The sequence below is a fragment of the Macaca nemestrina genome, chromosome 4 (assembly GCF_043159975.1).
Source record: "Macaca nemestrina isolate mMacNem1 chromosome 4, mMacNem.hap1, whole genome shotgun sequence".
Lineage (NCBI taxonomy): Eukaryota > Metazoa > Chordata > Mammalia > Primates > Cercopithecidae > Macaca > Macaca nemestrina.
Window position 1 is genome coordinate 120,835,120 of NC_092128.1, and position 121,896 is coordinate 120,957,015.

At 43.6% G+C, this 121,896-nt stretch overlaps 2 protein-coding genes across 14 annotated transcripts; both read right to left on the reverse strand.

Moving 5' to 3' along the window:
* Window positions 1-309: 309 nt before the first annotated feature.
* LOC105492375 (fidgetin like 1) lies at window positions 310-7,259 on the reverse strand. 10 transcript variants are annotated; one of them, XM_011759429.3, is made up of 4 exons: window positions 7,159-7,259; window positions 4,421-4,529; window positions 4,208-4,295; window positions 310-3,510 (listed from the first exon to the last, which is right to left on the reverse strand). In XM_011759429.3, exon 4 carries the CDS (start codon window positions 3,498-3,500, stop codon window positions 1,476-1,478), a length of 2,025 nt encoding a protein of 674 aa, XP_011757731.2. In that variant the 5' UTR covers window positions 3,501-3,510; window positions 4,208-4,295; window positions 4,421-4,529; window positions 7,159-7,259; the 3' UTR covers window positions 310-1,475. The 10 variants fall into 10 exon arrangements, with proteins under 10 accessions (XP_011757731.2, XP_011757732.2, XP_070951290.1 ...); XM_011759430.3 differs by lacking the exon at window positions 4,208-4,295 and having other exon boundaries at window positions 310-3,229; window positions 3,345-3,510; window positions 7,159-7,258; XM_071095189.1 differs by lacking the exon at window positions 7,159-7,259 and adding an exon at window positions 6,100-6,448.
* Window positions 7,260-15,116: 7,857 nt separating this feature from the next.
* LOC105492377 (dopa decarboxylase) lies at window positions 15,117-121,407 on the reverse strand. 4 transcript variants are annotated; one of them, XM_011759432.2, is made up of 15 exons: window positions 121,270-121,407; window positions 99,129-99,357; window positions 95,148-95,261; window positions 93,060-93,179; window positions 84,363-84,497; window positions 83,288-83,431; window positions 57,787-57,853; window positions 52,910-53,004; window positions 48,835-48,902; window positions 33,815-33,891; window positions 30,707-30,726; window positions 24,148-24,246; window positions 21,655-21,756; window positions 17,665-17,883; window positions 15,117-15,519 (listed from the first exon to the last, which is right to left on the reverse strand). In XM_011759432.2, exons 2-14 carry the CDS (start codon window positions 99,327-99,329, stop codon window positions 17,683-17,685), a joined length of 1,443 nt encoding a protein of 480 aa, XP_011757734.1. In that variant the 5' UTR covers window positions 99,330-99,357; window positions 121,270-121,407; the 3' UTR covers window positions 15,117-15,519; window positions 17,665-17,682. The 4 variants fall into 4 exon arrangements, with proteins under 4 accessions (XP_011757734.1, XP_070951291.1, XP_011757735.1 ...); XM_071095190.1 differs by having other exon boundaries at window positions 121,294-121,397; XM_011759433.2 differs by lacking the exon at window positions 121,270-121,407 and adding an exon at window positions 116,329-116,427.
* Between the last annotated feature and the right edge of the window lie 489 nt (window positions 121,408-121,896).

Genomic DNA, 121,896 nt, shown 5'->3' on the forward strand with positions numbered 1-121,896 from the left:
TTTAAACTATACATATACAAACTGTCGAAATTCAACAACTAAGTGTTTCAATTTGTCATTTCAAATTGCACTGTTCACAAGAGAAAACATTAGAACTTAAATGTAACCTCCATGAGACCAAGGATATTTGTATTGTTCATTGCTCTACCTTTAGTACCTTCAGTTTTTTTGAATAAATGCAAAAAGAATGCCAACAAATACCAAAACTGCATCCTCCCCAATGCTGCCACAGCTCTGACTCAGTGCAGATGGAGTTGTACACAGGAACTACTTTTTCAAGAGGACAATTTAGAATGCAAGCCAAAAGCATTAAAAAGTGCATATTCTTTAATCCAAGAATTACTCAAGAAATTTATACATTTCTTTAAAAAGGATCACCAAATGCATCCCACATAGTTCCTTTACAATAAACAAAAGATAAACAACCTAGTGTCCTGTCCTATATGCACTCTACCAGATGACTCAATTATAGTCCATCCATCCATGGAATCCTAGACAATCATAAAAGGACATTTATGTCAACATGGAAAGTAAAGATATGCTTTAAAGAGCAGGCTACAAGAGAGAATACATTATACAATCCTACTGCTATATAAAACAAAACATCTGGAAAAAATCTATGCTTAAATATTAATAGTGTGTCCTGCAAAGTGGTAGGATAACAGTGATTTTTATTTTTTATTTATCTCTATTTTCTCATATTTCTGTAATGAACATGCTTCACTGTAATGAACATGTTTCATAAAACAAAATGGGTCTGTTATAAAAATCTGAAAACACTTATTTTTGAAAGACAGTAGTATTACAGGCTGTAGTGTCAAATAAAATATTAATGTTAAATATCACACGCCTCCCTGAAAGTAACCAACATTCTTAACTAAGCTTTCAGTTCTGTGAACATATCTAATACTAGATCACACCATACTATTTCTGAAAATGTTAGTCCCAATAAAAATTAACAACCATAAAAGAGGTAACAAATTGGCTGAAGAAAGTAAAAATTGGCACTTTAGCTTTTAGTGAGATCTTAAATCTACTCAAATAACACTAAGCAATACTTTGTCCAAATGTAAACCATTATACTAGCCGACATTAAGAATTATGTGGCCATCAGAAGGCACTTTCTTCAATAAAAGATGGATATTAATCAGATACAACTTTATATGTAATCTTCAACTAAAAAAAATTTGAGCTCACTTTTCATGTTATATAGCTTCAAGAGAAAGACTTCCTAGAAACAAAAGTTCATTCTCACTTTGTTCAGATAGGCTTACACATCAGGTAATCACTGGAAAGCAAAACTTACATTAACCATACACTATGTCAATCAGTTGTAAAATCTGAGCTATTATTATTTGAAGTACAGAATTCAGAATATATTCTAAAAAACACAATTAACACATCCCCAACTTTCTATGCTAAAAAATAAAAGACTGTACTACAGAGATGCCTTCTTTTGATTCCAAGAATCCCATTTACTTTCCACAACCAAAAGTTTTGTTCCAGTTTTCATAAAGCTCCAAATCTTTTGGAGAAACACTAGGTCGCACAGTCCTAAAAGCATTTTCAAAATCAATATAAGCTATTGGTCGAACTTGATCCGGTGTTATGGTAGCAATGTCAGCAGTTTGTAAACTGCGAATAGGACCAAGAGAAGCCTCTCTGCAAAGCTGTGTCATGTCTGCTCCTGAGAACCCATCAGACTGCTGTACAACCTGTTCGATTTCTTCTTCACTGAGGCAACACTGCTCTTTGGACATTAGATTAATTACTATTTGTTTCCTGGCTGAAGCTTCTGGGAGAGGAATATAAAGCCTTTTCACCAATCTTCTCCGGGCAGCCTCATCAATTTCTTGTGGCCGATTTGTTGCTCCCACCACTAGGATACGATCTTCAGAAGTTGTCGTTGCTCCATCTAACTGAACTAAAAATTCTGTTTTTATCCTTCTAGAAGATTCATGCTCACCATCTCCCCTTTGAGATAACAAGGAATCAATTTCATCAATAAATATCACAGCTGGTTGCTGACACCTTGCAACAGCAAACAATGCACGGACCATTTTCTCCCCCTCACCTACCCATTTAGAAGTTAAGGATGAAGCAGAGATGCTAAAGAATGTTGCCCCAGACTGACTAGCAATGCACTTGCCAATTAGAGTTTTACCAGTCCCAGGAGGACCAAAGAGCAAAATTCCTTTAGGGGGACCCCTTAAACCAGTAAAGATGTCTGGCCTCAACATGGGCCACACAACTATTTCCTTTATGGTGGCTTTAGCAAATTCTACTCCTGCAATATCTTCCCAATTTACTGGAGGTCCATGATCCATAATCTCATTCATAATAAGTTCAATCATCTTTGGCTCCAAGTTCTTCAGACGCTCATCGACTGGATGTGCTGGTTCTGTAGGCCCTGCCCCATAAGGCTTATACTGCGTTCCTCCATTCTGCTCTCCCCCATCTTGCTTGGGTATAGGAGGAACAAACTTTCCAAGTATTCCTCGGGATCTACTAGCTCCTAGAGACTTTTTTACACCACCATATGAAGACCCTGATGCACGCTGAGGTTGGTGGTATTTTTTTTGCTGATCTACCCATAATTGTTCTTTTGCCGTTTTAAATGTAGGCAGGCTGCTATCCTCCTTTGGGCCATTATCTTCTGTTTTACTACAAGCCTTATTTAGTATTGGGTTGGAAAGTGCATCAATGGTGCCAGAATCATAAAAAGACTTCCTTTGTGGATTCTCACAGGCAGCAGGAAAACAAGACTGATTAGATAAGAACATATTTAGTCCTATGTTTTCTTTTGGAGAGCTGTGATTTTCCTTTTTGACATTTCCAAACAACGGTGTGACATGGAATTTTGCAGTGGCTGAGTCACCTACAGGTGCTGAAAATGTAGGACAAGTCTTAGCAGTGTTAGTCACCATAGGTGGCTGGGCACTCTGAAGGAGTTTCAAAGGATTGCTCTCTGGGAAGTCCTGGGTCCTATCTTGATCATGAGCTGAGTTAGGTAATGGGTCACTCTCTTGAGAACTACCACAAACACTAAATTTAGGAAGATCAAAGACAGTGGCCTCCTTATGGATTACCACTGATGCATGAGCAGGTTCCAACAGAGAGTCTTTGAATTTTTTGCCAGCTTGCATCATCTTCTGTACACTACTCATTTTGAAAACATTATTTATTGACAATCCAGACTGCCACTTGTCACTATCTGTTTGTTGAGATCCTGCCAAAGTTAAAATGTTTTCTGCATAATTATTCAAGCCAGATTCAACATTGTCAGAATCAATAATTGCAGAATATTTCTCTGCATATTTTTTGAACAGTTTGGTAGCACAGACCTGGGAAATCTCAGAGTTTGCCCATGCATACTGAATGCGTAGTATCTGTGCACGGTATGCGTCTGCCTTCCGTCCTGTACATATGCCAGATGTAATTGCGAAGTAATTCTTCTGCCATTCACTCAGATGCACAGATCTAGAGCTGGAGGTCTGCATTTTAGAGGTCCTATAACAAACAATAAAAATGAAAATCAGTATGAAGAAAACAAAGACATAATACTTTAAATATAGTTTTTAAATATCTGCTAATCTGAAGGAAGGGACACTGGACTTTGTATTTATAATATAGATTTATAAGGACAGGTTATAAGAGAAATATCTAGTTAACTATAGATTGTAAGTATTCAAGACATATCAATACGAAGTCTTCAATATTAAAGACTTGATTAAATAATAATTTATGAGTTTTACATAATTTTTTTATGTAAATTGTTTTACATAATTTTATCTGTAGGGAAAGCATTCATAAGGTTTAAATGAAAAGGATTTAAAATTAATCAGAAAAAGAAATATAGATACATAAAGCAAAACAAAATGAACAAGAGGTTTAAGTCTGAGCTGTAAAAGAAACTAGGTGAATGAGCTTAAGCGAACTTTTTACTATCACTGACGGTTCTTTAGTTTTCTTTTTTTTTTTTTTTTTTTTTGAGACAGAGTCTCACTCTGTCACCCAGGCTGCTGGAGGGCAGTGGCGTTATCTCAGCTCACTGCAACCTCCACTTCCCAGGTTCAAGTGATTCTCCTGCCCCAGCTTCCCGAGTAGCTGGGATTACAGACATCTGCCACCATGCCTGGCTAATTTTTATATTTTTAGTAGAGATGGGGTTTTGTCATATTAGTTAGGCTGGTCTCGAACTCCTGACCTCAGGTAATCCACCCGCCTTGGCCTCCCAAAGTGCTGGGATTACAGGCGTGAGCCACCGTGCCCAGCTGGTTCTTCAGTTTTCTTATCTGCAAAGTGAGAGGAACCATTGGGACAATCAAATAAAATAATGAATATGAAAATAATCTGAAAACTATCATTATCCTTATCACACAAACGTAGAAACTGAGGCTGAGAGAGTTAAAGAACTTACTTGAGATCACACAGTCAGTTATGAATGGTACCAGAAATGGAACACGAGCAGTTTCAATCCAGGTACTGTGCACTTCTCCATGTACACAATGCTCCTTGATGCTGCTATCCTAGGTCACAGATTGAACAGCATGGATCACAAATTTAAACTATGGCATATTTAAATGGCTTTAATAACTTATTCATGAATAAGTTCATCACCCTAAACAGAATGCCCTAGAATATCTCTATTACAATAAATGAAATAAGAGAACAAGCTAGCCTACTAGTAAAATGCTTTTACTTTAGATTTCTTCTGTCAAGTTATTCGCATAAGCTTCTTCACATTAAGTTACATTTAAACAGAACTGTGGATGTATCACATTGCTAGATATATAGAATTTACTTACATATCCACAAGAAAAATTTATGGAATTTTTTTTTGTTTCCTAACAGTATTTCAATTAAATGAAAACCAAGAAACCCTACTTAAGGCTCAAGTATTTGAAATTTTGCCTTTCAAGTTATTAAGCTGTAAGTACAGCTTAATAAACAACAGGTTCTTTTAGTGCAACAGCCATGTTTAATACAGTTTTTTATCTCCCATAATGCCTTACAAAGAATTTGTCATATTGTAAGTAGGTGTTCATAAATTTTTGTTTTTAAAAAAAAGAAAACTTAAGATCCAGAGCTTTAAAGACACTGTAACTTATTTAAAACTGTAAAGCTAAATAAGCTAGAGTCAAAACTAGATCTGACCTCTCCTGCCAAGCAGTTCATCCTTTTTTTCACTATACCATTTTGATTTTAAACTCATTTATACAATACTGGAAATGAGAAACTGAAAGAAAGGTGACTGCGAAAACACTTGACACGAACTTTTTTTTTTTTCTTTTTTGAGAAAGAGTCTCGCTCTGTCTCCCAGGCTGGAGTGCAGTGGCTCGATCTCGGCTCACTGCAAGCTCCGCCTTCCAGGTTCACGCCATTCTCCTGCCTCAGCCTTCCGACTACAGGCGCCTGCCACCACCACGCCCGGCTAATTTTTTTGTATTTTTAGTACAGACGGGGTTTCACCATGTTAGCCAGGATGGTCTCGATCTCCTGACCTCGTGATCCGCCCGCCTCGCCTCCCAAAGTGCTGGGATTACAGGTGTGAGCCACCGCGCCCGGCCGACACAAACTTTTACAATTAGTGTTATCATTCTCTTCCTCTCCATGGCTTCATTCCACTTTATCATCTGTTATCCTGAAATTTCTACCATACCTCAGAGTTCTAGTCACTGTTCTCAGAATAAACCCCTTCTCCTTTCCATCTTCACCTTTCCTTCAATATTCATCTTCCAAGTCTTACTTCTTCCTTTCAATTCAATCATTTAAATGACAAATACGGATAACGAAAAAGTGGCCATCACTGATCAGTGACACAACCATTGTCTTGTTTACCATTTCCAAGACAATTTAACCTTTATGGCCTTTCCCAGATCTAAAAAGTATGATTAATTAGCACTGTCATATGAACTGCATTTCAATCTTCTTTATTTTGCCAATGTTCTGATTTTAATAACGTGATTAACTGTCTTCCTAATTAGATAGTTGGCTTCTGCAGGGAGGAATTGTTTTCCATTCCATTCACATTGTCTTAGTACCTAGAATACAGTGTCCTTTGGAATAACAGCTATAAAATACTGACGGAGTGCCTACTCAGTACGAAGCACTGTACAGGCCTTTCATAGGACTCTATTCTTGATGCAAAACAGAAGTTAAGCGCACAAGGTCTGGAGCCAGGCTGCCTGCGTTCAGATCCTGGCTCTATCAGCAGTGACTGCAGGAAAACCTCTTAATGTCTTTCTGTTACCTATAAAAGAAGCGCAGCAACATCACTGAGCTGACAAGACATTTTACTTCTGCAAAGCACTAGACAGAAGACTCAGCAGTTAGAAAATACTCTATAAAATACTGCTTCTTCCGATTCCTCACAATGACCCTTGAAAGGTATGAGCCCTTCTTTCTCATCACAGAGATTAAGAGCTTGCCTGGGTCACAGGGGAGCTAACAAGATATTTTACTTCTGCAAAGCACTCGACAGAAGACTCAACAGTTAGAAAATACTCTATAAAATACTGCTTCTTCCGATTCCTCACAATGACCCTTGAAAGGTATGAGCCCTTCTTTCTCATCACAGAGATTAAGAGCTTGCCTGGGTCACAGGGGAGCTAACAAGATATTTTACTTCTGCAAAGCACTCGACAGAAGACTCAACAGTTAGAAAATACTCTATAAAATACTGCTTCTTCCGATTCCTCACAATGACCCTTGAAAGGTATGAGCCCTTCTTTCTCATCACAGAGATTAAGAGCTTGCCTGGGTCACAGGGGAGCTGACTGACCCCCGTTGTGGGCGCCCAGAGCCCCGCTGGGCCGGGTAAATGCCTGCGGTAAGCGGCCCCGCCCCCGAACAGGCTCTGCCAAAGAAAGCCATCCGCAGACCTGGCCCCGAAACTGCTGTCCACGCTGGGCCCCAGCTTCCTAATCCTAGATGAGTCTGGTTCTGGGCTAGCGGGTCAGCCACCCTCCCCTAAGACAGAAGCAAAAGGGCACAGCCACTGCCTGGCTCCCGCCTCCCAGGGCTTCCCGCAAAGCCCCCGCCCTGAGACCCCTCAGCATTCCAGAGGTACACGCCCGCCTCTCCCCTACGCCCCAACCCTGATGCTCCACAGGAGTCAGCAGCGCCCCTGCCCCGCCTCCCGTCACCTTTTCCTACCTGCGGCGGGTCTGGGACGCCGGCGGCCTCCGAAAAGCGCGGGGACCTACGTGCGCCTGCGCGCTGCTGTCGCCCTCGGGCTCGCGTCGTACGTACGTGCGTGCGTGCGTGCGTGAGTGCGTGCGTGCGTGCGTGAGTGCGTGCGTGCGGTCGTGCGGTCGGCGCGAGGGGCGTGGGCGTGGCACCTGGGCCAGGTCACCACCTCCAGGGCCCCAGCACCGACCAGTGGTGTTCGATAAACGCTTATTACATCATTGTGCATAGGCTTCATTTTTAAAAGTCCTGCCACATAAATACAAGGAGGCGATGGAAATTGAATGAAGATTCGAAGGATTCCCATAGAGCGTGGCTCACCTGCCCTCACCCGGAGAGCCAGCCGCGGCTCAACGAGGAGAGCAAAGCGTGGCTTTCCTGCGCCCACCCGGGAGAACAAACAATGGCTCAGCTGCGCCCACCCGGGAGAGCAAAGCGTGGCTCACCTGCGCCCACCCGGGAGAGCGAAGCGTGGCTCACCTGCGCCCACCCGAGAGGGCAAAGCGTGACTCACCTGCGCCCACCGGGGAGAGCCAGCCACCCTCCTTCTGTACTGCAGGCAGGGAGAGGGCGGCGGGAGAGGAGCGGATCCACTTAGGTCAGCGATTAAGACGTCGTTACAACAGGCCACCCCGGCCTTGCGGGGCCTGTGGCTGTTCCCCCTCTTGAATTCAGACCTAGTACGTCTCACCTTCGCCCCTCGCACCCTGCAGTCTGCGCTCCATACAGCATTTGAGCGGGTGCTCAGCAATGTTCCCTGGCTGAAAGAACAGCATAGAGTAGCATGAAAAAATGACAAGCATGTTTAAGATAAAATAAGGGAGAGGACTGAATCCGGCAGCTCAGATCTCCCCGCAGCCAACATCTACATTCCTTTGGACAGCTCTCTGCTGTGTAGGGACACCTCCCTGGAACTTTGAAAAGCACTCCATCATTACCTTCCACTTTGTTCTGGAGCAAGGTTTCAAAAGAAGAGTGCTGTATTTTGATTAATTTAGTGAACTGAATTTTCAGACACAAGTAACAGAGCAGCCACTCAGTGGCCTCTGCAGTAAATAATAATGTCAGATCACATAACAAGAAGACTGGAAGTTGGCAGGAAATCTGGGCCTGATGACTCAAAGAAGTCGTGAAGGACCATCTCTTCATTCTGCCACCTTCTCACCTGTGGATTTTCTTCCCTAGGCTTGTCACCTCATTGTCGAGAGATGCCCTCACAATCCAAGCCAGGCAGCCTCACACGACCAGATCTAAAACACAAAGAGGGAGCCAAACTGAGAAAGGACCTTTTCCCTCTGAACACTTCTCTCTTGGAAAAAGAAAATGTTTCCCAGAAAGCCTCCTAGCCTTCCTCTTACATCTCCTTGACTAACTGGGACCCGGTCCTCTGGATATCCTTTCCTGAGAAAGAGAGGGTCTGGTGCAGGGGATAGAGAAAATGACTAGCAACTAGCAGCAAATGATATTTAAACACAAGATTTAAAGAAATGCAAGGCACAAACAATTTGAAGATTTTTTTTTAAGTTTTTAAAATCTTGACAAAATAAAAAGGAATTGGACAATGCACTTTAAAAACTAGAAGAGGTTTCACTGAAAACAACAACTCCTAATTCATTTCATGGCTTAGATAGTAATAGAAAATTAGTTTATTCTAATTCCATACTTTATCAACTAATTTTAATTATTTTATAATTACCCAAAGTATGTCATGTAGAATGAAAATAAAAGAAAATGAAAACAGTTATATCAAGGCCAAGTCAGTTGTATGTTTACTGGCTATTTAGAAATTTCTAAATACGTGTATATTTAGAAATGACAATATAGATACTATTTGAGTAATGTTAGGGATGGAAAGTTATGTCTTCCCCAAAGTTTGTATGTTGAAATCCTAAGCCCAATGTGATGGTTTTAAGGGGTGGGGCCTTTGTGAGGTGATTAGGTCATGAGAGTGAAGCCCTTCATAGATGCGATTAGTAAGTATCCTTATAAAAGAGACTCCAGAGGCTGGGTGCAGTGTCTCATGCCTGTAATCCCAGCACTTTGGGAGACCGAGGCAGGTGGATCGCCTGGGGCCAGGAGTTCGAGACCAGCCTGGCCAACATGGCAAAACCCTGTCTCTACTAAAAATACAAATATTAGCCAGGTGTGGTGGTGGGCACCTGTAATCCCAGCTACTTAGGAGGCTGAGGCCTGAGAATTGCTTGAACCCAAGAGGTGGAGGTTGCAGTGAACTGAGGTCGTGCCACTGCACTCCAGCCTGGGGGATAGAGTGAGACTCTGTCTCCAAAAAATAAAATACAATAAAAGAGACTCCAAAGAACTTTCTAGGCCTCTTGCCACCACCTAAGGATGCAAAGAGTTGACAGCAACCTGGAAGAGCCCTCAACAGAACTCGACCATTCTGGGACTGTGACTTCCAGCCTCCACTGTGAGAAATAAATTTCTGTTGTTTATGAGCCACTCAGCATATGGTACTTTGTAGAATGGGCAGGCTAAGACAGGTATTTAGCAATTTTGGGTGATTTTCATCATCAAAATTTTCATGATGGCATTTTGGAGAATTCACATAAACCACTCTCTTACCCTCCTAAAAGTATTGCTCAAATACTGAATTACATTTGTGCTTGCCAGAGTTAACTTTTTTCCAACAAGTAACACTAGCCACTTCATTTTGTGCTTTTGATACAAAAGCATTTCCCAATCAAGCGGCTTTCATCTTCTGGCCTGGTTGGCAAAAGTGTAACTCACTTCTGCACCCTCTCTGAACCCTAGTCTCCTCATCAAATGTAAAACAGGAATAAACCTTTTTACCCTGGAAGCCATTATAAGGATTATTATCAACATAAGATATAATTCTTAAATTATCAAAGCAGTTGCTGGCATGTGGCAGGCACTCAACAGAAACCATGTTGCTGTGTTATTTTTATTGTTACTATTAATACTCCTATTGGGATTGAAACCCTTGTGCCATATCAAGACTTTTCCATCTTTGACGAATGAGACATATTAGGATAGTATATTAATGATATGGAAGAGTTTAGTGCTTGAGCTATTCAATTATTAAACTTTGCTTCCAAGACCACAGACTGGTGGTATATACTGTGTGTGTGTGCGTGCATGCGTGTGTGTGTGTGTATGAGAAAATATGCTCTTCTTTCTTCTGGGTAGAAGTTGTTGAGACTTCAAGGGAAGAGGTTTTCACCTACAGCAGACAGTGCCAGTTTTCTTGGTGTGAGGGATTCTGGGAGATGGCTGCCCATTTCCATATTCATGAATTTTAAAAACATTGTCTCAGATAAATGCCAGTGTACACTTCAGTGAGCTCATTTGTTTTTGAGCAGAGGGGATAACACAGCCCTAAACAATGTGCCTCCCTGTCAGCCAGGAAAGTTACATTCTGGAGATGTGTGTGTCGGTGGGTGTGGGAGGCAGGTGGTGTTGAGGAGATAGGGAAGCCGACAGGACAAAGCTCAGAGGGAAAACAGCCCATCTAAATCCAGTTCTTTCTCTGGGGGATTCCCTGTATGTGGATTTGCACTGACTTCCAAACCTCTCAGCTCCCTGACTCACTGGTAAGAAAGAAAAAAGAACCAGAATTGAGGGGATGGTGTTCCAGCCCTCCAGCAGAGAAGTAAGATGTGTGGGCCCAGGGTGAACCAAGTGCACAATTTTAGTAAAAGATCTGTATTGGCCACACTGAATGAATCATAAAGGGATGTGAAGAGGCAACCTCTGGCATCATTGTCATAAACAGAGCTGGTGACGGGGGAGGTGGTGTCTTCCTTGTGTCAAAAGACAAAATTATTTACAGATCACATTGGCTTTTATTCATGATTCATAAATCCAGTAGCCTCCATTCTATAAAATAGAATTAGAGTTCCCACTGGGCAATGGCAGAACAGTGGTTTTGTAAGGTTGGAACAAGGAAACAGTATTTTTGTAAAGGTTGATTGGTTAGCATCAGCTTACTTCAGACCACTTTTCTTGTCATGGTTAAAGCAAGTGGGACTTCCTTATTACTCTGACTCAGGTGGACTGAGCTCTTTCTGATGGGTTGCTGTGAATCTCTTGTTTTCAAGAGAAACTGGTCTATTTGGGAACCACCAGCTTTCTTAAAGTTTCAGCTTGATTAAATGGCCCTTAGCATGAGTGATGCCACTTTAGTTTGGTCTGTTGGGACCTAGTGCAGGAGCTCACTCCAAAACAATGCCCTCCCATAATTTTTCTTTAACACCTGAAATGGGGCAGAGCAGGGACGGAAGGAAACATTTGCTTGGGTCATCATTTTCCTCAAGGACTGAGCTACCAATTGGGGTCAACACTTCTAGGTGCCTCCAGTTTGGTACAGTATGTTAGGGGTTGAATTGCATCCCCCAAACAGATTTGTTGAAGTCCTAACCCCTGGCACCTGTGAATGTGGCCTTATTTGGAGAGAGGGTTGTTACAGATGTAATCCAGTTAAGATGAGGTCCTACTGGATTAGGGTGGGCCCTTATCCAATTGATTGGTGTCCTTATAAAGAAGAGGAAAAGAGTCCCAGAAGGAAGAAGGCCATGTGAAGATGGGGGCAGAGATTGGAGTGATACTGTCACAAGCCTAGGAATATCTGGGTTACCAACAACTTGACTTTGTAGACAGCATGGCCCTGCCAACACCTTGATTTCAGTTTCTGCCTCCAGAACTGTGAGAGAACTTGTTTATGTTGTTTGAAGACACCGAGACTGCTGTCCATTGTTCCACAGGAAACGAATGCCCTGCATTCTTACAGCACTGCAGCAGGATGGTGGAGTGATTAAGAGCAGGGGCTGTGGAGTCAGCTTTCCAGGTTCAAGTCCCAGCTCTACTGCTCACGAGCCACTACTGAGAATTGTTCAGAATCAACCCAGCTGAGGTCTGAAGATCATTTAGACCGGAGCCTGGCCCACGGTAAGCACTGCCCAGGTGCCAGGTGTTATTATGGCCGGGCTGGCCAGTTCTTCCTCTTAGGTTGCCTTGCTTAGAGTTTGGGAAGGAAAAAATAATCCACCTTGTTGTTGTTTTTTTTCTACCATTTTAGTCTGCTTAACCTTACTGTTTCATATATTAGCCAAATTGTCTTATTTTACAGGACAATGGAATCTCAGATATACAAGGAAACTGAAGAATTTTCTAATTTTCAGTCCAATCTCATGGACTGAAAAGTCAGTCTCATAGAATAATGACTCCGATTTCCCAACCCTTGGTTTTTTCCTATCTCCATTTGAGCACCCACCATGGAGGAGAATTCACTGCCCTGTAAGAAAACATTTTCCACTTGCTGATAGACTGACTTCTAAGTTTTTCTTCGTATTGAAAATCTGTCTCTCTATCTGTCACTTTCTCTTTGGAGCTAGAGAGGAGACTCTTCAAATTAAAGGGAGTGTAAAATGTGAAGACAGCTGCTGAGTCCTCTTTGAGTCTCTCCTGCGAGACAGTCTTCCATTGAGAACTCTCCTGGTGTGACTTGGCTCGTTTCTCACAACGCCTGGGGACACATCCATCTCATAAATGCTGGGGTCCAGATCTCACTTTGACTTTGGAGCACTTTGGGATTCATGAGGTCTGCTGTAATACAGACTGCTCTGTTATCTTCTTCTTCTTTCCTCTACTATCCGTTGTACGTCTCTGCTCTGGGGAACCATTCACAAGTTTCTCTAAATTGGTAGCTCCAGATGTATCTAGTTTATGCAAGCAACTTATGCTCACAGTGCTTTCTTATTAATGCTTTTTCTACTACTTGGATTTCTGAATTAAGGGGTGCAGGTGTGGAGTCAGTGGATATTAGAACTGCCCTCCCTTGGGGTCTTCTCCCCTCTAGTTTCTCTTTGAACTGTGGTACACCCTCATGATGATCAAGGGGCCACCCGGTGACACCTGCTCCCCTCTTTGTCTTGGACTTTCCTGCAGGCTCCTTGGTGATGGGCATGTGGTCAGCCACAATGAGATTCTCCAGGTTTACGGAGTATTGCTGTTTGCTGGATTTTAGAGAGGAGACATGTGATTCCAGGACAGATCTTTCATAACAGCTGTTAGTTGTGTCTAGATCAATCTGGGACTTTCCCAACACTAAGCAGGAGGGGCCTGTTATCCGGAGATACCAGAGGTCAGTAAGGAAACATCTAACTCCAGTGCCAGCAGCAGTTTGTGCACTCTTTTCGACACTAACTTGAATATGTATTTAAATAAAGATGCTCTGTATTGACCACAGATTAGTCTGAATAATCCAAAACTTTAAAAACTTCCCCACATTGGACTATTCAGCGATGGTCTAGGGGCCAAGACTTTACCTTGGTAGGCAAAGATGGGGCTTCACCCAGAAGAGAATAAATGTCTTCACTGCCAGTTGCCTTCAGAAATGGTTAATCCTGGGGAGCAGACAGCATCTTTTGCAGCACAGTTTACTGGGCAAGAGCGTGGACTCCCATCCCAGTTTGGCCACCGACTATATGACCTTGGGATAAGTCACTAAACCTCGCAATGCCTCAGTTTTCTCACTTGTAAAATGGGCATAATAATTGGCCTGCATCATAGAATTTTAAAATAAGTGTTAAATTAATACTTTAAAACACATATAACAGTGCCTGGCATACAGCAAGTGCTATGGGTGTGTTCTTGTTAAATAAACTGGGAGGAAGTTCTTCTTCCTGTTTCTAGGGCTGGGGAATTCAGATCTGAGAACCACTTTATGGAGGAATCTGGAGAAGTCAGGAGGTGGGGTGAACTGCCATAAGTTACCTAGAAATGAGCAAGAAATCAGACAAGCTTTTCTCTCTGTTGGGTCTGTGTCTAAGGTGATGTCTTAGACTCTCCATCAAAAGGATCCAGCCAGTTCGGAGGGAGGAAATCTTCAGTCACTTGCTGGCCTCCTGCCCTGCTTCTATACAGCATCCCCATTGGCCCCTGACACCCAGTCTCCTCCCTCCCATCAGGTCTCAGCGATCTTTCTGAAGTATGTTTGTGGATAAGGCTGGATGAGCCCACTAAAGCAGAAAGCTGGTATCAATGATGTTGGTGGCTCACACTGGAGCCCTTGCAGCAATCTTAACTCAAGGGTTGAAAAATAATCTTGTAAAATTTAGACATCCCAGCCTCAACTCAAGCAGAGTGCTCCACACTCCACTGGTCCTAACAAGGGTGGCCCCTGGTGGGCCCCAAAAACAGCCTCTGTCCCCACATCATGGTGGAGGTCAGGTCTTAATTTGCTGTTGGGTAGAGAACAAATGACCTGAATAAATTAAATGGGGAACTACTTGGCATCTGACATATTTCCAGATTTTTGAGTAATAGATCATATCATTCACTTAGTTCACATAGATATCGGAGGTCTTTGAAATTCAAATATACTTACTAATAACCCAAGGACCCTTTCTGAGAGTGCCTTGATAGTTCTATAGTCTTCAAAGGACAAGAACTCATCTTTGGATTAAAACACATGTTTCTAAAAGCAAAATGGTTCCCAATACAGATAGTAAACTTAAAGTGAGATTGAGTAAATACCACATCCTTGTCGGAATTTATGTTTACAGAAGCACTCTTCAGTTGCTTATCAATCATGATACTATAGGACAGATAGACTTGTCAGACCAGAAAATCAAGACCCAGAAAGCCAGAGAATCCTTCCCATCACAGCAGAGACTTCAATCTCATTGCTCCAGGTTGTTTCTTGATTCTAACTTTATTTCCACAGAAGTTGAAGTCATCTCCAAGTAAAACTTCTGTATTGTTAATGTATCCAGAACAGTGCCTGACATACACTAGGCACTCAATGAACATTTGCTGAATAAATTAATGCCGTTTAAAAACATCCCAAGGATGCTGTATCTTTTTCTACTTTGGAGGGAATGTCTGTATCACAAGAATAAATTTGATACAACATAGAACAAGATGATCATCTGACACAATTACTATTTCACTTGAATTGTTTATTAGGCATTTAGCCACATGACAAAGGACAATTTAAAGACCACAGATATAATTTCAAGTTGCATGAACATAGACTGCCCTGGAAAATATGTCAGTGAGGCTTTCCTGCCACTTCTGATGGCTGCAAGAACATGAAAATCTATGATGTTTTAATCAACAAAAATCACAGCTGATGAATAAAAGCTATGGCCACGAAGATTAACTTTTTATATAGCAAATAATATTTCTTTGTTGATGAGACACTAAGCAGACAAAATCACAGCCCTCTGGATAACTTTGGAGAAAGACATGGGAAGCCACAGACAGACTCGGTTCCACGAAGCCAGGATGATATTTATTTGCTTCTTATTCCAGTTTTCAGGTATATCTCGCTTCAACTTTTGATTCCTACAGGGAAAAAAATAGCATGAGCATATGGCTCCATTAAAAAAATAAAGAAGAATTGCATGTGCTTCTTATTCGAATATAAAGAATGAATATATAATTTCCCCAAAAAACAGAGACAATTGTGCAATGTCAAAGAGTTTAAACTTAATAAAGGAATTTTTATTGCCAATCTGGCTTCTCTGATGAAAATTGTATTAGTGTCAACTAGAATCTCTGCCTAATTTTCTACCTCTGTAAAATATGATTAGTTCCTACTTTCTCTCAGAACTATAACCACATTAATATGATGTAATAAACTCAAATAAGTACAAGTAAAATCAAAGTATTAAGATTTTTATTGTTCTAATCTGTCCAAAACAACAAACATGCATTAGGACTTACTATTGTATCACATATCTTTTTAAAAATTGAATTTCATTTTTACCTTTTGAATATACAGCAAATATAATGACCCCAGAGAAACTGAGACTCTGATGAGAAATACACCTTTGTTTCTGATAAATTTTCAGAGCTACGCTCTCCACATATGTTCTTCTAGGCATGTGTCAACAAGATGCTGATATGATACAGGCTTATGAGATAGATGCAAACATGGGGTTGCAGAAATGCTAGTCGGGAGCTCTTGCCTGATAGGGATTTGTTTCGTATGGAGCTTACGGTGGTACTTCCCTCCCCTCACGCAGTCTTATGCTGAGAGCAATGGAATAACTTCAACATATAAGCCTGTCCCCACTACCTGCCAGAGATGCTTGAGATACCACTTTGGAGTTGCTCTGGGTCAGGAGGTCTTCCTCAGACCCCAGGTCTTTCTCAGTTTATGAGTGGGGAAAGGCCCTGGTTGCACCAGGGAAAGGACCTGGTTCTCAGGGTACATTTTGACTGAGAAGGTAGTTCTTTGGCCTCAACTTTCAGGAGCCATGGACAGGTCTATCACATATATGAAATATGATTTTCAACTTCTGACTTGTTGAGCACTATACTTTTTCAGATACTCACAATTAAAATCAATAGCAAAGAAGATAAAGTTGTAGGCAATCAGGAAATGCATTACATGACTTATAGATTCTAAATCCCCCACAGGTTGTAATGAACGAGCCATTGCGAAAGGAAGAGGGAGAGAGAAAGAGAAGCAGATCCTAAGGAGGGATCACAGATGTCTTCCACCAAATGGGACAAAAAAACAAACCAAAAAAAAGACAGAAACAGAGAAAGGTAGACATATCCCAACAGGATGACATTCTTAAGATAACCTAATGAAGAGACTTTCTAAGGTTGTCTGGGTTCCCAACAACATAATTTTAATTACCCTTCATATTGCCAACACTGCATTTATTTAAAATGTGTGCTTTGTTTTTACAAATTAACTGCATGCTGTCTACAGGGTTTAGCTGTGAGGGGTTTACCCCTCACAACTGCAAGAAGTCTGGTAATTGAAACACATCCTTTCTTTAAACCATCAAGAATTTGGACGGCAAGTCGTGAGTCACAATAAATTCCCTTTTTATTGTTTTCATTAGTTCTCTAAAGGTCACCAGTTTCTTATATGAGCTTGTTATGATAGTAAGTTATCTCAACAAATGCTGTTTGAAGAAACCTAAAGTATTATAGAGATGGATGTAAGAGAATAAATAGTAAAAATCTAAATTTTAAAAGAATTATTAAAATGTATGATTCCTTCTACTTCTCCAGAATTAACATGATTTTCTCTTCCTTTTTTTTTTTTTTTTTTTGAGACAGAGTCTCGCACTGTGGCCAGGCGGGAGTGCAGTGGCACGATCTCAGCTCACTGTAACCTCCGCCTCCCAGGTTCATGCGATTCTCCTGCCTCAGCCTCTGGAATAGCTGGATTACAGATGCGCGCCGCCACGCCCAGCTAATTTTTAGTAGAGATGGGGTTTCACCATGTTGGCCAGGATGGTCTCGATCCCTTGACCTTGTAATCTGCCTGCCCTGGCCTCCCAAAGTGCTGCGATGACAGGCATGAGCCAATGCACCCGGCCTTCTCTTCCTTATTTTCAGGTAAGACAAATGCACCCTGGCAGCATTGAGTGGCCAGGTTGGGCCTGTAGCTGGGTCTGGACTCCAGGAGGACACTCTTGCTGCGGGACAAGGAGACAGGCAGAAAATGAGCCCAGGGCAGCCTACCTGCAGCTGGCTTCACTCCTACTCCCTCTCTGCTTGCAGCACGTCGGCCGCCAGCTCTTTGATGTGCTCCCAGGCCCGCTGCACATGGGCAGATTCCACAGTGCGAGAGCAGATGGCAAAACGCAGGACAAACTTGTCCCTGAGGTGACATGGAACCAAGTGGATTTTTTTGGCACTGTTTATTCTTTGCAGAAGAGCTTCATTCACTTTGTTGGAACCCTGGAGGGATTGAAAGAGAGGAACTGTGCTCAGGTCTCTGAGGACTCAAACATCAACTGGTCATGTAGGAAGGCCAGTGCTTGGCAACCTTGCCATACATCAGGAAGAAGCCAACTAAACATCCCCCTTGCATTTACGATGTTACAAAATTCAACAAAATAATAGTAACGCACCCTAAAAGACTGCATGCATCTTCTCCCCACAGATAATTTCTCCATATTCTAATGTGCCATCAAAAGATGACCCTTCCATGGTGTAAGTTTTTTTAAGGAAAATAAAGATCCCTAGATATGTCATCTACAAATGTATGAGCTTAAACAGCAGAAGTGGGGTTTCTGATGGCACCAGGGGAGGAGTCTCTAAATTCCCACGGAAACATAGAAGAGTCTCAGCAACCTAGAAAATGAAGCATAATGGTCAAGCTAGTGCTAGAATCTGGGAAGAATGTCCATGAACCACAGGACCGAGCAACCATTGGTGCCTCTCCAGACGAGCACAGCCTACCAGCCTGGGGTAGGGGCAGAGGCCCCACCCCTCCCACTATACTAGAGATGGAAGCCTGGTATCAATCAGCCAATGGGAAGCCCTTGCTGTCCCACCTGGGCCCTGCTTCCACAGCAGCCAGTCTCCTGACACTTCACCTCCACCTCCCTTTGCTCCTCTGTCCTTCTTCTGATTGCAGGCAGTGACTCCGTGTCTTCTAAGCCATGGAGTCTTAAATAGAACTGAATGTGGGACACTGCATCCTAGTCACCGGAACCTCGCAGGACTGCAGTTCATGGCCCTGTCTTCAGAGTGGAGAAGCAGGCAGGACAAGTAGGAAGGGGAGAGTTCTATCTACCACATGGAACCACCTCAGATGAGCACGTGCTGGATGCTGGCACCTGGCACAGAGCTGCGCAAATCCCTTGGCCTCTAGCTATGGGCCTGAGCACCCTGCTCCTGTTGTGCCCAGGTAGACAGTGATGGGTCAGAGGAAATTTGGAAACCGTGGGTGAACACCATGTCTGCGTGAATCTGGATGAGGATTCAAGGATGAAGATAGAGAAAACAAGAAATGATGGTTCCAAGGGAATGGAATGTTACCAAAAAGACTCAGCGTGAGAGCAAACATCTGCAAAGTATAGAGCACAGAAAATAGGAAACAAATTATTTAGGAAAAATGTGCTTGCCATTTTCAAACAGACTAGATAGGGCAGTACTTCCATGAAGTAGAGGCAAGAAGCCTAGCAGAGGTGGGACAATGACAATGAACAAAGTAGGCTGAGCGCACACAGATGAAGACCAAGCAAGTACTAGCCGTGATGAGGATGGAGGGAGAGGGACCATGATGCCATAGCAACATCACATCTGCTTTAGTAAAGAGCCACATGACGCACTGAAGCATTCAGCATGAGGGGCCTGAAATTCAGATTGAAGAGGATTAGACCAGGAGAGAGTGAGGCCAAAATGGCAGACGTGGAGGCAGAAAAGTGAGCCACAGTGTTTGACTCATGTGCTTCCTCCAGAAACTGGATTTGCAGACTGGAGGCACAAGCAAAGGTTTACAAAAGGAAACATTTGTCAGCTGAAAAATGCCCTGGGCTTCCTGCACGAGAGGCCTCACTATATGGCATGAGAGAAAAATGGACAGAAACCAGCACATAGATGGGTTTGGTGGCCTCTATAAATTATGCAAATAAAATAAAAGCCACAACCTTGACAACATTATGCTAAGTGAAAGAAGACAGTCATAAAAGGCAATATGTTGTATGATTTCATTTATACAAATGTCCAGAATAGACAAACCTACAGAAACAGAAAACAGATTAGTAGTCCTAAGGACGGGGAATATGGCATGACTGGGTGTGGGGTTTCTTTTCAGAGGATGAAAATGTTCTAGAATTAGATTGTGGTGATGGCTGCACAATTCTGTAGATACACTAAAAATATTCAAATGTAGCCTTTTTTTTTTTTTTTTTTTTTTTTTTTTTGAGATGGAGTCTTGCTCTGTTGCCTGGGCTGGAGGACAGTAGCACAATCTCGGCTCACTGTAACCTCTGCCTCCCAGGTTCAAGTGATTCTCCTGCCTCAGCCTCCCAAGTAGCTGGGATTACAGGTGTGTGCCACCACTCCTGACTAATTTTCATATTTGTGGTAGAGACGAGGTTTCACCATGTTGGTCAGGCTGTTCTCGAACTCCTGACCTCAAGTGATCTGGCCTCCTTGGTCTCCCAAAGTGCTGGGATTACAGACGTGAGCCACCACGCCCGGCCCAAATGTAAACTTTAAATGAACAAAGTGAATTATATCTCAATAGAACTGTTAAAAAAAATAGAATATAAAAGTCCTAGAAGAAAACTGTCAGCAAAAATAAGAATGAAAACAACTGCTTGACAGCAGATGAGTCTAATAAGTATGATGCCAACACCAAGGTTGGTTGACTGGACACATCCTGGACATGGATGGACTGAGGCTTCTCCCACAAACACCCAGAGCGTGTCTTGCCCTCTTGGTCCTCTGTGCACCTCCCAGGTCTCATCACTTGCGCTCTTCCAAGAGCTCAAGTCTCCTCTCCTGCTCTGCTATCTGCAGGCTTTCCCAAGGCTACAGCTCCTCCTTGCCTCAGAGCTCCAAGTCAGGTGAGGCAAAAGGACATGGTAGGTGGAGTGACAGTGCCACACTCTGATTGGCAGCCCCATGACAATGACACTACCCCAGACTGCTCCTTCTCCTGAGTGTCTTTAATTTGAAAAAAGAAGCCTCCTGGAAAGGCTTTAAATGATTGTGAATTTAAAGCCACCTCGGTCGGGCACAGTGGCTCACGCCTGTAATCCCAGCACTTTGAGAGGCCGAGATGGGCGGATCACGAGGTCAGAGTTTGAGACCAGCCTGACCAACATGGTGAAACCCCATCTCTACCAAAAATACAAAACTTAGCTGGGTGTGGTGGTGCACACTTGTAATCCCAGCTACTCAAGAGGCTGAGGCAGGAGAATCACTTGAACCTGGGAGACGGAGGTTGCAGTGAGCCAAGATTGTGCCACTGCACTCCAGCCTGGGCAACAGAGTATGAGACTCTGACTCAAAAAAAAAAAAAAAACTCATAAAACAGACAGAGCATTAGGTCTCACCTGGCTCTGTGCACACAAGGGAGATTACCAAGGGGCATGTGTGCAGTGCATCTTAGAGCCTTTTTGAGAACTGTATCATGATTCTCAGCAGAGATGGCTTATGCCCTAACCTGTGTGGGCCAGCCTGCCCTCACCTGGTGAACATCGGGTGAGCAAAATAACAGCACACCACAGCACAGTGTCAAACAGACTCCTGTGTGGGCATCTTGTAAAGGTACGCAGCCAGCAGCTCTGGGATGGGGCCCAAGACTGACTTTTCTAAGGAGTTCCCAGGCAATGCTGATGATGCTGATGCTGTTGATCCACAGAAGATGCTTAGATTAGTGAAGCTATGGACAGGCCACTGTCCTCCAGGGAGGGCCAGTGGCAGGGGTGTGGGATGGAGCCTTGGGGATGGAAAAATGGTAAGGATTCTGGGACCAATAAGCTGTGTAAGTGAGAAGTCTCAGGGCAGGCTTGAGGAAGCGGGAACAGCCCCAGTGCATGGAAGCAAGGCTGTGCAGCGTCGGGCAGGGCAGGTTGGTGGACTGAAGAACGCAGGTTTTGCTCTCCCATCTCTGGAGAGCCAGGGCCAGTTTTTGAGCATGGAGGTAATGGACGACACTTTCCCCTCTGTCACATTCACAGAAAATGAAGAATGGAATAGATGTAGACAAACCTTCAGCCGAAAGCAGACAAGCCCCAGAGTGACTTCCGCACAGATTTCAAAGCGGGGATCCTGGAGCACCAGTGACTCAAACTCATGGGACAGCTGGACGTGCTTGAAAGAGGAAAGGGAAAATCTGTTTCTCTCATGGCCACTTAATTCAGGACTTAACTACCTAGAAAACCTTATTAGACTGCACATGTATAATTCATTTAGTTGCTCTTGGCAATTTTCCTCAAGTGCTTGTACCATTCACTGACCAGCTGTTCCCAGGCAGGCTAAGAAACTCATTGCCTGCATTAGCAAAGGTCTAGTGTCTTCAGAACACCAACTGTCATTTTCTTCTGTTCATGGGACTATTTTTATCCCACCCAAACTGTCTTTTATAATGTTAGAATAAACACCGTGAGGAGGTATTTGAGCATTCTGGAAGAGACAATGGCTAACGCCCATCGAGTTGCTCCTCTGTGCTTCCGGTGCCAGCGCTCACCACTGCGGCATCTTCAGGACAACCCACAACACAGAGGATATCGTGATTATCCCCATTGGGGAGGACCTACGGAAACGCCACGCCATTGCGGGCAGTGGGTGGCTGGGACCAAAACACCTGTCATACGAGCGGTTCCTCGTCAAGCCACCAGAGGGCGCCAAAGACCTCGGCCTCATGGGCGATCCCGAAACCCGGTTCCCGCCCAGGGAGACAGGCTTTGAGCATCGCTGGACTCTGCTCCTAAGGCAGGCTTGGGTCCCCTTTCAGAAAGAAGTGGGGTGTGTTTTAAACAGGAGCCAGCATGATCATAACTAGTTGTCCTTGAGCTTAAACATGTCATCATTGTGGAGAGATAAATCCCTGATTTTTTGGCTTTCTGTCCCCCCAAAAACTGAATTCGTCTCAAATGGGGAGAGGGGCATTTCCTACCCGTGAATTCATATACATACTCCTTTCCCAGTTTTCGCCCCCAAACGGGTCCTCATAGTGCTCGGCAGCTCCTGGAACTGTCCTCAGGGAAGCTTTGGGAGTAGACAGTTCATGGCACATCCTAGGTGTTCTACAAAGCTTGCAAATGGATGTGTTTTTATACGCTGTGCCACAGAGAATGCGGCTGGGGACACCTGCCCCTGCACTGCTGGTTGTAAAGTGGCAACAGGACTTAAAATGGAGGATTGTCACCATCACTAAGGCTGAATATCACAGGTGTGCTTGTTCTCATGAAGCCTGGGAACCTCTGTCCATCAAGATGAGGCCACAGCTTAGGAAGGACACCGGGATCAGAGGGAGCCAGCAGAATAGCAGCAGGCCTTCTGCAGCTGGCTAAATGGGTGGCTCTAGGCAGGTCCGGGCTCATATTCAAGACTCAGTTTCCTCATTTTTTTTTTTTTTTTGAGACAGAGTCTTGCTCTGTTGTCCAGGCTCTAGTGCAGTGGCACGATCTCTGCTCACTGCAACCTCTGCCTCCCGGGTTCAAGCGATTCTCCTGCTTCAGCCTCCCAAATAGCTGAGATTACATGCCTGCCACCATGCCCAGCTAATTTTTTTTTTTTTTTTTTTTTTTTTTAGTAGAGACAGGGTTTCACTATGTTGACCAGGCTGGTCTTGAACTCTTGACTTCATGATCCCCCCGCCTTAGCTCCCAAAGTGCTGAGATTACACGCGTGAGCCACCACACCCAGCCAATTGTTTTTTGGGTTTTGTTTGTTTGTTTTGTTTTGTTTTTTTAAAGCAGGGGAGTGGGGCTTGTAGCTGATGAGTGGTTCTCAAATTTTAGTGCATAGAGAAGGTGTCTGGTTTGCTTGTTAAAACAGAGGTTGCTGGGCCCCACCACAGGCCGGCACTGCTGGTCTGGAAGCATGTCTGAGAACCACTGGTCTCGGGAATATCTATCTTATTCTGGCAATCTAGGGGAGAAAAACACATTCATTATGTTGTCATGATTGCCATTGCTCAATGAACTTCATTCTTGGCTAGATGTGGCTAAAGCACAACCTATGTGGTGTTTCTACTGTGACCATCTTCCTGGACCTGATAACCAGCAATCTGTATGAAAGTGACTTAACAGATCTTATAAATACCCTCATCTCAACAACCCAAACTACAGTCTGATTCTTTTGCCGTGTATTTGCTTATTATGACATTTGAAGGCCGGGTGCAGTGGCTCACATCTGTCAATCCCAGCACTTTGAGAGGCCGAGGCGGGTGGATCACCAGAAGTCAGGAGTTTAAGATCAGCCTGACCAACATGGTAAAACTCAATCTCTACTTAAAATACAAAAATTAGCTGGACATGATGGCGCATGCCTATAATCCTAGCTACTCAGGAGGCTGAGGCAGGAGATTCGCTTGAACCCAGGAGGCAGAGGTTGCAGTGAGCTGAGATCTCACCATTGCACTCCAGCTTGGGGAACAAGAGTGAAACTCTGTCTCAAAAAAAAAAAAAAAGAATTTATTTCTAAAGTCCCGAAAGACCTCTGCAATTTTACCCAGATAAATAATAAAAACAAGGTCACCTTGCGGATATAAGCCTGCAGTCCTTTGACTCCATACATCCTAAATACAAACCACATTTTCAAAGAGCGAAATCTTCGGCCCAGTGGTATCTGCCAGTGCTGAAATGAAACATGAAACGGACCATCAGTGAGGAAGATATTAAAAGCAGGCTTCCTTTTCGGCTCACTGGCTCACCTGTTTCTCTTGGAGGCAGCCGATTCCCAGGCGGCCACCCTGCTCCCACTGCCATGGCCTGTCTTGGATAACAGGGCCCTCAGTCATGTGGGCAGAGGCTTTCTTTGGAGATCTCCAAGAGAGAGGAACACAGACAGGGACCGTTGACCTGGGAGCCAGCAATGGTCATTGTTTTCATTCAACAGATCTTTGGGGTGTGCACAGTAGGGCCAGACCCTGGGCTGGGCCCTGGGGTTCTGTGGTGAGCAAACAGGGAAGACATGGCCCTGCCCCCAGTGAGCTCACCATCCAGTGGGGATAAGGGGGTAATTTTCATTGATGTCCTTGCTTAGGAAGGAGGGAGCCAGAACCCGCTCTTGTCTGCCACTTCTGCCCTGGATGTTCTGGCACTGTTTTCTAGAGCAACAGTGGTTCCCTTTTGGTCCCACTGATCACCATGGAGTGACCCCAAGTTCCCTCACCAGAAGACACAATGTGTGTCTCCATGCTGGGCTCCAGAAGCTTTCCCTGTCCTTCCTCTGGTTTTCCCAGACCCAGTCAGCTGACTGACCCCCACACTCTCTGAGGGATGGAGATGTGGTGAAGTGAGCAGGGAAGGACTGGGATGAGGAGGCTGTTGGGAAGTGACCATAGCAGCCCTGCATGGTCATCTTAACAGTCACATTCTATTTCAGCTATAAAGGAGATGCTGAGGAGAGCTGAGCCAGCTCCCTGCTGGGCCTGGGTGACACAGTGCAGCCAGGTGCAACACTCGAGCTCAGCTGGACCACCTGCCGGGTGGAACTGCTTAGCCGGAGTCCTGAGTCCCACACTGCTCCCCGGAAGGAGGGCTCACAGGTGGTTCTTAAAGTGTGGGTGAAGGCCGGATGCGGTGGCTCATACCTGTAACCCCAGCACTTTGGGAGGCCGAGGTGGGTGGATCACCTGAGGTCAGGAGATTGAGACCAGCCTGACCAACATGGTGAAACCCCCTCTCTGCTGAAAATACAAAAATTAGCCTGGTGTGGTGGCACATGACTGTAATCCCATCTACTTGGGAAGCTGAGGCAGAACCCGGGAGGCAGAGGTTGCAGTGAGCCAAGATGGCGCCATTGCACACCAGCCTGGGCAATAGAGTGAGACTCCATCTCAAAATAAATAAATAAATAAAATAAAGTGTGGGTGGAATGAATGAATGGCAGCTGCTTCTGAACACAAGAGAAGCAGCTCAAGGGCCCAGAGCCAGAGTTCTGCAGGAGCTTCTCAGGTCAAAAGGGAAACAGAGACCCAACCTCTGACTCAGGCATTCAGCATGGTTCCCCCCAGTTGTATGCCAAGCCCTGCCCGGTGTGTTGGCACATTATCTCCTTTGAGCTTCCTAGCAGCACTGTAAATGAGGGTTCGGATCCCTACTTTCTTGGAGCGAAAGCAGGTGTGGACAGTGACTTGTTCAATGTCACCAAGCCAGCATGCGGCAGAGCTTGAGCTGAACCTGCACACACAGTTGTCTGCTAGTAAGCACTGCGTTTGCAAGCTGCTGGGCTGCTCAAGAACTAAGCTAACTTGTCTTTTGGGAAATCTAAAAGAATAATCCCTTATCCCACCACTAGCTGACTGTCTGTCTAACTAACAGTCAGTAAAACAACGCTTCCCTGCCACGGTTCAGCACGGGCGCTGCATTCCAAAATCATTCCTGGACCGGTCATCCTCCTACAAATTAGAATGCGATTTCAGTCTAACATTTGGAAGAATACCAAGGTAAACTTAATTTCTGTGGTCCCGGAGTGAAAATGCACACCATCTAATTGAATGCTCACTCAAATGTGGCTCCAAATGTTGTCATGTTCTCTCCAGAGACTGAGTTCAATGCACTGGCCCCTCCCCCAATATGCTCTTGGGCGCCTGCAGCAGACGGCTGTGACTCCTGTGTACCCAGCCTCACCTCCTGCCAGACTAAGTTCCCAGAGGAAAGGGACTGTGTCTCATTTGCCATTTTAGTTCCAGCCCCAAGCCCAGCACCCGGCCTGGCTCGGCGCGGCCAGCCCACATTTTGTGGAATATTGTTGACGGACATACTTAAATAAATCAGGAATAAAACCCATTTTTCCCTCATTCACGGGTCATCTGAAAGGATTCTGCATGTAGAAACCAATTCATATTTGATGCTTCCCAAACATTAAATGAGCTATTTCCTGGTACTTTTTCCTCCACAGTTGATCATTTTTAAACCCGTATTTTGTCCCACTTTTGACAAGCCATCAACATCTTCCAGAAGATGCAGTTTCCTCATTCAAACAGCCTGCAGGGCTGCGTGGCTCTGTGGCTTGTGACCTGGGTCCACGGTCCTGTCTTTCAATAGGTTCAGCAAACTTTTTAACTTTTCTGAACCTCTGTCTTCTCCCCTATGAAATAGGCACAATGATGCCCACTTTGCCCAGGACCTCGCAAACTGGAGGCAAATGGTGCTGTCTTACACCTTCAGTGTGCCATTCACCGTCAGAAAGAACACAGAGCTCTCTTGCTACACCTCGCGTCCTGAACAGCCTCCTCCTGGGACTAACACTCCGTCCTCGTGTCCTCATCCACTGACAAGGGGCAGAACTACCAGGGCCTGCTCGTTCTTTTAACCCCACACTTCCTCACTGGCCTGGCAGGCAGCCCACTGTCCAGGGGTCTTCTCCCCAGCCTGATGGCTGTGACAGCCTTAGGTTTGGGTTTCCAGCCTCTTTGAACAAAATGAGAATGTCTACGATATTCCTTCCCATTCCCCGCCGAGCCCAGCAAAGCAAATGCTCTGGGGACATTTGCCTGGAATTCACATTCAAGGTGGGAATCATAGAGGAGCCTGAGAGGTGCATGTGAGCACAGAGAGGGAAAGAGGTCACTGCACTGTAGCTAAAATAGCGGCAAAGAGAAAATGCCAGGAAATATGGCTAGGGACATCCCTGGGTTGTGGCAGACGGAGAGGGTTCAGTGATACTTGTGCCTGCACCCAAGGGATAGAAAGGGCAAAGCTGGGCTGAGAGGTGCCCTGGGGGCTCTGCACACCAGGGGCCCTGAGGTTGCTCCCACACTCACACTCGGCCAACTTGTGTTTTCCCAGTGGCTGCCCGGGGCTGTCCCCACATGGCCACTCCTGCTTCCTGGGGCTGATCTGCTGAGGCCTAACGCCTGTGCTTCGCATTTAGAAGCCCTTCTGCTCCAGAACAGCTTCCACCTTCTGCATTCCATCTTTCATAAGGTTCGTGCATTTGTCCCCTCATCAGCCATGAAATATCGGCTGTGAACACATGATGTGCCATCTCCGGCCCTCTCTAGGGATGCAGCAGCACAGAAGCCAATTACCCCAGAGGGCCTCCCAAGCCTGGTGGATGCCAGTAGGGCTGGGCTGCTGTGGTGCTTCCCACCTGCCTGGGTTCCTTTAGAAGCAACAGGCAGCCAAACAAGAGCCGTCCCCACATGGCTCCTGACTCATGCGCTGCCAGCTATAGTGCCAGGGACCTCAGCATCATTGCCTGCCACAAGCGGCAAGAAGAGAGCTGTCAGGCAGAGGACTAGCTAAGGACTTGGGGCATGTCCTCTTGGGCCACAAATGGGCAGCCTGGAGGATCTCAGGTGTATTTCAGAACATGCATCAGGGCCTGCGTCGTCTGCACCTCTGTCTCCCTCAGTGGCCTGGGAGTCCTGGAGGCGGCTTTGGGCCTCACTCACCTCTGAGTAGCTGCAAGAGCAGCTCATAGCTCCTGGTTGGAAAGGGAGTGCCAGTCAAGGGGCTGCCTTGAGATGGGGTGAAAAGGATCCAGGTTTCATAGCAGGACCAATAGGGTGGGGAGTACAGGGGCTGCCCAAAGGATGCTTTGAAAGTAAGGCTGGAGCACAGCTTGCTGATGCTTGACCTTTCCTTAACTGAGGCCAATGGCTTTCATTAAGCTGGTAGAGAGAATTAGTAGAGATAACTAGTTGAAGTAACAGAAGGACAAACGCTTCCCAAAGAATATATGGCCCATCAAGGCGAGGTGAATGGTGGGCTCAAGTCTTCTGGATTAGCAGTGGGGAAAGGGGCTGTGGCTTGAGGCGCTGAGGAGAGTGAGGCTCAGCACTAAAGACAGAAGGGGACAGAAAGACAGGGATCAGATTCTTTCCTCACCCCATGAGGGTCAGGGACTGGTGGTGGAGGGAATAGGATGAAGAGCCTAGGGTTGGGGAGAAGGAGTGAGCCCTGAGGACCGGAAGGGCCCTGGCTGGAGCAGAAGAACAGGCTGGGGAAGCCTCAGGCAAGCCCTGCCATCTTCGTGGTCCTGCAGGCGGGTGCCAGTACAGATCTGTGATTCTTGGTGAACAGTAGAAACTGTCTGAGGAGATCATGTTCCCTGAGCTGCTAGATGCGGGCACAGCTGGGTGGGTTCTTGTCTTGGGCAACGTAACATAAGCCAGCATTGCTGGGGATGGTGCCCCAGGCCTTTGAAAGACAGTGCCAACTTTATTTAAAAAGACTTTGGTTCCTAGAGGACTTGTTAGTCAATACAGAGTTTTTAGCAAAGCCTGTGTTATTTTATGTGAACCAGAGACGGTGTCGTGCCTTTTTTTTCCTAATGATATCTAAGCTGAGAAGGAGCAACATTAAAAAATAACAAAATAAAAGGCATGAAATATTCGTGCCTGTTACCCCATTTTCAGTCTCATGCTGCAGGAAGCAGCTCATCCTCAGCAGAAAGCTGGATGTGCCAGATGCTCACTGCACAGTCATTTAGGAAAGCAAGGGACTTTCCCAGGGAAGTAGTTAAATAACAGGGAAATAATTATACCACATAACATGGGATTCTGTGTAGACTTTCTGTACTGTGGAAGAGTGGAGAAGGTATTGCGATTTTAGTTTCGGTGACATGAGAACCAGCTGTAGTGTGGTCTGTGCAGCACGTGGCCCTCCCGCCACATGAAGTCTGAGAAAGGCCATGAACCATAGGAGGAGACAGAAACACAGGCCACGGTGATGTGAGGATACAAGGGCAGGGTGAGCAGGTCCTCAAGTTATTTTTAATATTATTGTCATATTTTCCCTTCAATAATAACTTTCTAAAGGATAAGTCTGATTGTTAATGGGGATTTATATGAAAGTTTTAAATGGCATCATCCATGGATCTTCCCACTGTGCCCTTATGTGCACACACCCTGGCCTTTCTCCCTGGGTGTGGAACTGGATGGTCCCAGGCAAACTTTGCCAAAACTGTCCTGGGACCAGCCTTGATGGCTTGGGAAGGTTTACTGCTGCCCCCTCCCTCCTGGCTCACAGCTGTCACAGGAAGAAGGCAAGCTACACATGCCTTTGAGGGGCAGCCCCTGCTGAGTCATTATCACACCGGCTACTGACAACGTTTGCTCCAATAGCACTTAGACACACACCTCTGTTGGGAAATGGCAGCCTCTGCTTTGATGGTGCCCACCACGCCTGACCAGAAAGAAGTAGACATGGGTCATCATCTTTTTTTTTTTTTCGAGACAGAGTTTCACTCTGTCACCCAGGCTGGAGTGCAGAGGCGCGATCTCGGCTCACTGCAACCTCTGCCTCCCAGGTTCCAACAATTCTCCTGCCTCAGCCTCCGGGGTAGCTGGGATTACAGATGCCCGCCACCAGACCAGGCTAATTTTTGTATTTTTAGCACAGATGGGGTTTCACTATGTTGGCCAGGCTGGTCTCGAACTCCTGACCTCAGATGATCCACCCACTTGGGCCTCCCAAAGTGCTGGGATTACAGGCGCGAGCCACCGCACCCAGCCACAGGTCATCTTTTGATAGCAGAAGACAGCCAGCTCATTGGCCACACCTCTGCCTCCCCTGAGTTTCAACCTCCCCCTTGGGTTCCATTCTTTCAATAAGCCTCGCAGCCACTGCCTTTGGTTCCAAATTCCTTTTCAGACTAACACAAGAACAACCTGGCATTTTCAAAGTATGCCTCATTCAACACTTTGGCAAATAAAAATGAGAGAGGACCAATGCATTTGAGACTAGGCTGCTGAGATGACTGGCCCCACCTGGGAGCTTTTTATGTTCCCTGACTCCTCACTCTCCCATTGCCACCACCAGTGCAGCCCCAGGCACACAGCAGCCCAGGGCAGAGGGGCCTTTTCCTTCCAGAGGAATGGGGGGGCAGAGGCTCCTTCCCCCTCCCCGGGAGCAAAGTCCAGGGTCCAAGTTTCCCCCTCTTAACCTGAGACCTCTGACTGGGGGGCTCAGCAGAGCTGCCCGCCGCCTGACAGGACCCCCCTAATGTGTCAGTTAGGACCCCATTGGAAGGTGCCCATCAGTGCGTGCTGGTCATGAGAGTGGGGAGGAGACCCGTGACAGCTCCGGAGGAGCTCCCCTGCACTCCACTGGCTTTTAAGATTACAGTGGAATCTCCCACTTACCCGGTAGTCAGTGATAAGCCCTGGAGAAAAAAGAAAGAAAAAGAAAAAAGAAACCATTAGGCAGGTTTGTTGATCACACGCTAATCCTTTTCATCCTCCAGGTAAATTTCTTGTGTCTTCTAAGTCAGAAATAAAACTACCCAAAGGCTGGGTCTGGGTGTTCTTTGTGGCACTTCCCAGGGTCACATATTCAAGGGGAGTCTCCCGAGAACAGGGTGCCCAAAACACAAATTGGAAATGTTACACTCTCAATAGACCCGCATTAGTTTTGCTTTCTGCAGTTACATAGCATGAACATCTGAGGTTTCATCTAGTTCCCAGTAGAGAGTTAGCGTTCAGATCACGTAAATCATTCATCATTCATTCACTGATGCATGAGAAGGTGAATTTGTTATATACGGAGTGATTAGAATATTTTTAAAAGAAGAGAATGAAACTCTTGGTGGGCTTATTCATCTCTGTATCCACGGATCTTAGCAGATCTTAGTTCAGTATCTGGGACAGAGCAGATACTCAGTGAATATCTGTTGAGTCAGTGTTACTATCCTGGACTCAGTGGCTCCACTGAGTCCACATATGAAAAATGGCTGATTTGCTTTTAAGCCTCCTCTCATGCCTGAAGCAGCAAATCCCAGGAGAAAGAACCCTGGATGCAGGCTCATAGACAGGAGTTTCTATTAATACAAGTGATCCTGCGCAAGGCGTCAGGTGAGGATTATGACAACATGCTGAGGTCCTGCTGCACAGATCGGTGGAGAAGGGAGTCTCGTGCTCTGGGAGTACATCCATGAATGTGGGCTGGACCAGGCACAGCAGTGTCCCCTACTTTCCCAGGCAACAGGGGCTGTGGCAGGACCATATAGCAGTCTACATTTTATTTACAAGAACATCTGAAGTCACCACTTGATGTCATTCCCTGACTGCCACCTGGCTGCCAGGAGAAAATAGTTACATTCTCCATTAGCATAAAAAATGGCAGTGCTGGGAGGAGATGCAGGACCTCCACCCCCTGTTTCATGAGTGACCCTGAGATGGAAGCCCAAAGTCACACAGCCTATCTCAACCCATAACCAGTACTCTCCTTTATGCCACACGGCCTCTCATTAGTAAGGGAGCTTGTTAAACAAACATAACATTAGTAGCAGCATCTGACAATGACTCACAGAGACCACTGCAAATGAAACAAAGCACCCAACAGACTGCATGCAGGAAGCACTCAGGAAGAAATTGTTGAGGCCGGCGCAGTGGCTCACACCTGTAATCCCAGCACTTTGGGAGGCCAAGGCAGGCAAATCACTTGAGCTCAGGTGTTCAAGACTAGCCTTGGCAACATGGTGAAACCCCATCTCTACCAAAAAAAAAAAAAAAACAAAATATTATCTGGGAATTGTGGTGTATGTCTGTGGTCCCAGCTGCTCAGGAGGCTGAGGTGGGAGGGTCACTTGAGCCTGGGAGGTGGAGGCTACAGTGAGCCAAGGTTGCACCACTGCACTCCAGCTTGAGTGACGGAGCCAAACCCTGTCTCAAAAAAAAAAAAAAAAGTCAAAGAACCAGATGATTGTCATGAATGAAAATGAGGGAATGCCCCACCTTTTTAGTTTCTATTACTGCACCATCTGATACGGTAGCTACTAGCCACATGTGGCTGTTGACATTTAAATTTAAGTTAATTAAAACTAAAGGAAATTAAACTTTAGTTCTTCAACAGACGAGTCACATTTCAAGCACTCATTAGCCACATGTGGACTGGTGGCTGCCATATTGGGTGATGCAGAATTATAGAAGATTTCTGTCATTGCAGAAGCTTCTACAGGATGGAAAAACTGGAGGCTTTCAGTAGAAGAATTCAGATACGGTGTCTAATTAGTGCAAGTTCCTATCTGCTTCTCCGTGAATCTGCTTCCTTATGGACGAGTGAAGAACTGGCCCAATTTAGAAGCTTCCTTGCACAATTCTTTATTGTTAACATAAAGAAATGACAAACCTCTTAGCCAGCAATTTCCTCTAACAATGGTTTTACCTGAACTGTGGACTACTTAATAGGTCTTAGGTGCCTCATAAGATGTAAAACTTCATGAGATACGTGTGGGAAGGGCAGCTTGTATATTGGTGATTGGTAAGTGGTGCAGAGTTAAAACAAAGCAAACAATGCATTGAATAAGACTAGTAAGAAATACAGCAATATATTAGCAATGTTTGCATTTGAGTGGTGGGATTACAGGAATTTTCTGGCCCAGCATTGACTCTATTTTCCAAATGTATATCTTTAATAAGGAATATATCTTCAAAGCCTACATGACTGGTGTAACCACTTTACCCCCTCACCAGCATTGTGACAGAATTTTCAGTTATCAAAAAAATTCTACTTATTTTGGTTCTAGTTCAATGCCTACCATTAATCGGCAGATACACTGGCTCAAGTCAAATGAGATGACATAGGTGAAGTGCAAAAGCCAAGAATTGTGCATTCCCTGCTGTGGCCCCAGAGCAGCCTGTGTCCCCTGATGCCACTTGATAACTGCCCGCTCATCCCCTCCCTGCTAGATGTTGCAGGCGAGTGCTGAGCCTCCTTGGCTGTCACCAGCGCCAGGCACAGAGAGCAGGCCTACTGACCAAATGACTTAGGTGCACCTTGGTGTGCTGATCTGAGCCTTGGCTTCATCTTATTTTCTCTTCACTCACCAACCCTACTCAACCTCCTTCGTTTACTTTGCCTCCTCATGGTACTGGTGGAAGGTGATGCAAAGCCTTTTTGTAAAGACATTATGGCCGTCATTATGTTAAAGATGTTTCCTTGTCTGCAGGAGGTATGGATGCCCATATTAAAATCCCATGGCTGTGCCCACCTGCCCCTGCTCCTGCAATGAGCCCAGCAGGTTCTCAGTGCTTCTAGAGCAGGAGCCTCCCCCAGGGAGCCTCCCCAGGTCTCTTAACCCACCCACAGGGAATGGGCTGTGAGGGCAAATCCAGGAATGCACAGCACCCCAGCTCCTCTGTGGGAGCCTCCTTGGATATGGATGGCCTTCCCCTAACTCCCAGGGACCTCCAGGGCAGCTCTGAGGGGAACAAGACTAGAAACAGTCCACAGAAAGCAAGCTCACAGCTTACCTGAATCCTGATGGCTGTGCTTCAGGTAAGTGGGGTCCAGTCTAAAGGCTCCCGTTAAGTCTGATCTCTTTTTCACCCTGGTTTTAGAGAACAAATGATAGGGCTGATAACCAAGCACCCTAGACTGGACCACCTCTCCCCTCTCCCCACCTGCCTCAGCTCAGGCATCTGCTTCCGGCCCTGCCCTAAACACCACTCTGCCTTCATGGTTCTGTCTCTTCTCCGAGTACCTGGGAGTCTTAGAATAAAAAACAAATATTTGGTCTTTGTTGCCGGTTCCTGGCACACAGCTCCTAAAACCCTTGAGATCTCCCAGTGATAAGAGTGTGTTTTGCATGTTAATAAGATAGCTGGGAGCTGGGCTCTCTTCCATGGCTTCCAATCTCCAGGGAGGGTAGGGGTCTGGTGATGAGTTGGCCAGTGATTTAAGCAATCATCCCTACTGAATGAAACTCCATTAAAAACTCCTAAGTGGCAGGGTTGGAGAGCTCTGGGTTGGTAAATGCTTCACAATGCCGGGATGGTGTCATACACAGAGAGGGCACGGAAGCCACGTGACCTACCACCCCACTTGTACTTTGTCTGTGCATTTCTTCGTTTGTACCCTTCATAACCTGTAAACCTAAGTAAAATGCTTTTTTGAATTCTGTGAGTTGTTCTAGTAAGTTACTGAACCTGGGGCAGGGGTTATGGGAACCCGCCTGACTTTGTAGCCATGGTGGACAGAACTATGGGTAACCTGGAGACCCAACACTGTGCCTGGCATCTGAAGTGGGGGCAGGCTGGTGGGACTGAGCTCTTAATCCTGTGGAGTCTGACACTACCTCTAGGTAGTTACAGTCAGAATAGGAGTGAGTTTAGGACACCTAGCTGGTGTCTGCAGAGTTGGAGAATTAGTGTCAAGAGGGAGAACCACAGAGGTTAGCATTTGCTCCTCTCACTTTCCAGGGACAGTACAGTGCCTGGCCCTGCTGGCATCAGTAAGTGTGTGTGGGGTGAAAATCCCGAGGGCTAATGAGCGAGAAGGCCAGCATGCCCTGGGCTACAGACAGGGGTCCTCTTTCACCTGTCTGCACACAGAGCACTCCCACTGGTAGTCATTCTGCAGAACTCAGACCCAAACTCTCACTGGACAGGCCTTTGAAGGGCCTGTGCTTTATGGTAATTGCCATTGCTCTGCTTCATTGGCAGTGTGGTGACACCATCACAAAGCAATTTTGTGGCAAATAAAGTATCCTAAGGGCAAACTAGAGAAGAAATGTTAATCTGACAGTAGCTTGGGCTTGAAAACAAATAAAACGTGAGAGTCTCTGAAAGAGAACCCAGTGAGCATGAAATAGGATGCTGGGATGTGGCTTACCAAGGAAGTGAGAGAGAGGCTGGATTTATCTGTAAAAGATCATTGAGCCTTTTTTTGTTTGTTTTTTTTTTTAAGGTTAAAGACAGACAAAGTCAGTAGGAATAATAAGCTGTCTAATGTATATTCTTTCTTTGACTTGTGGAAGAAAATTGATTGCACCTAATTTTGTGTGTGTATGGGAATTTTCTTGCATCATAGGCATTTTATGGGGAGTCACTGGTTTGGGGAGGGGAGGCCCTTTGGGTCTCTCTGCATTAGAGAAAGCTCTGTGCCTAGCCTTAAATAAAGAGGACCAAGAAGGATGTGAATATCTATGGTTATCAGTAGAACTCTGCCCTTTGTCCACAAAGACCATTCTTCCCCTTCTCATTCTCAGCAGGGACCTTTCCGATGTTTTTTTAATTTAAAAAATGTTGCACTTATTAAAGCCATACAAAAGATGTAAAGAATAAATCACCACCCCTTGCTTATGAAGCAAAACTTAAATGATAAGTGTTAACAAAAGTTAAATATCCCTGTCCCTCACCTGCTTCCTCTCCCTGTCCAACACAAGAGACCTCAAGGCTGAATTTGGGTTCCTACTCTTATGTAGTTCTACAAAATTTTCTCTCCAAATCCCTAAGCAATCTATATTATTTTGCACACTGCCAAACATACTGTAACATAAACTTAAGATGTATTATCATAAATGTTATAATTCCATGTATGTTTCTATAATTTGCTTTCTTACCCAAAAATAGACCTATGAGTTTCACATTCATTCATGCACAGAGCTCTTGCTCACTCATTTGTATGACCTCATGGGATTTTAGTGCAGGCACATATCCCAATCCATTCATTCTATCATTTCCCATTTGTTGATAGACAAACAACACTGCTGTGGACATGGGACCATCCCTGCGCATACTCCTGGAGCCCCTAGTGGCAGCGCCCGTCGGCCATGCATTTGCCAATGGACTAGCACAAGGTGAGCTATGTTAAGGCTGGAAGAAAGCATCTATCTATGGCCCTACTCAATAGCTCCAAATCAGGCTCCACAACAGTTGTGCTGTCTGTGAGCTCCTCTTCCACATCCTGGTCAACGTTTAGTATAAAGAGACTATTGTAAACAACCTATAGTGTTTCACTGGGATTTCAATTTACCTTTCTGATTACTAAGGAAGGTGAGTAACTTCACATTTATTAAACATATCTGTTTCCTCTTTGATAAAGAATTTTTTATTCATTTTTCTGTTAGATTGCTTATTTTGTCATATTGTATTGCAACAATTCTGTAAATATTAGAAGCCCTAATTGGAATACCTGGGATCTGTTTCTGGCTCTCTCTTCTAATCTGCTCTACCCATCTGTGCCCGTGCTGGTGCTACATGAGTTCAGTCATGGTTGCTTTACACACACACATTAATATTTAAGGAGGCAACTTCCTCACTATATTTTTTTTTCACAATTCTCTTGGCCATTCTTGGCCCATATAAATATTATGCCAGGATATTTATTAGAATTGTGCGGAGGTCTAATATCAAGTCTTCCTCTTCATGAACATATCATTCTACTTAGTTGGGACTTCTTTAATGACTTCCAAAAAATTGTAGAATTTTCTCCATATAAATCTGAGCAGGTTTTGATATGTTTGTTCATAGTAAACTTATATCCTTTCTTGCTATTATAAAGAGTATTCCTTTTGTAAAAATTACACATACTGTTTAATGTAGATGTAAAAAAATGCAACCTTAAAAATATTAGTGTGTCTAGACATCTTGCTGGGTTCTTTTATTAATAATACTTTGAGGATTCTCTTTTTATTGAGGTTACATCATCTGACAATGAGAGATTTATGTCTTCCATTCTGGACCTTACATGTTTACTTCTTTATCTTTTTTGTTTTTTGTTTTTTTCACTGTGGAGGTTAGGAAAGTCCAATGTTGGATAGAAGTGGAGATTATGGGAATCTTCATATTTTTCTGATTTTAAAGGGAGTGCTTCTAATATTTCACCGTTAAGTATAGGTTCACTATGTTTTTTGGTAGTTACCTTTTATCAGATTAAGAAAGTTCTCTGCTATTCCAATTTTACTAAGACATTTTGTCCTGAAATGTTATTGACTTTTATCTAATGCTTTTTCTGCATCTAATGTGATAACTTCTTTTCTCCTTCACTGTTAACATGGTGACTGGCACTTTAAAAATCTTCTACTATTAAACCATCCTGGCATATCCAGATTACACACAGTTTGGTCACGGTATACTATATTTTAAAAAATCTCATTAGATTTTTTTATTTGCTAATGTTAACTTAGAATTTTTACATTTAAGTTTGTGAGATTGTTTTATAGTTTTTCTGTCTCAGCTTCTCATCTGGTTTTAGAATCAAATTTAGACTGGCTTCATGATATAAGAGGCAGTGTGGCCTCTTTGCTGTTCTCTGTGAATTATACGTATGATTGGACTGTAAGTTCCCTGCAGTTTAGGATACTCACTGTTTAAGAATTTGAGTATTTCTGTTGTAAGAAAATTTATTGATATGTTGTATTAGCAATAAGATTTTTCAGGTTTTCTATTTACTCTTGAGTCAGTTTTGGTATCATGTTTTGTTGCAGTTATTGTATATAAGTGTTTATGGGCGATTCTTGGCTTGATGTTACTCATAATGCTCCCTTACTATTTTTGGAAATCTCTGAAGTATCTGTAATTGTGCCATTGTATTTGCTACTACAGGTTATCTGTGTCTTCTCTTTATCTTTGACCTATCTTTCCAGAGATTGTTTATGTAATTAGGCAGGCCAACTACCAACATCTGGCTTTGTCCATCCTTTCTGCTGGGTCTTTTTTGTGTATTTTGTTACATTTCTTAATTCTTATTGTTTTCTTCCTTTTACTTTTTGGAGGTTTATTTTGTTGCTGCTTTCTAGCTTAATTTTGATACTTAGCTTACGATTTTCTGGCTTTCCTCTTTTCAATTGACGTCTGTTTTGTAGGTGCTGCTTTAGCTGTGTGTGGCAAGTTTTGTTGCATCTTTCTTTTCATTCAGTTCTCAGTATTTGCAGTTTCCCATTATACTTTATTCATTGGCCCATGTTTCTAATGGGCCTGTGGTAGTCGCCTCTTCCACATTTAGGTACTAAATTTGCATTTATTGGTAAGAGTTAATGGATATTATAAAGAGAAAGAATTTTATGGAAACATGTGTATGTGTACTTGAGGACATACATGGGCGTGTGCACACACACACACAGAGAAACATGCTTTTGTGGCACCAAAGTCACCTCACATGGTGACCTCACTTGCATGAGCCTCTTGGTGAGGAAAGTCTCTCTCTCAAACCAGACACAGTCCTAGGAGATCAGGAAAAGGACCCCTGTGTTGGGTTGAAAGCCTGGCTTCTTAAATTTTCTTTTAAAAAAAATCTACAACACTACATAGTGCTCACTGAATGAGCATTGATGTGACCTCCTGGTCCCAATAACATCTATAAAAAATTCAAGATACTAAAGGGTTCCCAGACCTAAGTGCAAAGAATCCAAACAGATAATTAGAAAACTATCCACTAAGCCTTTTAAAACAAGTTCTAGAATCAAGTCTTAACAATTACTAGAATGATTAAAATTGTTTCAAAGAAATAGAATTTTTAAAAATCTCCCAATGTAACAGAAGTATACAAACACTATAAAATAATTTACAGCAAAATTTAACATTTTGGAAAAAAAACAGGCCATCTTTCAAATGTGGATAATATATGCCTTTTGCGTGTATGGAATTTGAGTCTTTCTTTGGAGATCTGACATTAAACAGGCAATAAGCTCTGGACAGAATGGCTCACACTTACAGATAAAAGATTCAAAATACCAAATGGAGAATAAAAAGCTTATGAATAGTATAATGAATTCATTATAAAACATATTTACTATGCTTATAATGATTGTCAGTTTCAGAAACTTCAATTATTTTGTCTATTTCAGTATTTAAAGAGTACAACCAAAGTGTTTATGTTAAATTATGGACTAACCTTCGGTACAATTTAATTAAACAAAAGAGAAACACTTCTAATTTTAAATACAAAGAAACTAGTGAAAGCAATAAAAAAAATCCATTTATGTGTTGTTTACTGAATTAGTGAAATTTTAAAAGACACTTTAAAAATTCACCAGTTAGGATGTTTTTGCTTAAATTCTTAGGAATCTAAAGGAATATTTATCCTTTTGTGAATTCTGGTTCTTACAAGTGTCCTTATTATCTGTATTCTATTGTGTTAAGGTAGATCACATGACTGTTATCTTCTCCTAGACTGTCAAAATATTTATTTCTATTTCATGATATCTGGACAGTGCAAAAAAGCCTCTGAGTAGAGATTCTCAGCCCTCACTCTCCCCACTCCCCATCTCCACATTACAAGGCACCATTCGCAAACAGGCAGGGGAAGCCAACCTCGACCAAGCATGATCAGTGGATAATAATATTGTCCCCAAAAAAGCTTATGAACAGAATAATGAATTCATTATGAATTGTACTTGCTGTGCTTGCAATGGTTGCCCGTTTAATGTAACGGTGTCTAGAGGAAGGGATGCTGTGGTCCACTTACTTGTCTTTTGCTCTGAGGCTGTATATCCTGGGCTAAAATTCAGGACTACTTCCAGTGTTTACAGTGAAAACCAAGTCAGTGACAGCTTGAACAAAAGTGACCCTGATTTTGGCTCATTTATACCAAAAAACAGCTCTCATTCTCCAGCTTCTACATCCATAAGAAATGATCCCAGTGTGTTTTATGTGCATCCTTTTGCTTGTATGTGTGTTTGTAAAACGTAGGTTGCTTTGCGTTCATGCACTCTTGGTTTGCATACTGTGAGATACAGCACAGGCCGCTGTGTCAGCAAGGCAATGTGAAGACTATCCACTGTGGAATGAAAAAAATAAAATTCTTTGGTGGTAAGAAAAATGAGGAAAAAACGGGGACGTGGGTGTTTGGGTATAGTGAGATCAAATGAAAATATAACTTTCATACGAATCAAATAAACAAATCAGTAATCAGATGATCATTAAGATTGTGGAGTTTAAAATAAGCTGATCTGGTTTAAAACCTTAGATATAAGGCTTATGGCTCTAACTAGTGATTTCTTGTGAGTGCCGTTATGAACCAAATTATGTGCCCCTTCCTCTGCATTCGTATGTTGAAGTTTCAACTCCCAGGACCTCAGAATGTGACTGACTGAAGATAACGCCTTTAAGAGGTGATTTAGTAAAATGAGGTCATCCAGTGTGGGCTTTGAAAGGCAAATAAAAACCTGGGACCCCAATTCACTCTGCCAAAAGGAAAAATTAAGCTCAAAGCTGAGTCATGCAAGGAGTTGCCTTTCCTTTTGTTCCTAAGTAGAGAGCTACAGCTAAAAGGTTAAATGTCTCCACAGGTAACTACTCTAAGTTCATCGTATCTTGTTGTAAAGTGCCATTTTACTGAGTGGGAGATGAATACATAATTGACTATTTCCCTACCTGCTCCTTTTCTCTTGCAACACGTGGATTACCATACCCTCCCTCTTTCCCTCCAGACTACTTTAAGAGTCTAAAGTAGGAAAAAGAACATTTTTGAAAACAGGCAAATGAAAAATTTTAAATATATAAGATCTGCCTCTGTCTGGGTCTATTACGTCTATACATTCGTATGTGTCATGTGGAAATAATATTTCACTACCAATTACATGAAACAGTTCTAATTAATTGGCCTAAAGAAAAGTTAAGTTTCTGTCCGACTAATAGCAACTAGCTCAGAAGCTTTTCAGTTCATATAGTTTTAGTAATCTTTGGTAAGTTTAATTTGGTAAATTTAGTCTCAAAACTCTCTCCAGTAATTTGAAAACTTAAAGTCATATTATATTAAATTAAGTAATCCTTGATTTTTCACTGAGACTGAGAATTAGGGTTAGTAGTATATAGTAAGGTATTTTTGGTAAAGTTTATAAAAAACATGAGGACATGTTTTTTACTTAAGAAAATATATTTCTCTAGTTTAGAGGACCTTCTACTGGCATTGAGATAAAAACCACTGTTTCTATCCAACCGTTTTTTTGTAAACTCATGAGTCTGTATTGATATATCATGGCTAGAGTTCTGAAGTAAAAGCTATAGGATCTTTATATGCATGACTGTGTGCTTAGGTGTGTTTATGTATATATACATGTGTTTTGTTATGTGTTGTGGCCACAAGGTACCAAATTGGCTTAAAAATAAAGGAGAACTCATAAATTTAGTAAATAATCCAAATGCTTTTCAAGTTCACATGACTTGAATTAATTTTTAACAAATAAGCTGGCTTTAAAATTATTGGCAAAATAAAATTAGAAAGCCTTAAGAACTGTCAACACATGTTATTGTTTAGATTTATTGGTCAAGTAGTTTTATATTTATCTTTGCTGAATATTATAAGGCGTCAATATTTGGAATGAGGGTTATAAAGCCATAAATGCAGCCCAAAAGAGAATTATCTTTGTGTAATTTTTGGTAAGTAAGGCATTTAATATTGTTGGTTTAACAGCAAACAGTTAATCCTGAATTATTTGGCAAAAAGAAAAAACAAACACATTTATTTAACCTTAAATATTTTACATTGGTAAACACCTGAAATTCACAGGCTATAAAATTGGTTAGGAGGGAAATAACTTTAAATGATGACCATCAGTTTTTATAAGTAATCTATTAAAAAATGAATTAGATAAATATAATAGAACAAATGCTTGTTAAAAAAAAACTTGACATATAATTTAGAACCTAAAGTTACATTAAACAAAATAATAGATATTGCTTAAATGTCTGGGTCATTTCCAATTTAAAAAAATTATAAGAAAATGTTTTTCTAAAAAACAATGTGTTCTTATTAAAAAGAAATAATTTTTGTCTAATTCAAAGATTATTTAAAAGTCACTCTAAAACAAGGTAAAAGGAACCAGTAAATAAAAGAGATGCAAAAAATGTTATAAATATGTAAGAAAGATTAAAAGGAAAATAATTCCACATGACAAAAATGTTGTATGATAATTTTTTTGTCCTAAAATAAAATCACTGGTTATTTAAAAAAGAGGGTATTTAGGATAAAACAGAAACTCCAAGTATTCAGTAAATGGTTTGTATAAGTCATAATAAGGTTTATAAAAAGAGAATTTATGAAAAAATGTTTGTGATCGAGTTGGCTATAATTAGAAAAAATTATAATAGTCTTTCTAGAAATTGGGTTTTGATACTAAAAATACACTAATAAACTAAAAAATTGGTTAGAACAACTAAATTTTCTTAAGGTACTGATTTATTCTTAATAAAATTATAAGACATTTTAATTTTCATAAACCAAAATTTCAACTTTAATTTCATCTCACTGTTTTCAGCTTTCTCTCCCCTTCAAGAGAGCCTGAGGTAGTAACTCTTTCAACTTTTTATCAGATCCTTTAATTTTTTCCCTTCTGGTTCTGACTGACGTTGTAGGCTGATTTAAAAATATATTTTATCTTAAAGGTCTAAAGTGAATGGTTTTCTATGTTTGTTTGTTTGTTTTTGAGATGGAGTCTTGCTCTGTCACCCAGGCTGGAGTGTAGTGGCACCATCTCAGCTCACTGCAGCCTCTGCTTCCTGGGTTCCAGAGATTCTTGTGCCTCAGCCTCCAGGGTAGCCAGGATTACAGACACACACCACCACGTCTGGCTAATTTTTGTATTTGTACTAGGGATGGGGTTTCACCATGTTGGCCAGGCTGGTCTCAAAGTCCTGATCTCACGCGATCCTCCCACCTTGGCCTCCCAAAATGCTGGGATTACAGGCATGAGCCACCACACCCAGCCTAAAACAAATGCTTTCTTCCTATATTATTCTCTAAATTCTTCTATGAAATAGAAAACTTTCACTTATGACACAGAATGCACTCTTCCTATGTCTAACTAGAGTCCTACGAAAACTGAGATTTAAAAAATTAAGGTTATTACATCCACATAACTTCATGTATTGCTTCTAAAGTCATTGTACTGTTACCGGACTTTGACTCCTGGATCTAAAAAAGACACCAAGTCCAGTTAAATCTTAAACACTGACAACAATTAAAAGCCTCATCTTCAGACTGAGGAGAAAATGACAATCAAAATAAACTGTGTTCATGAGACACAGGGTCAGAAATTAAAACTATTCAACCCTTCTAGGCCCAGGGACTATCACAGAAGAGGTGGACCATAAGATTGAAAGAGCTGATCTTGAGAGAGAAAATTAATTTAGTTTCTCTATAAATTAAACGCTAATATCAAAGGCACATCAATATCAAAGGCACACTAATATCAAAGGCACACTGATGCAAGACCAGCATCTGTGTCCATATGCCAGATTAACAAGGTTTTCTTGGGACATTAACCCATTCTTTAATTAAAAAATTATAAAAGGTTATAAAAAGATTTATGGAAATTATAAATTTTGGTCAAGATGATTAAAATTTAAAAGATTTATTTATAAAATTTGAGAGACAAGTTTAATTAGCCTGATACTGTCTTTATTAGAGTTTATTGTTTAGAAAAGCAAGTCTCTTCTCTCAAAGAATAAAGGTGTTTCCCTTTTTTGTGAAATCTTTGAGTTATCACTTTGGCTAAACGAATGACTTATTTTATAATGACCGGTGTGTGGTCCTGTTCTGTCACTGGTTATTATACCAAGGCTTTGATTGGAATGACATTTTCAGATTGCCTTGAGAAAATAAGGGTGACCTACAAAGCTAATAAAAGCCCCTTAGAAAAACTGGCCCCATACCTTGTCCTTTACAGGGTCCTGACCTGTGGTAAGTAAAAAATGTCACTTTCTAACAGGGCTAGGAACCTTAAGTTTTCCTGGGACCTTGAAAGGAGAAGAATTCAGAATTCAACCAGTTCACACAGGTATCTATAGGCACAGAAAAATCCTTGGCTGGGACTGAGGCTTTTAAAAAAGTCTAAATCAGCTGGGCATGGTGGCTCATGCCTGTAATCTCAGCACTTTGGGAGGCCGAGGTGGGTATATCATGAGGTGGGTGCATCATGAGGTCAGGAGATCGAGACCATTCTGGCTAACATGGTGAAATCCTATCTCTACTAAAAATACAAAAAATTAGCCAGGCATGGTGGTGGGCACCTGTAGTTCCAGCTGCTCGGGAGGCTGAGGCAGGAGAATTGCTTGAACCCAGGAGGTGGAGGTTGCAGTAAGCTGAGATCATGCCACTGAGCCAAGATCATGCCACTGCACTTCAGCCTGGACAACAGAGGGAGATTCTGTCTCAACAACAACAACAACAACAAAAGGTCTAAATCTTAGATTATTTATGAAAAGGTTCCAACAAAACCAATTTAAAAAAACAAACAAACAAAAAGAGCGAGAGAGCAAACCTATATAGCAAATGATTATTCTTGCTTAACTTTATTCAAATAATCAAGCCAATCATAATAGAACTAAAACTTATTTTACAAATAAATTAGCCCTGTTATAATTTTGTATTTAATAAAATTGGGGAACTGGAAAGAGAAAAATTATGTTTCAAAATAAACTATAGTACATCTGTAATTAGATTCTAGCCTTGCCTAATGTTTGTCCATTTTTATTATTTTCTACAATTTGGACTGAATTCTAAAATTGTTCCTGGCTACAATTCTGCAAAATAATGTCGTCAGGTTTTTTTTTTTTCCTTCTTTCTTTGCCTTTTTAATCATGATTTGAAATCACTAAATATTAAGTTATGCTTTTCTTAAAGCCCTGTAAACTGAAGCTAGACAACGTCAACTTTGGAAGAAAATAACAAGAACTTATTTATATACGTAAATCACTTTCATACCTGCCTACTGACATAGGGACTTCAGAGTAACACGGCTTATATCAGTTTTCCAGGACTGTTCTCCCTTTATGTTTGTTTGGTTTTTTTCTCTCTCTCTTCCTCCACCTATTTTATTTCTTCATGGGTCGTGAGACTACAACCAGTGAAAAATGAGCTTTCCTAACAACATGGGACTTATCTCTCTAGAAATAAACTGTCTTAATCACAAGAGGCCAGATAAAACCCAAGGCTAGAGAAGCATTTTCTTCTAAAATGCATTTTCTGCAAGACTTTTTTAAAAAGGGGAGGGGGAGAAATGTGAATGGAAAATAAAAACTCGGTGCCTCAATTTTCTATGCCAAAGGAAAAAAAAAAATAAGCTGGATGCTTTCATGCAAGAAGATACCTTTCCTTTTGTGCCGAAGGAGAAAGCTACAGATAAAAGGTTAAATATCTCTATGGGCAGCTACTCTATGCTCACCTTATCTTATAAAAAGAGCTGATTTACTGAGCGTGAAGACAAATACATCATTGACTATTCCCCTACCTGCTCCTTTCCTCTCACAACACGTGGATTCAGTAATGTGACCTTACCCTCCCTCTTTCCCCTCCAGCCTGCCTTCCCCTTTAAATACTGATGGCCTCAAAATCATATTTGGAGAAAGACACAGACCACACCCTGTTTCTGTGATTTCATGTTTATTCTTCCAGGAATGTCCCTAACCTTAGCAAAATAAATATCCAAATTGATTGAGACCTGTCTCAGATATTTCTTGGTTAACAGGCCCTAATCCAATGTGACTGGTGTCCTTATAAGAAGAGGAAATTCTGACACAGATAAACAGAAGGAAGACCACGTGAGGACAGGGAGAACACAGCCATCTGCAAGCCCAGGAGAGAGGCCTCAGAAGAAACCAGCCTGCTGATGGCTTTATCTGGGACCTCTGGCCTCTGGGACTGAAAGAAATCATCTCTTGTTTAAGCCACTTGTCCGTGGTACTTTGTTAAGCCAGCCCTAGCCAACTAATGCAGGCACAGTGCTCCCAAACAGTAAAGATCAGCAATTTCTGTGTTAAAACACAAATCCTTCAAAAATCAGACTTCATCCATCAACATTCATGCCATTTTTATAGTGTCATGGGACAAAACCTTGGGTTTAGGAGAGATCTGATTTTTCCAGGTACACGACACCTCACCAAATGATTTGACCCCTGTTCTGTCGAGAACGTAGCGGCTCGGGAGAGAAACAGCACAGTCGCTATTGTAATTTAAAAATGTGTTTTGTAGTCTTTCAAGCCCATAGGAAGGGAAGAGGCTCCTCAAGTATTGCAACCACCCCGCCCCACCACTGCCGCCCGCCTCACCACTGCCGCCCACCCCAGGGGATGGGAACTAACTCCATCGCCTTTCTCTCGTGGCACACTTCCAGACACCACAGGCCTCTCTTGTGTCTTAGGGCTTACGTGTAATTCCTTCTCCAGGCTAATCACCCTCTGTCCTCTCTCCCTTTTCCAAATGGCCTGGCCTCATTCCTGTGTGTCCTGTGTCTCCTCCCTACGTCACCTCCACCTTGTCAAATTTCCCCCTTACAGGCTGGTGGCTGAACTGAACCCCGAGTGCCGGGGGAGGAGCTGTCTGGGACAGATGAGCACATAGCCGCCAGCTCACTTGCATCAGCTCTGTAGCGTCTGCGGCAGCCTTGGGGCATCAGCTCTGCCGCAGGCACTCCACATCCCGAAAGGCTCGACTCCTTCTCACCCCCACACTGACGAAGCAGGTTTTCTCTCAGCCTTAATATAGGCACTAGTTGTCTGCACCTGAGGGCAGGATGCTGCATTCATTACACTCCTTCTTATCGTGTGTCAATATTTGCCTCCAAGATTAGGGACCCAAAATATTTCTGGTCCCTGACCGCTTCAGTTTCCTCATCTGTAATGAGAGTGTGGCAATATCTGTGTGCCCCATCGCAGGGCTGTCGTGGGAGTCCAGAGAGCTACAAGAGGTTAGGGACTTAGAAGGGAGCCTGGACTTACCTATCTGCAGTCACTAACAGCCTTGTTGATATTACTGTTTTATCCAGGCATTGGGGACAGCCTCAGGGTGCATGAGAACCTCTCTTCCGGACAGCCCCATCAGCCCTCGCCCTGCTCCAGGGTAGTTCTAGGGCTTCCTTTGTGGAAGGCATCTGAGGACGCCCACCCCTTGCAAAACAAAAGCATCCGAGGAGAGCCACTTGTTCCCGCCAGAGCCTGCAGATGCTCTGCCTGGTCCCTCCCAACTCCAGCTCCCTTAGAGAATTTTCCCCACTGACCAAAAACCTCAGCAGAGCGGATTTACATGTCAATCAAAATTACCCCTCGAATAAAGAGACCTCTGGCACACGGTGCAAACTGTCCTCACTGTGTTCCACCTTGGGTGAAAGAGAAAAACACAACCACAAGAATACAAAAGAATACTCACATTCATAACAACCATGGCTTTCATAAATACTTATTTCAGACAAAATTAAGTCTGAAATGCCCACACACCAACTGGTCTTAAAATTATATAGCAGAAGTTTGGGTGAAAAGACTGACCAAAAAAAATTGATTTGTATACAAGTAAAGGACTAGAAATGTGGTTTGCCTTTAAAAAAAAAAAAAGAAAGAAAGAAAGAAAGAAAGAAAGAAAGAAAGAAAGAAAGAAAGAAAGAAAGAAAGAAAGAAAGAAAGAAAGAAAGAAAAGAGAAAGGGCAAACGGATATTTTGGTGACCTCGAGAGCTGACATTAGTTGTTTTGTATAAAAGCTGCTTTCCTCATGCTTAGGAGGAAAGTGAAAAGTTATTTACTTAATTACATACTGAACAATTTTACAAAGCCTTCTGAAAATTTGGAAAATTTTGCATACTGTACAAAATTCATGCAAATCCTCCTGGCCCTATGATCAATCAATCAACTTCTTACATTAAAAAGTTACAGAAGCCAGTTTCTAGTGTCCCTGTACCACTGCCCATCATCATTATTCTTTAAACATTGTGTAGGTGGTGTAATATCACCCACTTTAATGCTTTAGTTCTTTTTCTTATTCTAAATATCACCAAGGTATTATCATGCTGTTTTTAAGAATTTCCAGGGAAATTCTTAGGAAACATGGTTACTATTATTTTTCCTTCACAAATACTTTTTTTTTTTTTTTTAAGACAGAGTCTTGTTCTGTCGCCAAGGCTGGAGTGCAGTGGCATGATCTCGGCTCACTGCAACCTCTGCCTCCCAGGTTCAAGCGATTCTCCTGCCTCAGCCTCCTGAGGAGCTGGGATTACAGGCGTGCACTACCACGCCCAGCTAATTTTTTGTATTTTTAGTAGACACGGGGGTTTCACCATGTTGGCCCAGCTGGTCTCGAACTCCTGACCTCAGGTGATCCACTTGCCTCGGCCTCCCAAGGTGCTGGGATTACAGGCATGAGCCACCACACCCGGCCTTGGCAAATACTTTTAAGCATTTGAACTCAGATTGCTTGAACTTAGCATTAGGCTAAGACTGGTTACAAATCTAAGAATGAAAACACAGAAGCTACTGAATTAGAAGGGTGTACTTGCATTTGTTTTCTGTTAATGCTGGATAAATCAAATTACAGATTGTCTTTTTTAGGCTTCTCATTTCTTATGCCAGTATGTTGCAATGATATTCCCTAGATAAAAGTTTCCAGCGAGGCTAAGAATTAGCAATCATTCCATCAAGGGTTCAGAAATGGCAGCAAGCAGTGAGCTAAGTGACTATTGCACCCCTTTGGCTCTGGCATCTTCCCTGCCAGCTTCTTTCAAATGCACCATCACCTCGGAAGAGCAGTGGGGACAGGCAACTGACATCTGTGAGCAGGGAAACTTACCACATGGCAGAGCAGTCAAAATTCACCAATAGCCATTTGTGGGGATTAAAGTTGAATGAATCTGCGAACTGCCAAAGAACAAGAATAAGAAAAAGAAAACGATTTCCTTATAAATGTTTAATTATAAAGAAGACCCCATACATGATAATATAAGTTTATGGCACGACTAATCCATAGTGATAGAGGCCAGGTAAGGTTTCCCAGGGGAGTAGTAACTTGCAGTGGGCAGGGGAGTCTTCTGAAGTGCTGGAATTGTCCTACTCGATCTGAGTGGTAAGTACATGGGGGTATATGTATTTAGAGTTGATTTGTATGTTTTGCTATATCTAGACTGTACCCCCATAAAATGGAACAAGAATTTTAAAATTAAAAGTTTATATTTCCAAATGAAAAGCACTTTCAAATTTACATAATCTAATGTGACATAAAATGTATCCATATTATATTTTAAATTACTGGAATATTTGGAAAAATCGGAATTGTCCTTCACAAGTACAATGTACAGGAATTGTCCTGATTTGACCTGTGAAATACTTTATGCTTGATGTTCCTTCCACGTGCTGAGCTAGCAAAGTTCTCAGACTACAAGTGTCATGATAAACAGTGGGAAAGAGGAAATTTTATAACTACTCTACAGTAGGTAGGGATAAACCCAGTTTTCATTTAATTGATGTGTTCTTTTGCCAGCATTGCTGTAACATATCAATAATTCTCCCCATTTACCTAAATGTTTCTCTCTCTCTCTCTCTTTTTTTTTTTTTTTGAGTGACAGGGTCTTACTTTGTTGCCCAGGCTGGAGTCCAGTGGCATGAACATGGCTCACTGCAGCCTCAACCTCCCAAGCCCAAGCGATCCTCCTGCCTTAGCTTCCTAAGTAGCTGGGACTACAGGCATGTGCCACCACACACAGCTAATTTTTAAAATTTTGTTTGTAGAGACAGGGTGTCTCAATATGTTGCCCAGGCTGATCTCAAACTCCTGGGCTTAAGCCATCCTCTTGCCTCAGCCTCCCAAAGTACTGGGATTACAGGTGTGAGCAACTGCACCCGACCAGCTCCTTTATTTTTAAAGACAATACTCAAGTTCATTGTATTCCTAACAGCTACAGACTCCCTGGCTGGAAGATCCTGGGTAACAAATGTGAACAACCGGCTCCGGCTGCGTGCATCAGTGTTAGGGGCTACCCTATTTTCAAGGAGAAAATAAGAGATATCAACCACCAAGAGTGGTAGAGGAGGACACTCTGCGTTTTCACTGAGCTGTCATAAATGGTGCTTTCTTTTTCAAATGCATGTCCTGGTTTTTCAAATGCATGTCCTGGTTTATCATCTGACTGGTGAATAGGAACAGGGTCCACCTTAATGGCCAGGGATTTGGCCGTGGGGCTAGATTCATAATTGATACCGAAATAAAGGTGGCTGCTGCAGTGAGGCCCCAGTCTGGCCGACTCTCCTACTGGGAAACTTTTCAGTCTTCCCAAGGCCCTAGGGCACCTCCTGTCTACTTGGTTCCAGGGATGTGCACCAAGGAAGCAGCAGAGGCTTGAGGGGCCTGGGGGGGGGGGCCGTCCTGGGAGACATTTGATGGGTGGATGACAACCTTCCACATCAACCTGCTCTGGAGACCCAGATTCATTTCCTTCTAGGTTTCAATAAAAGTAATTTTGAGAAAGGGACAGGAAATTACAGCAAGTTTTATTTGTTGATAAAAGGAGACAAAAGGTTAAAGAGGGGCTCTGTTTGCTAGGAGTTTTATGAGTTCCCTCCTATGGGGCTGATCTGTTTAAACTTCTCTCATTACCCAGCAGTGATATTTTCCTTCTGCCGATGGAGAGAAAGGTTCTTATCTCCAAGGGCAGGGCCACAACAGGATATTGCAGCCTCCTTATCTGCCCCACTGAGATGCACAGCCCTCAGCTGGGCACGGAAAGGAGCAATAATGCAGGGAAAATGGTAATGACTCATTGTAGAGCATGAAATCCTGTCTGCTGCTGATAGGGTCTGGCTGGAATGCCCATTGCTGCGGTGCTCTGACAATGAGGCACCCTTCTATGAAAGATGAAACCTCAAGTTGTCAGTTCATGGGGAAGAGAAGAGCAATGGTAGGAAAAGATCATGAGCCCTAAACCCGATACCCAGAGTTAGAAAAGAGCATCGAGCTCAGGCCAGCCTTGGGGAGGGCGCATAAATCCCAGAGGATCGTTTAGCCCTTCCTCCCTTGAAACTGTCCCAGGAAAGATATTTCAAATAATGGAGATTATCTCCCTAATACCATGCATTTATATGATACAGAGATTTATTCTTCACTTCCCAGCACCAAACACCCACCAAACTAGCTACCGGCAATGAACTATATCAGCTGGGTACTGGCATCACATTATAAGAACTTCTCATATACTATACCCTCTCCCCAATACTTACATAGGTCCTTGGAAGCTCCATTTACCCGCAAGGATCCATCATCTAAGTCCTAGGTTGTATTAAGTACTCAACAAGTAATTATTGAATGAATGAGCGAATGAATGTGATGGAGACATAAACCAGAATACTACTTCGTTCATTAGTAGTAAGAGGATTATTCTTTCCAAAGATGGGGCCATTTATATTCTATACCTCTGGTACCCATTTTTCTGGTATTACAGCATTATGAGAATTCAAAGTTGTAATTAGAATATTGATTAGCAAGTCTGACATGCAAGCAGAGGAAGGTGTCAAGGGAAAGCTTTTCTAACATATGGTAGAAAATAACAAAAGCACCTAATGCAAGTTTAGTATTTACTGTCTGCCAGGCGCTGTTTTTAAGCCCTTGAAACATGATTAACTCATCTACCCCTGACGACAATCCCACACGGGATGTATTCTTATGATATCTATTTTATGGGGCATAGGGAGGATATCTAACTCACCCAAGGGTACACAGCTAGTCCTAAGGATAAATCTAGGATTCAAACAAAGGAGTCTAATGCAGAGAACTGTGCCCTTCATCCTCCGTCACACATGGGTGAGGTCTCACGACACCTCCTGCCCCTTGGCAGAAAGCATTTCTTTCTTGGCCAGGGCCACAGCTCCCCTGCTTTGCTACTTCCTTCTCATGGACACACTGCCAAAGACTGCCTCTGAGGACCCTCTATGGCATTCAAAGCTGAGTTCTTGGGGAGGAGAGACTTCCTACCCTATGAGCCACCACCAAAATGAAATCCCACTGAGTCTGAAATAACACGCCACAGTATATCAATAAGGTCATTTCTTTGTGTTAAGTCTGTACCAATTTACATTCTGTTGCTTTTTGGAGAAGCAGAGTATTGGTCAATAATTTTGACTGCTACTTCTCGAAAGAAGCAGGCGTTTCACTTAGCATTAAAGACCATGCTTTACAATTTCCAGAAGACTGCCTAGGGGCATTTAAATGCATTGGTAGCTTCCCGTTCAATACTGGTTAAAGTGAATACCATGTTCAGATGTGTGGGCAGAACATGACTGTCATATTGAACCAGATTGTATGGAATTGCAGGTTGGTATTTTAAATTACTCTTTTGAGTTTAAGTGCATTAAGTTTTTATTTTATTCCTACTTTCCCACAGTTTTATAAGCTAACATCTATCCTTTCTGTTTGGGATTTGTGTAGATTGGCTAACACGGTGAAACCCCGTCTCTACTAAAAAATACAAAAAACTAGCCGGGCGAGGTGGCGGGCGCCTGTAGTCCCAGCTACTCAGGAGGCTGAGACAGGAGAATGGCCCGAACCCGGGAGGCGGAGCTTGCAGTGAGCTGAGATCCGGCCACTACACTCCAGCCTGGGCGACAGAGCGAGACTCCGTCTCAAAAAAAAATAATAATAAAAAAAAAAAAAAAAAAAAGAAATGGAACTGTAAGTGTCAGGAGTATTTCAGGAGGACAGGCTGTATGACTGGGGAAGGCTCTCAGCCCCTGTTCTGAGGAAGTGGGAATTGGTTCAAACATAACTGGCTAAAACAAACCGCCATAGCGAGAAATTGGATGTCACCTCTTCATGAAGGGAGAGGTCAATAACTGAGCGCTGTGAAAACAGCCTTGGGGAGAGCGAAGGGCACACCTACCTCCACTCCATTCAGAAGGTGCCGGAACTCAGGGCAGATAAATGCACTGCCTGCGTAGGCCGCATCGACGTGCAGCCACATGTCTTCCTTGTTGCCTAAAGTCCAGAAGCAACTTGTGAGTCCCCAGACGGATGCCTCACCATGGAGCCTGCCAGCTGACCTCGCCCTGTCTGAGCACCCTTCTTGCGTGGAGCATGCCAACAGTATTTGCTGAACTAATGGCTGAATCCCCAAAAGGCCCCCTCATTTGAAGGCTCGAAAGCTGAGGGCAGTGTGTGTGCTCCTGGTCCCAGACACACACCAGGGACAATGGAAGGAGCTGCACCCCTTGGTTTTCTCTCCTGACCTTGGCGGCTAAGTGTAACTCCAAGGGACCATCGTGTGACAACAGCCTCATGTTACTCACCTGCATTTCTCTCCAGCGACACCACCCTTTCTACCCACCTGGAATTCCCTCCCCGGTTCCCTTTGCTAATCCATTCTCAAGTCCTCTCCCAAACATCACCCGAGGGGGTTCTGCACACAGTCCACGCTGACCTCTGCCTGCCCCACTCCATCCCCACCACCAGGTGAAGTTCTTTATTTTACAACATCTTAGACCATCCCCTGCTCCCTTCATGAACAGGGTTTCTGTTTTCCAACCATACATAGCAGTCTTGTCCTTGTGGGCAGGGGCTGCCTCATTCAGGAGCTGGGAGAGCCACAGGTGTAGCATGCTCCCTCAGTTTTGACAGATCTGGGCTCAACTCCCGCTTCCAGCGGTTCCCCAGCCAAGGGGCCCTATCTACTTCTCCAAGCCTCACTCTCCTCCCAGGAAGATGGAGATGAAACAGTACCCACAGGCCCAAGGGGTGAGTGAGGGAATATTTACAATGTGCCTGCCAGGACCCCAGCACTGAGCAGGGGAGAAATAAATGTGACTTCCATGGTTGCTGCCTCTCAGCCGTAGGCAGCCAGGAGAGTAAGAGTTGAAGGGTGAAAGTCTGCAGAGAGGGCGCCAGCCACCCTAGCCTCACAGGGTGGATACCAGTGTCAGGGCACCGTGGGGTAGGTGTCAGGGTCAGCACTTGACCCTGACAGGTAGGGATCCGTGGATTCATTGTTCACTCACCATCCACAGTGCTCATTGTGCAGTGAGGCGTGAGACTCTCAGGGGCACTAATTAGTCACAGTCCCAATCAGGAGGGCTCCACCGTGGTGACCTCATGGCCACTGGAAGGCCCCACCTCCAGTACCATCACCTTAGATTAGGATTTCAACAAATGGACTTTGGGGTGGACACAAACGTTCAGACTACAGCAAGCTTCAAATTTACACCTATCTTATGATGGGATCTGAGGTTCTTCTCAACCTTACCGCTGATCTGAGCTACAGGGATGGATATCCCATGATTACTGAGTGACTCCTCAAGGAGAAACTCTGTAAATCCTAAGGCCTTGTGCTCTTCCTGGCTCACTGCTGCATCCATCTAGGGTTATGCAAGCACCAGGTGAGACTGATTCTGGGGGAGGTGATGAGCCCCTAAGCCTCGGGTCAGGTCTACCCTGCTCTGTGACCTTTGGCCTCCCATGCCCTGGGGTGGATATCCATGTCCGCAGGACACACTTGACCTTGATCCAACCAAGGGCTTTCATCCTGATGAGCAGACTCAGTCAAAGCTTTGAAATGCCTTACGTCTTTTATCAGCAGTGACTTTGTGGAGGACTGTGTTCCCTCTAAGCTTGCAGTTGGCCTATAACTCCTGCAGAAGGGAACTTACAGACCCCCAAGGGAAGTGGACTCTGGAGGGCTTCTCTGGTTTCCATAGGGATGCATGGAGCTGTGGGCATGCCTCTGCATTCTGCGTCTCATATGTGATCCGCTAACAGCACACACTGCATAGCACGGCCCATCTAGGAACCAGGCAGACACAGAGACCTCGGCCAGAGCTTGAGCAGTTGCATGCACCAGAGGCACACCTAGCCCCGAGGCAAGGCTGCCTCAGTGGGGAGGGAAGAGACAGTCTCACACCCCTCCAGCTTCCTGCTGCCAGTGACTCTTTCCTTGTGAGACTTCCTGGGAACTTGAGGCAGACCTGGCTGCCCCTCCAGCTGCACATCCTCCTCCAGTTATGCTGGCACCTCAGGATGCAGCTTTGGCTGCCTGCCCTGTGCTATTCCCTTCCTCACTCCTTGAGATGGCCTCCCCAACTCAGCCCATACCCTCATCCTCAGTTTCCCCACTTCCCCACCAGCAACGTACTGACTTCAACTATCCACTTTTTGTATCTCATCTTCTTCTCAGTAAAACCTGCCAGACAACTGATCCATCCAAGTAGACCAATCTGAACACCCTCACTGGCAAATCATTTCAAATGCAATAAAAAGAAAATGTCTTTCCAAAGGCAGCAATTGGAAGAAAACCATCTTCTGATTTGTTTTCTTTGTCAGATGATGGTGGGGGAATAACTTATCTGAATTATGTTAGATTATTCCAATCATACTATAGAATAAGGTCAGCTCAGGCCCTTGGAACAGTCCCGCTTGGAGTTGGATAATGCTAAATATCTGGTGATAGGACAGGAGAGGGAAAGTAGGTAAAAAGGTGCTGACTTAATTGTTAAGGTACCACCAACAGTTAGTAATATACCACCATCAATAAAAATGGAATTGTTGGCTGGACACAGTGGCTCATGCCTGTAATTCCATCACTCTGGTAGGCTGAGGCAGGCACATAACCTGAGGTCAGGAGTTTGAGACCAGCCTAACCAATGTGGTGAAACCCCATCTCTAATAAAAATATAAAAATTAGCCAGGCGTGATGGTGTGTGCCTGTGATCCCAGCTACCTGGAAAACTGTGGCAGGAGAATCACTTGAACCCAGGAGGCAGATGTTGCAGTGAGTTGAGATTGCGCCACTGCACTCCAGCCTGAGCCACAGAGGAAGACTCCATCTCAAAAAAGAAAAAAGAAAAAGAAAAAAGGAAAAAAAGGAATTGTCAAAACTGACCTCCCCTATGCATTCTGCCAATGAATGAAAGGGTTTTGGCATTTACCCATGTCAGCTCCTTCTGCACAACCCCAAAAGCAACCTCAGTGTTTCAAACCAAACAAATCATAAATCAAGCTCTGTCCACAGCTTTCAGCCTCTGAGAAGAAGAGGGGGCCCCGAGACAGCAAGAAGGCCTGAGCTGGATCCATCCAGGGGACTGTGACTGGCAGGTGACACACGCTGGCTGTCATCTCCATGGTCCAGCGGGCAGCCTGCATTGGGCCCAGGGGACAGCAGGCCGTGTGGGCTCTGTCCGGCAGAAGACCTCAGCCCTTTAAATCCGATAGCCCTGGGGAATTACATCAGCCGGCTACTGGCCAGGACATTCAGTTCTTAGCCTGACATCTGAGTCAGAGGACTCCACGTTGCTTGGCTGAGCTGATGAAGGTTTGTAGCTGATGAGGCCAGCGCTGTGGCTGCAGTCCTGAGTCAGCCAGTTCTATCCCTTCTCCCCAGCCCGGGGCTGTGCACGACCACTTCCAGCCAGTTGTTCTTACAGCTGTGTGCCACACAGCATACACGGTGGAGCAAAACCCCGTGAGAGTGGGTAAGTCTATGCCACCCACCTCCCAGTAGTTCCCAGCACTGCCTTCCTTGCTGTGCAGCAATGCACTCCACCTTTGGGATGGTGCATTTTCCCTGCATTAATTCATTCTCTGAGTAATCCTGGGGGGAAATATTGTTATTTTATGAGCCCAAGTGGGGCTTTTCTCTTCACTTTACAGAGAGCATAAATGAAGCTCAGAATGTAAGATTCAGGGGTGGGTCCTGGGCTGGACCCTAGCTTCCTTGTCACCAATTCCATGTCCAGCTCACACAAGGGCACCTGCACCTTGAGCACCGGCCTTCCCCAGCTACTGACCCTAAGAGGGCAGGCCAACGCCCAGGAAAGGAGGGTCCACTCCTCTGAGTATGGACCATGGGTGACTCTTGGGTTAGGAGAGGTGAGAACTGTGCTTGGCTTATGCAGACTAAGGATGAAGCCAAATCCCTGGTAGCTGGCGTGGGATCTGGCACAGGCCACCGGTATGTGGTCTGAAGGCCCCACTTGGGCAGCTCCACTCACAGCCAAGTGGTCAGAACATTCCCATCCCAGAGGGACAGATAAAGGCGGAGCCCCTGAGCCAGTGTCCCTGCCCTACGAGGGTTCTTCTGTCCACAGAAGCAGCTTCAAGGCCTGCTGAGTTCCCAGAGCTACATGTCAAAGGTGAAACTCTAGAAACAGAGTTGCTCATTAACGTTCACCTTTTGAAAACACAGCATCCTAGTCTCAATGAGAAAACCTAAGATCTCTGAATGAGGGAGGGAGGAGGTGAGAGTGACCCAGGAAAACATCTGAAGCACAGATTATTCCTTGGCAAAATCCAGTTTCATTGTGTTGATTTGCTAAACTATCTTCGGCAATTTTCTTAACTGCATTTAGTAATTCCAAAAAAGGTGAAAAAGGGTTATACCAAATAATTAAATTCAAGCGTGGACGATTCCCAAATAAGGTGTATGCATGACCCACATATGAGGGTGGTTACTCTAAGATTTTGAAGAGTTTATTCTCCTCAACAGAGCCAACATAGCCTGCAATTTTACATAACTTTTATATTGCTTGGAATATTTTTTCTTACAAATAGTGTGTTGGTAGACCTAAGCCCAGCTTTTTCCAATTCGCCCAAATTCTGAGTTTATGGAATTCAAGCTAATGAGGTTTGTGTTATTATTGCAAATACAAGAAGAGCTAGGCAAACCATCGCAATATGAAGTTAGTGACAAGAAAGAGATCAACGAGGAGGGTTTGCTAAATTCCCCGTATACAGAGAACATTTTCCAAAAAGAAAATGGAATCAGATACTTACAGATAGGACCGACTTCTAAGAGATTGTCAAAGGAGCAGCACGTTGTGGTCCCCAGGGTGGCAACCACCTAGAGGGTAAAAAGCAGACAACCTTTTATCCCCCAGGTGCCAGTCACCACTGTAACCTCCACACAAGCAACCATTGCCCCATGGTCCAACCCAAGGCCATGAGCCAAGATCCCAATGAATGTCTGCTACGTGGAAACGTAAGGCCATGGATACACATTGAATCTTTGGGTGAAAGCATCACAGCAGGTTTAGAGAAACAGATCTGCAGACAGAAAACTAAGCTCTGAGGTTAGAAACCGGGAAGTTGCAAAAAGATTTTCCAGGGTGCCTTGGGGCAGAAATGAAGCATTCTAGCATCTGAACAATGATACCTATATTCTACCTTATTATATATACATGTATGTGTGTATATTTTAGTTAAATTTTAATTAACGTTCTATGTAACATTAGTGTAACTATGTTCTTATATTCCATATATGCATTTTAATTTAATTATAATCTAATTAAATTATAATTAAAATATACACAAGCATATTTATTTTATTTTCTCTATATATGTGTGTGTGTATATATATACACATATAGAGAAAGTAAGAACATAGTTACTACTATGGAGCAGAAGCCTGGGTTTTTTCCTAGTTTGGGGTGTATGTGTGTGTGTCTGTGTGTGCGTGTGCATACACACATGTGCAATGCACAGAGCAGAGCAAGCGCAGTAGAGATGAGGCTCCCTCCAGCAGGGCCCAGATTGCCCAAGGCGCTCGTGGAATGCCTCTTTCAGAATAGCCTTTGGCATCAGTTAAGAGTCACACTAGGATTTTGAGCAAGAGTATCATTTACCAGCTTTAATCCTCTGCCTTTCTCTTTCTGAATGATACTGTTCCCAAAGATTAATTGAACCCTCAGGAGGTCATGAGAAAACACTGCTGACATTGAAAATAATTTTAAAAGGGATGTTCTGAGAAAGCATTGAGTGCTGTCAGTCACACAACTCAGAAAATGCAGGCTAGGAGTCACTGTGGCCTCTCCCGACCTCTGAGGACCTTGTGGTGCCACGATCACACTGGCACAGCCTGATTGTGTTGTACCCACACACGTGTCTGTCTCTCCCTCCAGACCCATGGTGCTCCCAAAATCAGGGACCCTGTCATTGTTTTGTGTTGGGCTGAGCATTTGCACGTTGCTGGACATTGCATAGATGCTGAAACCTATTGCTGAGTTCAAACAGCTCTCTCCAATGGATCGAAACGCACATTATGTTTACAAAACCAAAGGGCCCAATTGATTTATGGATGTCATGTAGTCTAGATAATGAAATTTCTCTTCAGATGCGACAAAAGTGTGGAATAGAATTAAATTTGTGTGACCTTGATTGAGCCCCCTGTAAAGTCTTAGCAATGCCGTGTGTCCTGAGGATAAAAACAGAGAAGTCAGAAACTTGTATGTGAGAACCCCAGTTGGAGACCTTTCTGGTTCCATTTCACCTATGACTGCTTGCTTTTCACCTGGAAACCAACTTTTCCTCTTAGAGAGACAAAGTGTTCATGCCCAGGTAGCATGGAGTCAGCCTGTGGAAGGTTCATCTCAACGGCCTTGCCCTGCTTCTCTCACAGGTGGTTGGTCTGGACAAGGTACTTCTCAGACAGAGCGATGACTGCTCAGGGACCAAAGTTTTCCATGCCAAATCCCGGGGCGTGGGCCCAAAACAGGTCCTGGCTGGACTCTGGAAGGGCTCTCTGTGTCATTGAGCTATGCCCAAGGGAGTCAGTCCCCCAAGGGGCTACCCTCGGGCACAGCAGGGCAGTCTGTTTAAATGTAGGCTTTCTTCTTGTTCAGGATGGTGAGTCCAACAAGTCAGGAGATGACTGCCATTAAAAACAGCTTGTTCCTCACAGTCCCCAAGGGGAGGGGGATATGGGGAAGCATCAGGGTCAGTTGGGCGGCAGAGGGATGGAGGAAAAACAGCAGCGAGAGCCTGTGTTGTGGTTTCCACAGGAAGAACCAGGCAGGGCAAGGGTGAGCAGGATTAGGATCAGTTGGTTTGAATAATTTCAGTGGGCTCTGGGGTCGCATTTGGTCTGTTCCAGGTCACATTTGGAGCAGGGACTGTCCCTAGCTGTCTGGTACCTAGGCCTTAAGTGTTCAGGGCAGGAGGATAGTGGCCCAGAGTGTGAGAGCCCCACAGGGGAGGTGGTGGGGTAGGGGCTCTGTACTGATGATTTTGCATTTGAAAGGTGAACTTGCAAGTGAGTCTTTTAAGAGCTCTAGGAACCCCGTCTCCCTGAGAAGCGCAGACCCTCCAGGGTCAGCAAGACTCAAAGGTGTCACAGCATCAGAAGCACAGATAGGAAAAAGGCACAGTGAATACAGATAGTTAAACTACGTGTGTGGGGCACAGAGCCCTGGATTGGAGGCCCAACTCCATGTCACATTGGCATCTGGCTGGGCTTTATTTTTCTTACCTACAATGCAACATATTGCACTTACAGACCTGCCTGGTCTATCAGGTGCCAACGGGCTAACATCTTGCATACCTTAATGTTTCTCCTGGTGCTGTCAGCCTCCTTTCTTAACCTCTGGATGTCCCCTCCTCATGTTAAGCATCAAGAATTCTCCACATTCGTTTCATTTTGGCAAGATGAGTCATTTAGTGGGAACTGAAGTCAGTGTGTTGTTTTTCTCTGCTATTTGCAATTTCATCTTGACATATAATTGAATGTTAAAGCACTTTGTCTAAGACACCTGGCTACTCAGTTGGTAGAGCATGAGAGTCTTAGAATGCCTTATCTTTGTCCTTAAGAGAATAGCAAAAAAACAAAGAATGACTTAACAATATTAACATTGCTTGAAACTTATTTTCTCAACTCCCAGAGTCATATCTTAGAAATGACATATCTCTAGTTTGGCAATTCATTCTGTTTCACCTGACTTTCTTCAGTTAAACACTAAACTAAAGGCAATAACTTTTTTTTTTTTTTTTTTTTTTTGAGATGGAGTCTTATCTCAGCTCACTGCAACCTCTACCTCCTGGGTTTAAGTGATTCTCCTGCCTCAGTCTCCTGAGTAGCTGGGATTACAGGCACCACACCCAGCTAATTTTTTGTATTTTTAGTAGAGACAGGGTTTCACCATGTTGGCCAGGCTGGTCTCTAACTTCTGACCTCAGGTGATCCACCCGCCTCGGCCTCCCAAAGTGTTGGGATAACAGTCATAAGCCACCATGTTCAGCCAATAACTTCTATTATTAAAATTAATATGTTAAGTGTGCCCTTATTAAAATTATTTTCTCTCTATTAATGTGTGCATAGAAGAGCATCTAGAATGATGTTCATCAAACAGTAATACTGCATCTCTCTTAAGATTTTGGTGAAAATAAACCTTTATTCTTAGATTATTCTGTAATTACTGATATTTTTTGGGTCTGAGTATGAAACATCTTTGTAGAAACAATAAAACTTTGCCTTGTCCTGGCAGTGGCCTAGGTTGAGACTAGGGGCGATGTTCTTTGTGGCTAATTCTGCAGCAAGCCTGATGCTGAGAGCATTTCCTGTATGATATTTAATTGCCACCACCTTATGAGTTAGATATGTTCATGATTCCCATTTTACAGTTGACTTATGTGAGGCTCCAAGAGGTAGGTAATTGTCCCAGGACAACCAGATAGGCAGGAGCAGACCAAATGTGACCCCAGGCTTGGTTAGCTCTTGTTGTCCTGCTACATGCTGGGCAAACAGGACCCCTGGGACACCTGAACATCAGTTAACGAGCTCAGCACCCTGGGCCATGCCAGAGGCCCCTCCAACAAACCCAACCACTTTGCTATGGTAAGGAGGAGGCCTGGGGGCTGCAAGGACAGTGTTCTAAGTGGCTTGTCTACGTGGGGCTGAGCTACAAGTCAGCCTGTCCTAATTCTCAGAAGCCACTTTAAAGCCAGCACCTGCTCCGCTCCAGGCTCTGATTACCCCGGCTCAGCATTGCTCAATGACGCTAACCTGATTCCAGTCGCTCTGCAGAGGCATAATCACATTTGTGCAGGGGGAAGGAGGGGTAGGGGCCAGTGCAGGCCTCCATCTCAAAGAGCTCGTGGTCTTCCTGCGGTGGCAGAGCCCGGTATGACCTCCTGTTCTGCATCCTTGCCCCTTCGACCAGCCCGCTCTGCTCACGTAAGTGCCTCGCAGGCATCGCCCTCTGTGGCCCGACCTTATCAAGCTGGCTCATTAGGGAAGCAAGCTGTCCTGAGAAACAAGGGGAAACTATTACAAGCCCCAAGCTTGTTCATGGAAGGGCAATGATTCAGCTTTTCTGGTTCAAACCCTGCCAAATGTGCCCCTTGCCCTCAGCAGCGAGTCTTGAATTTTAAGGGATCCACAGCCCCTTTGAGAATATAATGAAGACCATGTGGCTACATCTCAGAAGGACGCATATAGTCATTATGCACATGCCCAGTTATAACCACAAGGGCACAGCTGGGCAGTGAGACAAGGCTCAGGCTCCGACCCCTCTCCTATGTGGGCCTGAACTCTCTCGGGCTTTACAATCCTTTGGCTGCCAGTTAAAGACAACAAACAAGTTGCATTTCCTGGAATGTCCGGTACCCGTCTACATCTCTGTACACTGCAGCCTTCTTCCCTCCAACAAGAAAGGCACCATGTCCAGGAGCACCTGCCTCGATATCCCCTGACACAGCTCCTGTGTTCTCTCTCAGCAACAGGCTTTCCAAATCCCCTCTAGGAAGTTTATTTACGCCCTCTACCATGTATATATACATCATTCTCATCAAATGGAGTGGAGATGGGAACCCACCTGTCTTCCCCACCACGAACCATGCCATGAGGAAAGGGACTATGGCTCACCACACACCTCCAGGGCTGGTACGGTGCCGGTGCATGGGGCAGTCGACAGGAAAAAAGTGATTCTCTTCTCTGATCTGATACCTACAATTGGCCCACATCTGTGGCTTCTGTCAGCAGAATGTTCTGAATTTTGGTCTTTAGGGCAAAATTCCAAAAGAGGCATATTAATTTGGTCCTTCCATCTTCCTCAAGGAAAATAAAATTTGATTTTGTTTCTCTCAATGAAATGTGTAGTCTTCTCTTCCGTGCTTCTGCCTCCTCTACCAGCTCCTTCACGTGCACAGATCAATCTCTCTCTCAGCATGTCTCCCTCGGCCCAACTTGCTCCGGCAACTGCACTATTTACTCCTCTTTCCTTCACAGGCAAACTTCTTTAGAAAGGAATCCCTTCCCACATTTTTCATTTCCTCGTTTGCCCAGTGGAATCTGAATTTCACCCACGGACACTCTAGTAAATAAATTCCTAAGAAAATCGTAAATTACTTCCTCTTAGCAAATGAATGAATGAATGAATGAGTTATCTCTTAGTGCCTGTATTACTTGGCACCTCCTGCAATTTCATCATTACATTTCTTTCAGTAGAAGTCACTATTTCAACATATTTTTATGTTTAATAACTTTTTATAAAGAAACTTTTGGCATAAATTGGTACAATGTTTTTGAAGGAGAATGTGATAGTGTGTATCAAAAGTCTTGAGATTAAAAAAAAATATCTTTCATTAAGTAATTTCAGTGCTACAAATTGTCCCCAAGAAATTCTGGTAAGTAAATTTACTTATTTACTTATCTTACTTATATAAGATACTTACTTATCTTTTTTTTGTTTTGTTTTGTTTTTTTGAGATGGAGTCTCCCTCTGTTGCCCAGGCTGGAGTGAATTGGCCCCATCTCAGCTCACTGCAAGCTTTGCCTCCCGGGTTCAGGCCATTCTCTCACCTCAGCCTCCCAAGTAGCTGGGACTACAGGCAACTACCACCATGCCCAGCTAATTTTGTTTTTCTATTTTTAGTAGAGACGGGGTTTCACCGTGTTAGCCAGGATGGTCTCGATCTCCTGACCTCGTGATCTGTCCGCCTCAGCCTCCCAAAGTGCTGGGATTACAGGCGTGAGCCACCACACCCGGCCACTTATGTATCTTACTTATTTATTTTGTTTACATAAGTTATTATAGATAAGTAAATAAGCAAATGAATAAAATTTTTAAGTGCACCAATTACTACAAGAAAGAATGTAAGTAGGCCAGATGCTGTGGCTCACGCCTATAATCCCAGCACTTTGGGAGGCCAAGGCCGGCAGATTACTTGAGTTCAAGACCAGCCTAACCAACATGGTGAAACCTCATCTCTACTAAAAATACAAAAATTAGCTGGGTGTGGTGGTGTATGTGTGTAATCCCAGCTACTTGGAAGGCTGAGGCAGGAGAATCACTTGAACCTAAGTAGCAGAGGTTGCAGTGAGCTGAGATCACACCACAGCACTCCAGCCTGGATGACAGAGTGAGACTCCATCTCAAAAAAAAAAAAAAAAAAACAGAGAAAGAATGTAAGTAAGATAAAAAACTCAACTGTTTAACACTAGCTTATTGCTAGGATATATACACATAGATATACACATACATATATAATAAATAATATATGATTTATTTAATAGGAATTCATAAAATATGAATTTTATGAATACATTAAATACATATACACACATATATGTATATATGTGAATTCCTATTAAATAAATTACATTTATTTATATTATATGTATGTGTGTATGTATATGTATACATGAGAGAGATAGCTGAGGAAGATAGAGATATAGTAGAGTACTACGCAACTTTTTAACAAAATTACACCTTTATATAATACATAATGACCTGAAAAAATGCTTGTCATGTTTGATGTAAAGAAAGAAAATCTGACCAGGCATGGTGGCTCATGCCTGTAACCTCAACACTTTGGGAGGCCAAGGCGGATGGATCACTTGAAGTCAGGATTTTGAGACCAGCCTGGTCAACATGATGAAACCTTGTCTTCACTAAAAAGACAAAAACTAGCCAGGTTTGGTGGCACATGCCGGTAATCCCAGCTACTCGGGAGGCTGAGGCAGGAGAATCGCTTGAGTCTGGGAGGCAGGGGTTGCAGTGAGCCAAGATTATGCCACTGCACTCCAGCCTGGGCAACAGAGTGAGACTCTGTCTCAAAAAACAAAAAAAAAAGAAAATTACAAATCAGTACATACAATGAATATATAAATAAATATATATAAATGTGTGCAGAGGAAAAAAGGCTAAAGGAAAATTAAAATGTTAAACATGCCTTTCCTTTAACTTTTATTTGACTTTTTATACGCTCCTATAATTATTATTTTATTTTTTTGAGACAGAGTCTCACTCTGTCACCCAGGCTGGAGTGCAATGGTGCAATCTTGGCTCACCACAACTTCTGCCTCCCAGGTTCAAGCGATCCTCCTGCCTCAGCCTCCTGAGTAGCTAGGATTACAGGTGCCTGATATCACACTTGGGTAATTTTTGTATATTTAGTACAGACAGGATTTTACCACATTAGTCAGGCTGGTCTCGAACTCCTGACCTGTGACCTGCTTGCTTGGGCCTCCCAAACTCCTGGGATTACAGGCATGAGCCACCATGCCCGGCTGATTAGAAAATTTTGCAAGGTGATTACTACTTAAAATAAAAACAAAAAAAATGATACGATAGTTAAAGAAAAAGGGAACTTCTTTTTAGTGATACACCCAGTGTTGTAATTTGCATTTCAAGTATGATGACTAGCTCGTAGCAAACTAATAGTTCTAGACAAGCACCTGAAAAATTCAAAACACATCCATGTGAAGGCATGGAAGAGCTTTAGAGACACCCAACAGTTAAAGAGCCAAGATCCAAGAGAAAAGGGAAACTCCACGGTGAGTCCGATATTCTGCTCACTGCTTTCCCAAGGGCCAGTACTGATCCTTAAGCTTCCAAGTGCTGAGAGCCTTCCATGTGAGGCAGAGAGCCCTGTGTAGAGGCTGAGAAGCCAGCACGGATTTTAAGAACCAGAGAGAAAGTAGAACCTTATCTACAAAGAAGCAACGTTAAGAATTGCATCAGGTTCTTTTTAAAAATTATGCAAGCAAGGAGAGAATGGAGCAAAATATTTGAAGGGTTGAAAGTAAAGGACTACCAACTTAAAATCCTATACCCTTTAAAAAATGAAGGAGAAACAAAAGCTTTTCAGACAAACAAAAATTAAGGAAGCTTGTCAGCAGTAGATCTGACTTGCAACAAATGTTAAGAAAAATTATTCAGAAGGAAGGAAAATGATAGAGGTCAGAAACCTGGATTTAGATAAAGGAAGAACATTATAGAAGGAACTCATGAAGATCAAATAAAATCTTTTATTTTTCTTCTTCTTAATTGATCTCTAAAAGACAACAGTTTTTTTCAAAATAAGAGTGAAATGTAATCAGTGATTGTAGCTTATGGATAAGTGAAATGTGTATAAGCAACGTTACTGACAGAATGACAGGAGGGAGGAAAGGGAATATTCTGTTATAAGGTATTTTTACTAGCCATGAAGTGGTGTAGAATTGTTTGAAAGAGGACATGGACGATGTCCCCTTTACTAGATGAATGTAGTAAATGTGTACTACCAACTCAAAGGCAGCCACTGAGAAAAGCTTAAAAAAGAAGAAAAATTGGGCCTGGCGTGGTGGCTCATGCCTGTAATCTCAACACTTTGGGAGGCCGAGGCAGGCAGATCACAAGGTCAGGAGACTGAGACCATCTTGGCTAACACAGTGAAACCCCGTCTCTACTAAAAATACAAAAATTAACCAGGCATGGTGGCACATGCCTGTGGTCCCAGCTACTTGGGAGGCTGAGACAGGAGAATTGCTTAAACCTGGGAGGCAGAGGTTGCAGTGAGCTGAGATCATGCCACTGCACTCCAGCCTGGGTAACAGAGCAAGACTCCATCTCAAAAAGAAAAAAAAGGAAAATATTGATTCATATACTAAGAGAGAAGAAAAGATGGAATTCTATAAAATGCTCAGTTAAAACAAGAGAAGGCAAAGAATAGAAGACCAAAAATGAAACAAAGAATAAGAGCAGCAAATAGAAAAAGGTAATAAATATTGTAGATATTTATCCAACTACATCAATAATTATTTTAAATGTAAATGATCTAATTGCACTAATTAAAAAGGGTAATGGGTGCACCAAAATCTCATAAATCACCACTACAGAACTTATCCACATAACCAAATACCACCTATTCCATGAAAACCTACTGAAATACAAAATTAAAATTAAAATAATTAAAAATAAAATAAAGCACACAGACTGTCAGGATGGATAAGAAAACAAGACCCAACTATATTTTGTGTATAAAAAATGCACTTTAAATGTCAAGATACAGAGTAAAGGTATAGCGATGTAGAACAATATACCATGCTAACTCTAATGAAAATAAAGCTGGAATAGCTATATTAATTTAGACAAAGTGGATCAAGAAAATTATTAAAGAAAATTGTCAGGGATAAAAAAGAGCATTACAGATACAGGGTAAAGAGGGGATTAAGGAGTAGGAAGCACCAGGAAATCTGTCTCCCAGCTAAACAAAATTTTACCTATTGGCAGAATCTGTTTGATGCAATTATTTTATTATTTTGAAACTCCGGGGTCTGTTGAAGGCTTGCAACTTCAATATAAGTGTTGGACAGTAAAATGCAGTTAATTTCGGTCAATTTTAGCTCTAGCATGGTAGTACCTACCCATCCACCACCTCCAGGCCCATGGCACATAACTGAACATGTGTCCCTGAAGCAGCTTGCACAGAGCTTGCAAGAGCCAAGGTGAGAAAAAGGAAACTGTCCTCCAAATGTTGGGAATCTGCACTTTGATTGTTGATTGCTGATCCCAGTCACAGGTGCAAAGAGGTGGTGGCCATTGTTGTACACCCTGCCCATTGCTGCAAGACCCACCTTATCCAACTGAAGTGACTTCTGGGGGATAAAAAGGGTCAGTGCCTTCTCTCCTCCTTATTTTCCTCTTTTCCCTTTTTAAGGATACAGACAGTGTGAAGACTTGGATATTCAAAGACTAACACCTATGTAGGGGAAATTAGAAAGTCATCACATATAACCAGAAAAGACACAGGCTCAGAAAATAACTGAAAGGGCCTTACATTTACACCTAAGGCCAATCATCATGGCATATGGGAGGCAGGACTAGATTGCAGCACTGGACAGAGCAGCGTGTGGAGGCCCACATTTGTGAATTTTAGCTCCAGGTCGACTGCAAGAACAAGCCAGCAATCCTGAGAGGACCCACAGACCCTGTGAGGGAAGTGAACTGCTCCTGCAGGTCTCAAGAGACACCCTAAATACTGTGAGTGCCCCACCTGCAGAAGTGGGAACACACACCCCCACTGCAGAAAGTGAAAGTCTGCAGGAGAAGTTTCTGACTTTACCTGGATCTGAGTCAATTTAGAGAGACAAGCGAAATACAGGGGTAGAGGAAGCAGCAGAAAGCCCTGGGAACTCACTGGGTTCCCAAGCAGGTCATTCCTGCTGGCACCACAGGGATCCACTGGGAGAGCAGTCAGAGGAGCAGGGGGTAAAACTTCACAGGGAGAAGGAAATCTCCAGGTGAACATTGTAACAGTTTGAATGGATAAGAAGCCTCCTGGCCAGACCTCGGGGGTTGGTGTAAATCCAGTGTGCAGACTCCAGAGGGAAGGGAAAAACCAAGTCCTTTTCTTTCATAGCTGGGAAGTAGGTAGCCTAGGGCAAGTTTTCAAGCCCCTCTCGGCCACCGCCCAGAAACAGACTTGGTGCTATTGGTGGGGACATGGTGGGAGGGAGGCAGGCCCTTCGGTTTGTGTGGGAGCTGGGTGAGGTCTGTGACTGCTGGTTTTCCCCCACTTCTCTGACAACCTGCATGACTCAGCAGAGGCAGCCATAATCCTCCTAGCTACACAACTCCAGTGATCTGGGAATCTCACCCCCTTCCCCATAGCAGCCACAGCAAGACCCACCCAAGGAAAGGCTGAGCCCAGACACACCTAACCCCGCCCCCACCTGGTGATCAGTCCCTACCCACCCCGGTAGTGAAAGACAAAGGGCATATAATCTTGGGAGTTCTAGGGCCCTGCCCACCACTGGTCCCTCTCCATACTACTATAGCTGATGCTCTCTGGAAAGCACTACCTCCTGGCAAAAGGCCAACCAGCACAAAATCAGAGCATTAAACCACCAAAGCTAAGAACCCTTACAGAGCCCATTGTACTCCCTCCCCAGCTCACCTCCACCAGAACAGGTACTGGTATCCATGGCTGAGAGACCCATAAATAGTTCACACCAAAGTACTCTGTGCAGACAACCTCTAGTACCAGCCCAGAGCTGGGTAGACTGCCTGGGTGGCTAGACCCAGAAGAGAGACAACAATCACTGCAGTTCAGCTCACAGTAAGCCACATCCATAGGAAAAGGGGGAGAGTACTGCATCAAGGGAACACCCTGTGGGACAAAAGAATCTGAACAACAATCTTCAGCCCTAGATATTCCCTCTGACAGAGCCTACCCGAATGAGAAGGAACCAGGAAACCAACCCTGGTAATATGACAACACAAGGCTCTTCGACACCGCCCAAAAATCACACTAGTTCACCAGCAATGGATCCAAACCAAGAAAAAATCCTTGATTTACCTGCAAAATAATTCAGGAGGTTAGTTATTAAGCTAATCAGGGAAGCACCAGAGAAAGGCAAAGCCCAATGCAAGAAAATCCAAACAACGATACAAGAAGTAAGGGGAGAAATATTTAAAGAAAAAGATGCAAAAGAAAAAACAATCAAAACTTCAGGAAACTTTGGACACACTTTTAGAAATGTGGAATGCTGTGGAAAGTCTCAGCAATAGAATTGAACAAGTAAAAGAAAGAAATTCAGAGCTTGAAACTTTGGACACACTTTTAGAAATGTAGAATGCTCTGGAAAGTCTCAGCAATAGAATTGAACAAATAGAAGAAAGAAATTCAGAGCTCGAAGACAAGATCTTTGAATTAACCCAATCCAACAAAGATAAAGAAAAAAGAATAAGAAAACATGAACAAAACCTCCAAGAAGTCTGGGATTATGTTAAACCTAAGAATAATCGGTGTTCCTGAAGAAGAGAATTCTGAAAGCCTGGAAAACATATTTGGGGGAATCATTGAGGAAAACTTCCCTGGCCTTGCTAGGGACCTAGACATCCAAACACAAGAAGCACAAACAACACCTAGGAAATTCATGGCAAAACGATCTTCACCTAGGCACATCAGATTATCCAAAGTTACAATGAAAGAAAGAATCTTTAGAGCTGTGAGACAGAAGCACCAGGTTACCTACAAAGAAAACCTATCAGATTAACAGCAGATTTCTCAGCAGAAACCCTACAAACCAGAAGGGATTGGGACCCTATCTTTAGCTTCCTCAAACAAAACAATTTTCAGCCAAGAATTTTGTATGCAATTAAACTAAGCATCATATATGAAGGAAAGATACAGTCCTTTTCAGACAAACAAATGCTGAGATAATTCACCATTAACAAGCCACCACTATAAGAACTGCTAAAAGAAGCCCTAAATCTTAAAACAAATCCTGGAAACACATCAAAATAGAACCTCTTTAAAACATAAATCACACAGGACCTATAAAGCAAAAATATAAGTTAAAAAGCAAAAACAAAATCAAACAAACAAAAAAAGGACACAGGCAACAAAGAGCATGATGAATGCAAGGGTACTTCATATTTCAATACCAAAATTGAATGTAAATGGCCTAAATGCTCCACCTACAAGATACAGATCCACAGAATGAATAATAACTCACCAACCAACTATCTGCTGCCTTCAGGAGATTCACCTAACACATAAGGACTCGCATAAACTTAAGGGGTGGAAAAAGGCATTTCATGCAAATGGACGCTAAAAGTGAGCAGGGGTAGCTATTCTTATATCAGACAAAACAAACTTTAAAGCAACAGCAGTTAAAAGAGACAAAGAGGGACATTATATAATGGTAAAAGGCATTGTCCAACAGGAAAATATTACAATCCTAAATATATATGCACCTAACACTGGAGTTCCCAAATTTATCAAACAATTACTACTAGACCTAAGAAATGAGATAGACAGCAACACAATAATAGTGGGAAACTTCAATATTCCACTGACAGCACTAGACAGGTCATCAAGACAGAAAGTCAACAAAGAAACAATGGATTTAAACTATATCCTGGAACAAATGAACTTAACAGGTATATACAGAATATTTCATCCAACAACTGCAGAATATACATTCTGTTCAACAGCGTGTGGAACTTTCTCCAAGATAGACCATATGATAGACCATAAAACAAACATCAGTAAATTTAAGAAAACTGAAATTATATCAGGCACTCTCTCAGACCACAGTGGAATAAAACTGGAAATAATCTCCAAGAGGAACTTTCAAACCCATGCAAATACATGGAAATTAAATAAACTGCTCCTGAATGAGCACTGAGTCAAAAACGAAATCAAGATGGAAATTAAAAAATTCTTCAAACAGAACAACAGTAACGACACAACCTACCAAAACCTCTGGGATATAGCAAAGGGGATGCTAAGAGGAAAATTCATAGCCCTAAATGCCTACATCAAAAAGACTGAAAGAGCACAAACTGACATTCTAAGGACACACCTCAAGGAACTAGAGAAACAAGAAAAAAAAATCAAACCAAAACTCAGCAGAAGAAAGGAAATAACCAAGATCAGAGCAGAGCTAAATGAAATTGAAACAAAAAAAAATTACAAAAGATAAATGAAACAAAAAGCTGAATTTTTGAAAAGTTAAATAAAATTGATAGATCATTAGCAATATTAACCAAGAAAGGAAGAGAGAGAATCAAAATAACCTCATTAAGAAATGAAACAGGCCTGTAATCCCAGCACTTTGGGAGGCCGAGGCGGGCAGATCACAAGGTCAGGAGATCTAGACCACGGTGAAACCCCGTCTCTACTAAAAATACAAAAAATTAGCCAGGAGCGGTGGCGGGTGCCTGTAGTCCCAGCTACTCAGGAGGCTGAGGCAGGAGAATAGCGTGATTCCGGGAGGCGGAGCTTGCAGTGAGCCGAGATCGTGCCACTGCATTCCTGCCAGGGGAACAGAGGGAGACTCCGTCTCAAAAAAAAAAAAAAAAAAAAAAAAAGACATGAAACAGGAGATATTACAATGGATACAACTGAAATACAAAAGATCATTCAAGGCTACTATGAGCACATTTATGCACATAAACTCGAAAACCCTGATGACATGGAGAAATTCCTGGAAAAATACAACCCTCCTAGCTTAAATCAGGAAGAATTAGATACCCTGACAGACCAATAACAAGCAGTGAGATTGAAATGGTAATTTTAAAATTACCAACAAAAAAGTCCAAGACAAGATGGATTCTCAGCAGAATTCTACCAGACATTCAAAGAAGAATTGGTACAAATCCTTTTGGCACTATTTCAGAAGATAAAGAAAGAACCCTCCCTAATTCATTCTATGGAGCCAGCATTACCCTAACACCAAAACCAGGAAAGAACATAAACCAAAAACAAAAACTACAGACAGATATCCTTGATGAACATAAATGCTAAACTCCTTAATAAAATAATAGCTAACCAAATCCAACAACATATCAAAAAGATAATCCACCATGATCAAGTGGGTTTCACACCAGGGATGCAGGGATGGTTTAACATATGCAAGTAAATAAATGTGGTACACCACAGAAAGAGAATTAAAAACAAAAATCACATGATCATCTCAATAGATGCAGATGCAGAAAAAGCATCTGACAAAATCCAGCATTCCTTTATGATTAAAACTTCTAGCAAAATTGGCATACAAGGGACATAGCTTAATATAATAAAAGCCATCTATGACAAACCCACAGTCAATATAATACTGAATGGCGAAAAGTTGAAAGCATTACCTCTGAGAACTGGAACAAGACAAGGATACCCACTCTCACCTCTTCTCTTCAACGTAGTACTGGAAATCCTAGCCAGAGCAATCAGACAAGAGAAAGAAATAAAGGGCATCCAAATCAGTAAAGAGGAAGTCAGACTGTCACTGTTTGCTGCCAATATGATCATTTGTCTTGAAAATCCTAAAGACTCCTCCAGATAGCTCCTAGAACTGATAAAAGAATTCATCAAAGTTTCTGGATGCAAGATTAATGTATACAAATCGGTAGCTCTTCTATACACCAACAGTGACCAGAGAATCAAATCAAGAACCCTTTTATAATAGCTGAAAAAAAAAAAAAAAAAAAAACCTTAGGAATATACCTAACCAAGGAGTTGAAAGACCGCTACCAGGAGAACTACCAAACATTGCTGAAAGAAATCATAGATGACAGAAACAAATGGAAACACATTCCATGCTCATTAATGGGTAGAATCAATATTGTGAAAATGATCATACTGCCAAAAGCAATCTACAAATGCAGTGTAATCCCCATCAAAATACCACCATCAGTCCTAACAGAATTAGAAAAAAAAATTCTAAAATTCATATGGAACCAAAAAAGAGCCAGCATAGCCAAAGCAAGACTAAGCAAAAAGAACAAACCTGGAGGCATCACACTACCTTATTTCAAACTATACTATAAGGCCATAGTCACCAAAAGAGCATGGTACTGGTATAAAAATAGGCACATAGAGCAATGGAACAGAATAGAGAACCCAGAAATAAATCCAAATACTTACAGCCAACTGATCTTCAACAAAGCAAACAAAAACATAAAGTAGGGGAAAGGACACCCTTTTCAACAAATGCTGCTAGGATAATTGGCTAGCTACATGTAGGAATATGAAACTGGATCATAATCTCTCACCTTACACAAAAATCAACTCAGGATGGATTAAGGACTTAAACCTAAGATCTGAAACTATAAAAATTCTAGAAGATAACATTGGAAAAACCCTTCTAGACATTGGCTTAGGCAAGGATTTCATGACCAAGAACCCAAAAGCAAATGCAATAAAAACAAAGATAAATGGCTGGGATCTAATTAAACTAAAGAGCATTTGCATGGCAAAAGGAACAGTCAGTAGGGTAAACAGACGACCCACAGAGTGGGAGGAAATCTTCACAATCTATACATTTGACAAAGGACTAATATGTAGAACCCACAAGGAGCTCAGACAAATCAGTAACATGAAAACAAACAATCCCATCAAAAAGTGGGCTAAGGACATGAATAGACAATTCTCAAAAGAAGATATACAAATGGCCAACAAACAAAAAAAATGCTGAACATCACTAATGATCAGGGAAATGCCAATCAAAACCACAATGCAATACCACCTTACTCCTACAAGAATAGCCATAATAAAAAAATCAAAAACTGTAGGTGTTGGCATGGATGTGGTGATCCAGGAACACTTCTACACTGCTGGTGGGAATGTAAACTAGTATAGCCACTATGGAAATCTGTGCAGAGATTCCTAAAAGAACTAAAAGTAGAACTACCATTTGATCTAGGAATCCCACTACTGGGTATCTACCCAGAGGAAAATAAGTCATTATTGGAAAGAGATACTTGCACATGCATATTTATAGCAGCACATTTCACAATTGCAAAATCGTGGAACCAACCAAATGCCCATCAATCAACGAGTAAATAAAGAAACTGTGGTATATATACATACAATGGAATACTACTCAGCCATAAAAAGGAAAGAATTAACAGCATTTGCAATTACCTGGATAAGATTGGAGACATTCTAAGTGGAGTAGCTCAGGAATGGAAAACCAAACATTGTATGTTCTGACTGATATGTGGGAGCTAAGCTATAAAGATGCAAAGGAGTAGGAATGATACAATGGACTTTGGGGATTTAGGGGGAAGAGTGGGAGCAAGGGTGAGGAATAAAAGACTACAAATATGGTGCAGTGTATACTGCTCACGTGATGGGTGCACCAAAATCTCACAAATCACCACTAAAGTGGTGGTGATTCTTGCCCATCTTCAGGATTTATTGGTTTTTGTTTGTTTGTTTGAGAGAGAAGGGAAATCTAAAATCTATAATCTAAGCTTCCACCTTAAGAACCTAGAAAAAAAGGCAATTTAAATGCAATATGGCTGGGTGCAGTGGCTCATGCCTGCAGTCCCAGCACTTTGGGAGACTGAGGCAGGTGGATCACCTGAGGTCAGGAGTTCAAGGCCAGCCTGACCACAAAATTTACTCATGTAACCAAATACCACCTGTACCCTAATAACTTATGGGGGATAAAAAGTTTACACTTAAGGCCAATTTTCAGCCAGAGGTAGTCTACAACAATCAAAACCAAAACAAACAAACAAACAAACAAAAACCAGTAAATCCTGAAGATGGGCGAGAATCTACTTTCCACAGTTACTATATTATTAGTGATAGAACTCTAAGGAGAAACAGATAAACCCACCCTTATAGTTGGAGACTTTGGCATTGCTTTATCAGAAATGGACAGGTCCAGCAGTCAGAAAATAGGTAAGGATATAATTGAATGGAAAAGTACCATCAATCAACTGGATCAAATCAATATTTGTAAAATATTTCATCCGATGACAGCAGAATATATACTCTTTTCATGCTCACAATCAACATTCACCAAGATATACCACATTCCAAGCCATAAAATACATCTCAACAAATTTAAAATAATAGACATTATACAAAGTATGCTCTCAGACTGTATTGGAATTAAATTAGAAATCAATAATAAAGAGATAGCTGGAAAACCCCAAAACTCGTGGAGATCAAACAACACATTTTAAGATCAAAGGAGAAGTCTGTAGAAAAATTTAAAAGTACTTCAACTTCAATTAAAATGACAAAAAAGCTCATCAAAATGTGTGGGATGCAGTGAGACAGTACTTAAAGGTAAATTTACAGAACTGAATACATCCATTAGAAAAGAAGGGAAATCTAAAATCTATAATCTAAGCTTCCACCTTAAGAACCTAGGAAAAAAGGCAATTTAAATGTAATATGGCCGGGTGCAGTGGCTCATGCCTGTAATGCCAGCACTTTGGGAGACTGAGGCAGGTGGATCATCTGAGGTCAGAAGTTCAAGGCCAGCCTGACCAACATGGTGAAACCCCATCTCTACTAAAAATACAAAAATTGGCTGGGTGTGGTGATGCATGCGTGTAGTCCCAGCTACTCAAGAGGCTGAGGCAGGAGAATTGCTTGAACCTGGGAGGTGGAGGTTGTGCCACTGCATTCCAGCCTAGGCAACAGAGAAAGACTCTGTCTCTGAAAATAAATAAATAAATAAATAAATAAATAAATAAATAAATAAATGCAATGTAAGCAGAAGAAAAGAAAAGAAATAATAAGAATTAGAACAGAAATCAATGAAATTGGAAATAGGAAATAAAGAAAAAAGGTGATTCTTTGAAATGATAAATAAATTTTAAAACATTCACATAGGTTAACTAAGAAAAAAGAGAAAAGACACACATTGCTAATATCAGAAAGGAAAGTGGAGCCATCATTACTGATCCTATGAACATTAAAAAGATAATAAAGAAACATAATTGATTCCATGGCCACAAATTCAAAAACCTAAATAAAATGAACCAATTTTTTGAAGGATATGATTTACCAAAACTCACACAAAGAGAAATAGATAATCTCAATAGTGCCACATCTATTTTAAAATTAGACCAATAATTAAAAACCTTCTAAAACAAACAAACCATGCCCAATTGAATTCATTGCTGAGTTCTCCCAAACATTTAAGGAAGTAATGATTACTTACCGAAAATAGAAGCAAAAGGAATACTTTCTAACTCAGTCTATGAGACCAGTATTACAAAGGCATTGCAAAAAATAAAACTATAGACCAATATCTCTCAGAAATATAGATGCAAAAATTCTCAACAAAATATTAGAAAATGGAATCCAACAATGTAAAAAAAATTGTATATCACAACCAACTCAGATCTATTCCAGGATGGAAGGCTGATTCAACATATGAAAATAAATTAATATAATCTATAATTTCAACCAACTAAAGGACAAGAATCTCATGATTATGTAAATAGATACAGAAAAGTATTTGACAAAATTCAACACTTGTTCAAGATAAAAACTCCTAGCAAACTAGGATTAGAGCAGAACATCCTCAACTTGATGAATGACATCTACCGTTAACATCATACTTGAAAGAAAAACCTACTGTTAACATCATACTTGATGATGAAAAACTAGATGTTTTTCTACTAAGATCAGGAATGAGGCAAGGATGTCCATTCTTACCACTCCTATCAACATTGTTCTGAGAGTTTCAGCTAATGCAATAAGACAAGAAAAGGAAATAAGAGATATACAGATTGGAAGGAAAGAAAGAAAACCATCTTTGCAGATGACATGGTTATCTATGTAGAAATCCCAAAGAATAAACCAAAACAAAACTCTCCCAGAACTAAGTAAGCAATTATGGCAAGCTGTAGGATAAAATATAATATTAGACAAAAGGTAATTGCTTTCTTATTATCCAGCAATTTAAAAAAATGAAATTTGAAAATAAAATATAAACCATTCCCACTAGCATCAAAAAAAGGTCAAAAAAAGAATGCACTTTATATGAGGAAAACTACAAAATTCTAATGAAGAAAATGTTTTAAAATATCTAAATAAATGCAGACATATTTCGCATACATGGATAAGAAGTCTTAATATCATCAAGATATCAGTTATTTCAATAAAATCTGTAAATTAAATGAAATCCCATATAATTTGTTATCCCAGAAAGTTAATTTGTGCATTTTGCTAAATGGATTCTAATGCTTATATGAAGATGCAAAGGACCCAGAATAGTCAACACAACATTAAACAACAGTGTTGGAGATCTGACATGACACTTCCCAAATTCAATACTTAGTAGAAAGCTATAAATCAACACAATATGGTATTGGCAAAGGAAGAGACAAATACATGATTGAACAGAAATAGATCCACACAAATGAAGTCAATTGATCTTTGACAAAGGAACAAAAGCAATTCAATGGAGGAAGTGTAGTATTCAATAAATGGTGCTGGAACAACTGGACATCTGTATTAGTCCGTTCTCACATTGTTATAAAGAACTTCCTGAGACAGGCTAATTTATGAGGAAAGGAAGTTTACTGTTCCTTTACAAAGAAAGGAACTATTGGTTCATAGTTCCACTGGCTATACAGGAAGCATGGCTGGGGAGGCCTCAGGAAACTTACAATCATGGCAGAAGGGGAAGGGGAAGCAAGCACATCTTCACATGGTCAGCAAGAGAGAGCAAAGGGAGAGGTGCTACACACGTTTTAAACATCTCATGAGAATTCACTCACTATCATGAGAACAGCAAGGGGGAAATCCATCCCCATGATCCAGTCACCTTCCACCAGGTCCCTCCCCTAACATTGAGGATTACAATTCCACATGGGTTTGGGTTGGGACACAGAGTCAAACCACATCAACATCTAAATGCAAAAAATGAATCTAGACATAGACCTTATACCTTTCACAAAAATTAACTGAAAATAGATCATAGACCTAGATCTATTTTAATGTTTTAAAGTGCAAAACTATAAATTTCTAAGACGATAACATAGGAGAAAACCTAGATGACCTTAGGATTGATGATGAAGTTTTGGAGACCACACCAAAAACATGATCCATGAAATAAGTAATTGATAATCTGGATTTCATTGTAATTAAAACTTCTGCTCTGCAAAAGACACTGTTTAAAGGACGAAGTGACAAGCTAAAGACTGGTAGAAAACATTTGCAAAACATATATCTTCATAAAGGATTGGTACCCAAAATACACAAAGAATTCTTAAAACACAATAATGAAACAATCCAATTAAAAAGTGAGCAAAAGACCTGAACAGACATCTTACCAAAGAAGATGTTCATGTAGCAAATAAGTACATGAAAAGATGCTCAACATCATATGTTATTAGAGAATTAGAGAATTTTCAAGTAAAATAACAATAAGATACCACTATACAGCTATTAGAATGGATAAAATCAAAAACACTGACAAAATTAACAGCTGACAAAGATATGGAAAAACCAACACTAATATTCATTGTTTGTGGGAATGCAAAATGGTACAGCATCTTTGAAACACAGTTCAGCCTTTTCTTATAAAACTAAACACACTCTTACCATATGATCCAGCAATTGTGCTCCTTGGTATTTAACCAAATGAGTTGAAAACGTATGTACACACAAAAACCAGCACACAAATGCTTATAGCACTTCATTAATAATTGTCAAAACTTGGAAGCAACCAAGATATCCTTCAATAGGTAAATGCATAAATGAATTGTGGCACATTCATATCAGAAAACAGCATTCAACAATAAAAAGAAATAAACTAGTACAAAAAGACATAGAGGAAACTTAAATACATGTTAGTGAAATCAGTCAGTCTGAAAAGGCTACATATTGTATGATTCCATCTGTATGACATTCTAAAAAAGAAAAAATGATGGAGACAACCAAAAAGATTAGTGGTTGCCAGTGGTTCAAGTGGAGGGAGAGAGGGATAAATAGGTGGAGCACAGGGGATTTTTATGGCAGTGAAGCTATTCTCTATAACACTGAAATGGTAGACACACTAGTTAAAACACATAGAAAATTCAATAGACATAGTGACCCCTAAGGTAAATTATGGATGTTAGGTATTGGTGAATCAATTTTAACAAATGTATCACATTACTGCAGGATGCTAATAATGGGGGAAAATGAAGGTTGGGATATAAGAAGGTATATGTCCTTCCTGCTTGTTTTTCTGTAAGCCTAAAACAACTCTAACAAAATTAAGCTTATTAATTAAAAAAATCAATCCATCATCCAATTAGAAAATGGGCAAAAGACATAAAGACACATGTCACTGAGGAGGACATACAGATAGTGAATAAGCACATGAAAAGATGTTCATTAATTATTGGGGAACTGCAAATTAGGACCATGACAATACCAAATCCTGGTGAGGATGTAAAGAGCCTGATTTTCTCAAGCATTGATAATGGAAATGTAAAATAATACAGTCACTCTGGAAAATACCTTGTCAGTTTCTTTTTTAAAAAATTAAATGTAATAACTACCATAGGACCCTGAATTGCACTCTTAGGCATTTATCCCAGAGAAATGAAAACACATGTCCACCCAAACACCTATAAATCAATGTTCCTGGATGCATTATTTGTAATAGCCAAAATATGGAAACAACTACAACGCCCCTCAACAGGTGAATGGGTTAACAAACTGTAGTACAGATAATATGGTACCAAATCTCTGCGGTGCAGCAACAAAAAGGAACAAACTATTGATACACGCAACAACTTGGATAGATCTCAAGGCCATTATGCTGAGTGAGAAAAGCTGATCTTGAAATGTCACATACTGTATAATTCCATTTATATAACATTCTCAAAATGACAAGAGTGTGAAGATAGAAAACGTATCAGTGATTGCCAACAGTTGATGATGGTGGGAGATCAGGAGGTTTAGAGTGACTATCAGGGAATAGCAGAGGCAGACCCTTGTGGTGCTAGAGGATTTCAGTATTCTCATTGGCATGGTGGCTGCATGAATCCACACTTGTGATAAATGACATAGACCTATACACACACAATGAACCAGTGTCAGTCTCCTGTCTTTGTTATGGTACTATAGTTATATACGTTGGAACAATTAGGGGAAATTGGGTGAAGGGTTAGTGCGCAGAGTTGCTGTGTGCTAACTTCGTAATTTTCTATGAATCTACAATTATTTCAAAATAAAAAGTTGGCCGGGCACGGTGGCTCACACCTGTAATCCCAGCACTTTGGGAGGCTGAGGCAGGCAGATCGCCTGCAACCAGGAGTTCGAGAACACCTTGGCCAACATGATGAGACCCTGTCTCCACTAGAAATACAAAAATTAGCCAGGCATGGTGGTACATGACTGTAATCCCAGCTACTCAGGAGACTGAGGTAGGAGAATCACTTGAACCTGGGAGGCAGATGTTGCAGTGAGCCAAGATTGCATCACTGTACTCCAACCTGGGTGACAGAATGAGACTCTGTCGCAAAAAAATAAAATAAAATAAGTTAAAATTTTTTGATGTTTAGAATTACGAACATGACATGTTTATCAGTTAGGCATAGTTAAAGAGAGAATTGGTAAGTTGTAAATAAGTTGACTGAAGCCTGGAGATTAAAAAAAAAAAAAAAAAAGAATGTGAGACATGTAAAAGGGCATAAGAGATGTATGGCAGTCAGCAGAAAGATTTAACATATACATAATCAGAGTCCCAGAATGGGAGGAGAGAGGAAATGAAGAGAGGAAAACTTTGGGAAGATAATAGGTTAGAATTTTCCAAAACTGAAGAGAGACACCAAATTACAGATTCAGGAAATTCTGTGAAATTCAAGAAGAGGAAGTACAAAGAAAATTATCCTTGTATCACAGTAAAACAAAGACAAAAAACAAGCAGCACTCCCAGTGGCAACACAGGAGGACGTATTTTTACATGTTCTTCATCATCACAACATTAAAAGTACAACTGACATCTCAACAGAAATCAAGGAAGAAAGAATTCAATGGACTTATACAAAGTACCAAAAATAAAACTAGCTACCAAACACTCTAGAATTCTATACCCAGAAAAAATATCTTCCCAGAGTGAAGGCACAATAAAGACACTTTCAGAATAACAAGACTGAAATAATTCATTGTATCAAATTCACAATAAAAATTTCTACAGACTAAAGGAAAAGATGTCAAATGGAAATAAGAAAATGCAGAGATAAGAAAATGGAATAATATGAAATAATTAATCCAAGAAGCAGCAAGAACATAGAGAAAAGCAATCATATAATAGTTGGGCCAAATAAAAAACAAATAGTAAGACAGTAGATAACATTTAAATGTATCAATAACTACCTTGAGTGTAAATGAACAAAATAAATATCCATCCTAACACTACATTTTAAAAACAAATTTTTAAAATAGCAACCATCAATGCTGCTTTCACAGGATACGTCTTAAATATAAATGAACAGGGAGGTTGAAAGTAGAATGAAAAATGTCTATATCATGCAAACATTAGCCAATAGAAAACATATGTAATTATAGCAATGTTAGACAAAGTACCCTGCAGGACAAAATGCGCTACTAGAGATATAAAAAGCATTTCCTATTGATAAATGATGATTTACCAGGGAGATACCACAATTCTAAATGTGTATGTACCAAATTAATATGCTTCAAAATATGTACACAATTTAACAAATATAAAAGTGGAAATAGACATATCTACACTCAGTGTGAGATTTTAACATACCTCTCTCAGCAACTAATTTGCATTTCTTTGGTTATTGGAGGATCAGAATTGGTTTTGTGTTCTTCTTAGTTTTTTGTGGTTATATATGAAGCTGATACTTCACATATTTCACATGTTTTTCCACTGGAATGTTGCCTTTTTGCTTATTGATACGTAAGTCTTCTTTTTAAGATTTACTTCACAACATATGCTATAAGTAGTTCTTGCCAGCATTTGTCTTTTTATTTTATGAGTTTTGAAATTTTTGTAAAATACAATCTTCTCAACATTTTAAGTGATGTTTCCTGCATTGTTTTCATCCCTGAAACCTAAAAGAGTGTGTTTTGATAGATTTATTTTTCCCTAGACAGAGTATTCTAATGAGTCTTAATATTTACACGATAGGTCACCTCATTTAAATAGAATCTATTCAAATTGTACTGAAATTGTTTGTGGGAATTTTAAGGGAGATCTTTCTTTCTACCTGAATGATCTTTCTTCCAAATCTTTATTTGACAACTATTTCTTGATCTTCTGTTCAGTGCCAGGCACTGTTTCAGGAGCTAGGGATAGAGCAGGGATTCAAATAGACCTTCCCTCCCCGCACATTCTGTTGGGAAGAAGGAAGCAGTAAACACATACAGAAACAAATCTGTATGGCCTGTGGAGATGCTCGCAATGGAGAAAGATAAAGCAGAGCAGGAGGGCAGAGACAGACATTTGGGCAGGTACACCTTGATCCCCTGGCAGACTCTTTTTGCATCCTTCAAAATGTCACTTTGCTGTCACCTTGCTCTGCGTGCTAACTTTGAGCCATGTCAGTCCTTCCACATTATACTGATTTGCTTATGCTCCCGAGTCTTCCATGACCTCCCAGATTAGGATAAAATGTTACATAAAATCACACCCGCCATGATTTCCCCAGTCACACATTAGCTATTCATGGGAAGTAACTCGGGAAGTAACTTGAATTGACAAGAAAAAAAAAAATTGGAGGTAAAAAGCGTTTCTCAAAGATTAATTCTTTTTTTCTTTTTTTTTTCTTTTTTCTTTTTTTTTTTTTTTGAGACAGAGTCTCGCTCTGTCGCCCAGGCTGGAGTGCAGTGGTGCAATCTCGGCTCACTGTAACCTCCGCCTCCCCTGTCCATGCCATTCTCCTGCCTCAGCCTCCCGAGTAGCTGGGATTACAGGCGCCCGCCACCACGCCCGGCTAATTTTTTTTGGTATTTTTAGTAGAAACAGGGTTTCACTTTATTGGCCAGGAGCCACAAGTGCTGCTGAACTTACAAAGAACGGAATCAGGCCAGCCGCTCTGTCTCTCTCCAGGGCTTCCTGCAGGGCAGACGCACGCATGGCGAAGTTGCCATCTGAGGGGATGGCTTTTAATTTCACTCCACCAATTAACCCAGCTCTTTCCACTGAAGAGTGTGCCTGGAAGGAAGACAGCAGAGTTGGATTTGTACGGGTGTGTGCATGCAGTTATTACCAGACCCCGGATCTGCAGAGAGCAGCCAACATTGCAAACACAAGGTTCCTCTCACGGCACAAGGGGCAGAACTGCTCTTGACTCCTCCCTCTCCCCTGCACCTTCATGAGACCGCTTTTTTTCCTGGAGTTGTTTCTGTTCCTGTGGAATCTTGCTTTTAAGTTTGAAGAATCGGGCACTAACAAATGTAGAGTGCTGGTCAATATTCATGAAGTTTTTCATTTGTTTGAATTCAAGAGCAAGCGGCGAGACCCTGGAAAGTAGATCCCAGAGGTGAACTTAGAAATCCTAGGCTTAAATCTGTCCGCTGCCCCTGACTGTGGAGCCTTGGGGAGCTTGGTGGCCAGGCTCGGTAAATACTGGAGGAAAGAAACCAGCCAAAAGGCATCACCACTGTGGCAGATCCATCCTCTCTCAGAGATTCTCAGGAAACGCAATTCTCAGGAAAGCTGGCCACCTTTTGCCCTTCTGCCCCCACCACTACTGTCTCCTGCTTGACCCTACCCAGGGGCCTGAGATCACAGAATAACAAAGCTGCAGTTAGGGCCCAGGACTTTGATCCCCATGTCCAGTTTCTCTACAATGATGCTGGGAAGGCAGGCCAGATAATCACAACATAAGTCTGCACTGGTAGAAAAGGTGACAGAGCCAGTCACAGTGATGTCTCCACACATTTATTTCCTTTTCAGCTTGATCTATCCAGTTCCCACCCAAGAATTCACCGCTTCCCTTTAGTTCAGGTCTCTATCTAGTGATACCTGAGGAACTGCTCTTAGATTTGGAAGGATGCTGTTTGGTTTGATTTGGTTTGAATTTGACATAAAACCAAACATTCAGGTCTTGAAGTCTTGGCTGATACCCGCTCAATACACTCACCTGATCCGATGAGTAAGCCACCAGCTTCTCCATGATAGCGGCCTGTGTGAGCTCTGGGGACGCTGCTTGCAGCCGATGGATCGCTTTGGTCCGAGCGGCCAGCAGGGCCACCAGGGTGGCTTCACTGGCACTTCCCTAAATTCAAGGGAAGGTCCAAATGAAATCCAAAACATAGCGAAGGCATTGGTACCTACATTATTGGAAGACATATTGTTTTGTGTTCATGGCTTTCTTAAAATATGAATCTGAAATGGCAAAATTCACTCTCCTTTGCTTAGGAGAAAACTAATATTTTTGACACCTAAGACCACCACTTCATCTCTTAGTATGAGTTTGCCATTGGTGGGTCTATTTTGTGTAACAGCAGCAGATAACATTTTGACCACTTTCCTGCGCCAGGTATTGTGAGAGCTTCTCCTCATGGACTGATCCCAGCCCGGCCCAGGAGGACTGCTCCTGTCTCCATTGGAGGAGAATGGCCCAGGGCACCAGCATGCAAGCCCCACTCTGCATTCATATTCACTTGGACAGAGCGATTTGCATTTGTTTATAAAATGGAGGTGCATTTTCCTTGAGACTAAGAGATGCCTTGAAGGGTTTCTTTTGATCCCTAAAGACCCGGGCTGAATTGTGTCCCCTCAAATTCATGTGTTGAAGCCCTAACCCCCAGGACCTCAGATGTGACCATATTTGGAGATAGGCTCTTTAGAGAGGTAATTAAAAGAAAATAAGGTCACATGACTGGGCTCTAATCCAATCTGACATGTCCCTGATAACAAGAGGAAACCTGCCTATAATCCCAGCACTTTGGAGGCAGAGGAGGGTAGATCACTTGAGCCCAGGAGTTCGAGACCAGTCTGGGCAACATACCGAAACCCCATCTCTATAAAAATACAAAAATTAGCCACGCATGGTGGCGTGCCCGGTAGTCCCAGCTACTCGAGAGGCTGAGGTGGGAGGATGACGAGCCTGGAAGGAGGAGGTTACAGTGAGCCACAATTGCAACACTATACTCCAGCCTGGGTGACAGAGTGAGACCCAGTCTAAAAAATATAAATAAATAAAAAGAAGGGGAAATTTGGCCCCCAGAGATGTGTGTGCACAGAGGGAAGACCATGTGAGGACACAGGGAGAAGGTGGCCATCTGCAAGCCCAGGAGAGAGGCCCGAGAAGAACCAACCCTGTGGACACTTTGATTTTGGACTTGCAGCCTTCAGGACTGTGAGAAAAGAAATTATTCTTCAATCTACCCAGTCTGTGGTATTTTGTTAGGGCAGCCTTGGCAAACTAATGGATTCAGTGCCTGCTATGTTATCCAATTTAAGTTGTAAAATAATCCCATGTTTGTGTTTTAACATCTTTAGGTGGGGAAACAGATGCGCAGAGAGGTTCAATAACTTGCCCCAAATCAGCAGCTAGGTAGGGCACGGTTAGGAGTGAGCCCACGCCTGCCCTTTCTAGGGTGCCATGGGCCTAGAAAGGTAGGGCCGGCGAGCACCTTCCCTCTTAAGTAAGTCCTAGAAGAAACCCATCTACCGACCAGTATGAAAGGACATAAGAAAGGGCAAATAAAAGAAGGTAGATTCTTATTGACTCTGAAAAAGTTTATAACATGATAGGTTTTTACAGAGAAATATATAATAAAATAGTTAAGTAGAAATGCTAACCTCTCTTCTTAACATTTGATGCTGTCTTCATTGACCCTGATTTCTCATTTTGATTTTTGCCATGACACTACTTTTACTTATTCTTTTGAGTCAACCCACATCCTTTGGAGAGACAGTAATACTGAAAGATAAATACATTTATTCATGTTTCTGTAGCACTAATGGATGGGTTCAAATATACAGATATATGCTTCTCTTAATTCAGCATCTAAAATGGGTACTTTATTTCCTTCAGGCTATATTTTCATGAGCAGTGATTTTAGACATTGTTTTAGGCCAGGTTTACCAAACTTGGCCGGAGGAGAGAGAAGTGGGGAAAACAATATTGGCTGGCAAAGCTAAATCAGCCATCCCAGGAAACCCAGGCTCCCTGAGAGCAGGCACTGTACCTTACTTACACTTCTCCCATGCACCCCATCATTCCTCTCCCTGATTTCCTCCCGTTCCCCTATCTGCCCCCACACACATTTTGTTTGTCATGTCCCACCCATTCTCATTGGAAATGTAACATGAAAAGCCTAGTGGAAGGCACGGTTCCCTGTTCTCATGCTTGACAAGCAGGCGTGACTGCCGCTTCCCCGGCTAAATTCTACCCTCTGCTTGAAGCCTTGGAACACAGGTGTTCATTCTCTGAACATTCTAATGAAATGAGTCACCATGAATCACCTGAATCACCATGACAACTCATTATGGCTTTTTTGAGGGGGGGAATGGGGGAGCTTAGTTCATGTCCTAAGAGAAAATTCACCTTCTTAAGTCAACAAAACGATTTTTTAAAAGCCTGAAGGAGCAAATTGTCAGTAGCATATCTAGAACCACACCACCCTGATGCCACCAGGGTGGCCTGGTGGCCTCAAGCATGATGTCGGGTGGAGCTCTCTGCACTTTGCTGGCAGCAGATCTTCGCAGAGAGCAGCACAGGGAGGGTGACGTGTGGTACAGAGCAGGAATGATGGCTCTGTGCGATAGCAGCAGACAAAGGTTGCCATGGCAAGCCTGCTCGAGAGGCAGGAGGGGATGCTGGTGAGGTGTGACGCTTCCGGCTGCTGATGCCGTGAGCAGAAATGTCCTTTCGTCTTCTGTTTTTTTCAAAGCAAAAAATTGGCTTTTCTTCCACAAGAGCTTTCAAACCCAATTAAGAGACCATTTTCGCAGCCCACATTTGCCCAGCCTCAGAACGACAGTTTATCATTTGACTCAGACACCCATCACTGCGCTGACGCCCACAGCTGTGATTACAGCTCTGAGGGGATCGATAACGCAGGCTGGCTCACAGGCTGTCACCAGGCTCCTGTGCTCTTTGGGGCCTCACCAATTACAGACAATCAGCCTTGTCTGCTGGGAAGGGTGAGCTTCCGGTGGCAAACACAGATTCTATTTCTTGCTTTCATCCAGAAAAAAACTGAGTGGATTGGGCTCACAGGAAGATTATGTTAAAGCGGGGGCTGAGAAATACCAGGAATATTCCTACCCAAATGCTAAGAACTTGTATGGTCTCTCAAAAACGAGATTGTCTTTAATGAAATGAAAATGCAGCCCATAGTAGCATGCACATCTCTGGACACCAACCCAAGCCTACGGTCAGGGATGAACAGTCATAACTCTGGTCGTCTTTCCTACTAGCCTTTGTTTTAATTCGCTTTTGCTGCTATGCATGTTCTACTAACTTTCTGGGCCTCAGTATCATCATCCATGAAAAAGATTGTCCATAATGCAATCAATCTTCAAAAATATTTTGAGGATGAAGACAATAACACAAAGCACAAGACATAGGCTGAACCATGGGCAAGCTCATAATTGCTATTCAATGAAAAGTAGCTGTTATTATAACAGACACACCTTATATTATGGGGGATTGATAAGATTTTTTTGAGGGGTATATAATTAGAGAAATCACTTTGGGCTGCCGAAAAAAAGTTGAATATGAAACTGTTTTTGTTATAAAATACGATGACCTAGAAATGCTTCAATTTTTGTTTTGTTCCATTTTGATTTAGTGGGGAGTGTGAATGTTAAACAACAAACACAGCCAGGAGAGCCCCAGCAGGAAGCCGATCATCTTGCAAGATTGTTGCACTTTCATCCTAAAGGGCGTCCTCCAAAACTTTTTATAAGAATGAAACATTTGATGCAACACAAATATTTTAGGTATTATTTATATAGATTGTGATGCATCATAGAAAATCATAGAGTAATACTTCTTTCAAAGAATATGTAAATAGTGGGAAATGCCCACAATAAACTGATAAGGAAAGCACCATGCGGAAAATCCATACGTGTTGTATCGTTTCAATTTTGTTTGTGTGTACATATATCCACATGTAGATACTGAAATAACACAAGGAATATGACAAGAAAGCTCCCGTGTCTTTTTGTTTTTACGATGAATGTCCAGTGTCTAGGTGGAAAGGAGACAATCTTTTTTTTTGTTTTTTTCTTTTGAGACAGGGTCTCACTCTGTCACCCAGACTGGAGTGCAGTGGCGCGATCTCAGCTACCTCAATCTCAGCCTCCCGGGTTCAAATGATTCTCCTGCCTCAGCCTCCCAAGTAGCTAGGATTACAGGCACATGCCACCACGCTCGGCTAATTTTTGTAGTTTTAGTAGAGATGTGGTTTCACCATGTTGGCCAGGCTGGTCTTAAACTGCTGACCTCAAATGATCCACCTGCCTCGGCTTCCCAAAGTGCTGGGATTACAGGTGTGAGCCACTGCACCAGGTCCATAATCACATAATCATGTGGAGAAAACCATGAAAAGCTTCCCAAAAATATAGAAGATGACAAAAAAGGGGAATATCAAAAGAAAGAGAGAAATCATGGAAGAGGTACCCAATCTGTGGAAAATTGAAGCCCCTGAAAAAGAGTGACGTAGCCCACAATAACTAACATACAGTAGAAGAAAAATATCTGCACTGTGTAAAGCTGAGTCTTGCAAGGATCAGCAGGGCTCACCAAATGCTAGGGAGGGTCAAAATGAGGGGAACAGACTGGGTGCAGTGGCTTACTGCTGGGTCTGTCCTGCAGACCCTGGCCAATAGATGAAATGAGTGCTCAGACACAGGTATGCAGTGTAAGAGCAGCTAGGTGACTGCCTGGCTCTAGTGGCCAGAGAGCACCCCTGAGAAGCTGGAGAAGCTTGCTTTTATTGAGTGCAAGCACAATTCTGAAAACCTGGAGCAAAAACAACCTGTAGATAATTAAAATTTATTGTTCCCTTTTCAGAGAGTGTCATGTGTAAGGATGTTCCAAGGTCAGTTCCTGGACAACTTCTAACAAACAAGCTTGACCAAGATAAATTCCTCTACACGCCCTTGTACCTACTCCTTGCCCTCTGCCTCAGGGCTATAGAACAGCTGCTTCAGCTATTCTCCCCTGGAGCTTTGCCGAAACTTCTGACCTTTCAGAAGGCCTGCTCCTTTTCCTTATAGTTTCTCCCACCACTCTGACTGATCTCCTACAGCTCACGCCTGTAATCCTAGCACTTTGGGAGGCCGAGGTGGGTGGATCACCTGAGGTCAGGAGTTTGAGACCAGCCTGGCAAAATGGCAAAACCCCATCTCTACTACAAATACAAAAATTATCCAGGCATGGTGGTGGGCACCTGTAATCCCAGCTTCTTGGGAGGCTGAGGCAGGAGAATCGCTTGAACCAGGAGACAGAAGTTGCAGTGAGCCAAGATGGTGCCACTGCACACCAGCCTGGGTGACAAGAATGAGACTTTGTCTAAAAACAAAACAAAACAAAACAAAACAAAGAAAAAAATGAGGGGAACAAATGGAAAAGTAGATCTTGGCCCATGTATAAAACTAAAAGAAAAAGTAAGTCGGCCACCAACATCCAGGCCTCCTGTAAAGGGTTAGACTATGCATGCCCTTGCCTGGAATCAAAACCACGCCCTCTCGCGTGGCTGTCCCACTGGGTCCCTGACTGCTGCTGCCCTCTGTCCCCTGGAGAATCAGGACTCATGCTCCAGAGGCTAGAAAGCCATCTGGCCCTCACCAAGGCAAAGTGCAGCTGACAGAGCATCGGCTGAGGGCCGCGTGCAGTAGCTCCCTCCCCTCTCTGGAAGGGCACCTGTGACAGCCTATCTTTGCTGTGATCTTGGCCAAGGAGGCTCTTCAGCTGCATACCCACTGACAAGAAGAAAATTGTGCTGGGCCTGAAGCAAATTGCATTTGCTGAATCATTGCTGAGTCATTGTTGCTGCTACGTAGAATGGTATAGTTCACAGCAACGTATTGAAACTTTGCTTACAACATAGCTGACGTTTTTTCTTTTTTTTTTTCTTTTTTTTTTCTTTTTTTTTTTTTTTTTTTTTCTTTTTGAGATGGAGTTTCCCTCTTGTCACCCAGGCTGGTGTACAATGGTGAGGTCTTGGCTCACTGCAACCTCTGCCTCCCAGGTTCAAGCAATTCTCCTCCCAAGTAGCTGGGATTACAGGTGCCCGCCACCATGCCCGGATAATTTTTATATTTTTAGTAGAGACAAGGTTTCACCATGTTGGCCAGGCTGGTCTCAGACTCCTGACCTCAAATGATCTGCCTGCCTTGGCCTCCCAAAGTGCTGGCATTACAACGTAAGCCACTGTGCCTGACGTTTCATTTTCATCAGCTTCCCATTTAATATCACTTATGTCTGATGGAAAGTGAGATAACCAAAGAATGCGAAGAAGGAGCACATGGAGGGATGGCTCTGAGCCTGGCCACAGGGCCTGTGGGTCACGGAGAAGGCAGTCATCAGTCTCGGCATGTGGCCTGTTCAGGGATCTCAGTGTCATCCAGATGAATTAGCGTTCATATTTTTTGGCCCAGAGTCTAGAAATAGGCATTATAAGCAAGTTCCCTCCATGACTCTGAAGCACACTGGATGTGGTAGGCAGATTAATGCATCCTCATTCCCAGAGATTCCAGGTCTTGGTCCCCAGAATCTGTGACTGTTTACTTTCCAAGGAAAAGGTGACTTTTCTGATGTGATTAAGAACCTTGACTTGAGAAATTATCTCAGATTGTCTGGATGGACCCAATCCAATCACATGTGTCCTTAAAAGTGGAGACCCACTTTCTTATCTTATATGTGGTTAGAAGGAGATGCGACCATGAAAGTGTGAAAGGAAAATAAATCTTCGGATCCCCAAATCACTAAGCCAAAGGGGAAAGTCAAGCTGGGAACTGCTTAGGCCAAACCTGCCTCCCATTCTATTCCTAAAAGAGATAGCTACTAAGATAAAAAGCTACCTGCCTCCCTCACAAGGAATTTCCTCTTGGATGAAGGACAGACAGAACTCAAAGTCACCCCTCTGCCCACTGAGATAGCTGCACATCTGATTGCCTCCTTTGGAAAGGCTAATCAGAAACTCAAAAGAATTCAACCGATCGTCTCTTATCTACCTATGACACGAAAGCCCCCTTCATGCTTCGAATTGTCCCACCTTTCCAGACCAAACCAACGTACATCTTACATCTCATGTGCCCCTCAAATGTATAAAACCAAGCTGTGCCCAACCACCTTGGGCACATGTCGTCAGGATTTCTTGAGGCTGTGTCATGGGCACGCATCCTTCACTTTGGCAAAATAAACTCTCTAAGTTGATTGAGACCCATCTCAGATATTTGGGGTTTACAAAAGAAAGGTCAGAAAGATGGGACACAGCTGGCTTTGAAAACAGAAATGGGGCTGTGAGCCAAAGAATTTTGGAAGCCTCTAGAAGTCAGAAGAGGCAAGGAAACAGATTCGCCCCTGAAGCCTCCACAAGGTGTCAACTTTGGTTTTAGCCCAGTAAGACCCAAGTCAGACTTCTGACATACAGGACTGTAAGATAATCAGTTTGTCCTGTTTTGAGCCACTAAAATTTGTCACAACATCAATAGAAACAAATACATAAAATTATCAGTCTTGTTGCACATTCTCAGGACTGGAAGTGGGGAGACTTGCTTGCTAGTTTCGCGTGGCCACACTGGCCTTGTGCTTTGCACAAAGGTGTTCTCTACTATGTGCCTCACTGTTCTCACCCACTGAATGGGCCTTCACCAATTCTCAAAGCCTTGTGGAAGACAATATCTGAAAAGGAAGCCCCTTTCTCCCAAAGTTAACAATGCTTTCCTAATGAGACTATCATCTACTTGACATGAGAAAAATGATTAAGGGAGAGTACTGGGTTCAACATAGTTCATGCTAGGAGGTTTTTTTTTTTCTTTTTCTTTTTTTTTTTTTTAAATGCATCAAGTCCAAGTAATCCCAGTGCCATTTGTCCTGCAACCCCAGTGGAATAGAAATTCCATCATGATTGTCTTTTGTCTATCTTGTTTCCTGGTGTAAGCTCTGACACACAGTCACTGTCAACAGACACATGTTACAGGAAGAGAATGAATTAAGCTGCTGCATAGAAGCAGCAGCATCTTTAAGTAAATGATTGGTTCAAAGACAAGTAGCATTTATAGCCTCCGAAGCCTGGTCACAGCTGCCACCTGTGCTGTCCTCCAAGGAAGATCGCAGGCTCTGAGCCACACAGATACAGGGTCTATAACTTACCAGCTGGGAGCCATGGAGCAAGCTACCTAATGTTCTGGGTCCCAGTTTCCTCCCCTGTAAAATGGGCTATTAAAATGTTTCTTCACTTGTAAAGGGAGGTTTTTAAATTCATAGTGTTGTCATGAGAATTAAATGAGTTAATGCCTGGAAAATGCTTAGGCACTGTGGCCAGCGATGGGGAGCCCCACACAAATGGTAGTCGCTGTAGTTGTTATTTCCATGCACCTGCTGTTAAATAGCTGCTGTGCTATCTACCATAGCTTTAGGCCTGAGAACTGAGCGCCCTGCCCTGGGGAAGCGAGTGAAAGACAGCACTGGGATCCTAATCCAAATCCTGCCAATCCCAAGACCAGTGATTTCCTAAGAGCTCGGTTTTGTTTATTCTCCAGGGGAAATCTGAGGACCTAACAAGAAGCATGAGCGCCTCTTTCCCCACCTGCAGCTATGGTCCTGTGCAGAGCCCATGCATCCCAAAAGTGGCCCTCCCAGCTCTCACCTTACCTGGATCACTCCTCCCCCTTCTCCGGCATTTTCAGTCAAAAATGCCTTTGGCAGCTCCAGCATCTTCCCGAGCCAGTCCATCATCACAGTTTCCAGCTCTGTGCATGCTGGGCTTGCTGCCTGTGGTTGGGGAAGGGAAGGGATTAACCAAGGGCCAAGCATTGCAGAATTTGGGGAGCAGCAGTAACAAGGGGGGACTTAGCCTTCCACTAAAGCCCAGATTAATGCCACCCAATCTCAGATGTGATTCAAAGGCCTGAAGCCTGTTTGACCTAGACTCATGCAAGGAGAGTGATTGGGAAGGAACACACGGGCCACCATAGTGAACCTTACTCCACTGAGCCTCACTGCATGGGCACTGCTGGCTTGCTAGTATATTCATTTGTTCATTTACAGAAGGGTCCAGAAAGTCCACAGGTGGACTCTCCTCCATAGTCACAAGTGAAGGGAACGAGGAAGTGGGCGCCGGGCAGCTGTCACCCTCTGGGCATCCCGAGAAGCCATTGATCTTGTCTTTTAAACTCCCAGTGACTTTTCTCTGTGAACTCTCCTCTCTCTCTGAACAAGCTGGTCTTGGACCCCATCCAAAGGCGGATTGAGCCTCCACTTTCATAAAGGTCTCCAACATCAGGGGTGCAAGGTGCTCTCGTGCCTAGATGTGCACAGCAGCATCCTGATACGTCACCAGTAAGATCTAAGTTAGAAGAGTGCATTCTCCCTTCTGGTCAGCCCCATCCTGCTGGGTTCTACCTGAGCCTGGCCAAGCCCAGCTCTACCAGGAGCCTATGCTCTCTGCTAGGGACCAGGTATCAGGCAACGCAGCCTGACAGACAGCGAGGCACCCCCTTCAAGGCCTGAGGGCGATCAGACTGTCCCAGAATGAACAGATAGAGATGGATGACAAGTACCTCTGCAGGGACAGAATGGATTTGGACCAGCACAGCTAAATGAAATCTGCTACAGTATCCAGTGATAGAAAATGCTCTTTAGGAGAGGGTGTGCTCAGCCCAGGCCACACTGGCTGGCCCAGGCCAGCCCTGCCGAGCAGAGAGGGAGGCCCTGGTGACTGGCAGAGGAGCAGCACAGACACTGGCACAGACACTGAAGAGCCCACAGATGGGCTCTTCAGCCCTGCCTGTGGGGCCCATGATGCCTGTTCACCTGGCAACTTCCAGTGCCCCAGCCCAAAGAAGAGCAAGCGCCAGGCTGGTGAAGCAGAGGTGGCACAGCTGGGCCCTGTGGCACAGTGCTGCAAATTCCTGATTGACAGCTCCTTTACGCATCACAGCATGCCACATAGACCGATGCCCAGAAGTCCACCTGACTCCAAGACACAGACAAGATGAGCACTCTGTACCCCGAAGGCCAAGCACAGCCCCTGGCTTTTGAGGAACTCCGCAGGGTGCAGCAGCCCTCAGACGCTGGCCATCAGCAGGCAGCTCTACCTCCAAGCTCTCTGCATTTGGGAGGAAGGCATCTTTCCTGTAATCTGTGCCTGGAGCAGCCAGCCATGGGTAGAGCCAGCCCTGCCTGCCGTTCTTCTGAACAGGGACTTTTTTAGGCATTTGACCTCCAGATAGGGCGGGACTGGTGGTGTGCAGGCAGGAGCTAGGCTCTTTTCCAGAGTCCCCCTGCTCCAAGTCTCTGGACACATCTGATGGGCTGGTTGGAGCCTCTCCCTGGGCAGCAGCCCAGGCAGAGAACAGATGGAATGAGACCGGGGCAGTAGTGGTTTTCAAGCTTTGGAGGATATAGAAATTCTCTGAGCTGCTTGGGGAAATGCAGATTCCCAGGCTGGAGCTGCAGAAACTCTGGGCCCCAGACCGTGATGTTAGCTCATACCAAGTGCTTCCAACACAGCCTGCGCAGAATGGGCTTTGAGTTGTTGAGACTTTCTCTGTTCTGAATCACTACTCCCTCAGAGGCACCCTCTCTGGGCTGAATCCTTTCTCCTCCCTGCAACAGTGGCCCGTCTGCCCACAGACGGCACTGCCATCTGCTCAGGTCCTATGTGCAAAGGTACCGTGTCCCCACCCCGGGATCCCACCATAGCCAGGACCCCTTCCCCAGGTGCATCCGGACACTCACCCAGGAGAAGCCGATGCAGCCAATGGCCCCGCACAGCATGTCCGCGAGCATGGCCGGGTATGAGCTGGCCGTGGGGAAGTAGGCGAAGAAGTAGGGGCTGTGCCAGTGCGTCACCTGCATGGGAGGATGGAGCATCTGCTCAGAAGCGAGGAAAGCCAGGCCTCAAGAGAGCAGAGAACCCAGGTACCTCAGTGGCCCCCAGCTGCCAGATGCAGCCAGACCCAGAGTTAGGTGAGTGCGGTTCCCCAAATGTCAGCCATCCCAGTACCTTCCTCCATTATTTAGGAGCATTTACACATCACCTTACTGTCCCCACTCCCTTTAAACCAGCTCCCTTTTTGATACTGGAATGTATTTCCTAGCTCAGAAGGAAAAGTTCTAGCTCCAAAATAAAGTGGAAAATCCTTATAACTTTCTGTAACAAAAGAAGCCTCAAAATACCACACGGTGCTTCAAGTTCTTGCTCCTGTGCTCTCGACAGTGAAGGCGCTGCCCCAAGGCTGATCTCTTTGTACCAAAAGCTTAGTTTTCCTAAAACTACTCTAAAAAATAAAGTCTCCACAAAAACCAGAAACAAAAACCAAGAGCCTGATTTTCAAGGTTTCTTCAGTCAAGCCACAAACATGCATCTGGTCTTCCAGCTGCCCCGGCTCTTCTAGAGGAGCCGAGGCCTTCCCTCCAGCCAAGCGACTGATCATCCCGCAGATGTCTCGCCTCTGCTGTCCCTCAGCCTGGCCACTGTCCCTTGCCATTTGCCCTGGCTAGGGGCATCCCACAGTTCTCCAGCCCATAAGGTGAACATCTGCCACACCCTGGGTGAGGCACAGAGGAAAAGCTCATGTGGGCCTGGGAGGAGATCCATAAGAGGCAGCGACAGCTCCATGTGGTATGCTTGGGGACGGGGGTTCTGGGATCCAGGAGGCAAGGGTTGTGGTGGACACCCAGGCAGGGAGCCTCTCTGGGCTGGGAAGGTCTGGCAATGGTAACAAGGCGCGAGCCTCAAACATCGCAGAGTCTGGGAGGACGATCAGGGGAGGACAGAGAAGGAGCAGGTGTAGCCTAGTCTTTGCGTCTTTAATTTGTTCCTACCAAGGCGGTACCTGCCCTGAAGGAACAGAATAGAGTCCTAAAGCCCTCAGGACAACCCTCAGCCCCTGTGCAGGGAGAAGGTACAGAGACTGCCATTCAGACCCCTCTTAGGCTGTGACCACGAACTGGTGTCTGAGAGATGTTGCCCTGTTCCCCGTTGTCCCCTGCTAGTGCTCCACGTCCATCCTACCTGCGGGAACAGCATGGTGTTGGGAGCACCCCTGGACTGCAAGTCCAGCAGGAACCCTGATTTGCTGGGTTACTCCAGACAACTAACTGCACCTGTTTGGGCCCTGTCATCCCCTCAGATAAAATGAAAGCACGTGCTCTGGTGCTTCCTCGAGGCCTGGCTCAGAATCCCAGCTGCTGAAAATATGCTCTATCGGGCTTGGCTGCTCTGCTCTGATTGTGAGTATCTGCATACCATTCGTGTCAAAATCCTAACCCCCAAAGTGACGGCATTAAGAGACGGCATCTTTGGGAGGTGATTAGGGCATGAGGGTGGGGTCCCCTTAATAAGATTAGTGCCCCCCCGCAATGGGATTACTGCCCTCATAAGAAAAGGCAGAGAGCTGGCTACCCTTTGGTTATGTGAGTACACACTGGGAAGACGGCTGTCTGTAAACCAGGAAGAGAGCCCTCACCTGAACCTAATATCTTGATCTCAGACTTCCTGTCTCTAGAACTGTGAGAAATCAATGTTATTTAAGCCTCCCAGTCTACGTCCTTTGTTATAGCAGTCCAAGCTAAGATATCTGTAAGATATCTCTTACAATCTGGGAAGAGATGCAAACATTTCTTTCTCAATAGCACTCATCGTTAAATATATGTTGTCTAAGATGTAGCATGAGCGACCCCCTGATTGTGAAGGCAGCCAACTAAGAGAGCTCACCAAGAACTAGGAGTGTTCAGCAAGGTTTATTTAACAACCACGGCCACCCCAGGTCTGCCAGGGCTTGGGGAGTGATGGAGAGAGGGAGCTAGCACAGTCTAGGCTTGGGGCCTCAGGAGCGGGAGGTTGGTGATGAGGCTGAGAGGCTGAAAGGAGCTGCACAGGTTGTGATGCCTTCAGCACAGCAGATCCAGGCCTACAACACTGTTAGGGGCTGAAAAAAATGCTTAAATTTCTTCTATAATCAGGAGGAAAAAAAAAGTGAACTTTCAGGTTAAAGAAAAAAATCTATGTTAATATATTCATCTTTATGCCAATGCATTTGTAAAGCATAATTTTCCATATTTCTAGGGAGGAAGGAGCTGACAAAGACAAAGCGCCCAGGGCCCAGGAGAGTAAGAGCAGTCCTTTGCCCGACTCACCCCTCAGCACCTGGAGGGCCCATGTGCCTTTGTCTCTCTCGCCTCCCTGTGGCCCCTGGGCTGGAAAAGGACAGAAGCGATTCTTGATTAGGGACAGATGTGTGCCCTTTTGCTTCACTGTCAGCTGATATTCACAGCAACTTTTGAGATGGCTGGGCCTGCACTTGCCCTGCTCACGGCCCAAGAGCTCACCTGATTTCCTGCGATCACACAGCCAGCAGCTGGTGGGCTGAAGCTTCCACCCAGGGGCCCTGCCCAACGCCTATGCATTTCCCAACTCAGCTCTGCACAGTGAATACCCCCATAGAAGGAAGCAGAAAGACTTCAAATCCTCCCCCAGTCTCCTGTACTCCCCACTGCCTGACATTTAGCCACACCTCTCCCGAAGGGTTTTATGCTGAACAGCTTAGTGTATTTGCACAATTTCTAGCAAGAACCTGAATCCTGTTCTTTGCTCAAAGCATAAATGCCAAGTGAGAATCCCCTGGAAGAAGAAATGTGAGCAGTGGGGTGAGAATGGCGCTTAGCTACTGAGAAACTGGTCCATGAGGTCCAGGGCCTGAGGCCTAGCCTCGTCCCATGATCAGTGTCCTATAACCTTGGCTGACCTTATACCTTCCCAGGGCCTTGGCATTCTGTCTGAATTGAGGGAGTGGGTCTTGATGGGCCCAGACCCCTCTTCCATGAAAATTACATGTCGTTGCTCATGGGCTTTATAACCACAGACATGCTGGATGGTGGCAGCGATCAGCCAGTGGAGCCCATGGAGATTTTCCCCGCCTGGACTCTGCACATTGTTGCATGGAAGGGCAGGTCTGGCCACCCTCATAAACATTCCTGATCTAGAAACTGGCCAGGCTGCAACTCCCACCCAGACCCTGACTAGGCCAGAGCCACTTTAACCAATAGGCTTTTAGGTGAACTCGTTGGCAGAGAAAATCTACTGTGGAAGCATGAAGCTGAAGGGAAGTTTCTCTGAGCTCCAGCACTGCTGCCCTGTGAATGAGTATCAGAGACAGTGACCAGTCCCGTTGATTTCTGCCCTCTGTGTACTCCAGGCCTACTGGCTTCAGAGAAAGAGGACTGGCTTGGTGGGCAGTACCATGCTGCCCACTCTCAAATAAACTAAATAAAACATTTCTTCCACATATGCTAGTTACCTATTGCTAAACCCAAGGATGATGGAAGTGTGCTTTATTTAGGGCAATTGACTTATCTGAAAACAGCTACCAGGGTGTCACTTCCTAATGTATATGAGGACATGCTCTGTGTACCGGGTGTCTCTGGGCAGGGACTGAGTCTCAGGGAACCTGGGGGAAAGAGCCTCACTGCCCTTGGAAACCGCAGATTTGGGTTGTAATCCTGGCTTCATCATGTACTAGCTGTGTGACCTGAGGTGGACCACCTAACCTCTCTGAGCCTCAGTTTCCTCAGTAGTAAAATAGAAATGACAAAAGTTTCTCTCCAATCTGACTGCCATAGGGATTCCTTGAAACAACGCATGTGAATTGCTCAGAGCCCAGTAGGTGCTGTGTGAGTGCTAGCCCTCCTGTTTTCTGACCCTGGGTACACACTTACCCCTGGCATGATTATCTTCTCAATGTCGTTGATGATGTCCTCAAATGTGTCTGGCTCCTGGGGGGCAGAGTCAGGGATCAGCGGCCGCAGGTACCCAGGCTCCACGTCAGGGTAGACCTGGCGTCCCTCAATGCCTTCCATGTAGTTGGCCACGTAATCCACCATCTCCTTCCCTCTCCTTCGGAATTCACTTGTGTTCATGGTGCCTGGGCTCTGTCAGAGGTGAAAACTGCAGGAAGAAAATGATTCATTGAGCAAACTTTGTAACTTCTGAACTGGAAGGTGGGGATTCCAAGCAAGCCGTGGGCAGGGCCATCTGGGCAGTGACGGCATACCCTGGAGGCCACTTGGATTCCAAGTAAGGAGCGCTTTCCCTCCATGTCTGTACGAGGTAGAAATGGCGCTGGATTTGGGACTGAGGCAAAAGCTGCTTCTCCTCTTCCCCAGCTGTTCAACTGGGAACAACACAATGTCTCTTTATTTCAATAGACTAGAAGCACACATTTATTTTCATGATCGATTCCAACTTTAATGAAAAACACTGGTCCAAATCCTGCCTCTGCCCCTTACCTGCCTTTGAAAGAGACAAGCTTGCCCCTTAGAGCCCCTCTCCTTGTCTGGGAAATGAAAACTGTGATGCTGACCTCTCAGGAGGGCAAGAAGGCACAGTCACACAACGTACACAAGCCTCAGCTCAGAGACTGGGGCAGTATGCCCCCTCAAAGTTAGTCTTCTTCCCTCCTCTTGATTCTGTCACAGATGGAACTGCACCTTTATGCACCATCTGCTTTTCAAAACTAATGCTCTCCTCCCTCCCTTGCATAAGTAACATGCAGGCAATTCTCATTATTGCTGGTAGCTGTATTCTATCTACAACAGTTGCCATGGCTATGCACTCTGAATTAGTGAATACTGAACCATTTCTTCTAGGGGAAATACAGTTTCCTGAAGAGCGATCTCAATATTTTTTTGTCAACAAATCAATACATAAACTTTTTATGTTTTTAAAAGACACTTTATTTAATATATGTTGATTCATTAACACTGGCCTCACAGCCAACAGCACTGTAACTCCTGTCTGGGGAAGCTTCTCTAACACATGTATTTTCTCCATAAGGCACGTCTTGTGCATAGGATGGCTAGACAGCACTTCTGCACCACATTTGGGAGTCATTTTAAACAGCAAAATCACCACCAAGAAGAAAAACATAAAGATGTGAAGGATGTGGCACTAAATAGACGGAGAGAAGGACACATGATTACGTTATGAGAGCTGAAGCAAGAAGGCAGTGCGTCCCCTTGTTGAACCTCAGCTGGGAACATGTGCATCGGACAAGCACATTCTCCACCACGCTACACATATGTACGTCCCTGAATGGTCTCAAAAGCACCATGAGTATTGATATTTATTGAAATTACGGGTTACAAATGAATTTTAGCAAGTAGGAGAATTTGCATATGTGGAATCTGTAAATAAGAATGAATTGTATTTCAAAACCGGACAGTGAACAACACGAAGAAAAAGATAAGCCTAGAATCCCACCACCCAAAATTCTGGCACGTGTCCTTTTAGAATTTTGTTTTTATTTTATTTTGTTCTATTTTATTTTATTTTATTTATTTATTTATTTATTTATTTATTTATTTATTTATTTATTTTGAGATGGAGTTTTGCTCTTGTTGCCCAGGCTGAAGTGCAATGGCGTGGTGATCTTGGCTCACCGCAACTTCCACCTCCTGGGTGTAAGTGATTCTCCTGCCTCAGCCTCCCAAGTAGCTGGGATTATGAGCGCCCACCACCACACCTAGCTGATTTTTGTATTTTTAGTAGAGACGGGGTTTCACCACGTTGGTCTCGAACTCCTGACCTCAGGTGATTTGCCCACCCTCTCAAAGTGCTGGGATTATAGGTATAAGCCACCGCTCCCAGCCTCTAAAATATTTTCTATTTGTGAGAGACAATTGCATGTTAGCCAAGGGATGCATTTTCAAATCTTTTTCATACTCCAAAGTTTTGTAGATGAGGAAATGGAAGCTCAGAGAGGCAATGTGACGTGCCCAAGATCACATCACCAGTAATTGCAGAAATAGGATTCAAATTTACAAGCTGGCTCCAGGACAAATTTAAGACAAATTTTCCCATGGGAGTTAAGTGCTTAGGAATACTCTAAATTCACTGTTATTAGCAAAGGTGATGACTTTAATAACAGCTTCTGAGTACTTCTCTATTTTCCCCATTGTCCATGCTGGGATTTTTGACAATTTTTGTGAGGTTACAGGTGGTAAAGAAAAATTGTTCACCAGTCACTTGTTAAAAGTGACAAGACAGATTTTACTCAACACTACTGCAATAGGGATAGAATATTGCAAAAGGGGAGGGACTGAACTTAATTCCAAAAACAACAGGGCCACATAGGGACTTACAGCCAATGGGCAGGTGAGAGGGTCCACGGGTAGAAAATTACTAAGAGGAACTTGGGTAAGTATCAAGGATGGAGAGGAAAAAGGAACTCTGGATTAGATACCAAAAGTGGAAGCACATGAGTTTGATTGGACATCACGGGTGTGCTCAGCAGGCCAAAGGAAAGACTTGGCTAAGCTCTTCCCTCTTGGGCCAGAGGAGCTTGGCTGAAGTTTGGTCAAGGTCCTTTGACAAAGGTAAACCTGCTTGAATGTGCTTTTCCTTCCATTGACATTCTCTCTCACATTTTTACTTCCATGTTCTCTGTTAAATAAACAATTACAGCAATTTTTATGTTATTTCAAGGCTTATTAGATCCAGCCCCCATATTAAAGCTATTGTTTAAGCATGCATTTCTCAACTAGTGAGTGCTCGAGTGGCAGTGATTGAGACATAAGATTAGGCTCTAAATTATGGCAACAGCGAATGCCGAACTAACAAGCATGAGAAAAACCACAATGACTGTCTGAAGTTCTGTTGCACCTTTGTGCTTCTTAAGCCAATGACAAAGGAGTGTCCTGTTCACCAGCAAAATATCATGGCTGCATGCTAAAGCATCCAGCTTACAATTCCTTGGGGCCTGCAGGCTTTGAAATTAGTTTTTAGTTTGGTGGACTGTTTATTTTAAATTTTGCACATACAGTGAAACTTGGTTTTCACTTCAAGTGGAAGTATTTCAAATTAATATGACTCAAATTTTTAACTCAAATGGTATCACACTGCAGATCTTTTTGCTAGCCTGTTTTTCTTCACTAATTTCTAAGTACATTTCTCATGTTGACAAATACTTTTCTTTTTCTTTTTCTTTTCTTTTTTTTTTTTTTTTTTTGAGATGGAGTCTTGCTGTGTCACCCAGGCTAGAGTGCAGTGGTACAATCTTGGCTTATGGCAACCTCTGCCTCCCAGGTTCAAGTGATTCTCCTGCCTCAGCCTCCTGAGTAGCTGGGACAACAGGGCATGGTGGCGCAAGCCCGGCTAAATTTTTTTGTATTTTTAGTAGAGACAGGGTTTCACCATGTTGGCCAGGCTGGTCTTGAACTCCTGATCTCAAGTGCTCTGCCTGCCTCGGCCTCCCAAAGTGCTGGGATTCCAGGCATGAGCCACCACACCCAGCTGATACTTTTCTATTGTGTGATTTCTCACAAGTATTTCATAATGTGAGTGTGCCATATTCACAACATGTACCTCTATTGTTGAACATTTATATTATTTCCAATTTTCACCCACATAGTTGGAAGCATTGGTGTATCCCAGTGGCCACCACTCCAAGACCGAGAGCCAAAGAAAGGACTGCGAGTCACACCCTGATTCTATGTATTAGCTATCGTTATTGCATGTTTAGCTATTGTAATAGCATGTATTAGCTGTACAACCCAGCGTAAATTGCTGCCATGCTAAACCTCATTTTCTTTAACTGGGAACAAAAATCATGACAATAATAGTATAGGTACACCCCGTTTTATTGCATTTTTTACAAATGGAAGGTTTGTGACGACCCTGAATCCAGCAAGTCTATAGGCACAATGTTTCCAACAGCCTGTGCTCACTCAATGAGTCCGTGTTACATTTCAGAAAATTTTGTAGTATTTCAAACCATTTCATTATTATTAATCTGCTATAGTGATCTATGGTCAGCAATCTTTGATGTTACTATTGTAATCGTTTTGGGACAGCATGGACGACACCCACATGATGGTCAACTTAATAAATTTGTGTCTGACTGAACCACTGACCCATTATTCGCCTGTCTTTCTTCCTTTTATTGGGCCTCCCTGTTCTCTGAGATGTGACAATATTGAAATTAGATCAATTAATAACCCTGCAATGGCCTCTAAGTGTTCAAGTGACAGGAAGAGTAGGTAGTATGTCTGTCACTTTAAATCAAAAGCTAGAAATGATTCAGCTGAGTGAGGAAGGCACGTCAAAAGTTGAGTGAGGTCAAAAGTGAAGCCAAACAGTTATCCAGGCTATTAAAGCAAAGGAAAAGTTATTGAAGGAAATTAGAAGTACAACTCCAGTGAGCACACAAACGCTTAGAAAAATAGCCTTATTTCTGGTGTGGAGAATGTTTTAGTGGTCTGAATTGAAGATCAAACCAGCCACAACACTTTCTTAAGCCAGAGCCCATTCCAGAGTAAGGTCTTAACTGTCTTCAATTCTATGAAGACTGAGAGAGGTAAAAAAAAAAAAAGTTGCAGACAAAATGCCTGAAGTTAGCAGAGTTTGGTTCATGAGGTTTACGGAAAGAAGCTGTCTCTATTACTTCTGTGCAAGGTAAAACAGCAAGAGTCAGTGGAGAAGCTGCAGCAAGTTATCCAGAAGATCCAGCAAAGATAATCCATGAAGGTAGCTACAGTAAACCATAGGTTTTCAATGTGTACAACATAGGCCGGGCACGGTGGCTCATACCTGTAATCCCAGAACTTTGGGAGGCCAAGGCAGGCAGATCACCAGGTCAGGAGATCGAGACCATCCTGGCTAACACGGTGAAACCCAGTCTCCACTAAAAATACAAAAAATTAGCCAGGCATGGTGGCAGGCACCTGTAGTTCCAGCTACTCAGGAGGCTGAGGCAGGAGAATGTTGTGAACTCGGGAGGCGGAGCTTGCAGTAAGCAGAGATCACGCCACTGCACTCCAGCCCGGGTGACAGAGTGAGACTCCATCTCAAAAAAAAAAAAAAAAAACAATGTAGACAACATAGACGTACATAGACTTCTATCAGAAGAAGACGCCCTCTAGGGCTTTCATAGCCAGAGAGGAGAGTCAATGCCTGGCTTCAAAGCTTCAAAGCACAGGCTGACTTTCAAAGGGGGTAATACAGCTGGTGACTTTAAGTTGCAGCCAATGATTATTTACCATTCTGAAAATCCTAGGGCCCTTAAAAATTATGCCATATCTACTCTTCCTGTGCTTTATAAATGGAACAACAAAGCCTGGATGACAGCACATCTGTTTGCAGTATGGTTTACTGAATATTTGAAGACCATTGTTGAGACCTACTTCTCAGAAGGAAAGATTCCTTTCAAAAATATTACTGCTCATTGACAATGCACCTGGTCACTCAAGAGTGAGATGTACAAGGAGATTAATGTTTTCATTCCTGCTAACACAACATCCATTCTACAGTCCATTGATCAAAGAGTAATTTTGACTTTCAAGTCTTATTAAGAAATGCGTTTCATAAGGCTACATCTGCCATAGATAGTGATTCCTCTGATGAACTTCAGCAAAATAAATTGAAAACCTTTTGGAAAGAATTTACTATTCTAGATGCCATTAAGAACATCTGTGATTCATAGAAAGAGGTCACAATACCAACATTAACAGGAGTTTGGAAGAAGTTGATTCCAATCCTCACAGATGACTTCAAGGTTCAAAATTTCAGTGGAAGAAGTCACTGAAGATATGGTGGAAATAGAAAGAGAACTAGAATTTTAAGTGGAGCCTGAAGATGTGACTGAATTGCTGCAATCTCATGATAAAATTGGACAGATTAGTTGCTTCTTATGGATGAGCAAAGACAGTAGTTTCTTGAGATAGAATCTCTTCTTGTTGAAGAGGCTATGAGTATTGTTGAAACAACAGCAAAGGATTTAGAATATTACATAATCTGAGTTGCTAAAGCAGCAGCAAGATTTAAGAGAACTGACTCCAATTTTGAAAGAAGTTCTACTGGGGGTAAAATGCTATCAAACAGCATCACATGCTACAGAGGCATCCTTCGTGAAAGGAAGAGTTGATCGATGCAGGAAACTTCATTGGTGCTTTGTTTTAAGGAATTGCCACAGCTACCATAACTTTCAGGTACCACCACCCTGACCAGTCAGCAGCCATCAACACGGTGCCAAGACCCTCCACTAGCAAAAAGATTACGTTTGCTGAAGGATCAGATGATCATTAGCATTTTTAGCAATAAATTATTTTTAAATTAAGGTATAGACTTTTAACATATTATGTTATTGCACACTTAATAGACTACAGTATAGTGTAAACAGAACTTTTATATGTACTGGAGAGTCAAAAAATTCATGCGAGTCACTTTATGGTGGTCACCTGGAACTGAATTTGCAATATTTCTGAGGTGTGAACACCAAAAACTGGAGACAGGTCTCAGTTAATTTTATTTTGCCAAGGTTGAGGACACACCCCTGACACAACCTCAGGAAGTCCTGACGACATGTGCCCGATGTGGTCAGGACACAGCTTGGTTTTACACATTTTAGGGAGACATGAGACATCAATCAGTTTGTAAGAAATACATTAGTTCCGTCCAGAAAGGCGGAGACAGCGCAAAGCAAGGCCCTCCCGCTGAGGGCTTCCAGGTCACAGATAGCTGAGAGGCAGACGGTTGCATTCTTTTGAGTTTCTGATAAGTCTTTCCAAAGAAGGCAATCAGAATATGCATCTATCTCTGAAAGAAAAGGGATGACTTGAACAGAATGGGAGACAGATTTTCCCTGAGTAGTTCCCAGCCTCAAAGGGCCTAAGATATTTTCCTTTCACAGAGGTATGCCTGTAATACCTCGAAGAATTTTTTTGTAACAACCAAATAAATAAATGATAACAAATTAGCACTCAATAAATTTCAGCTATTAGCTTTTCTAAATAATCCTAAAAAGTGCAACCTCTTGTTTACATTACTGCACACTTTCTTTTGCATTAAAAATTTATAAAAAGGAGAACACTTATTTTATAATTTATTTAGAACAAATTCTTCTAGAGATAAATATTTTTAGTGTCTTGAAAATATATTGCCAAATTTTCCCCTAAAACATTTTTTTTAACCAAATACTCTCCCGGTAGGGAGTGTATAAGAATGCTCATTTTACCATACAATCACTGGGCTTGAATATTCATTTTAAGTTTAACCAGCCTTGTAAGCATTTAATGATTCTGTTGTACCTTTTTTTTTTTTTTTTTTTTTTTTTTTTTTTTTTTTTTGAGACAGGGTTTCGCTCTATCGCCTAGGCTGGAGTGCAGTGGCATGATCTGGGCTCACTGCAACCTCTGCCTCCCAGGTTCAAGCAATTCTCCTGCCTTGAACTCCTGAGTAGCTGGGATTACAGGCACATGTCACCATGCCCAGCTAGTTTTTATACTTTTAGTAGAGACAGGGTTTCACCATGTTAGCCAGGCTGGTCTCTACCTCCTGACCTCAAGTGATCCACCCGCCTCAGCCTCCCAAAATGCTAGGATTACAGGCATGAGTCACCGCACCCGGCCCCATTGTACTTTGATTAATGAAACTGCGTATTTTTTGTGTGTATGTTTCTTTGCCATTTGGATTTCTTTTTTAATGAATTTCTTGATCACTGCATTCTTTTCCACTAGGGTGTTTGATATTTCTTATTTAATTGTGAGAGTTCTAATATACTAATACATTCTACTCTTACGTCTTGAAATGTTTTGCAGGCATTTTCCTCATTTTTGTTGGACACAATTTGCTTACAATTCTATTCTGACCTATGAGAATTTTAATTTTTATGTAGTGAAATCTCATAATCTTTTCTTCAGGACTTGTACCTGGTGTGTGATTATTAGCAATGCCTTTTGAAGCAAATATTCTAGCTATATCTATTTGCCCTCCTGGGGGGCCGGACATGTGAGGCAACAAGCTGAAGACTCAGAAGGGGTAGCTGAGCAAGGTTCAGAAAGACGCTCACTTTCTGAGGGTATCAGCTTTAAGTCACAGCACCAGGCCAAAGCATGTGGCTCTGGAATAAACGACACAAAAAGCAGACACACACCACATACACCAAAAGAAATATTCCTAGTCAAAGTGTAAAATAAGACCTGGTTCTTATATTTTAAATTATTCTCTGTTATTTATTCACAGATTATTTCCCACAAAGACCTTTTTAGAAGGCTCTTAGCACGAAGCCACAGAGAATCTTGTGCTCATTTGTAGCTGTTTGATATTTTATGCCCCCAAGCTGTGTAAATATTAGCTGGAAGACTTAGCCTATGATAAAGGCTGTGGCTTATGCCTCTCCAGGTCCTTGAAATAGCTTCTGTTGACATAATCTGCCCAGTGTTCCAGCAGCTGCACATGACACTATTCTCCACACTCTTCTCTACCCCACACTATTTTCCATGCTGTGCTATTCTCCATGCAGCCCCTGCGGTGCATTGCCTGTGCACGGTGAGCCGGCTGCCTCCCTGGACTTCTGGCTCAATGTCTTTTTGCATCAGCAACAGTCAGAGCTCATCTCCAGCTCCACATGCTTCAAGAAGAGATGGACTCCCCTGAACGCCCTCAGACCTCCTGATTGACCTGTGGGGTTATTTTGTTGTAATACATCATTTCAGTGATACCCTTTGCAAATGGTGGGCTTCTCCAAGCAGGGTCCTCAACTTATTTATTTTTGCCTTCTTGGGACCAGTCACAGGCCCTGGACAACAGAGAGCTCTGTAGGTATTTGCTGAATCATGAATGAATGAATGATCTTTGGTCCTCTAGACATTTTATTTCTCTAATATACCCTATTGGACTCTACTCTCTACCTTTGAGACAATTCAAGTCACCAGCCCCTCACATATCTGCCACAAGGAAGAGTCACAGCAGACACTAATGGCTCAGGAGCTATAGCCCCTCCCACCATTGAGTCCTGACCACTTCCACCTGTGCCATCTCCTGTCTCAGTCCCTGCCCAGCGTCTAGCTCTCCATGCTCAGCACTTGACTAAGTGTCCTGCAGTCTGAGCACTGCGATTTCCCTCCTAGGACTTATCTGCCACAGCCAGATAAGAGAGAGATCCTAGCCCAGATCCCTAGCATCACGGGCAAGCCCAGCCACACCACTGTGCATGTAAGGTAGTGGATTCCTCACAAGCCCGGAGTGGGGATGGCAACCATGAACTGTGGATCTGTCCATGGTCCTGTCTGTTCATGCACACAAGACACGATTTTGCTGCAAACACCAGGACACTGGAGACTTTGTTCAGCCTCTCTTGACTTTCCTTTTCCATCCTGATGAAAATAATAGGGTTGACATTTTTTACACTATTCCAGAAAAAAGGGCCATAGTATATGTCTCAGAAAACACGTATGCTTTTGGGACTGAGGCCCTGGCTCACTATCCCCCTCAAGCATATACTTACAAATCCAGGCACAAAACTAATTTGGCTGATTTCCCTCTGGATTGACTGCTTTCTTTTTTTCTTTTCCTTTCCTTTCTTTTTTCTTTTTTTTTTTTTTTAGGTGGAGTCTTGCTCTGTCACCTAGGCTGGAGTGCAATGGCTCGATCTTGGCTCACTGCAACCTCCACCTCCCAGGTTCAAGCAATTCTCCTGCCTCAGCCTCCCGAGTAGGTGGGACTACAGGTGCATGCCATGCCACCACACCCAGCTAATTTTTGTATTTTTAGTAGAGATGGGGTTTTACAGTATTGGTCAGGGTGGTCTTGAATTTCTGACCTTGTGATCCACCCACCTCAGCCTCCCAACATGCTGGGATTACAGGCATGAGCCACTGCGCCCGGCCTGACTGTTTTCTTGATGGACATTTTCTCTGTGGGTTCAAAGACCATAAAAATGTCCAGTAGGAGAAATGCTTCCAAGCAAGACCATAAAGAAGTTTCTAGCCATGAGAGCTTTTTTAATAACAGGAAAATGGCTACCTGATAAACTTGCCTCAAAAAAGATCCTCTAAGTTTTTTTTTAACCCTTAAGACTCTGGTTAAACAACAGGCTACTAAGAAGCTTTACATGAGCATTTTTTGTCAGTGGCCAAGAGGCACGTGAATAATCCAAATCTGCTTAGGAGTGGCCTCCTGCTATACCACCAAGTGTCAGGCAGACCCGAGGTCAAGGGCCATCGCTTTCAGTTACTCTGTTACCTTCAACCTCCACCCCTTTCTGGGGCTCCTTCTCAGCCTCTGTGAAAGCAAGAATGTATGGAAATACCTCCCTCCAGTGCTGCTGGGAAGATGAGTGAGATGACCGGGTGATAGCCTGCTGCAGAGTCAGTGCTCAGTAAAACGTTTTCATTAATAATAGGAGAACTGTGGGGAGGGAGAGGGGAAATATGAAGACTCTCTACTTTCTGCCCAACTTTCCTGTACACCTGAAACTGCCCTGAAAGTCTATTAATTTTCTTTAAGTAAAAAAATAAAATTATTAACTGGGCAGAAGTGCCTCATTTTGAGGCTTTTGAGGCCGGCTTCCTCAGCTCCTTCCTTCCTCCCCCTCTAGGACACATTATCTTCACCTGTATTTCTCTTCCATGGCTCTCAAACTCATCTGTTTACAAACTGGAAATCCACTGTTTTGCAACTGCTGGTTCTTTTCAGCTTATGAGACTTAGGTAGTGCTGACAGATTTGTCAGATTCTTTGATGAGATAATAGTCAGGGACTAGAGCCAGAGTTAGCGATCAGTCCTACTTTCCATACAACTGCTCTTCTCAGAGACTGTGGTCCTCAAAGCCAATTATTCTACATGCTTGACCTCAGGTTCCTGCAGCATTCTTCAGAAAGTCATGAAGATTCTGTGTCACCAAGGCCCTTAACACATAAGCTTTATAAGCTACAGAGAGAGAAACATCACAGACTCCCTCACATGGGTAAAAAGCAACATAAACAGAAAGTATTCTGGGAGGCAGCATGGCGCTGCCGGAGAGAGGGGTGGACTCTGGATCCAGATACCTCGGCTTGTGTCTTATCTCCAAGGCTTATTAGCTGGGTGACCTTAGGTAACTGAGGAAGCTCAGCTAACCTCTCTGGCCACCATGATGCACTCCCATCTCTCCATCAGAGAGATGGGAGAGACTGTGCTCCTGGAACCAGGATCCAGGCCATCCGTGCAAAGCTGCTACCGGGTCAGGCTTACTGGGAGAGCAGGCATGGAGGAGGAGGCTGAGCCAGCATCACGGGGATGGTAGTACCTCTGCCTTCCAGCCTCCCACTAAGCCTCCCACTGGCAGAATCCTACCATAATCCAGGTGTCCTGGGTTCCTGAGAAGCATGGTCTGTGTGATTTGGAGTCAGTAGAGGAGACAAGAGATCGTTGGAAAAGAGCCCCAGGATAGGCTGACATCTTAGCTCCTTTAATGCTTTATTGGTGAGAGCTATTACCATGCTCATTTCACAAGGCAGGGACCTGGGACCCAGGGAAGGGATGGGCTGTCTCAGGTGTGAAGCTGGTTGCAGCAAAACAAAGGCAGAACCCCTGTTTCCTTCATCCTATAGGCCAAAGTGTCCCTACTTACAATTGACACAATTAAGCTAGGGCACCACACACACACACATACGCACACACCCTTGCCACTGTCTTACACTGGTGCCACTACTTTTATGTAAATCTGGGTGTTCTTATTTAAATAAGTACTCTCTCATTGGTCTAAAAAATAGTTAACATTGATATGAACTTACATGCACCAAGAACTACATTAAGTTATTTGCCTGGTTGTCATTTTTAATCTTTATAAAAACCTTGTCAGTAATACTATTATTCCCTTTAACAGATGAGAAGACTGAGGCACAGAGAGGCTGCACAACTGAACTAAGACTCCACACCTGCTGTAGTCAGATCAGCCACAGTTGAACTCGGGCAGTCTGGCTCCTGAAGGCACCCAAGAGAATGTCCTGGACTCAAACACAGGTACAGAGCATCCCTAACAGCTGCAGCCAGATGCGTATCAGTTGATGAAAAGAGCATGGCTTAAGTAACTTCAGGATTAGAAACGTGTAAAACCAGTTTCTCCCAGGGCTGCAAGGAATGATTTCCCGAAGGCCCACTGAGGACCATAGGGGCACCGCAGCTTCCACGGTGCCTTGGTTGCTTATAGATCATGTTCATTACAAACGGTAACCAGAAAGAGAAAGGGCTTGGGCAGCTCTCGGCTGGAGGTGAGACGGTGGCCAAGACCCCGTCTTAGTCCGTTTGGGCTGCTATAAAAAGTACTATAGAGTGGGCAGCTTATAAACAACAGACAATGATTTCTTAGAGTTCTGAGGCTGGAAGTCCAAGATTAAGGCCCTGGCAGATTTGGTATCTGGTGAGGCTTGTTTCTCATAAACACAGCCTTCTCTCTATGTCCTCACATGGTGGAAGGGGTGATGGGTTTCTCTAGGGTCTCTTTTGTAAGGGTACTCATTCCATTCATGAGGGCACTGACTTCATGACCTAATCACCTCTCAAAGTTCCCATTGCCTAATACATTGCAGGTGAGGATTTCAACATAGGAATGTTGGGAGAAACACACATGTCCACTCCATTGCAGCTCCACTTGCAATCTGTACCATGGCCATCATCCTAGGCACCACACAGAACCGTGAAGAGAGTACAAGATAATTACAAGATAGATGCTCAAAGCATAGCATTTCACTCTCCACGCCTGTGCAAATTCAGGAGGAATCAAATCCATCATCTCAAGGGAGTGTCTGTCCAGAGAGGAACTCCTGTAAGGGACTTTGCACTGGGTTCTAAGTCCTACTCCGCCCAGCTGCCTCCTTGGCCAGCTTGGTCTGCGTTGGAAAATGGCCCTGCCACAATCAAGCAGAGCTATGCTTTCAGCACTACAATTCCACAGGACAGTCTTCCTCCTCCTCCTCCTCCTCCTCCTCCTCCTCCTCCTCCTCCTCCTCCTCCTCATGGAGAGTAGAAAGAATAGTGGGTTTGCATTCAGAGAGAACAGCTTGAGTCCATAGCTCTGCCGCAAGAGGCATGCAGCTGCTGGCTGACGTTTTGGCCTCTCTGAGTCTGTTTCTTCACATGTAAAATGGAGCTGCAAGCTCATGCAGGCAGAGAGCACTTTGGACTGTAAACCTGTGTCTAGCAATTATTATTACTGATGCTACAGAAGACAGGCAGAAGCCTCTTCTCCTGAGGTAGCATAAGAGAAAAGGGAGAAAATTTCTACAACAAAGATCAAAATTCAAGGGAAAGCCTTGCTGCTCTGCTGACATGAAGGAGGAAGGAGCTTTGTGCAGCTGTTTCTTATTCATTCCCTGTTTAATAAACAAAGCTCTGTCAAAGTAGATTCTTGGCCAACAATGACCCATGGAAAGGAACCATAGAGAAGTTTGTCTTGGTTTTCAGTTTTCCTCCCATGGAAAGATACTACTTCCACTCATATCTCTGTAACCATGCTGTGACCTAAGTTAACGCTGGCTGGAAACATTCATAACTTGAGCAATCTCAAAAGACGAAAAAGAATGTGAAGGACATTACACTGATTGATATCATTCCATTTTAGTCCTGACTGTAGACAATTCAAATCGTTGCAGTGAGGATGTGTGTATGACTGGGGATCCTTTTTTCACTTGACATTTTTCCTGTATGCCTAATTACAATATGCAGAATTTCCTTAACATAACACTCCTGTTTGCTCTTATTAAGGGCTGCTGAGTGGGAATTTCACCGTGTTCCTATGACACCGTCCATTCCCACTTTGCCTGTCAGCTGTTCGCTCTTATGGGCAGCACCGTCATGAGTAGATGACACTCCACCGTCACCATACAGGTCGCACCCATTAGGTCTGTCTCTCAAAGACATTAATTCCCCAGTAGAATTGACACATGTGAGTTGTACAGTTCTTTTTGCATGTTGTCAACTTCTTTTTGAAAAACTGGAATGATACGGAAATGTCACCCACCATCAGGCATCGAGCGTACACGCTCCATCTCTGCAAGCTTTTCTCCTTCATTCGCATTTTAACTTTAAACCTTAAAACATTCACATTTTATTATTTTCATTCATGGTTGCTAATTTTAAAAGTTTATATGCTAACTGCTAGGTAATTTTAACTTCTCCTTTGTTTTCATTTTATTGAAGAGTTATGTCAGAAGAAACTTTAGAAATCACCCCCCCTTACAAATTTTTTCCCTTATTTTTTTCTCAATTCTTTCCCCCTTTCTCTTGCAGTCACATTACTAGTTCACAAGAGATCATAACCATTTGCCTTTGCTATTGGCTTGAGACAGTTCAAATTATGTTCTAGCTGGTTGCTTCTTTTCACCATAGTCATAATATCCAGTGCCCATGACATGTCCTGGTTTACCGTCTATTACAAACACAGGACACCTGCACTGTGAATCTATTTAGTATGCTTTGGCACACTCTTTGGGGAGTCCTTATGAGCCAGTTTGGCGGTAAATATTGACTTCTAGATTCACACTGAATGCTTCCCTATTCCTCATATTGAACAGTTGCCGTCCTGGGGCCTGGTGTTGCTAAGAAGCCTGCACTTGAGGTGCCCCCCACCAAGAAAAAATCCTGAGAATCTGTTGAACCTTGGTTGCCACATCCTATTGTCCAAGAAACCAAACAAATCAGCAGTGCTCAAGCTCCTGATAAGCTCATGGTATACATCATCTCACTAAACACGCTCACAACCCTGCCAGGCCAGTAGTTATTGCTGTTTAACTTGACCACAGCCACACAGCCAGTAAGTGCAGGAGTGGGTGCCAGTGTTCTGAAGTCAGCATTTTCCTAACGCACCTTTGCCCTGGAATCCACTTACACCTGCGCTGTCAGCTGCCCGTGTCCTCACCACGGCCAGAGATGAGACCACAGGACTCTAAACAGGGCTCCCACTGGGATAGGGAAGGTGGTGTCTGCAACCGAGAGTGTGGTCCAGGGCTCCTGCCTGGTTCACTGCACCTGGGAGAACAGGGGGATGTGGCTTTGGGTGGGAGCGTTGAGCACGCAGACACATGTCTGCCTCCACCCACCTGGGCTGGAAACAAGCAGAGGCTCAACAAATTCTGCGGCCCTCCATGCCCCAAGAGAAGTGCCTCCCCCCTACCTCCTCCAAAACAGTAGAAATGCTGAAGAGTTGCCATATACAGGGCAGCAGTATAAGCCCTTTACCTATATTCTCCTAAACTTCACATCAGCTCTGCAAAGTAGCAGTATGATCCCCTCGACAGCAATGTGGAGAGGCTGAGGGAAGCATGCAGCAGGCACGGAGCTCCTCTCAGCCTGCACAGCTCAGAAGTGGCTTCCACACTTGCCTCTGTTCAAACCACAAGACCAGGACCCTCCGCCATCTCTCAGCACAGTGGGATTCTAACCTTTTCTATGAGGTCCTGTGTCCATCGCTGCCGCATATGTCCACGAGGTGCCTCTGGGCTCCCTGAATGTCTTCCTCCAGAAATGCCAACAAGCACCAGACAAACAGAAAACATCAGAACACCTTTTTTTTTTTTTTTTTTTTGGAGACGGAGTCTCGCTCTGTTGCCCAGGCTGCAGTGCAATGGTGTGATCTCAGCTCACTGCAATCTCCACCTCCCGGGTTCCAGCAATTCTCCTGCCTCAGCCCCCTGAGTAACTGGGACTATAGGTGCTCACCACTACGCCTGTCTATTTTTTGTATTTTTGGTAGAGACGGGGTTTCACCATGTTGGCCAGGCTGGTCTTGAACTCCCGACCTCAGGTGATCCACTCACCACAGCCTCCCAAAGTGTTGGGATTACAGGCATAAGCCACTGCGCCCGGCTGCAGAACACTTCTTATAAAATATCCACGTAGTGTGGTTTTCCTAGAGCCGTTCCCTAAACTTGACAGCTGACTCAAGTTGAGTTTCTGAAAGTAAAACCTTCAGAATAATCAATATCTTGAAGAGCAGAAAACAAAGGTAATTAGAACCCCCAGGCTATGTCTTTGAATTTGTGGCAGGGGAGTTAAGGGGGATTTATTTTAATTATTATATTCACACTGGCTGTGTGCAGAGGCCCACCCAGTGTGTGCCCAGAAGACAGGAAGAAAATAAACTGCTGAGAATGGTATGATTTTGTCTCCTTCAGAACCATTCAGACACCCCTGAACTTGCTGTGTGGTCAGCCATCTACGATGCCTGTGTTCTAGTCTGGGGTCACCGCAGGCTGCCAGCCAGGACTCCCGTGCCCCGAGCAAAAGGAGTGTTTGTCTCTGGCACACTTGACAAACCCACAGAGGACCAGCTTTTGTGCAGCGATTGTCACCTCTTGGAGGGGAAACCCTGCTTATCTGAATGAGAAATTTTCGCAAGGAGCCTCTGCCCTTGGAGTCTTCAAGAGAGAAACAAGCTTGTGGGGAGAACCCATGTCACCTGCCTGAATTTCCCTTGGAAACTGAAGAAAACAGGCTATGGAGGGTGCAGCAGACCACGCAGCAGCATCTTCATCGCCCTCACACTTTCCTCCCTTATTCATAATAGGGCTCTCATTTATTGAACACCTATTGTGTGCCCGCCCCTTTATAAAATCAGACCTGGTTTTTACCATGATCTGCTGGGAGGACGCTGTTAATTAGCTGCTCTCCTTCACCTCTGAGGCAGGAAAGGCGGCCGGGGAGGTGTGCACCTGAATGCAAACCCCAGCCTCTGAGGCTGCACAGCCTCCTTCTTTCCCACCCATCGTGTGGTCTCCGTGGTCACTACATGCACGCGAGCCAGTCTGGAAAATAATTTCCAATCAGTTATGTTGCTGTCGTGGCTCTAGGAATGTGGCCTAAAAAGCAATCCAAAGTTTTGGATTATGTGCCTGACCTGTTGCTTGCAGATGGTACAAAAAAGCAAGCCGACCTAGGTTAGTGCCTATTTTCTTGAAAAGTTCCTGTAAACCCTGTGCCACCTGAACACACTGGATGCTCAGCTGTCCCTGTCGGCAGAACCTCCTTTCTCCTGCAGGAGGGGAACTCAGCACAGCTAGAATCAACCGGCAAACCTCCCACCCCAAACCCCAGGGTCACGGCCATCCAGGGAGCTGGACGCGTGAGTCTGGTCCGCGAGCCATGAGGACAAAGAGCGGTACTCACAGGCAGCCCGGAGTGACTTGCTCTCTGTCCTCTCTCTCTCCTCTCCACAGTGACAGTTAAGAGGCACAGAAGATGTGATTGCCATTTATGTAGACACGGTGTCTGCCTCTCTGAAGCCAATCAGAGCTGCCGGCTCTGCATTATTTACTGAGCAGCATCCCTCCACCCTCCCACCACCTCCTGCCCCCACTCTGCCCCCAGGAGGAGAGAGTCATCCTAGCAGGATGGCGAGGAACAGCACGGCCTGCGGGGGCTGGGGAGATGCCAAGGAAAAAATGGGCCCTGGGTTCCCAGGCACTGTGTGGGATGCAGATTTGGGGCCAGTGCTCCTGGGACTCTCCCAACAAGTCTGAGAACCCCCAGGCTCCACTCCAGGGGTGAGGAAGGGATGGCGTGGCATTTGGGGAGTGCTCACTCTGGGCCTGCGTCTTCTGTGAGGGACTATTAGGACCCTGTGATACTTGGGAGGCTCAGGGTCCCAAGCCCACTTCGCCAGATGAGAAAGTGAAGTGAGATGCAGATTAGGTGTTGAGCTGTGTGCATCTCAAACTCCTGTGCTGTTACCCTTAAGCCTATCAGCATTGAAAACATGGTTTGGGCTCCGTCCCATTGGGTAGCAACAGGGAGGATCATCTTCCCCACCCTCACCCCCTCCCCCAACCCCTGCTTGATGGGTGTGATAGAAGGAGCAGGACTCCGTTTCTCCTGAAGGTGCACGCGGAGTCATATGAAGCTAGGAAAGGAGCCTGGGTTTTGCAGAGGAGGAAGAGTGGAGAACAGGGTCCACTCAGATGACGAGCAACCTGCAGGTGCCTCTGCCCTGACCACACACACATGCACACACACCATGCACACTCATGCATGCACACACATACACAAGCACACATGCATGCATGTTTATACACACTATACATGTACAATAGCATATACATACATACATGCATACCACATACACATGCTTGCACACATGCACACACGCACACATATACCTAAGTGCATGCATGCACACACATACACATACCACATCCAGGGCTTGTGGCACAGTCCAGAGCTAGAAATTCCCCAAGCAGAGCCATCTATCCTCTAATTTTAAGCAGCATCTTTTCATGGAAGAAGCTACTCCTGTAGAGCAGAGACCCCACGGAGCTGGGACAGAGGCAGCAGCCTTCAAGGCAGCAGAACATGCTGTGAGTGCAGGGGCTGCAGGGCAGGGAGCCGGCAGGTGGTACAAGTGAGGGGATCCTGGTCTCAGCCTGTATGTAAGCAGCTCCCTCCAGCAGCCGTGCAGGGACCCACAGGCAGCAGCCACGTGGACAGTGGAGGCAATAAGGAGATTAGGCCCCATCTGCGCAGAGGGCAAGATGGGAGCTGCCCAAGCATCACCATCCAGGGGGAGCCAGAAGCCAGCAGCAGAGTGGCTCATTCCCCCAAACACTGTGAGTTCAGCCATGACCACAGAGGAGAGGCAGGCCCCAGCTATGAGCATTGGAGCTCTGTGGGAGGGGACAGTGTCAAGCGGGACAGCCAGGCACTTCTTGAGCTGAAACTCCTCTGTCCTGAGACCCTCCTTTCTTGCCCGTGGCTATGCACACATGAGGAAGAGCCCTGGGGAGGACTGGCCAGGAGACTGGGGGCTGCAGTGGGTGACTGAGCACAGGGCTCCCGCAGGGCGGGGCTGGGACTGCGCTGCTCCCTGGGTGTGTGCCCTTCACCCTGCACACAGCTTGGGCCACACACCAGGGGGACAAAGGTATGAGGAGGGGGCTGATATTTTATTATCATTTGTGTATAAGTAGTATTTAATCTTTATTTTGTTTTTCTTTGATACACGAGTTATTCAGTAGCTATTCAAAAAATGTCCAGACTGCCGGGCACGGTGGCTCGTGCCTGTAATCCCAGCACTTTGGGAGGCCAAGATGGGTGCACCACCTGAGGTCAGGAGTTCGAGACCACCCTGGTCGACGTGGTGAAACCCCACCTCTACTAAAAATACAAAAATCAGCCAGTTGTAGTGGCAGGCGCTTGTAATCCCAGCTACTCAGGAGGCTGAGGCAGGAGAATTGTTTGAACTTGAGAGGCGTAAGCTACAGTGAGCCGAGATTGTGCCATTGCACTCCAGCCTGGGTGGCAGAGCAAGACTACATCTCAAAAAAAAAAAAAAAAATGTCCAGACATACATAGCAATATTTGCTTATTTTTTAATTGAATTCTAATTTAATTAATTGGATTGAATTGCGGTCAGAGAACATGTTGGTGTGAGAGCAATTCTCTAATAGATGTTGACATTTGCATAATGCCATTTAAGACACTTAAGATAGTGTATTTTCTAACTTTTAGGTATTTGATTCCATATATGTCCAATAAAGCAAGATTATTACTTTTGCTTTTGAAATTTTCTAAATGTTTACTAATGTTTTGTTTGCTAAATCTATCATCCAGTTTACTATAATTGGTAGAGATGGTGGATTTGTTGATTTCTCTCCATAGTTGAACCAAGATTTTCTTTATATATTTAAGGCTCTATGTATCTTTAAAACTGTAATACACTGGGGCCTATTATGGGGAGGGGGGAGAGGGGAGGGATGGCATTGGGAGTTACAACTGATGTAAATGACGAGTTGATGGGTGCTGACGAGTTGATGGGTGCAGCACACCAACATGGCACATGTATACATATGTAACAAACCTGCACGTTGTGCACATGTACCCTAGAACTTAAAGTATAATAAAAAAATAATAATAATAATAATAAAGTCAGACCAGTGTTCCTGGGAAAAAGAAAACCGTAATAGATTCTTGGCAGAGTAAAACTTTCATAATTTTATTTTATTATTATTATTATTTCTTGAGACAGGGTCTCACTCTGTCACCCAGGCTTAAGTGCAATGACTCGATCTCGGCTCACCGCAACCTCCGCCTCCCATGCTCAAGCGATTCTCCTGCCTCAGCCTCCTAAGTAGCTGGGACTACAGGTGCACACCACCACACCTGGCTAGTTTTTATATTTTTAGTGGAGATGAGGTCTCACCATGTTGCCCAGGCTGGTCTCAAACTCCTGAGCACAAGTGATCTACCCACCTTAGCCTCCCCAAATGCTGGCATTACAGGTGTGAGTCACAGCACCCAGCCCTCATTTTATATAATCATTAATTTATTTATCAAGTTGATTACTCAATTGACCTTGCCAAAATGCTGGCAATACAGGTGTGAGTCATAACATCCAGCCCTCATTCTACATAATAATTAATTTATTTATTCAGTTGATTACTCAATTGACCTTGGGTTTTTGTTTTTTTTTGTTTTTTTGAGACGGAATCTCACTCTGTTGCCCAGGCTGGAGTGCAGTGGCATGATCTCAGTTCACTGCAAGCTCCGCCTCCTGGGTTCACGCCATTCTCCTGCCTCAGCCTGAGGAGTAGCTAGGACTGCAGGCGCCCGCCACCACACCTGGCTAACTTTTTTGTATTTATTTTAGTAGAGATGGGGTTTCACCGGGTTAGCCAGGATGGTCTCGATCTCCTGACCTTGTGATCTGCCCGCCTCAGCCTCCCAAAGTGCTGGGAATACAGGCGTGAGCCACCGCGCCCGGCCTCAATTGACCTTGTTAAAATGTGAAAACTTGGTTCTTCTTCCACAGTCGTACCTGCATTCAGTATTCCTGAGCCTCTCCCTTGTCTTGGAGACCAGGGTGGCGTGAAGCTCAGGGGTGGCACTGTAGGCAGATGGCTGTGTCTCTTCAAACTTATTTAGTAATTTTTAAGAGTGTGAAAATTATGATTTAAATGTTAAGCAGCACCAACATGTCCCTGGTTTGAAAAATGTCACGTATCCACTTTGTGAGGACTTCCAGGGTAGAGTTCTATAGGGTCATCTTCATCCTGCACCGCATCCAGATAAGCACAGAGAGCAAGACTGAATGCTGGAGGGACTTACCCCAGCCACGGGAGTGGCACTTGTCACCCTGGACCCACACACTGGATTGCTTGGCTGCCCAAGAGCACCAAGTGCAAACGGGCTACATTCGCATTTTGTCTCTGCCAGCTGCAAGATCTTATGCCATCCTCCTCCCCTCCTCTGGCTGTTTGCTCACTTGTGAAATGGGGATGTGACTGGAGGTGAAGAAGGTGAACCTTCTTCTAGACAGAGCCCAATGCAAACTGACCACTCAGAAGTAACGGTTTTAACTCACGCATGATGGACAGCAACGATTTCCATCGATTAAGCTTTGATTCTTACATACTTCCAACAACAGAGTTAAAACCAGGAGAACTTCGACTCATTGAAGTTGATAACCAAACAATTCTCCCAATAGAAATTCCTATCCGCATATGTTTTCAGATGGGAATTGTACTCAGCATTTTTGGTGGGAAAATGGTGGGAAAGATCTTCTAATTCTCCTCAAATCACCCTGCATAGGTAGACACCAAATTGACCTCTAAGTAGACTACACCATACACCGAAAGGAGAGAGCCCTCACGGAGCCTCGGATGTTATAAAGGTAAGGGCAGAGTTCATGTTTACTAATCACCTCCATAAAATTATGGGATTTAATCCTCACAAGGTCGATACTAAGAAAATCCTCATTTACAGAAGAAACAGAGGCTCGGTGGAATAAAATATCAACACCACCCTTGGCGGTACATGTTAAAAATAGAAACACAGCTGGCCTGCGTTTGCTACTGAGCCACAGTCATGAAATCATTCCCAGTCCCTATTAAACATGTGTCACTGGAGTGACTGTGTGCATGGAGAGCCACCAAGTGCACAGCCCCCACAGAACAAACGCCCCTGCCAGCCTGCAGCAGAAGAGAAAGCACCGCACAAGATCCCTCAAGCGAGTTCACCTTTAAGCAAATGTTCAGTAACGTGGGGCCAGAGAGTCAAGGTACATGTTGCTGTTTTCCCACTACAATCTGAGTAGGTATAAAACCAGGGACTTACACACTGGAAATTCGAATTCCTTACAGGGCTACTGTCCTTGATGGGATTCTCCAACTTTGGGGACTGAAGAGCACGTAGAGAAGCCGCTGAGGCGCTCGGCGCTGAGGCAGTCACTCTTCTGGAAACTCTAAGCCACATGTTTCCCTCTTCTTGTATTTCCAGCCTCATGTTCCAGTTAAACATTAATTCCTGCTGGTGACAAAGGTCAAGGAAATCTTGAGAAATAGCTCTCCTCTGGGAATCCTGAGAGCACATTCTGAAGAGACTGTTTCATTCCAAATCCTGGAAACTTGGATCTTTCTTATGCGATTCTACATACATCCCACCTTTTACTAAGCAACCCTGATTTCAACTTTGGAGCCCAGTAAGTCATCTGATATGTTCCAGCCCTGCACCAGGTGATGCCTGCATTGCACACAGTCTCTTGCCCCTGAAGGCAGCACCAAAGTAAGCCTGCACTTCCCGGTGCGGCACTCAGCAATATGGGTAAGATTTCCAGGTTCAGATATCAGCAGAACCCAGGAACTCACCTTCCTTACCCAAACCCATCAAAATCATAGTTGAGATGCATGAAACAATGCTCTGAGTGGAATTTGGACAAATTTCTAAAAAGGCCCAAAGTCGATA

Excerpts from the sequence above, each read along its gene's own strand:
- LOC105492375 (XM_011759428.3), bottom strand. The coding sequence starts at position 3,500 with ATGCAGACCTCCAGCTCTAGATCTGTGCATCTGAGTGAATGGCAGAAG.
- LOC105492377 (XM_011759432.2), bottom strand. The coding sequence starts at position 99,329 with ATGAACACAAGTGAATTCCGAAGGAGAGGGAAGGAGATGGTGGATTAC. Across the intron at positions 95,262-99,128 it reads AGAAGATAATCATGCCAGGG|GTGACGCACTGGCACAGCCC; the intron begins GTAAGTGTGTAC and ends CCTCCCATGCAG. Across the intron at positions 53,005-57,786 it reads CTTAGAAGTCGGTCCTATCT|GCAACAAGGAAGACATGTGG; the intron begins GTAAGTATCTGA and ends TCTGGACTTTAG.